The sequence below is a fragment of the Melospiza georgiana genome, chromosome Z (genome assembly GCF_028018845.1).
Source record: "Melospiza georgiana isolate bMelGeo1 chromosome Z, bMelGeo1.pri, whole genome shotgun sequence".
In the NCBI taxonomy this organism is placed as follows: domain Eukaryota; kingdom Metazoa; phylum Chordata; class Aves; order Passeriformes; family Passerellidae; genus Melospiza; species Melospiza georgiana.
In genome coordinates, this window is record NC_080465.1 from 26,956,906 (window position 1) to 27,101,084 (window position 144,179).

Consider the following 144,179-nt stretch of genomic DNA (forward strand, 5'->3'; position numbering starts at 1 on the left):
TTGGTCTGCATTTTCCACCTCAACAAGATAAAATACCTATGCCAGAGTACATCTAAAGTAGCCAATTTGCAATAACAAAAATATATATATAAATGTAGTTTCTACTGCCTAACCTTCTTTTTACATTAAAGCACAATGTTCATTATCTTTAATAGATTAAAATGAAATAAATTTTTTAGATATTGAATCCAATTTAGTGACTGAGTAAAATTAAGATATCTGCAGGAGAAAGATATGGGTTTATTTCTGTGTGATAAAGGTGAGAGAAAGTTCCATGCATCTCACAGAAATGCGAATAGAAGTATGAAATTATCAGATGTCTGATCACATGGGGATTTTTGCTTAGACTGTTGTCTGGAAAAGTTTTGTTAATAACTGCCAATAGTTCTAATTTTCCTTCAATCCAGCTATGCAAAGCTTTTCTAAATTTATGTAATCTAGCAATATTTCAAATCATTGACTTGAAAAGTGATAGGATTAGTAACGATCTATTAGACCTCCTAAAACAAGTATTTTTTAATAAGGGAAAACAAGTGGTTCAGTATATCACAGCAAATGCCAGAAACAAACATCAGTAACATTTGAAAAAATAATATCCTAGTTTTTCATGGCAAACAATTTTACCACAAATCAGCCATTTAATACAAGATAAAAGCCACTCTAGAGCAAGTCTGCCTGCAAATAGGATTGTTATTTTCTGTTGAGTCTAGAAGCTAACAATAACTTTCAAAGATTATCCTTTTCAATAGATCTCCTATGTTAGAAAATAAAAGAAAACAAAACCAAAAATACCAAGGCCAGTAAAGAATTCAGGGATTTTCTTTTCTTCTTTCTTTTGTGTCTTTAACAATTACTCCAGCAGAAATATAGTTGCAAGCAACTTGCAGAAAGGCATTAAAAGAACATGAATTTAACTGATGGCATGGTTTTGCAAATTATACTGTAAATACAAATAAGGCTTTCCCAGAGCAACATATAAATTGGATCCTTTCTGAATTCCCAGAGTGGTTCAGGGAAAAGCTATCTGTATTAAACAAATATCCAGTTCTTACTGTTCAGTGAACTAACAGCATCCAGCAAAAAAGCTTTTGAAGAATTTGCAATAAGCTGGAAGGCATCCAACAGTTACAGAAGGAAGAAAACTTAACAAGCAGAAAAAAGTCAAGTGTGAATGCTACTGTTTCCAAGCAAAGCATTCTGTCAACATGGACATTAGGGAATATGTAGAGACATATGCATCACACGTTGACATACATATGAATTGCAAGTATCAACTTACAAATTAGTATGGGGAACAAAGCTGGTGGTAGATAATGACAATTTACAAAAGCAGACAATAGTGCAGACTGAATTCACAATTAAAATATAACATTTGTGCATGATGTGCCATACCTCACCACACTAGTGACTGAAGACAGAATATTAATTTGCAAAAGGGTTTAGACTTCAGGATAATTAGAGAGAGAAGCAAAGATAATTGGCTATGGTATCACAGAAACAGCAGAAAAATTACTATGAAGTAGAAAGATATAAGCAAAAATTTATCCTAAAATAACAGGGAAAAAATCAAATTTTCTTAAAAATCTTTTGCACAGAGGTGCTTTAAAACATATTTTTGCAGGAGTTTTAGGCATACTAAATCAGAAAGAAAAAACATTTATACCTATGAGCCAAATATCTCACCAAATCCACAAATATCTATAGGCCTTATAGTCTTTAAAATCATGGGATGTGATTTTTTTTCCCCTCGTGTAACATACACCATGAAAAATTTATTTTTTTAATTGACTTAAAATAGATGTAAGAATGTAACACAAATATCTTTAAAATCCTCTCCAAAATATATTTCTCCCTCTACCATCCTAACAATAAGATTTGTTATATATGCATCCAGTTGCAAAAGGCAGACATAACACCCCCACTTCAAAAATAAAAATAATAAAGAATGAAATTTAAAATAAAAGAAAGAAGGTAGAATTACTTCATTTTTTATATATTTTATATCTTACTCATCTTCTCAGAAAAGATCTCTTCATATGTTCTTTCCTTTTACTGGAAGAAACAGGTTCAATTAAATTACTTGCCTGACCAGCAAAAAGACATTAACCAAAACATAATGTTTGCTGAAAACCAGCTGTGTCATCCATAACTCCAAGACTGTGGGTTAGAAGACCCACAGTCTTGTGTTATTTGTGCCCCTTCCCACAAAGGATGTACCTCTTGATATCTAAAAAGCAGCTGCTATTTTTAAAATCTTACCGATTTAGATTTCAATGGTTTCTAAAGCAGATGATATATTGATGACTACCTGCAGCCCAGAATGGTTTTCAAACAGTTTAAAAATGAACATGAGAAATCACACCTGGGATAGGTAACATGAGACTTATTAGGTAAAAGAAATTCCAAGAATTTGAATGGGTTGTAATCATTCTGGTTACTGAAACAAACAAGATCTATATAAGACAGTATATCAAAACCCAAACTAACATTTTGGCTGAAAGGTAATGCATTCAAACTCAGGATAGAGCCACTCAAAGTGTCATAAAGAAATTTGTAACAAATTCAGGAAAAAAAGCACCACCAAAACTAAACTAAACTAAACAAAAAATCAAACGAAGAAAATAAAAAAGCAATGCAAACAAGTCAACTCCAGTGGTGGAGTCACTAACTCACTCACTCCTGAAGATGATGGTTTCAAAAATATCGCTCTAGAAGGTTATTATTGAGATCCACAGAGGATCTTCCAGCAATGGTTGCTCCCTTGCACTCAGAAACATAGCCTAAAAATCTTGTCCAAACACACGAATATTTGATTTCAGGAGATAGATTCCACAACTCCAAAAGATCTGCTCTGCTACATTACTAGAAGATCTTCTGTTTTATTAGGGAAGAGTAAATCCTTGGAGACTGAAAAAACCCTTCCTAACAACATTTCTCAAGACAGCAGATATACTTCAAGCTGCAAACACATATCTGTGTTTGTATTAGGTTAATGCACATAAGCATGTGTTTGCTTTAACAAAAGTCACAGTAGATAATTTTGTCGTCATACTTCAGAATGAAGTGGCTTTTCTCCTTTCTACACAAATTTTAGCATTAGGAACTCAATCTATACTATTAATCACAACACTTTCTACTTAGCAATAAGCATTTGAACCCAGTGTTTCCAAAAGTACCATCCCAATTCAAAGACTACTGTACAATCCTGGAAATCAAAAAAAAAAAAAAAAAAAAAAAAAAAAAAAAAAAACAAAAAAAGAGGCCCTAGCCAATCCGTTTTATTTAGTTTTGCACAAAGGAGTTCAGTTGCCCTGCAGCAGGATAAGAAAGAGTATTCTGTACCCTCCTGACATTGATTTCAATGCCAGTTAGGATATTAAAAGAATGGCACTTGTGACTCAGCTGCACTGAGCTCTTTCTGTGATGGAACAGTGTAATAAATCCAGCTTAATTTAATGGGAACATTTTGCTTACAGCTAATGCTTGTTACTGACAGAAACTCAATTCCAAGTTCTTTAGGCAAGAGACTGTCTTTTCCACCACATATTTTTAACATGCAGGACAAAAAGGCTGAGATTCAGAACAGAAACAACTGCAGCAGACAGAACTCACTTGTGAATCAGCTTGACATTTGCTCTAGACAGCTATTTCAGACCATTACTGTTTAACTTTGGGTCATCCAATTAGACGCATAGTAACTATGTACAGGGAGAATCCCTGGTGGCTTTGTATCATGTCCAGAGCAGGTAAATGACAGGTTTGTCTCAATCAAATTTGCCAATGAAATATTTTTGCAAACTTCACAGTGATGGAGACAGGGGAAAAGAATGAAAATGCCCTTTCCCAGGCAGTTTCTCCACTCTTGCTCTCAATTACTTTTGAGTTCAACATTTTATTATCATCTGGGCCAACTGCAATTTAATTAGCCAGCAAAGCCTCAGTACACAAAGCTAGTCAGAAGAGTTTGGTATTATGAAGAATTAGTCTGCTTCACTTTATGGACCTGTAAGTAGGAATGTTACTCTTGCCAGCCTTTTCTAAATTGGATATGACAGCTTTGATTTTTTTATAATACATCAGGTTGAACAGCTGGATAAACTAGAGCTTTAGCCACTTACAAGCTTTTGTGAAATATTAAATCAGAAATTTATTTTCCATATAAGCTATATGCCTTTCAGTCATAGTCAAAAAATCTCAAAGCTTGAATAGATCTCATTTATAAAAGTAAATACATTGTTGTGCATGCAGGTTTATGTGTAAATACATGTATAGTAAACACAGGCAAGGGGAAATTGCATGTAGCCACATATACAAGTGTGCTTGTGTGTACCATCTCTCATGTACATTTGCACAGAAATCACTGGATGCAGATGCTTGGGTTTAGTGGGGTTTTATAAAACCTCAATGGAAATTCAAGATGCCTGTAAACTTCCTGACTGAACACCCTTCCACAAATTCCTGTAAAACCTTCCTGAGCTTTATCCTATTTTAAATCAAACTAGAATAGAATAGAATAGAATAGAATAGAATAGAATAGAATAGAATAGAATAGAATAGAATAGAATAGAATAGGACTTGTTCCATTAGCAGAGACTTACAGTGATCATCTAGTCCAACTGCCTTACCACTTCAGGGCAGAACAGAAGTCGAGGTCCCTTATGAAGAGCATTGTACAGATGCCTCTTTTAAAGAGATTGACAGGCATCTGGACATCAACATATGGTCTTATTTGCGCCTTAACTCAGGCATAGGCGATTCCTATAATTGGATCACAACATCAGGGCAGCAGTATGGGTGCCTTTTCCTGGCTGCTTACCAGCCAGGCAGCCTTATGCACATGTTGGTGCCTGGCTGTGTCCCTCCCTAGGGGCAGGACTTCAAATTTCTCCTTCATGAACTTCTGGGGGCTCCTGCCTTGGCAGGGTATGACCCTGGGTGACACAGAGAGCAGCACCAAGGCGTGACTCCAGGCAGGGCAGGGAATTGGTCACGGCCCTAGCGAGGCTGCACTGGGCAGCACAGGCTGGCAGGAGAGCAGAGAACCAGGATGTGGGGGCAGGGGCTGGCACTGGAGAGCTCATGAGTGGCCTGGGCTGATGGGCTGTGGGGCACAATCGGGACCTGGAGATCCCTGCGCTGGAAATATCTGCCCTGGGGCTGGCTACAGCAATGGGCCTGGACAAGGCCTGCACTAGTCTTCAGGGGGAACAGAAAAAGAGTCTGGAACAGCCTGGCACATGGAGAAGGACCCCTCCACAAATATTCCCCCTTTCCCATCAAGCAAAGCAAAAAAACGTGAGGATAGCAACACCACAAGCCCTGTTCATAACACTGAGACTTTTCCTGTAGTTTTCATCCATTTATTTTATTCGAATAGTTTGATCTGGAAGGCTGGGAATCTGTGAGAGCTGGTGCCTTCCCCAGCTGATGGCTCAGTCCTGGTTGGGTCAGCCCCCAAGACACACTCCAAGGTGATTGATGCCATGTCAGCCTCTTATTAGCTGGAAAGGTGTAGGGGCTATTTGTCCTCCTCTGGCCCACAGCGGAGCTTTCACTGCCCTGGCTGGAAGTGCAGGGCCAAAGCGCAGCCTCCCCTGCTTCCTTCTGAGTCTCCTTGTGCTCTGCAGGGATGGCAGTCACAGCAAAGGGGGTCCTCTGGTTGAATGCAGCTTAGACCCCCTCCACTGGCTGTGGAGGAGATGTTGGGGAGCTCACTGGCACTGGGTCTTGCAGCACTGCTGACGGAGGCTGGGGTGGGAGTGAGACCCTCCTCAGGAGGCAGCAGGGCCAGGGACACCTGTGGGCTGCTCCCTCGCTCCTGGTGGCACAGGTGCCCTGCCAGCCCAGGCGATGGCAGCCTCTGGTGCACCATTGCACAGCCACAAGTGCATGCTGCTGTGCAAATATCACCATGGCAAGGAGCTTCAGCTGTGATGGATACAAGACTGCAGGATCTGGAGGAGTGTTGGGTAGCTCTGGAAGCTGTTCATCCAGTTCAGGGCTTGGAGGTTGCCCAAAGGATGCCTGGGTATCCTTTCTGAAGCCCACCATGATGGTGCTTCTTTTTCTTTGCCTCTTCTCTCCAGTATAATATTTGTCAACTTAGAGAAAAACACTCCAGCTGTGGTCCTATGCAGCATACTGTGGCTTGTGCCCCAAGGACAAGAACATTTTCCCTAGACCTCCAAGCTTGCAAAGCTCCTCTGAATCCTTAAGAAAATTTATGTCTTCTCATTCCGTCAGGCCTGGAGGGACCTGCTCTCTCAGCTGTGAAGGCACCATATGGTACTTGTGCTATGTGGAGGAGTGGCAGCTGATCCTCTTCCTACCGAGCAGTGCTCAGCACAAGGTACCCCACAAACTCAGCCTGCCCCAGGGAACAAACATAGGTCGCTTAGACAGCCAACTTTTTGGTTTTGGGTTTTTTTGGGTTTTTTGGGCTGGGGGGAGGAAACATTAAGAAAAATAAAGAAACTTAAGATATCCAGACATCTTTCTCTTCGACAAGGCAGAGTGGTACTTGTATTGTAGGAGACAATTTCATGTTTCTACTTGCAATAATTTAAAAGGTATTATCTAGAGTGAAATTAAAGTCTGTAGTCTTCTCGTTTCCTGAAAAATTTCACTGGTGGTGGAAAATCTAATATACAAATTGAATCTTTCAGTGAACATCTGCACTCTCCAGGTGCACACAGGATGATCTTCATACTCATCTCATAAATATTTACATGACCTATAAAAAGATTTCTAGATTCACTTTCAATTTCAGTATCATCTTAGAATACTTTCTGCAAAACTTCTTAACCCATATAGTGCCCTAAAGCCTAGTGCTCGTGGTGGGAATTCTTGACAACTCTAAAGCACATAGATAAAAGATAAATTATACCTGTCATCAGAAGAGAATAAAGAGTTTTATCCAGAATTTTTCTCTGAAGACATTTTGACAGTCATGAATCTTATTTAAGGAATGCCCAAACTCATACTATATTTTCCTCTGTGGAGAACCTGGCCAATTATAATACGGGAATTCTAAGGGGCAGGGGCAAGGGAGGGAAGGACAGAAATGAAATAATACTCCTTTAAGTCGTAAACAGTATGGCTAACTGATACAGCTCTTAACATACCTGTAGGAAGCTGACCAATTTCCTTGGGTTCAGAGCTGCAGAGTCCATTTGTGGGCCCTGAAAATATAACATTCTGTTTTTCAGTTCTAGGATGTCCATAAGTATAGGCCCTCATAGACAACAGTTTTGTTCCTGGAACTGCTGAAACTAGGTAAAGCAAATTCTATCAAAGCTGTTTATTACAAATCAAGCACTATCTTTATATTATTACGTTTAAAGTGAATTAACAGAGCACTATAGAGAAAGCTTGTGAGGGAAAGCCTATGGAAGCTGTTTCAGATTATTCTGGTATATTCAAAAGAGATCAGAATGTTGAATGCTGTCAGACAACTTGATTTGTACAACTGTAGCATTGCTGGACATAATCTGGTTGTTGTTTATTCTCTATATTTTTATTTTAGTTGCTAGAATTCAAAACAAACATAGATAAACTAAAAACTAAAAAAGTTAATTTACATGTATTTTTTCTTTAATTCATAGCAATCATACCAAAACAAAAGTAAAATCACCCAAACAAAGACATTAATTTTAATATCCACAAAGTGTCTGTTCACATCTCATAAACACACAAAGTGTCTGTTCACATAAGTAGGGTAGAAAGAATATAGGAATAGCCAGTCTGATAATTATTAAACACAGCAATCACACTGTTTTACTTATTAGAAGACATATTCCAGATGGGCTCAAAATAAATGAAACACTAGTTAATAAATATACATCAACATGCCATTCTAATCTAGCTTTTCCATAATACTTCACATAATAATACTGAGATACTGGGATGCATTTTCACTTTTGTACAACCTGTCAATTCCATCTTAAGGCTTTTTTGTTTCTACTGTGAATATCATCCATAGCTTCAGTTCAGTACCATCTGCTATACACCTTAGGACTCCCAAACAACAGCCTTTCCCTTCAAAACAGCAATCATTTGGAGTAATAAAATCCCCTACTGTGTCAGTATAATTTGGGAGGCATAACACATTCACAAATTTCATTTAATGTTTCTCCATCAACTACTTTTACCTACTTTTTTCCCTTCTTTTTATTAGCATTTTGATCATGTTAGATAGAATTGTTCTCTTTTTGCCTGCTGATTCAAAAGTGATAAAACATGCAGCAGAGACAGCATGTTAAATTTTCTGTGCTGCGATACTGTCTTGCTCAGATGTTTATGAAGAATTGTCACCTTTCTGGAAACCCTTGTCATCAGTTCTCCTGTTCTTAAAGACAAGAAAAGAGATAAGGGCAAATTCCAATGCTCAGGTGGCAACTGGTTTGAAGACAATTGAGTGAAGACAAAGATAGGGATTTTTTTTTTTATGTCCTTGGAAACTATTTTTCAAATATTTCAAATACTCAGTCCTGATCTGTCTGACAGGAAATTATCCAGTTTAGAAATTTTCCTTAAGCTTGAAAAATGCCTTTAACAACCCTGTCAAATCTTCTAAATTAAAAAAAAAAAAAAAAAAAAGGCATAATTGCATTTTCAAAGAGCATATCACAGCTCAGCACTAAGGCACTATTACACCTTGTGGAGCCAGAGTCTCAGAAGCTGAGATGCATGTGTGGTAGGGCTCTGGCCTTCACATGATAAGCAAGGAAAACGAGCCTGTTAAAGTTAAATGAGACTGGGAAAGGACTGAATTCAGAATCCAATCCAGCTAGCTTCACTAGCTCTTGTTTTTTCTACAGTCTGCACTGCAACTCATCCACACACAAAGTGCTTGGGAGCTTTGCTTAGTTTTCATTAGTACCCAAAGCATATCATCTAGCTTTGTAACTGTGCGCATACTGAGTTTTTCCTGTTCCACAGTTCAGCATCACAGAGCACAAGTACTCACAAGACTAGACTAGACTGCTGTATAATTAGGAGCGTTGCCATCACAGGGTACTTCAAATATCCCTCAGACCCATAACATTTAATTTTCTTTAGTTTGCTTATTGATGCAGGAAATTATTAAAGCAAAAATTAAATAAAAATTGACTCCAGCTATGTTAAAAATGCAAGTAGTTTCTCAACTGTTTAGTCAATTCCTGACTGAAAATACACTGTACTTTCTGTGTATTGCAAAAAGAGAAGGGCATAACGAGATTATGAATTAAGACATTGTTTGAGAAGATATGAATAGCTAAGCTGACCTTGTCTACTTGAAAATAACCAGTCCAGCGGTTATGGTCCAGGAAACTTACTTACAAAAAGTCAACAGTAATCAAGAGTGTTTGGATTCAACATACATAAGATAAGATAGCACAATGTACATCAGGCTAGGGCTTTTTTGGGTTTTTTTGTTTGTTTTTTTTTGCTATCATACAGAAATGCAGTTTGACTGAAAAAGCCAATCAAATAAAATTCCAGGAACCATTGAACACTTACTGTAACCTACAATAAGGTCCAACAGCTAGAATGAGATGAGAAATAAAATTATCTCTCCTTGAAATGATTGGTCTAGTCATGGTGAAAAAACAGCAAAGATATTCTTCTCTATTTTTTTTCTCTTTTTTTTTTTTTTTTTTTGGTTGGTTGTCTGGTATGTTTGTTAGTTTCATTGATGATTTGGTTGGTTGGTTGATTTGCTGCTACATAACAAGTTTGCTATAACACAGAATTAAGAGCTTTGTACTTAATTGTGAACTATGCCATGTCACATACAGGTTCATAGGTCTGTACAAGAATTCTCTGCTCATAGGATCACGGAATAGTTTGGGTTGGAAAAAACCTTAAAGATCATTTTGTTCTAACTTCTCTGCTGTGGGCAGGGACACCTTTCACTAGACCTGGTTGCTCAAAGCCCCATCCAATTTCGTCTTCAACACTTCCAGGGATAAAGCATACACAACTTTGACAGAAATGATGAAAAATTAAACAAGTGTTTAGATACCATGATTTTTCAAAGCCAGTTTTCCTGCGGCAGTGAGTTTTTTACCAAGCTTCAGGACTAAGCAGTCCACCATTTAATCTGAAGATTTTTGATAAAGCAAGTTACTACCTTATGTTTTTGAAATTAGCTGCAGCCTGGTCCTTTTGGGCAATTTCATAGTCTGTTGTCCTCAACATCACTTGCTCTTTATATTTCACTTCTTATTCCAAGGTATATGTATCCTATGTTGCTTCAGTAGTTCTTTCTTTTAATTTCATGAGTTATTTTTTTTTTCTGAGAATAAATACTTCTCGTTTAATGCTCTGATATTCCTATTAAATGAACATGCAGCAGGAGATAGCAGAGAAATAAGAAGGGTATATGTTAGAATCAACAGCAAAAAAATTTCTCCTTGATAACTGCAGTCAAAAGCATTCAGAATAGAAGCTTCGAAGGCAATTATACAGAAGACATTTTGGTCTTCTTTGTGCAAAAAATGAACTTTGTTAAGTCTCTGTGTTACACTGTCTTAACTTGAATTATTTCACAGCCTAGCAAGATTTGTCTGGTTCAGTCAAAACCTTATAAAAATGCATCTTACTTTCAGCCACAGTGCCAGAAAGAAACATGAGATACTTCAGCTCCATGACTTTGTAACTATATTTACACCGTAATTTTTTTGTACATGTATTAGGCATTAAGTAGAGCGTAAACAGGGACTATACAATGTGTCACTTTAAAGCAATAGACAAACTTATTACCTGTATATCTTCCCTGGAAGATATAAGGTTGTCATACTTAGCATCTGAAGGCCACTGTTTAAAGCAAAGAACATATTAAAATCAATATTTATTTATCTGACTTTGAAAATTAGTTAATCTTTTAATCTCTATAAATTGAAACACTATGTTTTAGGTAGTGGTTCTCTCTGACATCAGAATCCACAAGCACACGTGCATGAATGCAAAACAAGCATGAAGGGAATCCTGTACAAAATAAAGCAAACCATCATGCTTGATAAAGCCCCAGTGTCATTGTCACATCAATGGAGAACATAGGAGCTGGTGAGACACGATAAAGAAAATTGCACAGAAGAGTTTGAAGAACAGGTGGAAAACAAACAAGCAAACAAAGAAAACACCAACCAAAACCAGAAGAAAACAATCTAGCTTAACTTGTGATTATATTTAGTGCTCTAAACATACATTTCCTTCTTCAATTTCTTTTTTACTAATTTAAAAATATGGAAATCTTTTCTAAAAAGAGGGCCACCTATGGAGGAACTAATTCATATTATGGATGAATTCTACTGGAAAAGTGATAATTAAAGCAGGAAACATTTCTCTTGTGTCAGCTTCAGAACAAATGTAAACTGTTCTCTCGCATGCCTTTGGTTAGCCTTTTGAAAGTGGAAAAAGTAGGGAGAAAAAAATCTTACTAATTGCAAACAACTCTCTCTCTCTGCTCAATTAAAATTTAAACTAAGTGGAATAATTGTACATATGGCGTGCATGACAACAGCAGTAACATTCTGTTCAATTCACTGCAATGGAAATCCTCTCCTGCTGTTAATAGTATATAATGACACCAAATTTTAAAAAATTAATTAAATGAATGGCAAAATATGGTTCCTTAAAAATCCTTACAGAATGAAAAAACGATTACCTGACAGGACCTCAGGAAAAATATTTATGACTGTAAGATGGCCAAAGGTTTAGCAAAGGGTGATATTCATTGCACAAACCTGTTCCTGGGTGCATGCAATAATGTCTCCCATTAGAGGGGGGCAAGATGAGATTGCAGCAACGCTGTATTTTTAATCTTCATAAACTCAAAATCCCAACACAGTAGGAAAGAACTACAAATGTTGAGTCACATAAGATTAAATTGAATGTTGTGATCTCTATGATTAAAAGACAGTTTATTCAAAAGGGGTGTTAGTGAGACTCTGACACCAAACTTTTTTTTAATGTTGCTGACTGACTAGCAAAATTCTGTAATTCTGCCACAGATTAATATAATATTTTTGATTATTTGGAACATCGGTACTAGTACCAAAATTTTCAGTCTATTTTGCATACATAGGCAGTCCACTTCTCAACAAAAATACCTCAGTTCCTTGTCAATTAGAACACCATGAAATGACACTACAAAATTTATGATCATCCTCCACAGACATCTTATTTCTCAGTATGGTTAGCTGACTATTGTCTCATATGTCATTAGGCCTGAGCATTACAATATTTTCTTTCTTGATGTCCATTCCCATTAATTTCTTTCAGCTGTACATAATACAGGTTCTAGAAAGAGTAGATAAAGATTATCTTTTAAACAAGGTTTTTGCTGATCTAAAGCTTACCCAATTGCATTTTTAATAGAAAAAAAAGACACTGTCCTATTTAAAAGAAAAATTACAAAAATTATCATAATTTTTTTTAATCGGTGTTAGATGGGCAACAAAAAACTATCAAAGTATAGTTTTACCATACTTTGATGGATTAGGGAAAAGCATAAACCATTCACACGGCCTTTTTAAATCAGATTTTTTCAGTAGTTTTCACAATGTGAAACACATTTCTAATCCTATCAAAACTGAAGATTTCAGCTTCCATAAAAAGATTTTATTACAATTCATAGATAGTTAGCATCCCACCTGCAGTTTCTTGGTTTCACAGAATATTTTCTTATTGATAATTTAATTCGAATTCTATATGTACGAACCCGTTGCCTTAAACATTACTTGAAACCAATTTCTTTTTATTCTAATGACTTTTTTTTTGTTTGGTTTGAGATTTTTTGTTTGAGGCTTTTTATAAAGAAACCAGCTGTGTTCTCTAAATGCACAATATGATCCTCTAAGATCAGAGGGCTGAATAAGAGAGAAAGGAAAGGAAGGGCTTATAGAGAAGGACACACTAATTCATCATCCAGTCAGTCTTCATTGATTAGGTTACTGTCAAGACTTCACTTCTTCTACCTCTTCCAAAATAGTGATTTCTTCTTGAAGATAAGTTGCATTTAATTTTCTGAGACAAAGAAAGACATAGTAGACATGGAAACAAAAAGTTACGTCCTTTAGGGTAATGACAGTCCAATGTCTACAGCAAGCTAACATGAAAATATCTGATAGACACTTCACTTACTCAGAAATAGCAATCTAATAATTATGCAAATCAAACCTTTCTCAATCAGAGTGCAGGGATTTACATAATTGAGAAATAAACGTACAATTATGGGTCAGTGATGGCACAGCATCAAGGTACTTGAGAGGAAATATCTCAATATCACTGTATTTAAACCAAAAACATGGAGTTATGGAAGGGCAATAGATGTAGCATATTAAGCCTGAGTCTACAGAAATATGAAACCTATGAAAAATCTCATTCTGTGCACCAGAATAAAGTACAAATCCTCAGCTGCTAAAAGCCTAAACAGCTTCACTGATTGAAATGGACCTACATCAATTTCAATAGCTAGAAACAGAGCACTGGTAGAATAAGTCAGCGGGTAGAATAAGTCGGTGCAATCAAGATAGAGACACGGAACCAAGATAAAAGTTCTTAGAGAATTACAGCCTTTCCCACCCTCCCCTCCCCTCCACTGCCATTTCCTCAGCAGAATGAATATTGTTTTGAACCAGGATTACCCCTAACACTATGAAAACCTGATGAATTCCGTACCAGTACTGAAGGTGTGAGTGGAGCAGCAGTCTCACAAGGTCACTGCTTATGCTACACACCAGCACTCACAGACTTTGTGGCAGATGCTTGGGCAAAAACCTTTTTGCCCAAAGAGGGAATTAAATGTTGTCTTCTGGTGTAATCTTCCTCAGTTACAAGAGTTAACTGCATGGCCTATTTAGTTTAATTTTAAATTTCACAAACGCATAAAAAGAATATTTGAAAGTTAAATAGTATTTTTACCTTTTTTAAAATTTTATTAAGAAGAAGCAGGGGAAAAATGCCTGTAATAGGAAAAGTAAACCTGTCACACTTTTCCCAACATTATTGAAAGTCTAAAGATTTTGTTAGAGGCCTCACAACAGACTATGAGCTAATTTTCAGCTAACTACTAAAAGATTATATAATTTTCTATGTATCTCTTCAGACCCTGAAAGTTTGGACCTCTATTCCTGTTTGGGATTTTCAGATTTCTCTTTTCTTCAAACAAGAATTTCACTATGGTTTTTCAGCTCAATTATCGTACTTTGTAAATTATTTAACTTCTTGCCAAACATTTTTTCCACCTCTCTTTTTTTTGCTCCTGCTGCAATCAATGCCATCAATCCCTTGAGTGTCAGTCAAGAGAAGGGAATTAATGAAGCCATTAATGGAAGTCTTGTCCCATGTTACAGACATTTCTTAAACCATATAGCAAAAACAAAGAAAACTCTGCTAGACTAAAGGAACCAGATTATAAAACCACACATATAGTCTGTATTAATTTGCTGGGACAGGGAGCTGGAAGAACAGGGAAAGATGACTATTGACCTTTCGTGGCACCTCATACATTATTTCACAGAAAATGTAGAAATTCCCAGTTTGAGAAAAATATCTTTGTCCTTACCTTTAGGATTTGTTACTTTTCTGTTGAAATTTCTTCCATATACTTAGCCAAAAGGGGTCTGTCCTTTAATTCATCTGTTTGCTTGATTGTTTTTTTGTTTTGCAAAAGACCAAATCAACTCACAGAATGGTTTGTATTTAGGTGGCTGACACATATTTAGAGGCAACTGAAATAATATTATCACATCAATAATGAATGCACATATTGAGTTTTTCATTGTGCGAAGTCTGTTTCTTACCTGTTGAGTTACAAGAAATTTTCTTGAAAATCTTTGTTTTCCTCTGTCCACTTTCACTTTGAACTGTTATTTCACAAGCAGTTAGAAAAACACAACACAAAAGCATCACAGAAATTACACTTCTTTAAAAAATTAAATCAAAATGTCAATTTGAAACTATATTCATATTTGTCAATATGAAACTATAAACTAATGTTTATAATAAAAATCTCCTATATCAAAATATTTCTGTAAGGCACACTCAAAAAATATAACGAATATAAAACAAAGGAATGACTCAAAGTGCCACGTTAAAACAGAGAATGTGTACCATACAACATATTAATTAGGCTTTATATCAGCACTGATTTTGAAAGGAATATATTTTCTCTTTTTAAGTTGTAACTTTTTTTTTAAATAAACTGAAGAATTTAAATACAAGAAAGATATTTTTATGCCTGTGATATTCAGTAACTTCCCACTGGCCTCATAGTAGTGTTTTCTGCCTCATGTGTATCCTACTTAATCTTACTAAGTTGAATGTTTCTGCTGTAAATTTAGCAAAAGCTATTATTTATTTTAGCAGAAGCCATAAATTAAATCTACTTCCAGTCTTATCTGAAAGATCATATAAAATGTGGGAACTTGTTTTCCTTTCATTCAGGATGGTTTGAAAACAAAATATAATCCAGAACTGAATCCAAAAAATCCCTCTTCTCTTTAGCTGCACAACTTACATGCAGTGACCCTGGAAACCTGTGCTTCATATATTCATAGAATCACAGAATTGTTAAGGTTAAGGTTGGAAAAGATCTCTAAGATCATTAATTTCAACTGTTTAATTAATGCCTTTGTGGTCATCACTAAACTGTGTCCCCAACTACCAGAACCACACGTCTTTTGAACACTTCCAGGGATAGTGATTCCACCAGTACCCTAGATATTCTGTTCCAAAGTTTGAACACTATTTCAGTGAAGAAATTTTTCCTATTATCAAACTTAAACTTCCTCTGGTGCAATTTGAAGCTACTTCTTCTCATTGTGTCACTCTTTTACTTGGGAGAAGAAGTGGACCCCCATCTGGCTACAACCTCCTTTCAGGTAGCTGTGGAATGTGGTAAGGTCCTCCTTGCCCCTTCTTTTCTCCAGGCTCAACAATCCCAGGACTTTCAACTGCTCCTCATGTAGCCAGGTGGAGAATTGCTTGCCTCTAGTGAGCTAATACAATGATAATTTTGCAAAATCATAAGGCCATGGAACTGCACAATCCAAAGTTACAATAAACGTTAACCATGGAGAGAAATAAGAAATTGCACTTCATTGATCTAAGGACTCACAGTATAATGGACTAGACCAGATATGATAACTTCTCTCCTAATTTGGAAAAATAACATCAGTTCCTCATGTGTTTGGAAAAATAACACCAGTTTATGACCAAGAGAGATCACCAACAACACTCTCAAGACAGAGGAAGTTGTGTCCTGATGGAACAGAATGTATGTTAATGGCTTTGGGGAAATTATCATCTCATATATTTTCTTCTGGGAAAACCTATGAATAGGTATGTGAAACATAGTATGCAAACAGGAGCTTTTTCCATACTCAGCATGTAAAACAGGTGGAGCTATCCCCTGTATATCTGATGTTACAATGAAGAATGCCCTGCTCCAAAATACAAAAATTATAGTCTTAGGGAGTTTGCTTTTTTGCTGGTTTTTGGCAACACTCATAGAACTTGTGCTCCCTATCCTTTCCCAGCTTTGATGATCTTCTTCAAATTTGCTCCAGCACCTCAAAGTCTTTCTTGTAGTGAGGGGTCAAAAACTGAATACAGAATCCAAGATACACTACCGCCAAGTACAGGGAAAGGATCCCTTCCTAGTCATGCTTGACACACTATTCCTGATATTCACACTAACAATGGCAACATAAAAAACAAAATTTAGCTTCTATGCTAATTAAAAGCTGTAAATGTTTTTCTTATCTTGCTTTTTTAATTCCTGTAGATTTTGCACCTCCTTAATAAGTACACAGCATCAGCAGCAGTACCAGGCTGCTGGACAAAAGGGAAGAGAAAACCTCCACAGCTCCTAAATTAGTAACAATCAAGACCTTGACAGGACAGTAACATATGGCAAAGACAGTGAAAGTACTATGAATAAACACTAAAAGGTGATTTTAAATTTCACCTTGAAAGTTTTTTAATTAAAAGAGCATGATTAGTTTTTTACTTCCTGGTGACTCCTCCTGGCTAAATTTTAAAAGACAGGCTAGGTGTGTGGCTGAGATTTACTGTGCTTAATTTATTCAAAGAGGCGGTGTTATAAGGTGAATTAGGAACCCACAGTTTAGCAACAAATTTTAATTTCCTTTTTGGTCACAACTCCCAGCAAATTATTGATACTGATCTTCATAAAACACTTGATCCTCTTGCTCCAAAATGCATTTCTGTAACTAACTGATTAATTTCTGAGAAGTGAAAGCTTCACTGTATGTGCTTTTTATTTTTCGGTATAAAAGGGGAAAAAAAAAATCTAATATTCACATGACTAATCAAATTCACTCTGAAATGTAAAGAGTTCATATAATTAATGTTTCTAATGATATTTGTATTTATCATTGTATGGGATTTGGCCAGGATGAAATTTAATTTCTACACAGAGGCCTTTTGGGTGCTATGCTCTGGGTTCATGGTTAGAACACTGTTGGTAGCACACCTGTGTTTTGTTTATTGCTGAACGGTGCATGCTTGCACAGTATGAAGGCTTTCTCTCCTCTCCCTTCTCCCCTGCAAGCAGCCTGAGCGTGAAGGGTACATAGCCAAAGGAGCTGACCGGATCTGGCTAATGGATTATCTCCTAACATTTGACATCTTGCTCAGCAATGAAAGTTCAGGGAGACAAGGAAGGAGGGATGGTTGTGGTTCTGGTATTTGTCTTCCCAAACAACCATTATGCGTTTGCCCTGTTTCTCTGGGAGCAACATCTTCTGCGGATTGGCAGACACTTCTCATTTTCCTTTCCATGAAGCTTTTATTTTTCTTACTAAAATGTCGTTGCCTCTATCTATGAGTCTTCTCACATTCTTTCTTTTTTGTCCAGATTCTGCAAATGTCAATGAAGAGCTAGGAGGTTGTTTGCTGGGAAAACCCACTAAACTCTCTTTATGATTTTACATTATTTTTTGCACTATCCATTCACTTTAATATTTCCTTTCTACTGCTTACCTTCTCTGATTAATGTATTCACTGGAAAATCTTTACTTTTTTGCCTTCTTCCCCCCTTCGTTGTGTGGGAAAGCGTGTTTGATCATTTTAAAAATACAAGGATAATTCAATGAGACAAATGAAACAACTATATGTGTCTCTGATGACACACAACATTAAGATTCTTAAACAGAATTATAAGACATTTCATTTTTGTAGAACCGTAGAACGTGCTGAGTTGCATGGGACCCATCAGAACCATCAAGTACAAATCCTGGCCCTGCCCAGGACCCCACAAAAGTCACACAATGTGACTGGGAGTGCTGTCCAAATGCTCCTTGAACCCTGTCATGCTTGGTGCTGTGACCACGTCCCTGGGGAGCTTGTCCCAGTGCACAAACACCCTGTAGGTGACAAACCATCTCCTGATATCCAACCTAAACTTCCACTGACTCAGTTTCAGGCACTTTCCTTGAGTCCTGCCACTGATGAGTATTCTGAGGGTGGGAGAAGGCATATGTTTAAGGTCTGAGAAATATTTAAGAATATCCATATAGATATTCCTTCACAATCCTATAAAAAAGCACAAGGACTTACCTTTGAACCTAATTCAAAATTTCCATAAATATCAGCTGATTTTAAGGTGGAATATTTCATGATGGCAACATAATAAAAATGAAGAAGATTTTAAGAGACTTTGCAGAAATATCCCACGGGCTTTTACACAAAAGTTTTCCTGTTGCAAAAGGAATTTCTTGAAAATGAAGCACATTCATTTTGTTTCATTGCAGATGAGTAAATGAAGTACTTGTGGAAAACTTAAATCATAATATGGAGACCCCTAAAAGTTCTATGCACTAAGGAATTGGTTAAAAATTTAAACTGTGTGACTTCTCCTTGAGCATTTCAATTGTGATGAGAAGAATCAAGATTTTTCAGTAAGCAACATGACAAAAAATCACCAGTGTGGGCATCCATAGAAAACCAGCACATTTTCTGTACATGCTTGAGTATGTGACAAAACTCTAATATTGCTCAATATAGCAGTGCTGAAGCACACACTGCATGATGCTAGTCACTTTATTCACCAATATATAAAAGTAAAAAAGAAGGAAATAATAAATTAAAAACAATTTGAAGGGGGTAGTGGGTGTTACTCAAAGCAATAAGACAGAGTAGACATCCTAGAATCAATGCAAATACCATTGAGAGAGAAATGCAGATCTTACAGAGTAAGTGAGAATTGTTTAAGAATGAAAAATTTTGCTGATGGTATGCATAAGAGAATGATGTACAAGGAAAAAATCTATTTAAGGGCAACCTTGGTACAGAACTAAACAAATATACATGTTTGCTGGGGCAATCCGCTACACTCACTCTATGATTTTACATGATTTTTCACACTATCCATTCACTACACAAAAATAAAAAGGGAGAAGGAAGTTCCTAATTGTCAGAATATGAGGCTTGTCAACAACATTTGAAAGCATTAGTAATGTGAACTTGGGCAAAGGGAAAGGATGTAATGACATTTTCCTTTTTGTTTGACAAGGAAAACATGCATTAATAGATTTTGAAAAAAAATTATATCAGAAGGCAGCTTGATGGAGCAATTTTTACAATAAGGTATATGAGTCTTCCCACAAGAACAACAAATGTAATTTAAAAAATTATTCTTAGAGGTTAGTATAAAATGATTTTGTAATATAACATTATAAGGCTGGACAATTTTAAAATTATTATGAATAGCCAATTTATTCAACATTCAGTTGAGACCAGGCAGACAAGTCAAGAAATACAGTGAAGAATGTGGTGAATCAATTACAAACTTCATCAGCACATTCTCTTAATTACTTGTAAGTTTGGTATGACCTCTTAGAAGACTCTTTTTTTAAGCACAAAAAGTCACTTGGCATGTGGCATTAACACCAATGCTGGTTTACAGAAATAATGAAAATAAAAATACTTCTAATAGCCAGTTAAATAAAGTTAAAGAAGAAAACAGCATCTGCTGACTTCAGATAAGCAGAGCACTTGCTCTGCTAACTGTTTACCCAGCGATATCAATCTAAATTCTATGGCTTCTTTCTTTTGATATCTTCAGAATTTTTCACCAGATGTATTAGTAATATCAAATTATAACTTCTTTTATGAGAAAGAACTACATTTTCAATATAAAAAATGACAAGAAAATATTAATTTTCTAAAACAGCTAAAAATGCACTGAAGATATCTGTAAACTTAGGGGAGAAAAAAAGAAAGAAAATAGATATGGTCTAAAGAGCATGGTTGAAACAAGGAAAATATTAATGTAAATTTTTAATTGTCAAGAAAAACAATAACCTTGTGAAATTTATGCACCTATTACATAAGTCAGGCTACTTCCTATATGACATTAAAGCTGTGGTAATAATCTTGTAGTACTCCTCTTTTTCGCATCACATGATAATTTTTGCAGATCTCTCCATGTAATTGGTGTGGAAGGGAGAAAGGGTAGGGGATAGCTCACATTTCTGAAAACAAATCTCACCTCTCAAGCTGAATCAACAAGTTTCAGAGACCTCACTGAAGAAAAGTTACTAAGAATGGTGTTTCAAGTATTCTAATGAAAGTTGGCTTCATTGAGACTGGGACACCACAGGAGTGAGAAAACACAGAGGACATCCATTTGTTGGACAGCGAGGTCTGTAAGATAATTTGGCTATAAATCAGTCACAGAGTACTTACACTATGAGTTACAGTCACTACAAGCCCAAGTAGTACACATAATCCACAGGATATTTATAGTTTATGGACTGGAAATAGAAGAAAGACCTACAATGCACTTGACAGTATTTTCCACAGTGCTGGAAGTTTCATCTAGATACCTTAAACTTATTTATTATGCCAAATAATCCCTTTCAATCAATTTCATTGCTACCATGCACTCACTGCTGGAGTCTTCTCCCTCCAATTCTACTCAAACACCTGATTAAAAGGAAGAATAATGTGAACATAAAATTCATGCTATTTTCTTTAACCAAACTGATCAGGACAGACACTAAAACGCTGGCAAGTTTCTACCCTACGGCTTGGTACTGCAAAAGAAATTAATTTATATGAGTGTATGTAATTTCCTGAAAATTTCTAGCATGACATCAAAAGTCAAAGCAGATAATGGGAACACTTTTCGCTCAGCAAAATGCCACTGATTTCTAAGGCAAGACTTATATGGAATCAATCACTCCAATGCTGCATAGCTTCCCTTCTAATAAACCTCTCTACATCTAATGCATGGCAAGGCTTTATATTAAAGTGCTAGATATTACAGTAATCTTCAGAAGCACTGCAACTCGGGAGCAAAATCTTTGTAGTCTAAAGTATACCTATGGAACACAATTCCTAATAATTTGATCCAAATCTCTCTAAAGTGGCTGTGAAATGGGACTAATTGAAAGACGTAACACGTATTTTTGTTGGCCTCTAGGCCATAACACCAATACCCAGGATAAGGCAAAGAGTGATACATGCAGTATTTGTGCTGGACAAGCCTCTTTCAGCAGCTGCATGTCAATCCTGGGCGTGCACATTTTCTCCAGCCAGGCAAGGAAAGGACATGAAATGCCAGTGAACCAAGGTGCTCTGCACAGCTTGCCCTACTATGGGTGCATTTTGCAGAACCACAACAAGCAGGTCTAAATAAGAGAAGTTAAGATTACTGGATGGGTGAGAGCTGTGCTTTGTGAATGTGGGAGTTTGTGTGGGAACAGCTAGACAGATTCTCCCAGGGTTTAGAATAAGATCAAAGTATACAGTAAGAGCAGGGAGAAGGGGCTGGAGGCTGCTACCCGTCTCCCACATTTGACAGCATCTGTCAGCTCCAGCTACTCGAGCCTCCTCTTTGCCACTTGTTGTGCCAAAAATATGTCACATTAAGAATCTCAACCAGACCAGAAAGCAAGTCTCCCTTGCACTTAGCTGCCATTCCCTCAGCACTCTGCTGTCAGACAGAAGACATATGAGTAGGTAGCTTGCTTGTCACCACAAAAATCTTCCAGATACATCACTTGTCTCACTATCTGCCCTTACAGATGACCTCTATGTTCCCCATGTGCCCTACAAACTGGGAGCAGTTTGCATCGGGATGAGTTGGAAATGGCCTTGCACATACCCTTGGACTCCTCACTCCATGTCTATATGTGTGACATGGCTACAATAGGAAATTTCCTACTCACATTACAAAAGGCAGAAGAACAACACTAAGCCATGGCAGTTTCTACCAACAGGTGTAATTGCTGTGCTTTCTATGTACAAGTACAGCTTCTCTAAAATGAAAATGAAAATTTCTTTCCCACAAACAGAGGACCACAGAGATTCAGAGAAAATTACCTTCCTGCTTCCCACAGTATAATACTTCCTTATATATTGATTTTTTTTTTGTCTTGAAGTGACACAAATGAGGAGCAGCTAAATCTTCTGGGCTAGAAATCTTTCTAAAACTTCAGAAAGCCAAGCTCGTACAAGTTTGGAAGCATACTTTTTTTATAGACCACTGGTAAGTCATAAATTAATAAAAGTCCTTCATGCTGAACTTAGAGCTACGTGGACTAGAGCAGACAGCATTTGGTCTTTTTTACATTAAAAAGACAATCTCTATGAGTATGAAATGCTACACTTAGTTTACCATCCCTCTCAAACCAAAAAAGTCCTACAGTCTCTATTGTCCCTGCGTTACAGAATTTCTGCAAGCCAGTCAGTCCTTGCTTTTTGCCAACAGATGCTGAAATTTTACCTACAGATAAAGCTAAATTCTAAATCATTGTCTGTACACTGCTTTTTGCCACAGTTGCTGTATCTGGATGTAGGCTTCCAGAATGCTCCTTTTGGTCAGAATGAAGACAAAAAGTAGGTTCTTAAATAGAAATGTATTTTAAAGCTGCATAATACATAAGTAATAAAATATTAAGGGTGAAATGTATAATGAGACATGCTGAAAAGATAAAACAAGGAAAAATCATACTTGCTAAAGATGTTTTATAAGTAACCTTGACTGCAACAGTGAACACAATTTCAAATTACACAGCACTACCCTAGTCTTCCTTAATCTGCTGATTTTGTTCTGTTATTGTTTGGTTTAGTTTCCATTAGGGAGGAAGAAGTGCGTAACCCACACAAAAATTCCAGTACCTTTGAAATAAAAAGGTCTGAAAACCCTTCAGACATGGAAGAATAGACCTGTTTATATACTGTAACATTAACAGAGGGGGGAAGAGAAGTCACAATACATTTTAAATTGAAAGGTATTCCTGGCTGAAGATGTACATTTCTGATACTTTTCAAAACTCCTGTCTCATGTAGCATGCAACTATTCTCTCTCTAAATTTACAGTCACATACAACAACAACTGACCAAAAAACAAATGAAAACTTTGAAGCTTAAGATCCATGCAGCAATATAAATTAAAACCTTTCCAAAATTCTCAAGTCTACAATCATGCCTCTCAGACAATAGAAAACTACTCATTTAATTTAGAAACACCTAGAGAAATCTGTTTTGTAGCATTTTTGAACTTTGTCTTTCCTAAAGTCTCAAGCCTGCTCCTCCATTCACACCGTTTATCCTGAAAATACCTTATATTGCCTCCTAGAAATTTAGAAAATTAAATAGGAGAAAAATGCCATGAAACTGGAAGGCCTTAAAGAAAGCTGAGTCTTGCACTTTGGATTCCAGTAAGACATTGAACCATATTTCAAAGTGTATTCACATCAGTGTTTCCTTCCAATCAGTTGACCCTTGATACTGAACAAATAATTAAAGACTTAAATTTATTTTTTTAATGTTGAAAACACAATAATAGTCACCATTTTCCCTTTAAATAATCTATATGTTTTGATTAAATTAAAAATTGTAATGGAAAGCCTGCCCAGAAATGTTTATCTCTCTCCAAAATATGTAATGGAATGATCAATGAATTCTCAGTCAGTGTTAATGTCTTGGGTTTTCTTTGTTCATGATATTTATGTCTATATGATTTTCAAATAAAATATAGAAATACATCATAAAGAATTCACTGGGAGCTTTTGAGGAAGCCAGATATGAAAGCTGTTGAAATTAGTAACTGCAAAGAGCACAAGGAATGGACTATTCCTTGTATAATGGATAGTGCAATTCCCAGAAGATTGCATGTAAAATGCAATACTTATTACAAACATGGCTGACAGGTTTTTTTTCCAGAGTTCATTCCTATTCCAATATTACAGAGGTGCCACTTACAACTGTTACTCTGATAGTTCACAGCAGCACTTCCCATGTGTATCTGCTACATTGGTTTTAAATGGATCAGAAAATGTCAGGAGCCAACAACTGTAATCTATAATGGATGGCCTACAACTTCTCCACAAGCTGGTTGCTAATGAGGCAAGGCTGTAGTTTGGTGAACATTTATTTCAGAGGAAATGCTTTACTAAACCCCTTTGTGATAGTAGAAACAGTCAAACAGAGAATTTACCAGAATTAAAATATCCAAAAAAAAATTTAATCCACATGAGTTCCCTGAGGGGACCGAAAGAAATATGAAGAATAAATTATGCTAACACAACACTAGAAAAAAAAATTGCTGTCAAACTCTGACGAAGATAACTTACTGGTGACTTCAGAGATTTCATCTGAAACTTTTCCTGCCTGCACTTGGCATTGTATATTTAAAACTGTCTTACTTATTGACCTGAGCTTCTCAGAGCTACTCTTATTTCTGATTTGAATTTAAACATAGTTTCTGAGGGGAGGGGAAACAGAAATCTGAAACGGAATCCTGAAGTCTTTTCTCAATTATTCTGAAACTGAAAGCACTAAGTATTTTAGCTTAATAAAATATATTCTTCAGCTAATCCAAAGGGGGAAAGGAACCATGGGACGACATCTGAGCAGAAACTTTTCTATAGGAAGACTATCTAACATATGCAAGGTGTACTTATAGCATAAAAGCAGATATATATTTTTTATCCATATCAAGGTGTCATCAAAGATCACTTTAATGCAATTAAAATACTATTGCTTTCTTTATACTTTCATTCCTGAATCATGAGGTACCATGATATGCCAATGTGTTCTTTAACAGACAGCCTCCTTAGCTATAGGGAAAGTAAAACTGGCAATACAGACCTCTTTGAAATGTAAAAACAAAACCGTACTTACTTTTTTTTCTTTTCTTTTTTTAAGTAACAGCTTAATCTCCTTGAGTTGCCTGCTTTTATCAAGTGTTGCCAGTAGTAGTTCCTGAAGTGGCCAATATGTGACCACTGAACTCACCTTCTCTGAATGCCCTCAGATCAAACAGATGACCTGGCATACTTCTCTGGGGCCAGGGCAGCATGGGATCAACTTATTTGCAAATATTTATCTTGACAAAAAGTTGTATAGATACCACAGGTGAAATATTATTACAGTTTTGAAATCAATAAACATTGAATAAGAATGAAACACTGAATAATATTCTATCAATTTAGAGCTCTACAGTATAACAAATTATTTTTTGCAAATGAATTATTTTATGTCATTACCTAATACACAGGCTCAAAGGGTGACTGCGCTACAAATTGTCTGAACCTATGTAACAAAATGAAAAAGAAAATGCAATGCTGTATATGTAAATTTGAACTCAAATATTGCTCTTGTATAGACTAAAACTGATTTTCAGTTCTCTAATATTATATTCTTTATAGATTTATTCACCAGGATTTGACAGCTAATTTCATTATTTTATAAATGTCACTGTTGATTTTAGGAAAAGGTTAGAAGTATTAATGAAAAATAGAAACTCTGAACATAGCCAAGGCAGTATGTTTAAGATACAATTGCATTTTAGATGTAAAAAGCATCTTTACTAAGATTTTGCTGAACCTTGAGTAGTTATGTTGCAGCTGCCAAGAAAACAGAAAGTTCCAGGGAGTACCAAGAGACAGTAATGATCCTTTCATATTAATGACAGTCAGCAGATAATGAAAACACCATGCAAATGGCCTATTTGCACTCAGCAATACCAGAACTGTTAATGGACCAGTGAAGTGAAGAAGAGAGCAAACTGCAGTAGAGAATGTAGTCACAGCTGGAATCAGCCCAAGTAGCAGATTCAGCTGTTGAAAAGAAAGGAGACTCTTCCTGAATTGCTCAGTGTATAGTAGTTACTCTAGATGTACAGAACTGGAGTTATGCTGAGTTACAGTTCTATTTATGAGGACCAGTTCAAATGAGGTCTCAAAATCAGGAGAAAAACCTGTATTTCCCAACCTCCTCCCATCCATTATGAAGCAGGTGCTAATCTGTGCACAAAGTGACGCCAAAAAGGCATGTACATTGTTGGTAATTGCTGACTTCTCACTGAGAGTTGCTGAAGTACTCATTTGCCATCTGGACCTCTCTAGACAGGTTTGCTGTCTACTGGGGGCTCACATTCCCAAGGTCACAAAGAGACTGCCACACCTGGTAAAACCAGAGGACTACCATGCACTCCTACTTTTCCACACAGGGCCAAATTAGACTGCAACAAGGAGTTCACAAAGTATGAAAAGGGGCTCCACATCCTTCAGAAAGATGTTGAAGGGATCAGAATCATGGCTAGTGTTCTCCTCTATACCCCTAGCTGGAGACTGGGGACCTGGAAAGAAGATGAATGGGTCAAGAGAATGGTTGACTGCATGGCTGATGCCATGCTTGGTGTTTTGGCTTCCATGATCTAGGATGCACCCTTGAGAAATAACTGACAGTCAATGCAGCTCACCTGACTGGGTGAGATGAGCATGTTCTAAGAGGGAAACTGGCTGGACTTCTTGGCAGAGCTTTAAACCATGCTCAGCAAAGTATGATATTTCCACATGTCAGAGAAGAACAAGGAAACAACAGAACCTCCAGGAAACAGCAAGGAAATACATATAAATCACCAGCAAGGAATTAGGGAAGGATTCTCCCAAAAAGTGAAGAGATCTCCAGCTCAGAAAGGGCTATATGTATGTAGGTCAGAAAATAAATTCCAAGGAGAGTGTACTCCCATCTCTGGTAGATGAGAAGGGAAATCTGGAGAAGGATGTAATACTCAAAAAGCTCTTTGCTTCAAACTTCTCCCACCACCAGACATCCTATGTCTCTTAAGTCCCCAAATTCCCCATCTAGGTGGGATGGGGGAGTGAGTTCTCTCCCACGGTCAATGAAAAGCAGGCTTGAGATCACTTGATGAAGCTGAATAATCACAAGTTTACAGGACCTGATGACATGTATCTGGGGTTCTGAGTGGTGATGCTGTTGCCAAGCGTTTCTCCATCCTATTTGAAGAGTCATAGTGATCAGGTGAAATCTCCAATACTTGGAAAAAAGGAAAAATCACTCCTATTTTTAGAAAAGGGTGAAAAGAAGACACAGAGAACTGCAGACTGGGGGTTCACACTTCTGTGACTGGGGAGTCACACTTCTTTGACTGGGGAGTCCCACTTCTGTGACTGGGAAGGTCATGTGGCAGATCCTCCAAGAAAATATTTTAAGGCGCATAAAAGACAAGAAAGTGATATGAGGCAGCCAGCACAGGGACTGCAGGTAGCACAGAGGGGTTGGATGAGCTGGGCTGACCCTCCACACTCCACACCCGCTCCCTCCAGCTAAAGACGATAACCCTTCTGCTTTGGGCCCCATCTGAACCAAGGCCCCACATTAATATGGGTGGTATGAAATTAAACAGTCCCAGAAACTACATCCCTTTTTTTTCTATAACCACAGCACTAAAGGCGAATTTTGCCTGACCAAAATTGGTGGCCTTTTGTGATGAGCAACTGCAATGGTTGACAGGCAAAGACTGATCAATGTCGTCTATCTAGACTCCTGTATGACCTCTGAGACTGTTCCACACAACATCCTTATCTCCAAAATGAATTGGACATGGATTTGAAGGGTGGACTGCTTGGTAGGTAAGAATTTGCTGGACAGACAGATCCAGGGAATTGAAGTCAGTGTCTGGGTGGAGCTGATGACTAGCAACATTCCTCTGGGCTCTGTGCTATTCAATATCTCTGTCAATTACACAGACAGTGAGGTCAAGTTCTCCCTCAGCAAGTTTGCAGATGAAACAAGGCTGAGTGCAATTGATACACCTGAAGAATGAGACACCATCCAGAAGGACCAGGACAATCCTGAGAAGTGTGCCCATGAGAACTTCATGAGATTCAACAGGGCCAAGTGCAAGGTGATGCACCTATATTGTACTTGCAGGGATGGCTGATGAAGGCAGGAATGATGTATCTGACTCCATGTTCTCTTCTAGAAGGCTAATTTATTACTTTATAATACTATATTATAATAAAAAATACTATATTATACTATACTAAAAATTACAGAAAAGATATTTAGTGAATGCTAAAAAGATAATAATGAAAACTTGTGACTCTTTCCAGAGTCTCAACACAGCTTGAACATAATTGGCCAATGAGTCAAAACAACTCTCACCAGAGTCCAATGAGGCAATCACCTTTGGGTAAACAACCTCCAAACACATTCCACACAGGAGAAGCAAATGAGACAATAATTGTTTTCCTTTTTCTCTGAGGTCTCTAAGCTTCCCAGGAGAAAAATCCTGGGCAAAGGAATTTTTTCAGAGAATGTGAATGCTGCACACCTGGGTCAGGGTAATCCCAGATGTGAGCACAGATGGAGAAGTTGTTGAGAGCAATCCTGATGAGGACTTTGGAGTTGTTGTGAATGAAATGCTGGACATGAGTAAATAGTGTGAACTCAGCCTAGAAAAAACATCTGTGTCTTGAGCTGCATCAAAACCAGAAAGTCCAACAAGTTGGAGGAGATGATTTTCTCCCTCTGCCCTATCCTTGTGAGATGCTACATGGAATGCTGCATCCAGCTCTGGGATTTTCAGCATAACAAAGATGTGGACCTGTTGGGAAAGCCATAAACAAAAGCAGAGGGTCGTCTTCTATGATGACAGGCTGAGACAGCTGGGTTTGTGCAGTCTGGAAAACAGAAGACTTTGGTGAGATCTTATAGCAAATTTACACAACCTTAAAGGAACTTAAAAAAAGAAGGAAAGCTATTTTTTATGCAATCTGATGGTTTTAGGTCAAATTGGGACCCATATAAAAATTTATATTAGAATTAAATTGAACATTAGAAGAAATTCTTTACTCAGAGTATGATCAGTCACTGGAGCAGAGAAATTGTGGATGCCCATCCCTGAAAGTGTTCAGTGCCAGGTTGGGTAGAGCTTTAAGTAACCAGGTCAAGTTGAAAGTGTCCCTACCCATGGCAGGGAGAAATGAAACTAAGTGACCTACAAGGTCTTTTCCAACACAAGCCATTCTATGATTCTATTAAATCTTCCACAAACCAGGACCTTAGAGCCTACCACATTAAGAAAAGTCCATTCCATTTTTTATTTTGCTTCGTGATTTCTTTGCAGAAAGTAAACACAGCGAATCAGCTCTGATGTTTCATAAATGCTCAAGAGGGGAAAAATAAAAAGAATGTATTGTACAGTATTAACTAAGCCAATATCTGATGCAAGACTATGTTATTCCTAGACATTTGTTTATTAAATATGAGATTATTTGCTATCCTTATAAGTTTGTCTTCCTGGCTATCCTTAGAAACAAGGCCACAATACAGAATAAAGAAAAGGAGCAAACTTAAATGTGATTTTCTGGTTCACTTTTGCACATTGAACCCATGAGTATTCTAGAAGACACATTTCAATTACTTCCTGTCTTGCTGCTTTGAAATAGCAGCTCCTTGTAAAGTAGAATAAACTGTTGACTTTTAGGAAGTGTAGTTTCGCAGCTGTAGAAAATGCGGTGCGAAAGAAAAAGCGCATTATTTTCCTGCAGCGGTGCATATGTGGCCACTAAGGCAAAGTCCGGCTAGCTGATGGTCTGTGGCCGACGCCTCAGGTGCATGGAATGCCAGCCCCCCTTGGCGTCTTGGACTCGGGCTGGGCTGGATCGCAGACTGGACTCACAGCGCTGAAAGGACGAGAGGAAGGAGTCGGACACTTGCTGGGGGTGAAGGTCGGTTTATGGATGTCCTGGGAGCACCAACCAGACTATGGCACCAACCAGCAAAATAGCTCCGAGGGGCAGGAGAAGCAGGGTTTTAAAGATAGGGGGTGGATAAGGGAGGGATCCACAGCAGACCAATAGGGAAGGGTATCAGGAGGAGCTTAACATAATAGGTATACAGAAGTAACCAATAAATACAAAGTAAAGGAGGGGCCCCGGGACCACAGCCAACCACAACCCCCAGAGAGAAGAAGGTTCTCGAAAACTAGGAGGAGTGGGGGGGGTGATTGACTGGGCCCAGGGAGGAGAAAAGGTTTACTTATGAGGAGGAATAAGGGAGGAGAAATTACATAACTTAACTGACTGACAAGACCAGGGGCAGGGGTAACCATAGCAACATAACTGTCAGGAGGGCTATGGCGGAAAACTGGGGAGGGCAGAACCATTTTACATTGAAAAAGGGGGGAAACAATACATAAACTGGGGGAGCAATACAAAAAACTTAACACACTACAACATTTTCCTAAAGGTATCTAAGTACCTGACATCAGAAGCTTGTAAATAACATAAATTGCCATTGTACACAAAACTGCTGTCATTCATAAAATTATTCACTTTCAAAAATTGAAAAAGTATTAAACATGCCAATAACAGAACTCTCTTTGGTAGTGTTGTTTCCCTAGGAAAGTTAATAGTTTAAATTATAATTGCTAGTAAAACAGGTAGAAAAGCAATACAATTAGATCTAATTCAAAATTAGGTACCTCTGATATGCATATTTTTTTACTATAGTGGAGGACTCTAATAAAGTTGTATTTAATATCATATGATAAATATGCAAAAGACATAAAAGTATGGCTCAAATGGAATTATATTGAAATTAGGTATTTCAGGAACAGCTGGCAGCTGGCATTACCCACTGCATGTCTTAGGTGTAATGGAGACCATCATACGCCATCTTCCCCTTAAAACAAAGGTATTTTAAAAATTCTGTTAACAATGGTGACAAAAAAATTCTTATCTATGGATAATATTTGAGGAAGTAATGTTCTACAAGAGCTAGGAATAAAAGCTTTCAGCGTTGTGGGGGACTCGGGGATACTTGCCCGTATGCCGGTTTCTAATGAATGTAGAATAGACCATGAGTTAATTATGCTCTTGCAGCCCAGAAAACCAGCCCTATCCTGCAACAAAAGGAGCAAGGCCAGCGGGTCGAGGGATGTGAGTCTCTATTCTGCTCTCCTGTGACTCCACCTGAAGTACTGCATCATTCTCAGCACAAGATATAGCCCTGTTAGAGTAGATCCAGAGGAGGGCTACAAAAATCACTGAAACATCTCTCCTTTGAGGAAAGGCTAAGAGAATTGAGATTGTTCAGCCTGGAGAAAAGAAGTCTTATTGCAGCTATTCAATATAAATAGACTTATGAAAAATTGGAGAAAGACATTTTTTAAAGGATTTTAAGTGACAGGACAAAGGATAAGTTTCAGTAAGAAACTGAAATGGGGTAGATTTACTTTTAGATGGGATCTAAGGAATAAACTATTTATGACAAGATTGGTGAGTCACTGGATGTTTTGGGTGCTCCATCATGGGAAATATTCACAGTCAGCTTGGACAGGGCTTTGAAAAACCTGATCTAATGAAAGATGTCCCTGCCTATGAGAGAGTGATTGGGATAGATGATCCTTGAATGTCCCTTCCAATTGAAATCAATATGTGATTCCATCATAATTGGATTGAAAGGTGTCTGAAGTCAAGTTGGAGAATACTATTTGGAACCCCTGTATTTGCATTTTCCATGACTTAATTGTTACAGATTTTTTTTTTAGGAATGTGTTAACCTGAACTTAAAGATTGCTGGCGATTGAGAATTTGTGTTTTTTAAGTAATTCCATGGTTACTTTTATGGAAAAACAGACCTTTTGTTTCTAATTCAGATATGTGTGTTCAAGTTTTAGTCTTCTGCCTTATGTTTGCCTGCTTCGTTAAAAAATCCTGCTTCTAGACAGTGATCTTGCATTTGTAAGTACTGACAAGCAAATGGACTTGTGAACAATGCTGTTCAATGAACTTAAAAATGCATGGATTTTATTTATGCTATTTTTTTGTTTCTGTCTCCAAATTATTTTTAGCACTCTTATCTGTGAACAGCAAAAAATTTTTGGGTAAGATTAGCAGCAATGCTAAAGACTAACGATTTCTCTATTAATGTGCTTTCTGTTATTTATCCAATACTGCTGATGGTAGAATTTACACAGGCACTTTTGTTTTGTTAACTGTGTTTGCATCCCTAGTGTTTTGTAGTTGCATCTCCATTCTATAAACACAGCCTTTGTGACTTCCATTCCTATAATTTTCAGTGGATCATATTAGACTATAAGAGAATTCTAGAAATAGCATTTCAACCAGCATCAGAATAGATGTCTTACAGAAGTTTATTACATCAATATCAATAGTTAATAAAGTAAATTTATAATTTCAATAAAAGAAAGTTTGGTAAGATATTTTCACATAGCCTAATTTCTCTGAGATCATTTTGGCACTATTTTTTTCTATTTCAATATCTTCATAATAATAATTTAAAAAAAAAATTCTATTATTCTGCTCCAGATCAATGCCAATTTTTCTAACTTTTTTAAACTTACCTCTGGATCAGAACTTGCTTAAAATCTGCATTAACACCTAGACACCATTTTGAGTGGGTTATATTTTGATAGTAATATAACTGCAGAAGACTGTAAGTGGAAATAACACACCCACTATTTAATTTTTTTTTCTTTTAAAAGATTGAATGCTACAATGTTGAAATGAAAACATCTGAAGTTCTTTTTCTAAATGGAAGCCTGAGGAACATATCCCTCATTGCTTTGTGTTTTAAATATAGCTACTTAAGTGACATTCTACTGCACAAAACTGAAAATAGATCACCCATAACAAAAAATGAAGATGTAAATATTGTCCCACCTAACTGCACTCATAAGTTTAGGATCATTTAAAATCTATAATTTGAGTCTAATTTGAGTCTCAATTCTCAAAGTCACAAGTTTTTTAGATTAAAAATTTTGCTTTATTAAACAAAATACATTTAAAACTAGGTTTCTGCAACTCTACTCTATATACACAAATAATTGTATATAAACAGATAATTAAATAGCAAGCAAAATAATGTTTTACCAGAAAACTCATTCTTACACTACTTGGAAAATTCCAACAGATGTCCACAAAATGCTGTGATCTGAAACCATTAATATAAGACCTGCAAAATCATTTTGCTGATAGTATTAGCTGACACTGCTTAGTGCCTTAAAGTCTTACTTAGTACACTACCATGCTATAAGACTGCTTACCACAGAAATTTCACATTGGTACTTGAATTTGCAAAAACAAGTTAGAGCTTAAGCACACTTGAATAAAAAGAGAAGTGCTACAGTTTCTATATGTAAAGTTGTTGAAACTTATCTAAACTGAAAATTCCAAGAACAATTTTCTTGCAGAACAGAATATAAATGCAAACCAAGGGTGTGTTCTCATTTGAATATTTAAATACTTAAAAGTGTATTTGGTCTTAAGAAAACAATAGATCACATTCATTTTCTAAATCAGTGTATCCCCTTTTATAAAAACAAATCTCTTCCTAAGATCACGTTTTGTGTTTCACTGTTTCAGCTACAACATACAATGTCTTCATTCTTCAGTTATGCCTGTGTATACTTAATTACAGTGAATATTTACTTTCAGCAGGTCTACATGCAAATTAGTGGCTGTTGTGGGGAAGTTGAAAACAAACATGTTGACTTAAAATGTGAAACAGCATCTTATGAAGGTTCTACTGCTCCTTATTTTGTCTGTAGTTACTTGAAAAGCCTACAGAAACAAGTAAATAATTCAATATGATTTTGATGTCATTCTGGCCATGTATATTTTCATGTGTTTACTATTCAGGTGGATAAAAAGAGTTATTCAGATATTCAGTAGAGATCTAGGGATTTTTTATCTTCAGAGCTGGAGACTGAGCATTACTTTTGTAGTGTAGGAAGGAGTAGACTCTGCAAAAAGAGAAAAAAGAAATAAATCTCAGACTTCAGCTATGTAATCCAGCACAAATAAATGAAGTCCTTAGCCAGAAACAGCTGGGTTTGGTCTTCTTTCAAAGGTACTCTACGAATTATCTCTGTGCTGGTTCATATTTTATAGAAGGTATTCCTTCTACAGTCTGTTTTTCAAAAGCAGAAATTGGAATTATCTATAGCACAAAAGTTCCAAAGTGGGAAGTACAGAAGTTATTAATGATCCAAACTCCTCATAAAAAGCAGGGAAGTAAGTTCTGTCTAGGAAGGAAGAAAAAGGTATCCCTGAGCTGCTTTGCCCCAGAAGAGCATAAACTTGGCCCGTGCTCAATAGGGTCAAGGCAGGTTTCAGGCAGCCTGTCATACCCCCATGTTTCCTAAGACTGTAGATACAACTCCATCACTACATATTTTATGGCTGCCTCTAAAGTCAAATTATGACCAAAGTTTTTTCCTCTATTGTGTTCTTCCCTCCATTTTAACCACTGTTGTTACCATTATCAGAGTCCAGCACTTTTATAGCAGGCTTCAATTTAGAAATAGACAGAATGAATATTCATATGATCAACTTCTAGATGTTAAGGAACAGAAGTCTGGCATGACAACATGAAAAGTATTATGAAGTCACACTCTTTCTTTATATTTCTCTTTCAACAGGTTTTGCAGGACCACTATATAGACTACTTAAATTAAATGCAAGGAATGAAAATCTACTGTAAGATCCATTCCACAAAAAGTCCTTTCTACACACAAACTATTTAGGAATTAAAATGAGCCTATGGCTTATTCTGTATCATAGGAAACTTGCCCCTTTTTCCCTCACAAATCTTATTAAAGAATGCTCAAGAAAACAAGGATTTCTCAATGATGGTAAATAAAAAACAGAACAGCAACATGAAGAAAAATGTAAAGTTGCAGATGCAACTTTATATTTCAGATGTAATAAAGATAAAAGCAGGTATTTTACTATAATTGTACAGTGGTTAAATAGATAGTATCTTCAAGCAGATAATATTGCCAAATAATATTCTACCAATACAATGAGGCTTTCATATATATACTATCCTTTTTGAGGAGAAGTAACAGTTCTTAAGAAATTCAAAATCACTAATACTAATCCCAAGAGAAGTAAATCTAGAGAATGAGAATATTCTTTGTGTACACCATCAATCAGTTGAGGTTAAGGCATATACCGACGCAATTAATTTTGCATGCATTTGTTCAATATCAAAGGTGTTAATTAGGGTCCAAAATTTTAGCAAAGCAGATTTGGCATTTCACTATTAGTCTTATTTAATACCGTAAAAGACAACTGGAGTTTAAGGGTGTATTGCTTGTCCTCTTAAAAATGAATTGTCACAATATATGTCTGCATTTATATTCATATTATTAATACCATAAAAGACAACTAGAGTTTAAGGGTGCATTGCTTTTCCTCTTAAAAATGAATGTGTGTCACAATGTATGTGTGCATTTGCAGAAAGCTTACTGCATATTTGCACATACCCCTTTCCCTTAGGTCTTCAATGTAGGCCTTCATAAACTCTTTCTCAACTTGCTCACGTTCACGTTCATTTTCTATAATTTCTTCAGTGTCTTCACATACAATCGTTTCAACCGGACTGTCCTTGAGACTTACAAATCTAGAAAAAGATTAACACGCAAATGTATGTACAGGCAGCTGAACATCACTGGCCATCATGAATGACAGTTTAGAAATTGCTACCAGAGCCAGAAGCAGAAATATAAAAAACATTACCTCAATTTTGCACTATGGCATAGTTAGGATACATCTACTATAGAAATATAGATTTCAAATTGAACTTTCTCTATAATCCACTTTCCATATAAAAACGATCAGGTTTATCTTTTTTCCATCTATCTACATAAATCATTCTTTGTAATAACAGGTATAGCTCTTTATTACAGAGGTTCTGACTGACTACACTGTAATTTCCCCATCTGTTAATGAGCAATATGGACTTAATCCTAACAATATTTCCTAGCAATCTGGAATTTTCCCAGAATCTTTTAGCTGCAATATGTGCCTCCATTTTTTGGTTATTGCATTGCTCATCTTTTACAATACATGACAGGACATGCATTACTTTGTAACTGAAAATAATGTAAAGGTACATTTTGCGTGTGAAAAACTAAGTGGTTACATAAACAACTTATATCATGTGCAAATAAGTGCATATCATTCCAAAAATCTCTGATTTTTACTCCAAGAAGGAAAAAAAATTCAGTCATTGCTTTGAAAAGAACACACATTCCAACAAATCGTATGGCTTTCTAAAATTCTAATGAATTGCTGCAAATTTCTGATCAGCTGACTTGTTTGGCCCAGGTACTCACCAAACACCTCTCTCTACCCCTCTCTTCAACTAGGCAGAATAGCAAATAAAGGGACAATAGCAAATAAAAAAATTGTAGATAAGCTTAATAAGAAAAATAAAACCTATGCATAGAAGAAAAGGAAAGCAAAGCAAAAACATTACTCTCTACTTTTCAAGAGGTAATGTCTAGTCACTTCCTGGGAAACAGAGATTCAGTATATCTATCTGGTTTCTTTGGAAGACAAAAAATTCAATAACACATGATCCACCACCCCTCTCCCTTCTTTTAGCTTTATATGCTGAGCATGACACCATATGGTATGAAACATCCCACTGGCCAATTGGAGTCAACTGTTCTGGCTGGTGTCCCCAGCTGTCCTGGCTGTGTCCCCTCGCAGCCTCCAGCTCACCCTCAGCCTGCAGTGCTTCCTTAGGGGACAGTTGGAGAGACAGCCTTGTGATGTGCCACCGCTGTTCAGCAGCTGCTAAGAACACTGATGCGTTTGTTATCAGCACCTTTCTAGCTACCAGTGCAAGGACTAGCTCTAAGAGAGGAAAGGTAATCTCACCCACAGCTAACTCCACTCTGAGCCAGATCCAGTATTCAATCTGAAACGGTTCCATAATCAAAAACATGAACATTGTCTGCAGAAATGCAATGTCTCCGTAACTGCAGACTACAATTTAGGTCTTTTAGTCCTATCCTGCATGCACCAATAAGATGGTATTTTACAGCAAGGAACTACTAAACCCGTGTGACCTTACCCAACATTTTCCTAGCCATATCTCCCTCTCCCAGCAAGATGCTTTTGTCATCACGGAGCTTGTCAGGAGCCAGATTCCAGGCTACTGGTCCCACTCTGAAGCACAGTTTTGCAGCTCCAGAGGTAGAGCTGCTACGACCCAGTCTACCCAGGAATAGCACTTTAGACACAGAGATGCACAATAGGGGTAACTGGTAGATGAAAGTCATGAAAATGCAGGTCCTCTGTAATTTTCAATCTTTTCAGTGCCTCCTTTACCACTCTGATATAAATTGTGTCAGAATTTGTAGAAACATTCTGCTGAAAGCATTTCTTCTGGGTGTATCTTACCTTATTGTCTTAAGAATGTTTCCTTTTCTTTCTCGCTTTTACTTACTTTAAACCTGTGGTTGACTCACAGATGGCTGTGGGTATCTCAACCAGGTCATCCCCACTGACAACTAGCAAACTGAGTTTTGGCATATTGACAAGAGCTCGTGGAAGATAAGTCAACTTGTTTTTCTGTAGGAGAAGTGTCTGCAATTCATCTAACCTGTAAAGATGTCAAAGACAGAGATGATGTAAAATATTTCCTTCAAACAGGAACATCCAGCCAAGATAGCAATACTGACTTGATCTTGTGTATAACAGGAGCAATTGCATGGAACGTCTTTGTCTTAAAAAGTCATTCAAACACTATTTTCACAAAATTTCATCAACTTTAATGGAAATCTCCAGTACCGGGTCAGCACTATAGCATACCTCTGACAAGTAATCAGAAGCATGCTCAGGATAAAAGGTTACAAAATTTACTGTGCTTTCATATAGAAAATGCGGACAGAACATGATATAAAGCCTCACCATGTGCATCCTGCAACTAATGAAAAATACAGGCCAGCAGGTCACACTTCTGCCCATAGGCTGGTTTCTATGAATTAGGTATGTCTGTGGTAGGCAGTACATCTCCATGTATTGTTTTTCAGTAGTAATTAATACTGTGGGGAGCAGGAGAAAGACCAGCTCCCATCAAAAGATTCTTGCAAGTTGTCCCAATGAAATCAATTTAATGACACTGTTTTGTGGAGGAACTTTTGTTTTATTTCCCCTGGCTTTTCCTAATGCAATAAAAATTTGTGCCTGTGCCTTTATTCTTTATATTAGGTAGAAGGCAAAGAGCATAGCAAATAGATGAAAAATATTTGTCTTATTTGACTGGAAGAGTCCATTCTTAAAACACTGTTGGTAGGCTTTTCTTATCAGGCCCGTGTGGTTTGTTTAAATTCAGGTAAAAATATTAAGTAAGGCTTCAGTTTATTGTCAACTCATCTTTATTAATCATAGATTGTTGTAACAGTATTACAGACAATGATAATTCACAGAAGTTCTTTGACACCACAGGCATTAAAATCATGAGAGTATTAGTTTACTGATGCAGGGTTTGTCATGACATTTTTTAGTCTTCTGAATGCACATGAGCCCAAAGTCAAACAAAGAAAATCTCAATATCATCTGATTATGATATTCTAACATCAAATTTGACAACTCAGTACAAAATGGAGAAGATAAAATGTAGAAAGAGAATAATTTGAAGCTAAGGGAATATAGGTTACAGGGAGAAAAAAGGTCTATAAGTTGAGAGGGTATCCTTCCTTAAAAGAAAAATATCCTCTTAGGAACTCTTTGAAGTTAGTTAAATCTCTGGTCAGATCCCTTGGGAAAAAACAGCAAGCTTATGTTGTATGTTGAGAATTATTAACACAAGTTAAGACCAGTGCCTCTGTCAGAATAATCTGTGATTACACCATGTCCCAGGAAAGTCTTTTTGCCCAGCAAAAAAGGCCTTGCAAAAGTTAGGAGTGAATGGGTTTTTTGTGAAGTTTATTCTGCCTCAGGAATTTCTTTTCCCAGATAAATAAATAATCTTGAATAATTTTTAATAAACTTCAGGTAATATGTCTGGTTTTTTTCACTTAAGGCCAGGTAAAGTTTCATAAACCAAGTTGCTGCAGCACTCTAGAGTGAGTAGTTAAGCTCAGGGATAAGAAAAGTGACTTCTCAGCTAGCAAGTCCCAGTAAAGGGATCAGAATGATTTTTAAAAAAATCGTTCAAAGTATCTAAACTGGGAGATTGAGTATATGTGTATACATTTGTATTTCCTTCAGAGTAGGAGGGGAGGATTATCAATGTGGTTTTTGAATTTTACCAGTATTTTTCTTCTTTATTAACAAAGTTTATCAGGCTCTTTGTGTAACTTAAATGCTTTAGTTCACTTTCTCCTCCCCATCTACCCTCCTGAGAGTTACTGCTGCCAATTCCATATAGTGAATTCCCTGCACTGGAACTGGAGCAGAGTATATCTGGTGAACTTCCCAAAAAACCAATGTCTAGATAAAATGACAAATTATTATGAAAGCAGCAAAAAATATGTTTTGTTAACTGACTGTCACCAACAAGGTAGTAAAATTAGCTTTTGTTCTCAGACCCAGTCCATCAATAACAGAAATATTTTTATGCAAACATACTTGATGTGTATTCCAAATGTGACTTTCTATCAACAGTGTCCCTTGGAAGCTTTTTACTTTATAAATTCAGTTTAGAGTTCCTATACCTGTCATTGAATTAAAATATAAACTACCTGTCTATGTCTTCCGGGAGATCTTTCAGGCTGTTGCTGCTAATATCCAACCACTGCAAATTAGACATCCGGAGCACGCAAATTGGAATAGAATGGAACTTGTTTGCCGACACATCCACATACGTGAGCTGTTTCAGGTTACTTAGCTAGAAAGAAGTGGTGCTTTATTTTAGTTACTTTTTGCAAATACAAGAAGACATTTCATTCATCAAGCATTTTTATTCCTCTAAAAGCACTTAGAAAGATAAGAATTCATTTTTTTTACTCAGACATTTTCCAGCCTTGTCTCTTAGTCATCATTTTATAAAAAAAGTAATTCAGAAATCCCTACCCTCCCAAATTGTTCATCAACTTTCCAACAGCATCAGAGGATTGGATGAAATTTTTATTCTTTAAAACCCTACAGGTTTAGATGACAGGTCTGGAACCAGAAAATTAGTTGGTTCTGAGGTAATAAAAGACAATTTTTATAACTAATAAGTTACCATTCTCAAAATCAAAGATTTGATAACTCCTATCAAAATTACAAAGATTGCCTTCACTATAACTCTACTGTGCACTGAGAGTGTATTACTAGCACATGATTAGAAAATGAAACTATCAATTTAAGCCAACAGATAATTAGGTCCAGATATTTTTCAAATATCTTTAAAAACTCATCTTCCATACGGCAAACTAAATATATAATAAAGTACACTAGATATTTTATTGAAATAATTTTCAAAAGAATTCTATTTTTATGTAACAAACACTAAATGCAATGAAGATTAAGTACAAATATAAAATATACCTGTTAAAGAAATTAATATGTTGAATAGAGTTCTCTGTGTAGTGAATCAATTATGCACTCTACCCGTGTTCATAAAACCATGCAGCTAGCTAAAGTGAATGTCAAAGGAGTGTAAATGTTAACAAAAAAAGTATTATAGAATAGAAATTGTATTTCTAAGGTTCTAATCATCAGTCACCACCACAATCAAACTCTACAGATCATGATACAGAAAAAAAAGCAGCAAAAAATTTCCTTGGCCTTTACCTGAAGGTACCTTAGAATACAGAAAAAAAAACCTCTAACCAAACACATTTATCACTTCCAAGGTGAGCAGAACACGAGGTGAGCAAAAGATAAAATATGAACAAATGATAAAGTACTAAAGTATATTATGAATCCTTGACAATTATTTTTTAATTATTAAGAATTAAGACCTGGAGTTTTTTTTTATATAATCTATCCCAGCTCCTTGTTATTGCAATCCTGGTAGACTTTTATCTTAATTTAACCCTTGGTATTTAAAATCTTCATATTCACAACATGGTGCTGTGACATACCTAGTTTCTTTAGGGGCTTTTTGATGGAGGCTTTTTGTGGGGTTTTTTGGTGGGAGTTTTTTTGTCCTGTTTTTTGGGTGGTTTTTTTGTTGGTTTGGGTTTTTTTGGGGGTTTTTTTTTTTTTTTGTAGTGTTGGGGTTTTTTGTTGTTGTTGGGGTTTTTTTGTGGGATGTAGGTTTCTTGTTTGGTTTGGGATTTTTTGGGTGCTATTTGCTTGCTGTTTCTTTTTTTCCAGTTACAACCTCATAAGCTGCAGAATTTTATCATCTTGAGAAATATTTTCAGGAAGGTTTACTGAAGCTATCCTATTACACACGACTACACAATGAAGTTTATCTTTCAAAAACAAAATAGAGGTTCAGAGTTCCTGAAGTAAAAGGCATCATTTCAAAATCTCCACCCCGCCACTACTGTCTTAAAACAGTCCTGGTGAGTCATTACCATGGATATGTGTCACCACAGATTCAGAGCAGGCAAACACATTTTATTGTTACACTTTTTACTTTCCAACCATTTTGTCATTTTTGGGACTGACTAAGAGCAATGAACATTCCATCGTACCCTGTAAATTTTCCAGATACTGAATCTATTTTCCAGAAAAACAGAAAGCACAGCAACTCTTCTAGAATGTAGCAACAGGACAGTATGGAAAACGACTGACACCATCTTTATACTGAAATAACTTTGTGGTTTTAAATTATTATCACAAGTGCAAATCCTGAGCAAATATTTTCAGTTTTTCTAAACTCAGAATAACTTACTAAAACTGCTGATACATGTATTTCAACAAACTCTCCTCCCAAAAATTTTGCAAGTACAGAACTAAAATAATATCCCACAAGCTTAAATACCACCCAAAATATTCTTAAACCACCCCCAAAGAAGAAAAGCCACAACCTCTAAATACAGAGTAGCAGATACATGTTAAAATATACTTTCTTTACTGTTCACTCAAGTTCCTAAACACTTTACTTTTACATGTAGTCACCCATCACACTGAAATAACTTGGTAACATTAAGATTAGATGGTAAATTTATATTTCTTCAACTAATCTTCCCTGAAATTGCTTTATTGAATTAAATATTACAAGCTATCTTAATATAGCAGTATTACTTTTTTTAAGAAATATAGTTGTTTCTTTCATTTTTCAAATAGTGTGGTATGTAGATTGGTTTAATACTTTAATACTTGGTTAGATTAAAATATACACTTTCATCAGTTTGTATTCCCATAAAAATGTACAATCAAAACACAAGGCCATCTACTCAATCAATAAAAATTTTGGCTCAGCATGCCACAAAACACTTGGAGCCAAGTTATATTGTGTATGTTGCAAGTCCTCAGTACTTGTATTTTTAGGGTTATATTTAACAAAGCTGTCAGTTTTCTAGAGTATGTTGAAACCTAATGGAGTTTTTAATTTAATATCTTCATGATATGTTACCAACAAATGCATTTGATAGATGATGTATTGGAAATTATGGTAGCTGTGTATTATATTTTCTGAAGAAAACACTCTGTATTTTATTTTTTCTTAAAGGACTGATGGATTTTTGCACCATTTGCAACATTTCATTTTCAAACAAGCATGGGTCCTATATAATTTTTAAGTTATCATTCATTTCTGTTTGACATTAATTTTTACTATTTTCCTTTATGATGCAACTTTGAATCAATCACTATATAGACTTTATGCAAGTTCCATTTCTAAAAAATAGCCATATTTAATAGTCTAGCTACCTTGACAGACTTATTGTGGTACTTATGTTTAATCATTCCTGTTACTTTTCTTCGACAAACTGCAGCATTTATATTCATAATTTTGTTCATAGAATTATTTCAGATAACATTGTAGAGGTCCACCTCCTCTTTTTCTCTCTGGCAGTTAAACCTCCAGTTGAAAGAAGAGGACATGTCCTGAACTGAACTGTTATTTGATTAATGGTTGTGGTTTTATTTTTCTTCTGCTTTTTTGCTGTGAAAGGGATTTGCACATAAGGTTGCATGCTTATTTACCATGAATTGCCTACTACTTAGCATCAACACATTAAAAGGTGCAACATTGTGTTAAAATACCATAATTTCCAGTGACATGTAAATAGCAGAAACTGCAACCCATCAAAGTCAATACATGATAAGATATGCAAAGGAATGTCTATCCATGAATTACAAATTACGCTTTTGCCCAGAAATTTCAGAAGAGACATCAGAGAAAATTTGTACCACTTCAGTAATGTAGGCTATCACATATATTGTTTCCCATAGATTGACATTCATTATTAACCTGCTGAACACAGTAGGATATATATGAAAAAGAAACACCCTAGGAGAAAACTGCATAGTCATCCACTTAGATATGGTGACTTCAAACCAAGTGCCTATCTTTTCTTTCATTGAGCTGCAAGTGTAAACTCTAATCTCACTGACATTCATGGATAAAAGCAGCAATTACAGAAACTTAGTACAAGAATCTTTAGAGGCAGAATATATCTTTCACAAAGGTATAGTTGTATATTTATAGCCCAGTTCACCCTCAGACTGCTAAACTGGACTCTTAAACTTGATAAGGCAAAGGCATTCAACAGTCAGTCCAATGGCTTAGAAATAGAGTACTAATTTCATGTGTCTTGTGACAAAACCCTCTGAAGCCCAAAAATACATGAAATCAAACAGCACTTCATTTGGTTGTATCTTGTGTAATGCCTTAAAGATCACAGTAGTCTGTCTCAAGCACTGTTAAGGCCACTGTTAAGGGGAAGGACTTTGCCAAGAGATGAGATAAGCACAGAAGGGAGTGACAGGATGGCACTAACTCCAGGCCTGGTGGAGGTGAGATCAGTGACAGGATGGCAATGACTCCAGGCCTGGTGGAGGTGAGATCAGTGACAGGATGGCAATGACTCCAGGCCTGGTGGAGGTGACATCAGTGACAGGATGGCAATGACTCCAGGCCTGGTGGAGGTGAGATCAGTGACAGGATGGCAATGACTCCAGGCCTGGTGGAGGTGACATCAGTGACAGGATGGCAATGACTCCAGGCCTGGTGGAGGCGAGATCAGTGACAGGATGGCAATGACTCCAGGCCTGGTGGAAGTGAGATCAGTGACAGGATGGCAATGACTCCAGGCCTGGTGGAGGCGAGATCAGTGACAGGATGGCACTGACTCCAAGCCTGGTGGAGGTGAGATTGGGTACTACATCCTGGACAATGCATCCGGAAAAAATTCACACTGCAGTAAACTCTGCAAAGAAGCAACTGCTCATATGCTTATCACTAGTCAGACAAAGATCACCCCAAGCTATGGTATGGATAGCATCCATAATCACTGAAGCCCCTCTAAAAAGACCTCTGTGGATACCTGGAATTTGGATGGTAAATTAAGCCACCACTACAGGAGCTTGAGATAAGATTAAGATGGTGCTATTGTCTGAGTGTTATCTCTTGGGGTAGGTTAACAAAGCTTGGGGTGAAGAATCTATCACTGATAATGACAACAAAGAAAGCAGAATTTATGGGCTCCAGGAAAGCCAGCTCAGCAACTGTGCTGAAATTATGTTCATCTGGATAAAAGGTAGTTCCTGCAGGGGAAGATCATGAGCACCGACTCACAGCCCACTGACCCAAGAAACCCAACTCAAAAGAAGAGAAAAACTAAGGACATAGACTTTACAATCATTACAAGTGAGATAATCACATGACTAATAGAATAAGAGAACAGTGTAGCCAATAAGTATTAATTCCTTTGCTTGCTAAATTGTATAAGTAGTGTATAAGAGTTTTGAAAGACATTAAGAACCCCACTACCAAGAATCCCAGGGTGGTTAACGATCAGCAGGGTGCTGCTAGATTCATGGGTGGCAAATATCTTCTACTTTATATTTCTCTTTCCACTCTGCCTTTTCCACTTCTTTCTTTCTACCTCACACTGATTATTAAATAAAATCTGTGCTGTTAACTTCAGCATATGGTGTTGTTTGCACCTTAAATAGGGCAGAGGCATTTCTCACTGATTGGATCTTGGTAAGCAATACCCAAGAAATGCAAGTGAAAGACAGCCTTCATTGTGATGGCATCATTCTGATTTTCCAGTGCTAAGACCCTAAACATTTTGTAGAGTTAACCCCCAACAATCACTGTTATCCTTATACCAAACAATTTACTTGGAAGCTTAACATTGTCCCCTTTCATTGTTCATCATTCGTCATCCAAAAAGCTAAAGTTTAGTGTCTAATAATGTAAATGTAACTATGATAATCTTAGTATTAGAAGTTCATAGAAAGGGACTTTGCTTGTTATTAAAGCAGTTTTTTTGTATGTATAAATCTTTCATTAGCTCTACAAAAAAACTGAGGAAATCAGTTTTATTCAATATTTACAAAATACATGCAACACATAAAATGTTCACAAAAGTATCAGGTATTGATCATTCACAGGTGATTGAAGAATTACATAGTAATGAGGACAGGGCTATCATCATACTGTTAAAATCCCTAAGAATGTGAATTATGTATTTAAGTCTAAATGTAGGAGTTGTTCTAAGCCAACAGAAGAGTCACATGCATGAAATTAAGTACACAATTAAGGATTTCCTGGGCTAAAGCCAAATATGTCTTTTGTCCCAAAAAATAAAATTACATTGATTACTCATGTTAAATTTTCATAGCTTTGATGCTGCAGCTACACACTCTGCATATATTATTTGCTATCATAAGCTTTGCCATCATAAAGTCATGTCATATCCAAATTTCCAAAACTTGTAAATTAAGGACACACTTCATAAGGGAAAACTAGGCTCTACCAAAGGTCAATTAAAGATTTTTCATTGACTTAAATAGGTCCAGTAGCTCGCCTTGGGGGTGTACTCTTTACATGTTTCAATTAAAAACCATTAGAAGAGGAAGAACAGCAATGTCAATAGCATATGGACATTAACTAACCTATCCAGTATGTTTGGAGACAAAGTGCCTTTGAACCTATCAAAAGACTCTTTAAAGATATATTCTGTTCCTTCACCAAGAAATTATCAATATTGTTTACTCTTACAACAGAATAGAGACAAACCCAAAAACATTCTTTCATTTCTGCTTCAAGGTGCATAGCAATACTATTCAGAAGAAAAACTCTTCAGACAGTACCCTCTTAATTATGATTTAAGCATGTACTACGATTCTGGTTTGCCATGACAACACAATGCATCTTGTGAAGTTACTCTTCTGGTTCAAAAAACTGAGTATGCCCATTTGAGCTAATTCAAACTCATTCTAAAACCCAGAATAAATCACTATTTTCCAAAATGGGATGTAGGAAAAACATCCAAAAGATATGGAAATTTTATTCTGCAGTAACTTAAAAAATATATTATAAACAAAGATGACAGCTCAAACAAAGAATCATAATACATTGGCTATTTCATTTTACATTGATAAAATAGTAACCATTCACTTTAAAAGAAAAGATTCTCAAGGATGTTTGAAGAGGTAATATCAGCACAAGAGAACCAAGTAATGATGCAATATTGACAGATGCAAAATAAAGAAATTGTGGGAGAAAATAATAGAAATAAAAGGATGTGGTTCTGTAGTTCCAATTTTTTACAATCACCCCATTTGGATGATTGATGATGAAATTATTTCACCACATATATACTGGGGCTGGGCAACAACAACAATCTGTGTTCTACACCAGATCAACCAGAGATAGCTTGATAAGCTTGGAAAAAAGACTTTCATGAAATGTCAGCCAGAAATCAGCTTACTAATAAATTAAGAGGAAAACATAATGTTATAGCCAAAAAGATACCTCAGCAGCAGAGGTCAGAAGATTTGCAATTTGTGAACCATCTTTATGATACCAGGAATAGGCACCTCTGTGGTTTTTTTGCCTTGCAAACAGAAATGGTGGAAATTCTTTTTTGTCATGGCACAGAGTAACTTCACCAAAGTGCACAAGATTCTGCTGTTATTGGCACTGAGAAGTACAGCAGTGGTGAACAATTGCCTACCAGCAGGAGAACCCTGCAACTTGGATCTGGATTTGTCTTCTTGAAGCAGGAGTTTCATAAAGAAAATCCCCATATTTGTGAAATTCACAATGTAGATAAGACTACTTTGCACACTGTGACATATCCTGTCTCGAATTAGACCACATCTAGTGCAGCATATTGTTGCAAAATATCCACTATAAAAGTTATTTTTCTTGTAACTTCACAGACCACATGTGTATGACACTGATAGTATGCAAACCTACAACTGGGACACTGTCAACAATTCAACAAAATAGGCCACTGTTTTGTGGCTTGACAGGATTACAGCAAATTTTCTCTTCCTCCTCTTCCTTCCTTTCTTATAGCACTACTAGACTCACATGGATTTTTTTATTTACTTTTCTTCAGGTAGTGACAAAGCTAACAGGAAAAATTTTGACTATATCTCTTCCCAAAGGATTCTATTCTCCCTATTTTATAACAGTTTCTCTAGGAAGTTTTATGTTGTGCTTTGAAATAAACATGCAAAACCAAATTGAAAATAAAACTAATATTAGTAAAATAATCAGACATGCAAGAGGTCTTTTCCTGACTTGGATAAGAAAGCTAAGGAATGGCACATATGTTATGTGTACAGTGAGCAAGATTTTGTACAAATAGCTATTTGGCTACTTTCTAAGAACTTGTTGGTGCAATTAAGATCATGAGGCTGTGAATTCTTACAGCTCTTGGTGCTTCATTGCTATTTTGCAGTACTCCATCCAGTCTGTGACTGAGTAACCTTGATCCATTGAATTATGTTGTTCTTATTAGGTGTCTGATAAATAAAATAAAAATGAACACCTTAGAAAGCTTGTAATGAAGCTGGACTTTCAAGATGCATTTTAGAGGTAGAATTCCCCTGATGTGAAATTTACAGAGATGTGACACAGGTTCTGGAGAGCAGTACTCTAGCAATACTACTCAGCCATATAATCTTTGGTAAGGATGGTTACATAGCAATCACCTGCTCTTCACTGGAAAGCCTGGAAATTATGTCTTTCTTGGGTTCTTTGTTGGTTGTTTGATTGGTTGATTGGGTTTTTTCTATTATACACTAATGTTGTATAAGAAAAAATTGCACCTGCCTGCATAGAATATATCTGGCCAGGTCTTCAGTGTAGGCAAGATGCTCTTGTATTTCTGGAAGCTGCTAAGTCTAAATTATATCAAGATGTCTTCCATTGGCTCAGAGTACCTCAGGTAGATATAGGCATGAATGCAGCTGAAAGCTTGTTTCAGAAGCCCCTTGGATTGCTAAATATTGTCCTGTGTCTCTTAAAAAACCAGAAAAAATGGCTAACAAAATCAGTCATCTGGCCTGTCCCAGCATAGCTGTTCAGAAGACAAATTGTGTAGAATCAGGTTTCATGGTACTGAAACAGTATAAGCTCAGATACATTTTATACTTTTATTTCTATGCCCTATATCAATATAAGTAGCTTACAAACAGATGTTTTACTACTCAATTCCCTCTAGATTGCATCCAAGCTACTTATCTTTGTTTAGCTACGTATTGCTGCTAGAGGCATATACAGTCCCCATAATTTTTTAATAACAAAACAAAAAACTTTGACATATTTGTGTATATCATCTGCCATATCAGATAATATTTTCTGTGGCCATGACATTTTAAAAATACCTCTATAATGCTTTGAGCATATAAAAACATGAATATAACAAAAGAAAGTATGACTGCTGAGCAAATACATAGGAGTAACATTTATTAACAGCACGCATCTGAAGCTGTCAAGATTTTCACAACTGCAAATAAAACCTAATACTGAGTGCAAGCTAATGCAAGAACATTCCTTAAACTGACTGAAACCTGGGAAAAGACGGAAAAATGAAAAAAGTAATTTTATGGAACTCTTGAACTCACTATGCATTAGTGGTGAACAGAACAAATAAATCATTTTATATATATGTAATGTGATATACAATAATTAATCCCAAATTACTTCCCACTGATTAAAACAACACTACACACAAAACATCATAATTCCTAATTTTTCCTCTAGGTAAATTATGGGATTTGGAGATGAACAACAGATAATAACAGAATGGAAATACTTTGTTATTTTCTTTAATTTTTTTGTTTGCAGTAGTTCTGAAAGACCTAAATCAAGATTAGGAAAAGCTGTAAAGGTTAGAACAATTGAGCAAGAAATTGGTAATTCATGACATATTTTTCTTTGACAATGTTCCTCACAAGAGCAACATAGCCAAAAATCATTGCACCTCTCAATAAAATGAAACCTTTACACAATTAGATTCTAGAATTTACAACAACATGTTTTTAATTTACTTTGCAGAGTTCTGAGGAAAATGACATTTACACAAATAATGAAAATCTCTATTTCTATGTCACAGTTCAAAGAAGCACAGTTCAAATTGTTTCAACCTCAGAATATAGCACAAACACCTCACCAGTATTCTTGTAAAATAATACTGCTTATTGAGAATTCAAATGTCATAACATCTAAGAGTTTAATTTTTTTGTAAAACAGATTTGCAATTTAGGGTTTATTACTCTACTAATATCATTATTACCAGAGCACAAAAAACTGGAAATAAATCTCTGTGATGCAAAGCTCTAAAAAACACACAGTAAGAGTTCTCTGTTGTGGTGATTCAGTACAATTAATAGTCACTACAAGCAAATGGAAATAATGGAACACAAACACAGTGGCAGGAAGTCACTTACCAAGGTGAAGAATTACATCATAGAAAGTAGAACACAGGTTTCCTGATTTCTAGTCTTGAGATGCTGAGGACCACTCCAGGTATGTAATATAACAAGTATATCAAGACTTTAATTATGGCAATGAAATTAATTGAAATTTAAGATTACCTATAATTTTAGAACCTTCTCATTTCTTCCCATTTTTTGAAAAATGTTGTTCAACATTCTACAGTTCTGAAGCAGCACATTAGGTCCTCTAATCTCAATATCTTTTTTTTTGTTGCCTCTAACCACTATTTCAAAGAGCATTTTATATCTGAGAATAAGAAATATTTCAGCAATATTAAAGACAGCTTGAAGTAGCCTGGCCTCTCCTTAAACCAACTCTCTTAAATGAAAGGAGTCTATTATCAAAGAGAAACCATAAAAGCAGAAAAGAACAGCAAGTCATTAAATGGTGATGCCTACATGTGATCCAGAGATTTGAAGCCCCCCTGCAACCACTGTCACACCCTTCAGACATAATTTTCTACTGACCACGTCTGTATTTCAAGATGAAATGAAATCATAGCCTCAAGACTACATGGCAGCCCGCATATGACATAGCTGAAGCTAGGAGTCAGCAGCAGCTAACCCTCAGCAGCCATCTGTGGTGCATACAGGCCCCGTGATGTAGCCATGTAATCGGGCATCGTGTAACCAGACACAGTCAAGGCAAGTCCTGTCGCATAGCCATACACGTTCTTCACACAAACTCTACACACAGGCAGGCACTGGTCACTTTTACCCCACATCCACACTGCACGAGTAAACTGGCACTTGGAATCTCAAATTTTGAGTCACAGAATTTGGCAAACCAAGACTATCACTATCACCTTGGATTAATCCAGAAAGAAACACTTTGAGGTGGCTACAGTAATAACAGGTGATAGGGAATCCAGTAGAACACATATCAGTTAAAAATGGATAGGAAAAACATAGGTTGATTTTGCAAAGTAAAAGATAAGAGAAGTCTGGAAATCTTATTCTTACGAAACTGTGTTTTAACTTTTCCATGACCTCTATAACATTTGATTTCATTATTCATAAAATTACACATCTCCTTCTAAACTCCATCAGTAGTAAATGGCTCTGTGACAAGTAAAAATAATTAATTAGATGGATAGTCTAAACAGCTAGTGAAGAAATGTCTCCTTTTTTTGTATTTGTTCCAAGCTTTCCAGTCATTCATTTCTTAACCTGAGTTCATCCTGCTTTGTAATACGGTTAAGAATGACAGAAGTCCAGGCTTGTGAGTTGCATCTCAGGATGCCAAAAGCAGGAATCACTGAGACATATCCTTCTTTGAATTCCCACACAAATTCAACATCTCTTCCACTTTATATTGAGTATAATTCTATGTTCTTTTATCTAGGACTAGTAAGGCAGAGATCTTACCCGTGTTTTACATGAGATTAAAAAATCCTGGGATGATGTCTACTTTCAAGTGATCAGGCTATCTCTGTCTTCATATCTTTCCCACTGATCAATGATGATGAATAAAAAGGACAGTCAGCCTTACGAGGTGCTTTTTACAGCTGTGAAGAGTCAATCAATCATATAACTACCTGTAATTAGTTAACAACTGATAGAAATATATTCAGTACTAAATTAAATACATTAATTTCAATTATACTCTCCAACTTTATTTTTCTTAAGGAATAAATAATACCACTCATCATCTGTACTTTATGGAAAAAAGCATGCTTTTCTCTCCCTCCAGCTATAACTGTTTTGATTCCCATCAATTCAGGTATGTTGGCACCAGAAACATTTGTCTGCAAGACAAAACATGCAAGTCGGGTAGTACTATGTATTTGTTCTGCTCTCTGCTTCTATTCAGTAGCTGTATAAAATCTGCCTCAGATTATCTCACAGACGAATGAAGGATATATTATTAGAATTTTGAAAGCCTATTTTGCTTTCAAAGAGATTTGGAGCTGTTTTGAGAGAAAGCAGGGCTGGAACAGTACCAAATATTCTTTCCTACCACAGAATTCTTTTACAGTTATATTCATGCTTTTTGTAATAATATAGCCATGTTTTAATGCTCACATTATGCCCCTTTGGTCGTTGTTAAGTCTTCCCTTATGCTGTAAAACTACTTGTCTGTCATTCCCTATTACAAAAACATTTTAGACTGCGAAAGGTGATACTACTTTTACTGAACTAATGTGAAAGGTAAAGGAAAGGTCACTGGCACCACAGCATGGAGGTAAGCACGGGTCAGCTCTCCAGTGAAGTGGACTGTTATTATTAGCTGCTGACTTATTCTGATAGTGAAGTGGTTTTAAAATGCTGCAGTATAAATTAGAAGGCTTTATAAGCACAGAGTCAAGAGTGGGATCAACTGGCACATTTTCCCATGCTTAACTTCATAATCCTATTTCCTAACATAGATCTGTGTCCTTTTTTAGCCCCTCAACTATTAAAACATTTATGAGAACTCCTGCAGCAGTAAGGCCTCTGAGAATCTCTTCTGACACCTAACACCTTTGCACCTGCTTTTTTTGGGTTTCACACCCCTCCTGTTAATGTTTGATATTGCATCTTACACCAGTTCCATAACACAGCTGTTGTTTTGCATGGATTGACACTTTGACCACCTGCACTGGAAAACAACTCATCATGAGCTTTAAGCAAATTCAAAGAGAATATAAGCCCTGAGCAAAGCAAGACAAGATTAAATGGAGATGCAACTGAGCCAAGCAATTGGAAAACCCCTTCTGATACTGAAAAATGTATGTACAGAAATGATGGCCCAACTACAGTCAATTGGACTCTTCCTAGTGATTTAAAATGAAAAATTTACCAGAAGTTGGCTTCCCAGTTCCAAGTTAATCCCATAATTATAGTACTTCTGTCTGCTTTGTTGTCCTGGAAAACCTTCACAAATAAAATTCCATTTTTAGCAAAACTTACAAACATTTTTAATAAATATGATGTGTGGCTCCTTTGCAAACTATAAAAAAATCTTACAGACATAAAGATTCAACAGATTCTTTATAGTCCCATTTAATAAGACAGGAAGGACCTGTGGGTGAATTTTCCCAGTGCCTTACTGGATGCTGAAACCACTAGGAAGCTAATGTCTGGTACATTTGATTACATTTTTTATTTATAATTGTCACATGCATTAAAAAAAAATAGCAATGAAACAAGACAGGTTTGGAAGCATATGGATTTGAGGAATAATGTACTGGTAAAGCAACCTAACATTTTACATTTCTATAGAGATGGCTGGTCTCCCACCTACCAGGTAATGACTTTGAGATGTGTCAGTCACTGATCACAAAAACAAGAAGTAATATGAAAATGCCCAGTGGGCACTTATTTTGAAGTTTTCACACATGCATAGAGCTTGTGCCCCTGTTTTTCCTGCTAAATGTATGGCTTTGATGAAGAGGACTGGACAGACAACAAAAAGAGGACAAAAGAAACTGAAAATTTTCCAGTTATTGAATCACAGTTTTAAAATATCAATTGGAATTTTATTAATGTGTAAAAAGTTATTTATGTCTGTTCTGGATACTCTTGTGTTTGAAAATCATAGGTGACTAATGTTAGTGCCTAATAAATCCCTGATCATGTCAAGGGGTTTTTAAAGGCACACCTGTTAGCATTATTAAACTATTTAAGAGAGAACTATTTATAATTATATTTTTCAGGTAAGCAAAGAAGAGAAATAGCACCAGTTATAACTCCTGTGACCATAGAAAGCCTTTCCAGAGTGAATGTGTTCCTGGACCCATAGGTCATCAATGCAAGTAAACTAATTGGTTACCTAAAGATTAGAAGCAACCTGGGCTGCAGTTATCATACACTAATGGAATTCACCGTCCTGAGGGATATGAGTCAGTTGAAGAGCAAAGTCAGGACCCTGAGCTTTAGGAAAGCAAATTCCCAGCTCTTCAAGGGCTTAGTCAATAGCAGCTCCTTGGGAAACTTATGTCAGGGACAAGGGTGAAAAACAGAGCTGGTAGATATTTAAGGATGCCTTCCATTATGCACAATATCTTTCTACGCCCAGGCGTAAATGATTAGGCAAAGATGAAAAGGGTCTAGAATGGCTAATCAGGGAACTGCTGGTAAAACTAAAGGGAAAGAAGCGAATGCACAGCAAAAGCAGGGACAGGTAGCCTGAGAAGACAATAGGAACATACTCCATTTGTATAAGGGTGGGGTGAGGAAGGCCAAGGTGAAACTATAAGTGGATGTCTGCATCCACTTGGATGTGGAGCTCCACAGGCTGCAAAGGCACAGCTGCCTCCCCATGGTCTGCACCATGGGCTCCAGCAGAACCTCAGTTCTGGCACTTGCAGCACCTCCTCCCCTTTCTTCTGCACTGATCTTGATGTCTGCAGAGTTGTTCCTCTTACATATCCTTACCCCACTCTTCTCTGGTTACAACTACAGCTGCACTATAACTTTTATTTCATTATTAAATATAACAGAAGCATTGTTACCATTTCTGACTGACCCAGCCTTGGCACTGGCTCTCCCAGAGTTGGAGGAAGCTTCTAGCAGCTTCTGATAGAAGCCTGTAGTACCATGCTACCAAAACCTGACCATGCAAACCCAACACACAATGCTGAGGCACGCAGAAGACTGGGAGATGTTTCAGGACAGCCAGTGGATCTTCACCAAGGAAATGTTCTGCCTGGTCAGCCTAGTGGCCTTCTACAGTGGAATAACTCCATGAACAGGTAAGGAAAGGGTTCATATGTATGGATTTCTGTAAAGCCTTTGACATGGTTCCCCACAACATACTTCTTGTTGAGATAGAGAGATAGAAATAGAAATAGTCCAGGCACTTGGACATGCATGTTTCTTATAGGCTGATACAGCCACTTCATGAGGTGCATTTGGACAAGGATAATGTAAAGATTTTGGATGGGATGTCTCTCTGGCCATTACTCTATGTAAAAAAAAACCCTTAAATAATTTCTACTGGGCTGCATTTGGCCTTTATTACTTCTCACTAAGTTTTACACTGAAGAATACTGATGCCATTCTCACACACTCCTTTAATCTTCCCAGAAGAAACTTTTAAGGACTTGAAAGTCAAATAAAAATTTAACTTTCTAAGAGAAGATAAACATATTTATCAACCTTCTATGTTATTTTTTCTATTGATTGCCGAGTTTTCTCTTTCTTCCTAGTTTGTAAGGAGAAGCCATTCTCCTACTAAAACAGAGCTTGCACATATTTGCTTTATTATAATCTCCAGTTCCTAGTACTGACTCCACATGAGAGACACAGCCAACCCTTATGAGCATTTCACTGGATTAACGGATGTTAGCAACAATTTTATTGGACAATAAATGATATAATCTAACTTGTGGTCATTAATACTTGTATTGCTTGTCCATGGCAGTGTGCTGGCAGTGTGGGGAGTTCAGGGGAAGATGCTCTGCAGAAAGACACCAGAGGCTGCCCTAAATGGATACCAACAATTCCAGATGGCTCCAAGGGACTGAGAACAAGACACAGCAAAATTCCTCAGCAAAGTGTGTGGTGCCACTCTAAAAACTGATTTAAGAAAGAGGGAAAGGGACAAAATAAAAAGAGTGAGAAAGAACAGAGGAAATACCAAGTCAAAGCAGGAGGAAGCAGAGGCTCTGCATGGTGGAGTAGATTTCCACACTACAGCTCATGGAAGACTCATCCTGCTGCAGATGGATATTCCTGAAAAAAGCTCAGCCCACGGGGACCCCCATGACAAGGAGAGAACAAAAGTGTGAGGATGAAGGAGAAGCAGCTATAAACCACTGTGTTCTGGCTATAACTTTCCTTGCCATCCTGCGCTACTCAGGGACGGAATAGGAATCTGCAATTAAGTTGACCTTGGGAGAGAGGGGAAGAATTTTTTATTGCCTTTGTTCCTTATCACTGAAATATATGTTGACAAATATTAATCTTCCCAAAGTACAGTCTGTTTTGCCTACAAAAGTAAATGAGAAACAATCTCCCTGTCTTTTATCTTGAACCATGAGATTTCTCAAAATATTTCCTCCCAACGTCATGCTGAAGAGGGGGATGAAGTGATCAGACAGGTAGGCATTTGGCTTTTCAAAGCTAGCCCAGCACTATTTTTCTGTTTTCCCTTTTTAGACTGTTAAGACTAATTCAATATTTTAATTTATTAAACAGTTACCTGCTAATCACTATTTGTCTGAGTGTCAACATTAGACACCTATTATGTCAGCAAGGATTCTGATGCATTTGTTCTGCATAATATGAGCCATAGTGAGTATGCTAAAGGCCAAACACTTTGCAGCATTTCACATCATTCAACAAAAGTGTTCCTTTAATTGTATGTTCAGCTTCCAAAGCTGCCCTTGAAATTTTGATTCTGAGAAACTGAGTTTATAATCTAAATCAGAAGAGCTTGTGTAGCCTACCTCCCAGATCACTACAAATATAAATTGAGTTTCGGCCTCCAGAGAAACACAATAAATAATGCCAATATTTTTCTTCTTCACCTTTTGTACCATACTAATATGATGTTGCTTGCAGTTTTTACTATTATATATAGTTATTTGCACAACTCCAATTTTTTTCCCTAAGTTTTAAGTGAACAATTAGGCTATAACCTACGCTCACTTTTGCGGCTTTCAATTTCATTGAATAGGAGACTTTAAGAAGGAAACAATATTTTAGAGCTCTCCAAAGAAACATTGGTCTCTCAGGCTCAGCCCTGTAAAGACTTTTATGCACAGGTAGGTTTCCATGCAAAGGCTACCCATAATGCATAAACATGGGTAAATCCTTCCACTACAAGACATATGTAAGCAGCTGGGAAAACACTCAGTGGTTTTAAAACAGCAGTGACTGGGAGTAAATTTACCATCCACACGTTTGAATTTACTCACATATTCTCACAATATCTTATATTCTAAGATGATTTTGTTTAATTCATTTGCCTATTCAGGACATACGATTTCCTGATTCCATTATGGTTCTTTTTTATTAGTTAAATTCTATCTGTTTCAGTCACTGATTTTGCTATCCAAAGGAGAAGAGGCAGGAGAAAGGACACCTGCACTGGTTATTCTGTTGTTAGCATTTCTTTTCCAGGTGCATTTATTGTGTGAAGGTTCACTCTTTGTTTCCATTTTGTTCACTCATTTTTTAGCAATTCTTTTTAAATAAACTTTTTTACTATGAAAAGTCAGTGGAGAAAATTAATTACTATTACTTTCCTCGGAAGAGAACATAAGCAGGGCTAAATCAGATCTCACATAAGTTTAATCCACTCCAACATTGCAAATGAATTACCAGTAACAGATGTTTAGGGAAAAAGTAGGAATCAGTAAAGAAGAGGCTGACACTTTTCCCTGAAGGTTCCTCTACTCACCCCCTAGAAATCAGGATATTAAGAACCTGAGAAATACAGATGACAGCAAAAATTGTGGTTAGGTACCAGCCAATGATTTTATTTCCCCCTGACAATAAGTCTCAGAGCAGCTGTGGCAGAGAGCAGTTATGCAGCCAACAGAAAGAAAATAATGCTGGTGCATGCCTGGGAGTTCTTTTCTCAGTCTATTATACATTCATGGCATTCCTCACATGTAATATCCTTTTCAGAGAGATATTTGTGCTCATAGCAAAATGCAGTGCTGTTTGTAGAACTTTCCAAACAGTTTTTAAACTTAAACAGACAGTGGGAACAAAGTGTGTATGTGAATTTGACTACCAAGATGTATTTTATTTTTACAGAAAACAGGTATTTGCAGCCTTCTGCTTATTACCACAGCCAAATCCCCTTTAGGATCCTGTCCTCTTTAATATATCAGAATATATATAAGTAAAATTTAGTTACTGGAAAACCAAAACAAAGTACCTTGGCCCTATTTAAGTGCTTTTAAGGCATTTTCAATGATATTACTAGTAAAACATTATGGTTAAAAACTTCAAGGAATATGATTTAATCTGTTAGGAAAAGATTTGAACACTGTAATAAAATACCTTTTACGCCAAATAAAAAAGATGGAAACAAACATAGATTGTTATCTTACTTCAAATGGGAGCTCTGTTATTTCCATATTTCCAGACAAATCCAGTTTTTCTAGATTTTCACAATCACCCAGTTCAGGAGGAACTGACTTCAAATTATTGAAACTCACATTGAGCACTTTGAGGTTTTTTAAGCAGCCTGTGAGGGTAAGATAATTCAAATCAGTGTACTTAAAAATAAAAGAAAGAGAGAGAAAGCAAAAATAAAAGGTATACTCAGTTAAGCACAGAAAAAGCTCCTTATTGTGATGATGAATAAGATTAATAAATATTTTCTGCAGGGATCATTAACATTTTGAAGGGCAATAGTGCCCTTAATCAGCAATGCTTTTGGAGAGAGTTTGAAAGGACACAGCAAAGACATTCAAAGATCTTGTTTCTTCTGACAATGAGATGCCTCTTGACCTCATTTGAAACTAGAGAAGTTGGCTTTTGGCTTCGCCACTGTAGAAAATGTATTTACCTGCCAACTGAAACACATCTTTGCAACTTTTATACAACCTCCTTGTTGAGAACAATGACTCCTACTAAACTCACATCAAGAATTCTGTCTTTAGTATCCTGCATAACACACTTTTGATTATACAATGGATGGGTGCATGTGTTTCATTATTTTCTTTTTTGTGATTTATCATATCTACTGGCTTAATTTAAATGCCATTATAATATTCTATGCTACATTTACTAACAAAGATTTTTGTTTCTTCAAATTATAACTTCACATAATTGTGAACAAAAAGAGGATTAGAAACATAATTAAAATGAAATATCCTGAAAAAAAATGCAAGTTATTCTGTGAAAAAATCAAACTGGAAGATATTTGAAAGTATCAAACAGCTAATGTGGTAGCAAAGGAATCAGTGAATACATAACAAAATGAGAACATTTTATGGAAAACCTGGTTTTTGTATTACATGAATAATCACAGAATTGCAGAATCACAAACGGTTTCATTTGGAAAGAACCTTCAAAAATCACCTAGTACAAGGCCTTGTCCAATCTGTCTGAATACTTTCCATGATGAGTCATGCACAATTTCTCCAGGCATACTGTTCTAATGTCACATCACCTTCATCATAAAAAATTTCTTAGGTCCAATCTACACCTACTCTCTTTCCATTTGAAGCCATTGTCCCTTGTCCTGTTGGTACAGGCACTGGTGAAAAGTCTCCTCCTACCTTTCTCATAAGTGCACTTTAAATGTTGAAAGGTGGCAATAAGGTGACAACAGAACCTTCTCTCCTTCAGTCTAAACCCTCCCAACTGTCTCAGCTTTCCTTCACAGAAGTGTTCTGGACCTCTGGCAATCTTCACAGCCCTTCACTGAAGCCATTCCAGCAGGCTCATGCCTTTCTTGGACTGGAAGCCCCAAGACTGGATTAAGTTTACCAGGTGGAGTCTCACTCGCTTCAACATACTGGTCACACTCTTTTTGCTCAAGATACTGTTAGCTTTCTGGGCTGCAAATGCACATTGCCAGCTCACATCCAATTCTCATTCACCAGTATTCTCAAGTCCTTCTCTGTGGAGCTGTTCTCAATCCATTCACCCCCAGTCTGCACCAATATTAGAAATTGTCCCAGCACATGGGCAGGATCTTGTACTTTCCCCTGTTGATTTCCATGAAGTTCACATGAACCCACCTCTCAAGTTTGTCAAGGTGGTCCTGGATGGCATCCCTTCCTGTAAGGATATTAACTGTATGTACTCAGCTTGTTAACATCTACAATATTTCCCTCTATTAATTTATTTTCCTGTGGTATTCTCTTCTACCCAGTGAGAGAATACAGCATTTAGGAGGAAATGCAGAAGTAAGAAACACAAATGCATTCAGCAGTTGGCAACTCGGAGAGAACAGTCTCATTGTCAGCAAGTTCTCAAAGAAGACTAGATATTTTTAATGCAAGAGAAGACACAACAACCAAAACCTTACATAAATCAGAGTTCCACGTCTGGCCAGGACAGGACTAATTTTTCCTGTAGCTGATAAACGGCATGGCCAGGACCCAGACATTATTCTATACCACCTCACATCATAGTCAGGAGTGGGAGAAAGAGACTTTCTTCCAGCACGATGGGGTTCTGGTTTGGGCAAGTAACCAAGGCGAAGGGAGCTGCCTGATTTATTAATTTTCTATTGTCAGGGTTTTTTTCTGTGTGAATGTCGACTTTTCTTGTAACTTCTGTAATTAGCATTGTGGTTGTTACTGTACATTTCATTAGCTTATTGCTGTTTCTGGTAAATTTTTTCTTCTGTCAATGTTCAATCTTTACTCTTTGTTCCTCCCATTCTCCTCTCGAGAGTGCTACAGAAAGAGGAAAAGGGGAAAGCCAGGGAGCAAAATGGAGTTGTGCATGGTTTGAGGAGTCTTGGGGGGCCCCTGAATTGGGGGTACCACCTAAATCATAACAATCAGTCTTCTATTTATAACCAGGATTTTTAAGAATCTGGTGTTTCATTAGATTTGGTTGACACTGTAGAATACAAAGAGTCCTCACAGTGTCATAGTAGTGTTCTTATCCTTAAGACATTAACATTTAGTTAAACTTCTTCCAAAGCAAATGTTGGCTTAGAGTTGTTCACCTTTTGCAATCTATGGAAATCCTCACCAGAGGGTATTTAGTGCTTCCACAGAAAAGGACAGAGAAGACACATAAAGAGTAGAAAGTCCTACATTTTTTCCCTGAGAAGTTGCTGTTGCCAGGGCCAGAGACACGCAGTTTTATGCCAACACTAGCAGTTGCCAGATCACTCAGCATAAAACCCACAGTTTCCCTTGGACACAACTGTGTCTTTAAATGATGACTGGACCACCCAAATCATCTCACATGTGGCAGACAAGGCATATATTGTGATAACTATGTTACATTAATCTCAACAAGTTATAACAACGAAAAACACAGGGTCTTCCACCCAGCTTCCTTCCAGTTCTAGCTCTGCCAGAAACTAAAGTGTATTTCAAAATTCAATTTTCCTTTTAGGATAGTGACCTTGTTTTCCTTTACTGTAAGCTGCTGGTTTAGTTAAAATAGAAGAAAAGATTTCTGTAAGACTACAACAGGCATTGTTTTGCCAGTACACTCTTATCTGACAAGGGTCATTGGGGTAATAAAACAAATTTAATTGTGTCAACATGTGAACTACATTTTAAGCACCTAAAAATTATAGAAGTTTAGTCTACTGATCAGGAAACCTCACCAGGTTTAGTGTCATAATGTAGATGAAGATATTATATCACGTGCTAAGTGTCATAATCATGAATTTAGCACTTCATTGCAACAAAATTATGACTGAGACAGAAATGCCTTAAAACTAGAGAATCAGAAAATCAGAATTTACTTCCTCAACCAACTAATCCCTTGTTAAAGGAGAGCAAATCCCATTGGAATGAAAGAAGAACCATTTATTCATTAGCCCTGGACTGTTTTGCCTGTTCTTTCAGCACTGGAATATTATACTGGTTCTATCTGGAATGGAGTTAGTGCTTCTCATAGCAACTCATATAGTGTTATGTTTTGGATTTATAACCAAACAATGGTAATAACTGAACAGTGGTAATACTGCAAATTTTTTTTTCTCACTCTGATGCCCCAGTGAGTCAGCTAGGAGTGGGCAAGAGGCTGAGAGGTGACAAGGCTGACACATTGGATCCAAACTGACCAAAGGAATATGCTGTAAGTCACATTCAGCAGTAAAAGCAGGAGACAGAGGTGGAATGGGAGTGAGTTTTAAGATCTCTATTGCTTAGAGACTGAATGTGGATCAATTTGTGGTAAATGTTTTTGCATCACTGATTTGTTTACATCTTTTTAAACTCTCTTTGTCCTGATGCATGAGTTTTCTCACTTCTGCCTTCCCCTTTCTCTCCCCCTCCTCCTGTGGGAGACAGGACTGCAGGGGGCTAAGCAAGCTGTATGAGGCTTAGCTGCCTACAAGTGCTAAACCACAACAGACGTTGCTAATTTTTCAGTCACTGAAAGTTCTGCCTCTCAGTTCCATTAGTAATTGAAGAACTAACTACTAATGGACTACTAGGCAAGGCATCTGGTGTTACCAACATGATAGTCACTGACTCATCTAACTCTGCTCAGGTGGTCACCTCTGATGCATTAGAGACTTGGAGCAGAACCATGAAATCACAAAAATATAGCAGCCTTTCTGGGTAGTGGGACGCACCCAAGCACAGCTTCTCTGCCTGGTTTTCACAGCACCTAACAGGAATGTCAATGTTCCCAGTATGATTTGCAGGTATGAGAAAAAAAATAAGTAAAAAATGAATCACATTTTTTCTTGTCATATATAGTCTCTCTCTAACACAACAGAAGGGCACTAGAGATTCTACAGTCAATTTACAGTAATTGCTGTGACTAAGATTATGAAAATTACTGGGAAAAGGCATGAGTCATGCAATTGAATTTTATTTCCATAACAAATGCAGGACAACATAGATGAATGGGATGAAGCTTGCCAAGATCTGCCTGCAGGGAGCAATCTCTTGGAATTCTATAGGGGCTATTTTTCACCTCTGGGCTCTTCAGTTGATTAAGTTATGCCACCTGACAAGTGAGCAGTAGTCAAACAATAACACGCCCTCTAGGGCAATAAGAAACATATAAGACTAACCAGGATATCCTGGATAAAATCCTTGCATGACCACTTCACATAAGCACATTTTTTTCATTTCAAACATTTCATTTGAAAAGTAGTTTATTTTTCACATCTGCTGCTGTTATGGTACTATTAGAAGTTACTGAGTTTCTCAATTTTCTTCATTTGGAATAATTTCAGATTGCTTGCCTAAATTTATTTGTAGAAGTTTTATAAACATCCATTCCTTTGTCAAGTTCATCTTTCAATAATTTTTTTTCCTTACCTGGTGTTTACTTCTGATGTTTTCATAGTTAACAGACATCTCAGAATTAATTTTACTAGTCTGAATAAGCCATTTTTTCTAGTCTCTGCTGACAAAATAAAAATTCCTCTCCTTAAATGGTCCTAATAGACTTATTTTGCATCTGTTCTCATCTAAAATTACTGAGTAGTCCTCCTGTGACTGTTAGATTTGGAATTTCATTTATTTCATTTTTTGCATTTAATGATCTCTGACATGCTGCACGAAAACTGAATACATGATCTTGAGCTCTGCAACTGTGAATTTAATCTCTGTATTTTTTTAGAATCCTATCTGCTCATCAGCCTTACCATATTTCCACCTGTTTTGTAGTGACAACACACAGACAAACTGTGTCAGAAAATTTCAGTAACCCTATTCCTGAAAATTGCTAAGTGTCAAGACTGATCCTTGAGAAAATCCATAAATAACCTCCTTCATGACCAACATTTTCTCTTTCCAAGTAAACACATTTTTGCCTCTGGTTTAATTGTTCATTTTACAATGGCATCAAAGTGCCTTCTGTTAGAGTCAAACATTCATTTTCCATAGTTCTCTGTATCAAACTGGTCATGGAATACCAGGTAGACAAGATCTACTGCTTGAAGCTCAGTCATATTTTCGAAAGATAGAAACAAAATGAGTTGGGAACAACTTGCTTCTCCTTTATAAAATTTTTATTTCAGCCTGGTTTCCATTCAGCACCACATCTCTGATTCCTTCCTGTAAATAACTATTTACGATGTTTGTAACAAACAACGTAGATAAGGATAGAGTTAGGTTATATAAACTGTCAGAATGATAATCCAGATTACAGAGTGAAACCTGCTAGGCAAACTTTGTCAGAGAGAGCACAAATGTGTGACTATAAAAAACATATATGAAAACTAAAGATTCTCAAATCCTGCGTCTTGACTTAAAGTACACAAAATTGTGGAGGGATGAATCTCAAAATATTCTTCAAATACCACAGACATTGCCATTTGGAGGAGGGGGAAAAAGAAGGGTGTTAAGGCAGTATGGACTTTCACAACCCTGAAACCTGCATCTAGGGGCTTATTTATGTCTTCTTAATGCAGAAGTTATCCACCATCTTTGGTAGGGTGCCCAGTAAAATCAGGCTTAATGAGCATGTAATACAGCTCTTTAGGAAGGCAGAGAGGAGGTGACACCTCTTCCATGATTGTACAAATGCAAAACAGGATTTGACTCCCACACATGTTACTTATACATTCATATAATATTCAAGCACAACTTCTGAATTAAAAGCAATAATAGTAAAATAATTGCTGTACAATGCTCCTTTTACCTATGCTTCATGTTGCTGAATTTTCACTCAAAAAAATATGTAAATTCTGGAATTAAGCAGATAACATTTCTGTGTTTTCCATGGAGAGGCAGTAAAAGCCAAAATTAAATCCATGGCCACCCTAAAAGTTTCCCAATTAATATTTCTTCTTTAGATGAGAGATCCAGTGTCATAGTTGTTACATATATTCACAGTTTAAATTTTTAATTCATTTTTTAAAGCCTGAATTGGTAATTAAATTCTGTAATTTCTTATGAGCAAAGCAGCATTCTAATAATGCTAGTACAAATTCACCTTCTACACAAGCCTACATTAGTGGTTCTAAAAAGGTGTCAGAGACAAAACAGAGATGAGGTTACAGAATGCCTTTATCATCTAAAGATCCTATTAAATGTAGATCCACTTGAAAAATGCTGGTAAACTTTTTACATTAATCTGCAAGCATAGAATAATTGAAATATGGAATATCTTGGCTTGGAAGGGACCTTGGAGATCATCTAGTTCCAGCCCCTCTGCCATGGGCAAGGCCAGCTTTCACTAGAGACCAGGGTTCTCAAAGCCCCATCCAGTCTGGTCTTGAACACTTCCAGCGTTGGAGCATACACAGCTTATCTGGGCAATAATTGCCTGATCAGTCTCAGAGGAAAGAACATCTAATATCTAAACTAAACCTACCCTCCTTAACTTTATGGCCATTACCCTTTGTCCTGTTACTACATGAGCTTGTAAACAGCTATCCAGTTATTTTTATAGGCTTCCTTCAGGTACTGAAAAGCCATAGAAAGGTCACCCCAGAGCCTTCTTTCCTACAGGCTGGACAAGCTAATTTCTCTCAGCCTGTCATCTCAGGAGAGGCCCTCGATCCCTCTAATCACCTTTGTGTCTCTCCTCTGATATCATTCCAACAGATTCACGTCCTCCCTGTGCTGGGAGCCCAGAGCTGGATGCAGGTTCCAGGTGGGCTCTCCCGAGAGCAGAGCAGAGCTCCCTCCCCTGCTGCCCACGCTGCTCTGGGTGCAGCCCAGGACACGTTTGGCTCTCTGGGCTGGGAGTGCCCATGGCTGGGTCATGTCCAGCCTCTCACCCACCAAGCCCTTTTCAGCAGGGCTGCTCTGCATCCGTTCATCCCCCAGCCTGTGCTGGCCCCAGAGTATGTCTCAACCCAAGCACAGCACCTGATTCTTGGTGTTGTTAAACCTCATGAGATTCACATGATCCCTTTCGTCCTTTCTGCTTCCTTCTAAAATGGGCACAACATTTTTGATCTTTCAGTCCCCTGGGACTTTACCTGACTGCCATGACTTTCAGAGAGTGGCTTAGTGGCTACATCAGGCAGTTCCCTCAAACTTCTGGGATGCATCTCATCAGTTTTCATTGACATTCAGGCTCCTCAGATGGTCATGAACCTGATCTTTGCTTACAGTGCAAGTGTCTTAACTCCCCCAGCTCCTGCCCTCAGTGCCGTCCACTCAGGAAGTGTGAGAAGAGAGACTGGCATTGAAAACTGAGTCCAAAATGTCCTCATAAAAACAGTCAACTTGTGACACCAGTGTTTAATACTGCCTCTCCAAAGGGAGGGTATGAACAAAATTTTCCTCTGTTTCATACAAGATTGAGCTGTTGGAAAATCACATTGAATTCTTAATAAATGACAAACATAATAGATGAGTTTGCAGTTCCTCAGAATAGGCATTTAAGATGAGAATATGTATTTTCTTCTTGGAAACTCACAAAACACATTGGGAATCTTATTAATAGAAAAAGCTATTTTAGGTATCAAGAAGTCACCTAAAATTCTATTACTAATACTTTTCCCTTCTGAATTCTAGAAAATTGAGTTAACGATATGAACAAAGGAAATTTTATACTGTGCCTAGAAAAGAGACAAAAATTTCCTGATTTCTTAATAAAGTATGCCTCAAAAGCAGTTATTTTTAGTCCTAAATACTTGGAAAATCAAAAATAGGAGAGGACACAGTACAAATATTTTATTAACAGCTCTTTGAGAAGTATAATTTACAGGACAAAAAAATCCCAGTATAACTTTACAGTTCCGTGCCAGCGTAAAGGCTTTGGCAACATATGAAACTCCAGTTCACTATTTCCTATGTGAATGTGAGAATGTATTGTTGGATAGTTTCAGTTATAGCAATTACTAATGTACTAGCACTATTTTACATGCAGGAATTGCACTGCAGCCACAGAGCCAAAGCTAAAGCTGTAATCTCACTCAGAAGATAAAGAAAATCCCCTGGCTACACCTCATTCGTGACTTTTTCTCTGTTATTCCTAGGCAAACCATTTAAAATAGACAATGCCTTTCTTTCTCTTTTTTCTTTTCTTTTTTCTTTTCTTTTCTTTTCTTTTCTTTTCTTTTCTTTTCTTTTCTTTTCTTTTCTTTTCTTTTCTTTTCTTTTCTTTTCTTTTCTTTTCTTTTCTTTTCTTTTCTTTTTTTCTTTTTTCTTTTCTTTTCTTTTTTCTTTTTCTGATAAAAATATTTACTATTACACAAAACTATCAAATAAAAAGTATTTTCAGCTGTCTTCTGTTACAAATATGTTGTTGTTCATGTACATATATGACTATAAAAATGTGATAGGAAATATCTGAAAATAGATTCAACTCCTTCTTCCCTCGGATTCAGAGACTAGCATTATCTTCTAAATCTAGTAAAACAGGAATATGAACATCAATATTCCAGAAGTCCAGAAACTTCTACTGCAGCAATTATTCTTTTCATTGAAAATATTCTTATCACCTGATGTTCTCTTATACCTTTACCTCTTGTGAGAATCAAAAGTTGTCATAATATGCCTCACCAGGTTATCCTCTGCTGGATGATTTGTTGACCTAAAGTTGACTTTAATTCTGTCTGAAGATTAAAGACTCAACAAGATGCATGTCACTGCCCACATCAACTATCTGTCATTGCTTTCAAGTACATTTGAGCTGTGATATTTAACTAGTTATTGCTATTTTGTAAGCAGAAGACAAAATGATGAATACCTTAGCACTTAACCTTTCCAGACACCTTACCTTTGATTTAACACTCAGTCCTCACTCTTTGCTTAGAGCTCCAAAATCAAACCCATATCAACAATTTTCCTTGTGAAAATTTAGTAGATAAGTTGACTTGTATATTAGTATACTTAAAATATTAAAGATTTTACTTAGAAGCAGTATTCAACAATTTCTAATCATCCAAGACCTTCCATAATATTGCATTATGAAAATAATTAACATTTCCAATACACATTTATATGCATCTCTGTATGTATATATAGTACATGAAATAAAAGCACAGCTATTTGCAATTTGCAAGCATATCCCTTTACACATAAACAAAGATAGCATTACAAAAATTAAGACAAAGCTCCTCTGTAATTTATGCCATAACAAAAAGAGCAGTTCCAGTGCCTTACTAACACGTGGCCTATCAACACACAACATTCAGTAAGACTGAAAAACATCAGGAAGTTTTGGCAAAAAAATGCTGAACAATCTTGGAGTGGATTTTTGTATTGTTTAATTTTAGACAACATGAGTGATTATGCATTATTTTCTGGGTAAGCTAGAATTACTACTGCAATATAGAATTATATATAAGTTACATGTATATATATATACAGATATATATATATATTTGATATAGATATAGATGATATAGATATAAATATAGATTAGATATAATATATATATATATGTATAAGTAATATCTATAGCTTAGCAAACCTCTAAATTTAGTTATGCAGTGTCTAATGTTCAAATATATGTTTCCACTGAGGAGTTATTAGATTTAATGAATCATGAAAAATAAAATTTCTGAACAAAAGTTCTCGGGTGAGAGGAGGATGATGAGAGCTTTAATACCATGTCTGAGGGAAGCCCTACAAAAAAGCATTTTCTAACATTCTCTGGCCCTTCCAGGCAAATATTTGCATTAAAAAACAGCAACAAAAGCATTGAAAGAAATAAATCATGGGTATAAACTAGTGAGATAAACATATTGGAGGGAAAGTGAATAAATGGGAATTACATAAAAGATACTGATGAGTAGAAATCCCATCATTTTAATGCAGTTGAAAGAACAGTGATTCGTACTAGAAACATTGAGACCTTTTTCCTTGTTTCCCAAAAAAAGTCTAATAAAGGCTCTGCATTACCTTCTACTAGAACAACCTACTTGTCCCCTGGTCATCAATGGGGTTCCCCTGGACTCAGTGCTGGGGCCAGCCCTCTTTAGAGTCTTTATTTCAGAATCACTGGGCTGGAAGAGACCTTCAAGACCCATCATTATGTCCAACCCAGATCATCAAATCCAGCCCAAAGATCATTGAGTCCAACCCAAAGTCACTATTGTTGATCTGGATGTGGAGATCAAGTGTCCCCTAAGCCACTTTGAAAACAACACTAAATTGGGCGGGAAGATTGATCTATAGAGGGTAGGAAAGTTATTCAGAGTCATCTGGACCAGCTGGACAATGGCCCAAGAGAAATTATATGAGCCATGTTCTGTTCTTGGGTCACAATATCCCCAGACAGCACTACAGACTTGGGAAAAAGGAGCAGGAAAGCTGCCTGGCAGAAAAGGATCTGGGGAAGCTGGTTGAAAGCCAGTCAAATATGGTCCAGCTGTTGCTAGTAAATTGTTCTTATCTCAATTCATGATCTTTACATTTTCTACCTCAAATTTTCGTCTCCACATGGCTGAAAGGGGAGGGGAGAGGGAGAGAGGAATGAGTGAGTGACACATGGTTTGGAGTGCTTCAGTGGGAACATTAAGTTAGGGAATACTATTTCTAATCCACAAACCCGAGACACTGAGGTGATGCAGAGTGTCCAGAGAAGGGCAACAGAGCTGGGGAGCACAAATTTTATGAGGTGCAGCTGAGGGAGCTGGTATTGTTGATCCTGGAGAAAAGTAAGGTGATCTTATCACTCCCTACAACTGCCTGAAAAGTAGGCTGTAGCAAAGTGAGGGTCAGTCTATTCTCCCATGTAAAAAGTGGGAGAAGTGAAAGGATGAGAGGCAATTACCTCAGGTTGCACAAGGGGATGTCTAGATTGGATATTAGATGAAAAGGTCTTCACTGAAAAGTTGGCCAGGCATTGGAACAGGCCACCCAAATAACAGGTAAAATTACCATCCTCGAAAATGCTAAAAAAAATGTGTGCATGTGTCACTTCGGTACATGATTTACAGATGAACACCCTGGGGATAGGTTTATGGTTGGCCACAATGATCTTAGAGGTCATTTCCAATCTTAGCAATTCTGTAATTCTGAGATCTGTATTCATGCTTTTATTGTAGAAAGAGATTTAATAGCATTAGTGTTTGGGTTTTTTCGGAATCATTTTCATTAACAGTGCATAATATTATAAGAATAAAAAAAAATTTTCCTGCTTCTACCTGCCTCAATGGTTAAGCAACAACTCCTTAAAACTCTTTGTTCAATGACTTAGGGTATCATCTGGCAGGAAACTAGCAGCCTTTCACCTTTCTTCCATGCTATTTCCACTTTCTTCCAAACTATGTCTTATAAGGCGTTTGTCCATTAAACTCATTGACCTATATGAGTTCTGCAATCAAAGTGCTGATAAAATAGTTAGTGTTCATTTTATGTCCATTATGTCCTGCTTGTGTCTTGTTTACTAGCTGTTAGTGTGTTTAGATGCCAGGCTGAAGCTATAAAATAGAACTCAATGTCTATGTAAAATTTTCTTTCTAAAATATAGTCCTAGTAAATAAATCAAAAGCATGAGTGTTACTTGACTAATAGAATACTAAAAGAGTAGAAAGTTCTCGCTCAGATTTCTGTGTTTCAGGATGGTCCTCCTCTTTCTGTTTTTACTTAGTTAAACTTTTGATATCAAGAGAGGTGAGGTTTTCAGTCATTAAACTGTTCTCTCTTAATGTACATAAGAAATGGCACTCATGGGAAAAGCTCAGGACTGCTGTATTCAAATTAAAGGCTGAGGTATCAGCACACCTAGGTGCATGAGCTCGACGCTGGGGAGCCCACAATGGGCCCAGTTTCTTCAGCTCTCAAACATACCACCTGTTACAGCTATATTTTTTCATTGTAAGAATAGTAAATCCCTCTCAATACCAATACAATCTGTCAAACAAGCTTTTCTATTGTAAGACCTAAAAACATAGGTGAGGCAAGCATTAAAATTATTGTTACGTAGCTTAAAATGTCAAGGGCCAAAGTATTTAAGCATTGAGAATTTGTTCCTCTAAAACTTATAACACCAGGCTGAGTAGATTTAGTTTAGATATCACAAAGAAATTCTTCACTGTAAGGGTGTTGACGCACTGGCACAGGTTGCCTAGAAAAGTGGTGGAAACAATGTCCCTGGAAACATTCACGGCTGGGTTGGAAGGGGCTCTGACCAACCAGGTCTAATGAAAGGTGTCCCTGCCGACAGCAATGGAGTTGGAACTAGAAGACCTGTAAGGTCCCTTCCAATTCAAATTTTTATATGAATCAATTACTCTATATGTCTTTAAAAAATTAAGATCATTATTGAACTCTTAAAAAAATTAAAATGTATATTTTTTGCAGGATTCTATTTTTTTGTTCCTTTTCCCCACAATCTTATTTTCAATTCATCTTGTTTGAGGCTTAAAATTCTCTAATATTTCTATTTTTCTTAATCTGTAAGACATATAAAACACCACCTGTTCCCAGAAACTCTCCATCTATTGAATACAAGCAATAACTGCCTTAGATAACAAAAATGTCCTAATGTTTTCCTGTACCATATTCATAGCTCTCAGTGCAAATTTGCAAGTATAATTAAAGCCAGAGAGATATAAAAATGTAGTGGGGACTGTTCAGTGTAAATGAGGAAGACAATTACCAGTAAATTAACAAGAATATCCATGGATGCTCATTTCCCTGCAATAGAGTTAAATGGTATGAGTATAAAATATCCGAATATCTTGGACCAACTCACCAATCTCTGCTGGAAGATGGTTGATTTGATTTTTTGACAATTCCAGTACTCTCAGATCTTGAAATAGTGCAAGGTAGGCTGGAATGGTCTGTATCAATGTATTGTACACATGCCATTCTTTCAGATAGATCTGCTCTTTCAGGGAATCTGGGAGTTCCTGTAAATGAAATAAGAACTGGTAAACAGAAAGCATGAACTTAGAATTTTGTTACTCTGTTTCCAAATAAGGAGAAAAATGCACTTGGCCTTAATTATCTTGGTGTAGAATAGTAGTTTGCCAAAGCCTTACAGAAGCTGTCTGCTTTTGAGGAGCGCTGCAGCTGTCTTCATCACATATCCATTTTTTTACCTCCTAATGCAATTATTTGCTCTAAAACAGAAACCTATCTGAAGAACTCAATCTGTTTGATGTCTCACACATTATTTCCTTTTTCCAGATGGAGGATTTCTTTAAAACACATTTCAGTGCTTTAATTCACACATCAAGATGTAGTAAAATGCAGCACAGAACAGAAGAGTGCGTAGAGAATATCTAAATAGGGTTTGCTAAAAAAAAAAAAAAGAGGTGTGATTTTGTTCTGAAAGCCTGCCAATGCTTCAAAACTTGTTTTCCAAGAGGGAACAGAAACCATTTCAGATACTATATACAAATATCACCTGGCTTAACTTCCTAAGATGCTGCAGCAATGTTTAAAAAAATTTAGAGGATTTCCTTAGAAACAATGAAATTGATTTTAAAATTTAAAAACAAAATCGAATTTTAAATCAGTCCACATTTGCAAGTAATTTTTATTTAGTCATGCAAAATCCTTTGCTTTCAAAATTCAAAATAATTTTGACATTTCCTGTAATTTCTGACTTATTTTCAGATTATTCTATTTAACAAAATCTTCAATACATGAATGAAACCTAAATTTATAAAGCTTTACATTCTTACAAAATTGCTTTAATTAATTGGTAGTCGCTTCAGATGTCTTTGTTTGAATTGTCACCAAATTCTTTGGACTTGAAATAGACAAAACTAAATTCCAAAAGTTGAAGATCAGATCATTTAACCCCCACTTTCTTAAGCATTGCATAATTTACCAGTCTGTCCTAGCTTTTATAACACTGTGCACAAGTAACATGTGGAATAAATAATCTGGAAGAGGTTCTGCCACTAACTTTGCTCTGTAAGAAGAGATGTGAGTGTTTCGGGCTTTGATTCTTTTATAAATTTCAGATTGTTTCCTATGCATGAAGAATATGGCACAGTAGGAATTACTATTTTTCATTAAAATTATATTGCCCTCTTTTTTTTTTCTCTCTAGATTTCATATTTTTCCCAAGACATTTGTAAGAATGACGCATTTGAAATTTTAATAGTGCTGAACTTCTGTATTAGCAATAGTGCTACTTAACTCTTAGTTAAATTAAAACATCTAAATATAATTATAGATATTCTGGACTGTTGATCAGAAGCCATTTTTTGGTTGTTATTGCCTCACATTTCAGTTATTTTCAAATTTATGCATGCAGACATAATGCCTATGTTTTGTCGTTCTGGCTTGCTACCTTCCCTTCCATATTTGATAAGATAATTTCCTTTCTTACTTCACTTTCCGATTAGGTATATGTGTGTATTGCATTGTGATCCATCTTCTTTATTTGTCAGTTTATGACAATTAAAAAATAAAATGCCTCAAATGCCTCAGGGCTGGTAGGGAGAAACCTCTCCAACTTTGTGGCATTAGTTACTATTTCTCATCTTCAGTGCTGCACATTTTTCTGCGGCAAAATAAAATAACAGAGGACAACAGCAAATGCAATTAGTATTCTCTTTCTTATCTATGAAGAATGGAAAATTCAGTACAGAGGAGATCGTATTTAGCTGGAGTGTTATAGATATCTCTGTAGGGAAAAAACATGATTCAGAGAGAGAGATTAATAAACATATTGGAGAGGAAAAGACGTCTATATTAACAGACAATATATTCCACTCTATTTCTCCACACTGCAGGTCAGTCTCTGCTTTTCTATTGACATAAAGAGTTTTTTTCACTTTATTGTCACAATACACTATCTGCAGCTCTTTGGTGGCAAATACAGCCCTTTGTCCTCTGAAGCCAACAGCCACGCTCTTCTCCCACACAGAAGGGAGAAGAAATAAGTTCTCCTTGATACATTGAAAACAGTGCAGCATACAAGGCTCTCTACCAGAGCAAGATCAAACTCATTCACCACTTCAGAAAAATTAAGCCAAAAAATGAAAAATATTTATTACTAATGCATCACTTTTTTTTAACTCTTCATGTCTGCGTTGACTTGTTTAGAGCACCAAGATATTTCTGTGCAGCAACAGAAAAGCATTTAGTCACTACTTCAAAAGAATGGAAGTAGATTCCATTCGTCTACCAACTGCCAACTTGCTTTCATTTCTTGCGAATATTTCTCTATATCATATGACCATATTTACATTTTGCGAATACAAGAATGCAAATACTTTGCTACTGCGTGCTTTTTCAATATTTTCCATTTTAAAATGTATTTATGTTTGTGTTGCTGAAACATAAATTGATGTGATATTTTGCTTCATTAGAGACTAGATAGGAATGGGAACTGAAACTTCCACAAGCTTTATGTTTGTTTTACTGTCTGATTCTCTTGTGTTCTTTTGTAATCTTCTGCTGCCATGCTAAAGCTGGCAGCCTGCTGATAAATTGCTGCGTGAAGACCGACATTTGGAGGATAGCCAGTCTTTTGCCTTTAACAGCAAAACAATACCTCAAACTTGTTTGATTTTTGGAAGTGAAAAATGTTTTAAAAGGAAATAAATAACAAACATACAACTATTGCTGATTATAATATCTCTAATTAGAAGAGAATTCACCTGCTAGACCTGAGTCTGAACTAAAACTGTGATCAAAGCTCTAAGTTTAAATTTGGTTTCTTTTCCAGCTCTATACTTTTATCTGTAATGGGCCAATATAAAATTTTGGATCCAAATCTCCCACTCTTTTAAAACAATGTGAAGCTAGTTCCAGGCACTCCCTGCTGCAGGTCCCCAGCACAACACTGACACTGTCCCCATGTCCCCCCTGTTGTCCCCAGCACAACTGTGTGTTCTCTTTCACCCAGTGCGTGAAAGGCCGATCCACACAAGCATTCTTTGATTAATTTACAGTTTTGCATAGAAAGGATTGCTGGGGGGCAAGCCATATACCTTAACAGGGCAATTCTATCAACACCTAGTTTATCCTTCTGACATCTGGACATCACTCCTCAGACACTGGCTGCCCAGGGTGGTGGCACCCCAAGCGGCTGAAGGCAGACAGGGCTGAGCTCAGCAGGGCCACAAGCACTGGGGCTGTGTGGGAGGGGATGGTTTAGGTCAGCTGGAGCCTCTGTGTGGAGAAAGCAGGAACTGCCAGGCATTTCTGCTTCCATCTGGGTTCCCTCAGTCCCAGACAGCTCTGAGCTGTTATAAGGGTGCTGGGGTGTGGGGTCCATTGCCACAGCAGCACATTCCAGGGCCCTTTGTGATGCAGGGTTCTCATGGTGCCTAGAGACCACTGTTACACAGGGCCACGCCCTGACCCTGAGGTTACCTAAAGAGCACTAAGACTGGAGTGGCCAGTCCCAGGAGAACACTTCCTTCAGAAGGTACCACTCTCTTCTCAGTGGCAGAGATTGCCAAAGAGGCACAGGGTGAAGGACTCAGGGGATGGGACCACCAACTCCTCTTCCTACTCCTCCTCCTCTTCTTCCTCTTCCTCCTCTTCATCTTTCTCCTCCTGCCCACAGGTGGGCCCCATGCAGCCATAGGCAGCACTGCAGGCAGACAACCACTGTGTGCCTCTCACCACTGAAGCTCAAGAGATGTCCAAGGCAGCAGCTTCTGACTTCATCAAGCAGGTGACAGCAGCAGAAGCAGAGAGCCAGGGAGCTGCTGTGCACAGCCCCTGCAGCCCACCCCCCAGCTCCTCGCCAAGCCCTCTGGAAGCCCACATCCCCAGCAGGCGATGGGCAGGGGCAGCAGCAGGGGCAGTCCTGGAAGTACCAGAGACCAAGAAGATCTTGGTAGAGAAGAGGGAATGCTTGAAACTCTACAACCTCCAACACCTGTTTCAGGTGGAACACAATGAAATCCAAAGTTGGAGGGCTAGAAAAGAGAAGCCTCTTCCGCCCCTCACACATCAGGCATGGTCAGAGTACTGGGGTTTTAACAACAGAACATCCCACCTCAGCAGCCCACCTCTAAGAAACAGAGAAATGGACCCAATTTGGACCCTGTTTTATGAGCCCCCCTGGAAGGCTGAAATGAGGGGTATGAGGATTACAGCACCATCCAGAGCAGCAGACAGAGAGAGACAGGAATCTGCAATTCACAGGCCCGGCTGGTCACGCCCCAGCTCCTCCACATCAAGCCAGATGGAAGCTCATGTCCTCAGGAGGCAGCAAAGAAGACTGGCAACAGGGGCATTCCTGTCAGCAGCAGCAGCCAAGGCCTTGGCTAAGAGGGAGAAATACTGGGAAAATAGCAGAGGCCATAAGCTGTCCCAAGAAAAGGACAGGAGAGACAAAAATTGGAGTACTAAGGAAAAGAGTTTTTCCATGCCCTTTCCACATGAGGCAAAGGAAGAGCACTGGGACAGTCAACTACACACACCCACAAAAAACAAATTGGATGTGCCAAGGTGGGTCCATAACAGGCCTTCTTATGACCTGCATCTTCTGTTTGGCTTGGACGAAGACATGGATTGGGAGGAAGAATGTTTTTTCAACTTTGAAGGTGATGACATGTGGGATATGAGAGAAAGAATCCCTTCCAGAGAAAACACTTTCTGGCAGGAGGAGTTGTTGGCATGCAATAGGAAGTCATTTGTGCATATCCCATGCACGTCTGCACCTACAGCTGTCCCCATGCAACAGGCCTCCCTCTTCAGGAGGGCACTCGGTGCTCTGTGCAAGTTGTTCCAGTGCCCTTGCATCACGAGACAGCCAGAGTTATAGCATCCCCCTGCCAGCATCAGGTGGACCTCTGGAGATGGCAGCTGGTCCTAAGCCTGTGCAGAATCTCTGTAAAATCCCAGATGATAAGAGGTTAATGTGTATGTCTCAAACAATATACAGATGGATAGCTGTGGATCAAGCCAAGTATTTTGCTAATAAAAGACAAGAATTGTTGATAATAACCAAGGATTTTTGGTAATAACATGTCATGGGAAAGAACAGGATGTTCTTCTTGAGAAGACAGCCACACAGTAGGCTGTGCTGGCCCAGGCAGAGCAGCACTTTTCCAGGACAAACCTGTTGTTGTACCTAAGCATGTGAACAAGATGCAGCATTTGACTGTAGGGGGATATTAAGGCCACCCAAAACCCACAAAAGCTTTCAAGAAATCCATTTCCAGAAACGTCTGAAAGAATGGACTGTTCATGATGACAAATTTGCACAGCAAGTGGGATACCTGCCTTAAGGGCAGGAAAACCTCTTTATAAAAAGTACCTGCAGTCAAGTCCAGGGGGAATTTCTCATGTGATATTAGACTTGGGGATAAAGGAGATAATTGTTTCCACTCACTCTCCTTGTAACAATTCTGTTTGGCCAGTAAAAAAGCCAAACAGAAAATAGGGATTGACCATTAATTATGGAAAATTAAATGCTAATATTGCACCTTTAACAGCAGCAGTGCCTAACATTGCTGAGTTATTGCCATAGTACAGGAAGGCCATAATACACTTTCACCAAAAACCGCAGGGAGACTAGGACTCCTCCATGCTAGTACATTTTACTCTACTGCAAAAAAATATCTACAATTCCAGCAGATGAGGGGATAATAATATATTGATGATGTATTGATTAAGGGTCCAGACACAGATAAAGTGTGAAATATCCAAAACTATATTATTGAGCACCTTGAAGATGTAGGGTTAAAAGATCCCAGAGGATAAAATTCAGTGCCCTGTTTCAGAGAAAAAATCTTGGGAAGGGAGGTGCTGTTTGTGTCCCTGCTGAGACATTAACTTCAGTGTAGCAAGTAACTGTGCCACAAATAAAAAAGGAGGAAGGTCACCCAAGAAGCTCTGCCCATAGTCTGTCATCTCTGCACTTCTATCCCAATATGGTACCCCTTGACAAAGCACTGAGGGATGTTACCACTCCCAAGCACATACCCCACAGGCCTGATTTGGGACTTTTTCACCCTGTGGCTTGACTTTGGACCCAGTTCCTGGAAATCAAGATGCATTGGACCCATATCCAACAGGCAGTATTTGTGCAATCCCTCATACCCACTGCCTGTTAAAGACTATTTTGGGCCCATAGTATCCCTAAATATAATTTATGGACTATAATGACACCTGGATTTGCAAGATGAGGAACTGTCTTGTACCATTTGGATTAGCTTTGACATTTAAAATACACCTTATACAGTTATCAGACCACATCAAAGGGCAATAGAAAACATAACATGGCGAATGCATACATCAAGCAACTGGACAAAGTATGCCTCTGGAGAACTAAAATTGCAAGCCCAGCAAGTATCAAAAAAGGCTTTACAAGATCAATTTCTTAAAGAACAAAATATATAGGGAATTCTAAATTTAGCCAACACAGAATGCTATATAACCATTCATTATGCCTCTACTTCCATTAAGGAAGCGTGAGCTAAGATGAAAGAGATAACTGGCTAAATTGCAGAATTGTTTCAACCTATGAAGCCAAATGACTGGTTTAATGGCTGGAGCCCCATGTAGACATCCTGGTTGATGTCTACATTCTGATCATTAGAACTCCTTAGGGTGGGGCTCATGGTTATAGCAATTTGGAATGACGCTGTTAACTGGATTTATTTTCTAAATTATTGGAATGGTAATTGTTTCATACATGATTTATTGAGTTATATCTTCTGCTTCATCCTTATTTTCTCCCTCTGTATGGTATTTTCACATTACCACCATGGATGAAAAACGTGATCAAAGACTATGACCACGACCAAAATTTAAGTGAAGGGGGTGTAAGGAAAGGCTTAATAACATTTGCAGCGTATTCTTTAAACAAGCACTTACTGGTAGCTATCTTCTGCTTGTACTATCTCCTCTATGACTTTATCTCTCTCTGCCTCCTCCCCACCTCTGTCTTTTTTTCCCCATTCTCTTAATAAGCTTGGTACACAAAGTAAAATTGGTGTTATACCAGTATTTGGTCTCATTTGCACCTTTATTTGGGCAGAGCAATTTAATATCAAATTGTAACAGTAATTTACTGATAAAAGCCTGTGAGCTTTTTTGGACCCTCTGGCTTTTGTCATCCCTTTCAATCGTGAGCATTTACAAGTCTGTGGTGGGACATCACAGTCCCAAGGGAGCAATGTCGGGGGCTTTTTGTGGCCATGTCAATCAAACAGGATGATTTGCCAATCCTCCTCACTTGTGCCCGTTGCTTCTTGAGAGAAAAGAAAGAGGAGAGCAGGCAAAGCCCACGCCGACAGGCAGAGCAGGAGAACCCCCCTGCTCCTCTTCTATGGGCCAAGCAGAGACCCTGCCCTTAGCCTCTCCCATGCCTCTTGCACTCCAGCTCCTGACCGACTGGAGCCCAGAAGGAAAGAGGGATTACAACCTGGCAGAGCCACCAGGGTAAACATTCCCCAGGCGTTTTGGGTCACTGGTTATTTGGTGGACCTGGCAGTTAATGGATGGAATCAATGAACTTAAATGTCTTTTCAATCCTTACTGATTCTATGATTCTATGAAATATAGTATGTCAGAGACCCCCTTTAATAATAAATGTGGTCATGACTGAGTCAGGAATGTCTTTTTTGGTTTGGTTTGGTTTGGTTTTTTTATTCCCAGAGGGAAATCTCTGGGGAAATCTCTGGAATTTACCTAAGTGAAAGAGAGATTTTCCTTGTCCATTCAATGCAGCAATGTTTTTTGACTCTTTGTAGGAAATAAATACATCACTGTGAGAAACAGTTGGGAATAACAAATGGAAATTTTCTGTTCTCTGTGAAAATACATATTATGTTAGACAATAAAATTGTGAGAATAAATACAAATATAGTTATTTGCTGCCTTGTTTTGTGAGTAAATTAAATGCAAGAAAATCATGATTCATGAGTAAAGAATTTTACCACCACTCACTTACTTGCACATCTGACATTAAAGTTTTTTAAAGTAGGTATGCATCCAAATCCTCTACTTAGGAAAAGTTGCCTAGCCGAGAACAGTCCTACTCTATATTTAAGGAGCATCATCAGCTTTCCTCTGCCAATATTGATATCACAGCATTTAAAAATTTGTTTATCCTGAATGTTTTGTGAAAAATATTTAAAATTCACTGATTCGCTAGAGAATAAACATTCATTAATTAATAGCAGAAAGCAAACACTCAGAGGGGAAAACCAGAGTTAAAGTGATTTAGTTTAAAAATTCGTATGAATATTCATGGCATTATTTTGCCTCAGTTTCTAGTTCTAATGGTGCTGTTTCTCTGAAGAATTAATTTAGTTGAGTAGATACATGTTTATGTGTACAGAGGTTCTCAAGTGTTGCATCAATTGTGCTTTTTTTTCTTAGGCATCCAATTCAAACACAAAATTCAAAGGTCTATAATCTAAACATAGATACACACAAATATATATATTTCACAGTGGTTTTGCCTGTAAAACTCTCAAATAAGTAATTTTATTTTTCTGGAACATACCTTGGAAACAGGAAATTACTTGTGGCACAACATATCACTGTCATGCTTTCAAAGTCCCAAATGTTTTGCAAACAGAAGAAGAATTAGCAGACTCATTGCTGGGGCAATACAACCGGATTCTACCCCTTTTTTATTAAAAGAGAAAAAGAAGGGAAAACCCATTCGATTTCATTCACAATGTCAGGTTGTGATTCTGTGATTATGAGACCAGACAATTTTTTATGGTATGCTTTTTTCTTACCTAACTGCAAATACTGATTCATTACTGTCCCCAGCTGGCAGAAATGCACACCCATGGGAGGTGGACACTTGAGTCACAGAACCACAGAATCACAGAATTAACTAGCTGAAACTCAACTGACCTTTGAGATCATTGAGTCCAGCCTATTACCTAACACCACCTTGTCAAACCGTGGCACCAAGTGCCACATCCACTTTTTTCCTAAACATCTTCAGGGACAGTGATTCCACAAACTCTCTGGGCAACCCATTCCAATACCCAATCATTCCTTCTGTGAAGAACTTTTCCCTAGTGTCCAGCCTAAAATATTTGTCCAATATGTAAAAGGGAGACAAGGATCCCTGAACCTTAAGGTTGTTGTCAAACAGCCCCAGCCAGATGGAGCTTTGACAGGTAAGATTATGTCATAAATGTAGTTATCAACCACTGCCCGTAGGCTGAGGCTAACTACATGGACAGGCATGGTAACCAAAACCCAAGTTACAAAATGTCTTTCAGATTCAGAGGGACTTGAATAAGGGTCTGCATAAAGAGAAAACATATTTTTCAGAATTCATATACTGTAAAATTAAGTTCAAGGCTCTTTAGCTACTACTTTGTGCCTACTTGTCTAACCTAGTATTTTTTGGTGTGAGCCTTTTACTTTCATGTGAACTACACAGAACGCTGTAGTGTGTCATTCGCTCTTGCAATCTGACATTTTCTCCTTTTGTTTTCCTGGAATCAAGGTCGTTTTCATTTCTACAGTTATCCCTTTCAAGGCATGACCAGTGCTAGCTGTATCATGTTTAAGACTGTTATTCTTGCTTTTAAGAAAACCTGATTTGTACTTGATTCTTCTTATTTCCGGTCTCTTTTCACTGATCTCACTGTCACTCTACCTTTGTTAAAAGCACAAACTGCAATGCTCCCCTGTCTACTTTAACACTGTGTCATAATTTAAAGACACACTTTGGCTTTAAATCCGTAAATCACTCACTCTATTCAACTTCTTCACAGAAATATATGCTTTTAAGGAGTCGTGAACACTAAAAGTAGAAATATACCAGAAAGTGTTAAAGGCTAATTATTACAAAATTATTACCCTTTTTTCCCTTACTATTTTGTTGATGTCAAAGAGCTTTATCTTTTCTCAGATCTGTTAAAATAATTACTTTACAAGGAACAGTGGGTCTCCACCTAGTGAAAATACATTATCATATAAACAATATTTGAGACGTGGGGAAAAAGGTGGCACAAAATCTAAAAGGAAAGTATTCCTATTAGGAATTCAAAACATGATCTGCTCTGATTTTCACCTTTACTAAGGTTCTCAGAAGAGCGTCTGACATTATTTTCAAAAAGGCACGACCTAGATTATTTTCAAAATATTTACTCAAGCTATCCCAAACTCTTGTGACTGGGTGAATACAGTTATGTATCCACAAGTACTCTGCTGTGCAGGGTATCCTCAGAGATAAGGAGAGACCATGTTCTCCAGGTGCCAGATAGCCTCATGAGGCTTTTGCTGAAGCATTACCAAAGCCAATGACTACATCTCTCAACTGCTAGGCTAATAGTTTTTCGGAATGAACTTAAGGGTCTTCTCCAGGCAAAACAATTTTATGGTTCCATCACAGAGTGTTTTACAAATTCCCTTTTTAACCTCCTACTCAACAATGCAGTGTCAGTAAGCCAGATGCTATATGAATATGGAGCACAAAGCAGCAGCTTCTTTCCAACCAGGCTACATTTTTACCATCTAGACAGCCTGGGCACTCTGACCTATGAAAAGGATGTGTTAAAGCCACATCCTTATGCTGGGGATTACTCCTCTGTGTGACTTAGCTTCCCAGCATCCATAAAAAGAAATGGTATAGCTCAGAAGCAAGCCTTGTTCTCAAAATTAAACCTCTAAGTCACACCAACAACCTACTCAGATTTAGCTATCAACTGTCTAGAGGATATATTACTGCTTCATTGATGGGAGAAAAGGGGAAACATAATAGAAATACTTATCAGGTAAAAGGAAGATAGAAGATTCAGCAGCTGGTCCCCAAATGGATACTTTACAGGACTGTGCTGTTTGCTGCTGCCAATGGTAAGTGGCCAGTCAACAGCAAATCCAGCTTGTTATGTGCCCATAAATCTGCACAGGTAATCCCAGCTCTGACTTCTCCAATTCCCTGAGTGCTTAATCACCGAAACTTTCAAGTCATAGATGCATTTGTGCGCAAAACACAAAAAGAACCTAAACCACAATTGACACCACAGCTCCCAGCTACATAACATACAGACTTCTCTGAGAAAACTGTCATATGTCCACATATTTTATTCATGTGCAGATTGCAAGACTGCAGCATTGGTTTTATAGTCTAAAAATTCATTTTGCTTAAATGTGAATATTTTCTTTTTGTGAGAAAGTAAGAGGAGAAAAGACGATACTATCTGATTCTGTCTTTGATTCAGAAACAATAGTTCAGATTTTAAAAAGCAAAATTAGTGGTGTGATTTGTATAAGAGACATAAATTTCTGCAGTAAGTGGATATACACTTCTTTCAGAACTTTGTCAAGTGAGTTTTCACACCTTTAAAATAATTGTCATCTGTTAGAAAGTGACAGACATCTGAACTATGTAAGTTTGTTGTTGAAACAGGAAACCCACTTTAGCTAGGCAAGAGCTGGACAATGAGACTTGAGGGCTGTTTTATATGGACACACTGAGCATCTGATAAGAAGATATCAAAACCCATGGTGATTGGGAATGTACTGCTCAAAGTGGCATAATATACATAACAGTACATCAATTTCTCTTAAATGGAGTTTTTCAGAACATCAAATTAAAATTAAATATTCTGGAAAACATAACAACACGTACATGTTTGATTTTGTCTCCTAATGTAAAGCCTAGTTTATGATGCCAAAGCAAAATTTTAATGGTTTGACAAAAGGGAATAAGCAACAGAGAATTATGCAACTCTCTACACCCTGATACATTGAGGATATTTGCAGGTTCTACTATATCAGTGTCTAAGTAGCTATAATCCCTTTCTCTTGTTTGTTTTGGTTTTTTTTCCTTAAAGTACCTCTAAACTAAAGTACCTGTTAACTAAGGTTTACAATACCCAAAAGAATGCAGTATTTAACTACACATCTTAAACATCATTTTCAAAATCCCAAGTTCTTGAATGAAGAGATGTGGTGATGTGGTAGCACCCCAACAACCAGTCCTACCAGGTCAGTGATTGGTATCAGTTGAAGAAAGAGTCTCCTTAGTAGAGCTGAATGGGAATCAAGTTTTTCTATAGCCCAGAAATTTCAATTATTTTATGTTTATTCAGAAGGAAATTAAAGCAAAGAAAGAAATGGAAATTGAAAAAGAAACCACCATGAGATTCAAGATCAAATCTAGGATAAAGTTACACTTCAGGCCAATCAAAAAATAATTCCAGCTTCTTTATCAACATTTTGACTTCTATTTTTTGGAATGACAATACCACATGAAAAATTCAAAATTTTAATTTCACCTCATCATTAATAACAAATAGAGTTCAATCAAAGGTTTTAAAACTCCAGAAATCTTCAGAATAGCTGTAACCCAACTTGCTCAATTTCAAGCCAGCACTAATTCATGTCTTACCTTCAAGCTGCTATTTCACATCAAACGTATCTGCAATTCAAATGCGGCATTTTTTCAGTAGGACCCTTGTGGATTGATGCTAATATTAGTTTTAAACTGAGCAGAGCTTGAGAAAGTGTTATCACACCATTAGAGCAATAACACAGATCTCTGATTAGTAGAAGACAGCAATAAGCCAACAAATATTATTTTCATGTCTCTTTGCGCACTGGGGAATTTTAGAGAAAGAGACCTTGCAATATTATTGCCCATACCAAAATTTTTGAGGGGGATGAATTACATGTATCAGCAGAGAATTTAAAATACTCATACCTGAAAACAAAACCACTAGTTCAGGCTGAGGTAGAAAATACTTTTGGTCACTTCTAACACTGAGTAAAAGCATCAATTTCATATTTGCCATAAAAAGGATGAGATTAAAATATACAGTCTAAGAAATCCAAACTCTTCAGCAACAGAAACATATATTCCATTAGATTTACCGTCCACTGTTCTCCAGAAAGCTGAAAAATAAACTTGTTTTGTTCTTTATTTACTCCATCTGACAAGGCATGACTCTTCTTGAGCTGAGGATTCTTTCCGTGGGTGTCCAGGTTCTTCTCATTGGTGTCCACAAAGCCATTCTTGAGGTATTTTGATTGAGGAATACCTTTCTTACGGCACTCTAGTATAAAATTCCATTCCTGTTTTATCCTGAAATAGTACCAAAAAATGCTCATGTAAAAAAAATATGGCAGGTAAGTTCTAAAGTTTAAACTGTGTTTGCAGAAGTACTTAATTAAATATAATTATTCATCTAAGGTATTGACTATTTTTTATATATTTATACTAAGAAAATATGCATTTCCTGTAGTTACATTGAGATTTTCTAGACTTACGTATAGATTTCAAGTGATCAGGACTTCATTCACTGACTATAAAACAGTGAGACCCAGAGAATAACAGAGAAGTGGAGACTGAGCAAACTCTTACAGAAAAGAGCAAAAATTATACCCTTTATTTTGGTAGGATAGGAAATATATTCTCACAGAACAAATTACATGCATAAACAAAATCAAGTTTCTGGTAATATAGGAAAACATTTTCTTTGGGGAAAAAAATATATGAAGTGCCTTTTTCCCCTGCTCTTTCTGGATCAAGTATAATGATATATTTTCATTTTACACCAATATCTTCTTAGAAGGTAAAGCTCAAAGTTATCACATGCCAACTGATTTCAGATTCAGTTTCAGTATAGCTTCTACATCACCTCCACAGCAACCTTTTTCTCATAGCTTCAGGAGCAAATTCAATTTGGTATAATTAAGCATTGTCAAGAGTTCATGCTTTTAGTTAGGAGAGATTTATTTCAGTTTAGTCAATTAAAGAACTGGTTGATTAACTAAAACAAGCCTTTCTTACACCAAAACAAGACTCTACAGGGTCCATTGTATCATAAATCTGCCTTCACACTTTGAATTCTATATCCTGTGGTACATGAGACTCATTTATGCCATCTCCATCCTCTGACAGAAACTTTAATCTAAAGAATTGAAGAAAACTGAGAGCTTAAGGAGGACACAAAGTTCAGGATAAAGTAGCCTTAGAGAAAGTAAATGCGTTATGTCCCAGAAAGAGAAACACATGCAAATTTATTAAATTCAAATAGGAAGTAACAAAATCTTTACACATATTACCACTTAATCATGAGGTTCTTCTCTACAATGCTAGGATGTAAAAAAAAAAAAAAAAAGTCACATGAAACAGAATCATGAAAAAATAGAATTATTTGGGCTGGAAGGGATGCTGAAGATCATCTATTTCCAACCCCACTGCCATGGGCAGGGACACCTTCCACTAGACCGGGTTGCTCAAGTTCTCCCCTCAGCCACAAACGAACCTTGAACACTTCCAGGGATGGGGCATCCATAGCTTCTCTGAGCAACTTATTTCAGTGCCTCATCACCCTCAGTAAAGAATTTCTTCCTAATATCTAGTTTAAACTTACTCTCAGTTTGAAGGCATTCTCCCTTGTCTTGTCACTACAGTCCCTGACAGAGAGACTCTCTGGCTTCCTTGTAGCCCCTCTTCAGATAATAGAAGGTTGCTATGAGGTCTCCAAGTAACTTTCTCTTCTCCAGGCTGAACCACCCAAAGTTTCTCAGCCTGTCTTCACAAGGGAGGTGCTCCAGTCCTCTTATCAATTTCATGGCCTCCTCTGGACTTTCTCAAACAAGTCCATATTGTCTTTATTTTGGGGACTCCAGAGCTGGATGTGGAGTCTCACAAGAGCAGAGCAGAGGAATGGAATCACCTCCCCTGACCTGCTTTTGATGCTCAGGAGGCAGCTGCTTTCTGGACTGTAAACACACATTGCTGGCTCATGTTTAGTTTTTTCTCAAGTATCACCTGCAAGTCTTCTCAGGACTGCTCTCAATCAATTCCGTGCTTAGCCTGTAATATGTCTGGGATCACCTCAATGCAGGTGCAGCGCCTTGCATTTCACTTTGTTGAATTTCATGAGTTTTGCACAAATCCACCTCTCAAGCCTGTCAAGGTCCCTCTGGGTGGCATCCCTTCCCTCCAGCATGACTGCAGCACATAGCTTGGTGTTGTCAGTGAATTTGCTAAGGGTGCCCTTGACCCCGTTGTCCATGTTGCCAAAGCAGGGATACCGAGCAGCCTTGGCCCCAGCGCTGACTCCTGAGGGACACCAATCATTACTTGGTCATTGGTCCACTGGCCACAACGCTTTGCATGCAGCCACCCAGCCAGGACTTTATCCACCAGAGGGTCCATCCCTCAGATCCATGACCCCCTATTTAGAGTCAAACATGGCATGCGAGACAGCATTGAACATTTTGCATAAGTCCAGGTAGATGATGTCAATTGCTTTGCCCCTCTCCACCAATGTCATGGTTCCATCATAAAAGACTCCCAGATTTGTCAGGATTAAAACCAGAATGTCTGGTTGTAAGCCACATGCAAGAAACCCATTGCAAACTTTGGTGAAAGAAGCTTGTCTCAAAATCTTATTGAAATAAATTATTTTTGGACACTCATAACAGGATATGAAACCACAGTGTAGAGCACTCTTATGGATAAAGCATTGACAGACTATAGGAAGACAGGACAAACTCAGACTAAGCGCATTCTAATGAAGAGAATGCGTAAGGATCTCTTTGTCCTTTATTTCAAAAATTACAGAAATATTTTTTAAAAGATAAAATTGTATTTACCTTCAAATGAAAAAAATTAGAAAGAAACATGAGCTCTGATAAACATCAAAAAAGCAAATGAAGTTACTGCAGGTATACAAATGACTAGGAAAAGGATTTGTAGCATATCAGATTAAGGAAGGTTCACAAAGATGATGGGAATAACTTCTCAAAATATGAAAGGAGCAATAAAGGAATAGTTATAGAAGTTATGGATAGCTGCAGAAATGTTATTCATTCTTGGCTTCGGTTTTCATTAGAGAGATCAAGATCTACTTCACAAGTCAACATCTGGAAGAATTCCAGGTGTTAAAAAGTATCAGTAGGGGAGGTGTGAGAATACTAAAGTATATTTGAAATAAATGTCCTAGTTTCTCTCAGTGTCTACTGCATTGTGGAATGTTTCATACCACAGCAAGCTGTGATATATAAGTGAGTTAAGAAAAAATAGACTGGACCGACAGAAAACCATTCAGCCCAGGGAGTCCCTAGAGTGAACTAAAGGTGTTAGCACAGTCAAGATGTTAGCACAGTCAAGGTGTTAGCACAGTTCACCAACTGTTCTCAATATCTTGACAAATATTGTCTGAGTTTACTTAATACAACAAAAACAAGAAAATAGGTTAAAGCAGATACAGCTCCTTAGCCCACACTGTGATATGTAAGCAAGTTGTGGATAATATTTCTGAATTTTCTGAGGGAGAAATATCCAAATATCTGATACCGCCAAGCAGCCCTGCTATGGGTATCCCCACCGGCTGTAGTCTAGAAGTGCTGAGATGACAGAGTTTTCCATACCAGAAGACATGATAGTTCAAAAACCTTTCAGATGCTTTGACACATGAGGCAATTCAATTTTTAGTGTTGATTTTAACAATCTGTCATTTGTACTGCAGAAAATATCAACACAACTGAGTGTGGATATTGTAATAGCAAGAGGTTGCTAGGAAAAGCTACCAAACAATAGTTCCATATACTATATGGAAAAATAAACAAGACACAAAACACCTACTCATATTTTGTTCCAAAACTTGCGTACCAGTGAGTATAGATATATACATATAAAAACTCTGTACGGCTAGGAGGTGAAGTGGTATGGGGAAGGTGTTAAGAGAGAAAAATTATCTGAACAAATAAGAGGCTGGAGCCATAAGGATCATAGGATCAAACGAGTGGAATTCCTTTTATCTAAAATATTCCAGATTTTACTTACCATTGCTGTTCTGCTCTTTCTGACATTCTCCAGTCCTCCAGACAGAGTTTTCTGTCCTTCTCTGAAGCTTAATTCTGCATTACTACCCTCTCATTTCCATGGAATTCATTCATTTTCTATCAAAGCAATAAATATTTCACTCAGTGCATACTTTAGTGCACTGAAAAAAAATGCACAAAGTGCAATACAAAATGGGGAATTTTGTGTTCATTGCTCTTCTTTCAAGCCCAAAAAATGACTGGCTCATTCCTGACAGTATAAATTCTAAGAATGTTAGAAACTTAACAGAAATAAGAGGTCTTAATAAAAAAGTAAGCAAATAAAAAAATAAAGTAAGCTGCATTACTACACATAAGTGTTGGCTCTGTCAGGTAGACCCCAGGAACATTAGAGTAGAGGGCTCAGAGGGTCTAAAATTTTACTCTCTCAAAACAAGGAATTTTAAAAGTGCTAAGAAGGGAGTTACATTAAAGCAGAAAAAACAAACTGCCCTCTGACAGTCTGCTGATAACATGTATAAAACACAAAAGTCAGGAGGTCATTGCTAGCCAAAATTTATACAGCAAAAATGGTTGTTAAGCAAATCAGTCAGTGATTTACCTCAGAAGAAAGACAGGGGTTAAAAATCAAATCTACTAGGGAACTCAGCATGTATATTGCACACTGATATGGAAATCCCGTGTCAAATTTTCTCTTTACTTGTACATTAAGTTATGGTAACATCCTCTGTTAGGCTTTTAAAGAATACAGGTATCATATACAAGCACATTTAGAACAGATGGAAGGTGAATTAATAATGGAGCAACGAAAGTGCATAATTTTGTACAGTACATCTCAGAATGAAAATATTATATTTCCCATGGGCAAAGAGTCTAATAATTTACAACACCTGGCTTTACCCTCAAGTTACATACCACCCAAATTAATCACTATGAGCCTTACTGGCCTGGAGTTGCAAATTATATCAAGCCAGTGTGTATCGTGAAGAAAAGATGACAAAGCTGTAAATTTGCAGGTTCTGTTGAGACCAAACCAAGGGATCTATTTGGCTACATGGCTGTCATTCTGCTCTGTCATTGTCCAAAAATTGAGATGCTGGGACTTTTTAAAGGATCATTATGAAAATAAATACATTTTTAAATCTTCATTTAGTGACAATCCTCAAATTATACAGAATTTTCACCATTTTTGTCATATTAGGAGGCTATTACATGAATCTTTAGGAAAGATATCTAAAAGAAAAGGCATCTAAACCATTGAGGCAAAAAGAAAAGAGATATTCACGCAAATAAAATAATCTTTTAATTACTAATATACATTTAAGAAGTAATATTTGGTCTTGGCACTTTAAAGACTCCTAATATTCCAGAAAGACATTTCCACATATGACAAATAAGTTAAAAAACCTCAGCTCTCCTGAAGTTTATATCCTTTTAATACTATTTAACAATAAAATATTTTCATCTTCCTCTAGACCTCGATCAAGCAGTTAAAGTCAGATTAAAAAAAAACACAATTATTTTCAATAGTAAGAAAAATGAAGGCACTAAAGTCAAGCCTCATTTAGGTGGGATTATGAATACGAGAAATATTTTTCTTGGACAAAGAGCCCAGATGAGGTGTAAGGTTCCAACTCAGCTAACTATTATAGTATTTCCTCTTCAATCATACAAATAGTTCCCCTAATTTTAAAAAAGGCTGGTTGCATGCTGCTTATGTTTGTCAAAAATAAAAGGAACATTAAGTTTCATATCTATATATCTGTAACACAAAAGCACACCTGTCACTAACGCAGATGTATGTGGTATAAAGGAATTTTACTCTAGCAAGTTATTTTCCAATATACTGCCTTTTTACAGTAAGCTTTCAGGACAATATATTGCAGTTATGAAACAAGATCAGCAGGGAAACAGAAGACTCAAGTATTTTCATTTTGGTTAGTGCTGTGTTCCTCTTCAGGTAATCATTTCCTAAATGCTACTTCACTATTGGAGTGTACCTTCAGAAGAAAGATTCATGGCATATATTTTTCATTATTATTGTACATATTTCTTTTCAAGGACATGGTAGTTCCCTTCTTGAAATTTTATTTTCTCCAGCAAAATAATGGATCTAATCAACCTGATGCAAAGAATTACTCTACAATAATCCCAGTGATTGGACCCTTCAAAGGAGCAACCAATTTGGAAATGAAGTGTGCATGGGTAGGGATTTCAGAGCTATCAAAGAAAATGAGGAGTAACTGAGTTTCTTTCAATTGCTCTTCCTTCAGCAGGTATACTCTGCTCAATGTCTGACTAGAAGCCCTTGGAGGAAAGCTGTGATTCCTTGGTAGGGAAAGGAAGTTTCGTTAGATGGCACTCTTTCCTCTAAGCCAGGGCACAAGAATTGACTGGGACACTACATGGTGACACCAGTTTAAAGCTCCTGAGCAATGTTTAAATCAGAGTCACTAGCTGCACAGGATCATTAAATAATCCTATGGAATTTTTAGAAGACCATCAAAGTAGAACTGGAGCTCAGCCCAGAATAATATTCCTGATGGATGAGTAACATTTGCTTCAAATTCAATTGGATTGATTCAATTTCAGTATCACTGCCAGGCTCTTCCATGCAATTTAAAGGATTGTGGCTGAACATCAGCTTTTGTCTTACAATGCACTGCCGTGCATTACTTTAGACACATGGTCTGTATGCACAAGTGCCTACAAACAAAGGCAAATAACACAGTATTTTTATTAGTGCTGAAAATCGAAACCAAAACTGTTAACTGCAATTTGTGTTTGCGGCCAAGAGACTGCCAGCTCCAGTTTTAGACTAGCTTGGAAATAGTTCTGCATTGGGTATTGAGTAGGAGAGTAAAAATAAACATAACAAATGAAATCTTAGTTAAGGTACAAATAGAGTTATAACACTGAAGTTTGGCAGAGTGATAGAGAAAAATATTTTTAATTAAACTTGTAAACTCTCAGGGGGAAAAAAAGTCAGTCTGCGAGCAAGATGTAGTTTTCTTGTTGCTTTTTATTTTTTATATTCAAGAGATATATAACTCAAAAAATAATACATGCACATTGACTTCCATGCACATAGCCAGACTTAGAGAAGAAATTTTTGAAGAAGAGGCAGCGGAAGAAATAGCTGAACAAACTTTTATTTTTGCTGCATGTTTGTTGGTGGACAGAAAAGACTGTGCCATTTCACAGCAAAGATTTAGATAGCTAATCTGGGCAAACAGCTCTGGCATTTCCTCACTGAGATGTTTAATTTGTTAGCCTTCAGATTTATCTTACCTACTTCTCACACAAACAACAAACATGTTGCCATCCCTCAAAAAAAAACCCTAACTATAAACATTCATTCTTTTTCCCTAAAAAAAGAAAGACAAAAAAAGATAAAAGAAAACAAGTAAAAAAGAAATCTCAATGAGGAAAATCATCATACCACATAAAGGTCATCAAGCATTCAGGATTTTGGGGAACAATAAAAGATGGCTTTAGCAAATGATCATCACTACAAAAATCTAGAAGATTAAATATAAAATAGTGCTATAAATACACCCTTCTTTCCATAATATGCACTTTCATAAACATATAGGAAATCTCATGACAGTGCACATATTTTTTATCAGTTTGTGGTTCATATCCTATGAGAGATTTTAAATGGACTTGTCTGACAAGACCAAGAAGATAAAATGAAAATAAGCCTACCCAAAACTGTTCCATTTCTTTTTGTTTTATATTTAGTTGTTGGTTTACATGTGTTCTTTAAACTGCCACACTTTCATAGTCCCACAAAACCAAAGAGGAAACAGAGGACCTAATTAAATCCATAAAGAAAATTTACCTGATCCCAGTACCTCAGAAGGCCAGTATTCTCAGCAGTTGGTTGTCCAGAATTAGCTTTCACTGACCAGTTGCTTAAACATCTACCTTGCAAACAAATCTTTACAATACCTCACCATTAATGCTCAGCTGAAGCTTTTCATTAATGTGTGGGATTTTCCTCTGAAGAAAATCTTCTGTCAAAAATTATCGTACAACTTACAGTTTAATGAGGCTACATGAGCTAAATCACCTTGCCCCAAGGCAAACAGAGGTCCCTAAAGGCTGGCTGGGAGTTAGTCCTTGAATAATTCAGATTACAATTCACTGCATATTATCAGGTCATTTTACATAGTAACACAGCATATAAAGGAACTGCACAATCTCAAAGACATTAGCAAATTATAACCTCTTTGAGGAAAAATGTTTAAAAAAAACCCCACAAAAACAGAAACAAATACCAAAAAAAAAAAAAAAACCCAAAAAAAAAAAAAAAAAAAAAAAAAAAAAAAAAAAAACAAAAAAACAAACACACCCACAGCAGCCGCAAAGGCCAGATTCCAAACTCTGCTGCATGAGTGTATTTGCAGAGAAACTCTATTAATTTCAACACTAATTAAGAATTCACTCTGACTTCTGACAAAAGTGAATATCTAGAGCCTCAAATGCTAGAATGCAGTCTTCATTTCAGGAAAGTCCCCTCTCTAAATATCTTTTGGGAATAATCCTTTTGGATCAAAAGTACTTCTTACTGTGGCACAGTATGAACTTGCATTGATTTCAGTGGACCTACCCAACAATAGTAAAATTTTAATCCCTGAGTATGATGCCTGAATTTAGTCAATGTAGAACTCCATAAAATAATGAAATGTATTTATACATGGAAACATTACTTCTATTATTTAATTAGAAATACAATTTTATCTATACTTTTAAGCTAAAGCTTGAAAGTATAGATAAAATTGTATTTCAAGCTAAAAATCAGCAAAGTGTTCTCATATTTTTGATCCAACATATGAGAGCACTGAAAAGCATGTAAGAAATAACTTGTGAGCTGACATTTAGGACTTAAATGCCAGTGGTCACTGCACACCTCATAAAACAAAGAGCATTTTCTTTTAACTGAATTTGGCATATTATTACTAATATTCTTATTACTTTGACCATTATTCTGTCAGCTTTGACCATTCTACAAGGCCTGCACCATGAGAATGAACATGAACTTTACTGTTTGCTTCAGTGGGTGAAATACTGATTACTCATACTCAGGAGACAAAGTCTAATGTATTTCCTCCTTTTTTTTTCAGGAGCTCTACAAGTAGAACTAACTGGAAAGCAATCTGAGTACACGAAGACACACAACTAAACAAAGTACAATACACAAATTGCAATTATTTAAAGGAAGAAAAAGATCCTTTGCACATGCAATGAGTACACCTGGGAACTCTAATTTCTGTGCATTATATCTCAAATTTCCTATCTTTGAGTGGTACGGGAAGATAAGAGAATTAATTTGGACTTCATTAGTGGAAAAAATGCAGAAAAAGCGGTGAAGCTCCACTCTTTCAGATAGAAGTGTGTCTAAAATAATTAACAACAGGCAGAAAAAAACAGGGAGAATGCATTGGTTTCATGGAAAATACAAGTTACTATCAGAACTTATTCTTAACATATTCTTAACTGACAAAAGCCATGGGAGCTCAAATTAGCTACCTCAGAGGACATAAGGCTGCCCTTATTCCCTCTTACAGAGAGAGCTTACCATGCATCATTTGCTTGTGTACTAGTGAACTCAAAAGTTATCTTCTGCACCACAGAAAAGCAAAAAAAAAAAAAAAAAAAAAAAAAAGTGGCAGGGAAATTTTGACATGTTGTCCACATCAGGACAGAAATAAGGTTTGATCAAGTTGAATCCCAAGTCCTTTCACTTGTGCTTTCTACCATAAGGGAAACAGCAAACATCCATCTCTCAGCTGTCATGGTTTAACCCCAAATGGTAACCAAGTACCGCACAGAAATTTACTGCCCAGCACCCCCAGCATCTGCCTGGGCAGAAGAACCAGGATAAAAAAGTAACACTTCAGCATTGAGTTAAGAATAGTTTAATAATAGAAACAAAGTAAAATATTATAATAATATCAATATTCATTGCAATAATAATAATGAAAAGAGAGAAAGAAAACCCAAGATAAATAAATTATGTCAAATACTACTGCTCACGACCTGCTGACACACTCCTAGTTGATTTCTGAGAAGCAAAATCACTCTCTTCTGGCCAATTCCACCAATTTATATAGCGAGAAGAAAGTTCTATGGTATGGAATATCACGTTCAGGTCAGCTGTCCTGGCTGTGCTCCCTGCCAGCTCTTTGTTCAGCCCCTCACCAGCAGAGAATGAAACGCTGGAAAGTCCTTGGCTTAGCATAAGCACTACTTAGCAACAATCCAAACAACAGTGTGTTATCAAAATTATTCTCATACTAAATCCAACACACAGCACTGTACCAGTTACTAAGAGGAAAGCTAACTCTATCCTACTTGAAACCAGGACACAGCTCACACCAAAATGAATGCTTATCCTTGCTAGAGAATTCAATCTGAAGGATGAACTGCTTTTTTCCTTTTTTTTCTTCTGTTTTTGTTAGGATTACAGTTTTTATTGTAAGCTTTGGTACAGGTGGGAAAACCAAGACTGCTGCTATGGTTGTTTTGAAGTGAAAGGTCCCATGGAAAGGACGGTCAGACTCTGTGTTATCCTGGTCTCCTCCTGCTCCGTCGCCAGTGCAGCTGCCCTGGCAGTGAGAATCTACTAGTGAGGGTGTCCTGAGAGCACTGAAACACCACTCAAAGGTTCAATGCAATTGTGTTCTTAAACAAGGGCACTGTTTTACCCTGTGAATTTTATCTTTAAAACAGAATGTGATTTCTTTATTTTTCTCTTCTCAGAGGGAGGAAATTGATAAATCCTATGTTTCCAAACTTTCCAATGCAGTTTAATATTTAACAGCATCTTAGGGGAAACAAAACATTGTTTAAAGAAAATATAAATTCAGTATAATAAAAGCAATAAAATTATCATTGGGTGTAAGCATTATAATCAAAGCCTTCTTTAATACCCCAAGAAAAAAATAACATAATAATTCTTATTCTCTTTGATACTTCCTATTCAGATGCAATTGAATATGTCCACTTCTTTAACTCCTTTTCTTTCTTCTCTCAACACAATAAAATACTTAAAGTATTTCTTAGTACTGAAACCTGTGAGCATATGTTCACTAATTCTATAATTCCTACTTTTATGCAGTATATTAAAAAAGGTACAAAAATATGTTATTTTTCTCTTCAATTTATGTCTATGGTAAACAATAAAATATATCATTAATATAGCATGATCTACATAGGAAAGAGCAGAAACTAATGAAACATAAGTATTGTTTGTGCTGCATTTCTCTAACTATCACGTGAGGAAAGGAAGTAAGATGCCATTGAAATCCAATCCAAACCCCTAAATTTTAATAATCAACAATTATTTTTAGTATATTTATCATATTTGTTACATATATTTCTATTTATTATATTTAGTATATGGCAATATTAGTGGATACTAAGAACAGATTTGGTTAAATTTAATAACACAAAAGTTGTCTTACTTCTCCAATGCACTTTGTTCTAATCTTTCTTTCTCCTTCCTCTGACGTTCTTTGCTCTTCTTAACTCGAGTTTCCCACAGTCCTCTTATGACAGAAAAGTCAAATATTATCACCTGATGCCCCATATTGTTGACATTAAGCTTCTCCTGCAAAAACAAACCAATTCTTCAGAAAAAGGAATAATGAGAAAAATAAAGCTCCAGACTATCAGGTTTCATGAAAATTGTCTGGGGAAAAGAGCTGAAGTCATAAGAAATATTAACATAGTATGATTTCCATCTTGTCCAATTTATCAAGGGTTTTGTGCTGGCAGTAATAAATGTAGCATACATCAATGTAGCATACAATGTAGCATACAATTCATTTCTACGTAAAATCCATGGCAACAGCTACACATTGAATTTTCCTTACATTTTTTCCTTTTCAAGATAAAGACAGAGTTGCAAAAAAAATACCGGTTTGATTAAGTAACACTGATGAACATAGCTTTAAAGGCTTTGCATTTTTAATAATATCTGTGACTAATATTAAAATGAATGCTCATAAAGAATTCATTCATTTTAAATCATGCAAAAGCACTTCATCTGGAGTTGTTGTGTATTGATCTTTATGACCTCAAGTTATCCTGTTTCAATGGAATTTGTGAAATTCCTGCGTTCCCATAAGTATCTGCTTATCTGTGAAAGCCATCAAAAGACCAGCCCCACAACACACAAAAAAATTCACCGAAGGCAGGAGACACAGGGAAGGCTTGGAGAACACATCATGGTCCCCACTTACTAACATGTCTTTATTCTGGCCAGTCAACAAGGTTGGCTATGCAGCAGCCAGAAGAGTCGTGGCCAGGACCCTGAGGTTCTTCACCTCAGCACATGGTAAGCTAGTCACACCTGCCTTTTTCACTTTACTGGAGTGCACAGTCAGATAACGCCAGGTCATAATGAGCAATCACACGTGAATCATTCACCTGTCCTGTACATTGTTATTAGTATTGTTGTTACTGTTTATTTTTTTTTTATTTCATTGTTTTTTCCACTAAATCATTCTTATCTCAACCTATGATCTTTACTTTTTTATGCCTCCATTCTTCTCTTGGTCCTGCTACAGGGGAAGGCAGGCACAGTGAGAAAGCAGCGCATTGTCTGGTGTGTTTTGAGGAGGAACACTAAATTGGGGAATTAGGAATTCCTAAACCACAACAGATATGGAAACACATTCCAATAGTCAGAGGCTTGGTATCAGTGTATCAGGTTACACGCAGTTAGGAACTGATGTAAGCCAGAAAAAGAAGCTCAAAGAATATAAACCTCTTCTGATATAAAATACTGTAAAACTGGTAACAATGGACAAAGAGAAAGCTTAGTTACTCATTCTTTAATGGCAACCTCTTTTCCAACCCTTCTTGACTGGGTGTACTGCAGAATGTGGACTGGAAGAGAAAACTCCCTCCCACAAGATCAGTTTCATGATCATCTGAGAAACCTGAATATGCGTAAGTTTTTGGAGCCTGATGAATGCATATCAGAGTTCTGAGGGAACTGGCTGATGTAGTTGACAAGCCAATCTCCCTGATATCCAGAGAGTCATGGAAGTCAAGGGAAGTCCCTGGTGAGGGGAAAAGGGAAACACTGCATCCATCTTTTAAAAAGTTAGAAAGGAGAACCTTGGGCATTACCAAACTGTCAGCTTCACCTCTGTGCCTGGGAAGGTCCTGGAACAGATCATCCTACTAGCTGTGCTGAGGCACAGAGAGACGAGGAAAATGATTTGGGATAGCCAGCAGGGCTTCACTAAGGGCAACTCTTGCCTGACCAACCCAGTGGCCTTCTGTGATGGAGGGATCACAGCAGTGGACAAGGGAAAGGCAACAGATATCACTTATCTGGACTTCTGTAAAGCCTCTGACACAGACCCCCATACTGTCTTTCTCTCTAATTTGACATGGATTCAGCAGGTGGATTGTTTGATGGGAAAGGAATTGGCCTGACAGCGACGTCTAGAGGGTAGTGGTCAATAGCTCAGAGTCCTGATGGACATCAGTGACAAGTGGTGTCCCACAGGAGTCTGTATTGGCCCCAGTACTAGTCAATATCTTCCTTTATGACATACACAAAAGGATTAAGTGCACTCTCAGTGAATTTGTAGAGGACACCAAGATGAGCGGTGTTGTTATTACACCTGAAAGATGGGATGTCATCCAGAGGGACCTGGACAAGCTTGAGAAGTGGGCCTATGGGAATATCCCACTTATTTTTCCACTTTCCCACTTGGCACAAGTGCAACTTGCTGCACTAAGTGCAAGCGCAAGGAGCCCAAGGGAGAGGTGCTGTACCTGGGTGAGGACAATCCCTTAAAACACAGGCTGGGGATGAGCAGATGCAGGGCAGCCCAGCCCAGTAGGACTTGGGGGTGCTGGTGGGTGAGAGGCTGGACATGACCCAGCCATGGGCACTCCCAGCCCACAGAGCCAAACGTGTCCTGGAGTGCATCAAAAGGAATGGTCAGCAGTTGAGGGAGAGGATTCTTCCCTTCTATTCCACTCTCATGAGGAGCCAGCCTGGAGTGCTGCATCCTCCTCTACGTTCCTCAGCACAGGAAAGACATGGACCTGTTGGAGCTAGTCTAGAGAAGGACGACCAGGAAGATTAAAGGGATGGAAAACCTCTCTTTTGAGAAAAGACTGGGAGAATTTGGATTATTTAGCCTGGAGGAGGGAAGACTTTGGAGTAACTGTAATGGTCCAGTACCTGAAGGAAGACTGCAAGAAAGATGGAGACAGCATGTAATGATAAGACAAGGGGGAATGGATTCAAACTGAAAGAGATGGTTTAGATTAGATATTCTAAAGATACTCTTCACTGTGAGTGTGGTGAGGCACTGGAACATGCTGCCCAGAGAAGCTGTGGATTTCCTATCCCTGCTCAAGAGCAGGCTGGATGGGGGTCTGAGCAACCCAGTCCAGTGAAAGGCATCCCTGTCCTGGAACTGGATGATCTTTAAGGTCCTGTCCAACCCATCCATTCTCTGTGCGAAACACAACATGACTTACAAGATGGTGTTCCTTACAGTGGTTCAGTACTAACATAGAGAACTAATTACCCACTAAATCTCTAATGCAAGTACACAAACAAATCTTGATAAAAGAGGTGGAACTATACTTTCTTGCTGAGAGTCACTAGTGGGGATACAATCATCACAATATACTGGCTCTCATAAACTGTAGCTAGATTACCAACAGAGGAAAGTCAGTTATTTAAACTTTCTGTGAGGTTTTATTAGAGAACACATTTATTATACTGTTTATAAGCTTAGGGGGGAAAAAAAACAGTAGAAGAAAACCCTTCTTGACCATCTACTTATCAGCTAAAGAGCAATCCTCCCCTTCCTATGTGTTTTCAAGCTCATGTCTATAATTTTTCCTCAGATGCTACTGTGATCATTTTTTCGAAGCATTGTGTCCTTCAGCTGGAGCTATTTATTATCTGTCCTTATCTGTTATAATATTGAGGACAAAGGGGAAATTATTCTCCCCTCTGTATATTTCCCTTGCAACTTTGCAACTGTCCCTTTTCTCTTTCACCCCCTTTCACCTACATTTTCTCTTTCACTCCCTTCACATCCCTCTGTAGTACATAGCATACAAAGGAATAATTTATTCTGAGCTGGGAAAACACCCTCATGTCCTCTGGAAAATGCACGGCATGGACTAAAAAGAATTATGCATAGGTACATCCAGAGCAAAGGTACCTACCTTCTCACATTATTAGCCATCTCAGTAAGAAGGGCCTTCTCAAATACCAACAAGTATTGGCTCAAAACTGGTCAGAGACCAGTATCATTCTATTTACATAGTCTTCTGTATGTTAGGATGTTTATATAAAATTTTATCTTTGTTGTTCATAAAGCTGCACCTATTGCTTGTTTATCTTTGCTACACATGAAATGAGGCAAAAATAGTTCCTAACCTATCTGGAACTAACAGCTGATAGCAGCTGAGTTCAAACCCCATTAAAACAGTGTAATTAAAACAGCGACCTTATTCTCTGTGGGAAGGTTCATCCTTCTAAAACATATTCACTACTAATTTACAGGAACTGTTTACCTCATAAAATAAAATGTTCACCTCTGCTTACAGGAGAAGGAAAGCCAGTGACAAGGACTTCACCCCTCACAGTAACTGCAGACCAGCAGTCACTCTGCAGGGTCTAATTCATTTTAATAGACCAATTCATAGAAGTGTGTTTTGGTAGAAAGGCTGTTGCAGAAGCTGAATTGTTGTGAGACAGTGAAGTTGCAACTGGACACTTGACCTCTGTTGGAACTAGATGGCCTTAATCAACAGAGAGTCTGAATAGACTGTGAAAGCACTCCTTTTCCTTGACTCATTTCTCACCTTCCTGTCTCACAGGTTAAGTCAACCATTCTTTATTGAGACACTGATTTATTAAACACTAGGTTGGAAAAGTTCATTTTATCCACATATTGCTTTTATCCACATATAGCTTTTACCCACATGTTGCACTAAGCAGCAAGGCATTGTGGGGTTTTCTTCTATGGTAAGACCAAGCAGAGGACAAACTTGGGTGGGAGATGAGAGCTGTCCATCATAACACCTCAGAATTAATCTCTTCAGAAGGAGCAAAGCCACAAATCCTGATCAGATTACAGGGTGACTAAGGCTTTAGAAATATGTATCAGGACATATGTGAAATGCTTTTTGACATCTACAGCTCTGAAAAGGTCACCTAACAATCTTCACAGGGCTGTTGCTCTATCCTATATCCTTGTCTAGAAAATGGGCATAAAGTATCAAGCATGATGGCAGAATATGTATTTGCCAAAATTCAGACACCGTCATTTTCCTAATGATGAGATACTGCCCAGGAAGGAAAACTGGCTAAAGTTATGATTAACTGATACTAACTATAGATTCTTCAGGATACCTACTTATGCATGGCAAGAATTTATCACAGAAGAAGCAACTACTAATAATGATTTTGATTTCTAAAAATGCATATTCAAATTCATACACAGTAGTTTCTTTCTTCCAACATCAGATTAGGCTTGTAGAGGAAAACTTAAAACTATCATCTATTATTCACAGGTGGTAAATTACCTTTGGATAGAGAAAAATCTCAATCATATCCTTCCTTCTAACTTCTTAGCTTCAACTAGGAACACAGCTATTTTTCCTCCCATACTTAGGCTATTCACAGGGAATCACTGTTATCATTTTGTTCATTGTCAGAAACCACAGTGAAGTTAGACAGGACCTCTAGAGGTCACCTTGTCTGACTGCTCTGCTCAAAGCAGTCATATGGTTCTGTACACCCAGCACCCCTCCTCTTCCAATTTACCCATCATTTTTTAATTCAGCGCTGCTTCTTTCTCATCCCATACTTACACATGATCATTAAGGACAAGCTTTTGTCATACTTGTGAGGATTACCTCACCCACTCATATGGCAGTAAGTGAAAAGCAAAAAACTATTTCTTACCCAAGAAACAGGCACCCTTGCTTTCATTAAGGACAAGTCCTCTCCACAAAAGCTGTCATGACCTGCATTTGCAAGATCTTACTTCATAACTACACTGAGTTTGCCACTTAAAGTCATCTTGACTTAAGTAACATCTATGTCTAAATCATGCTGCAGATCATCAGCACACCTTTCTTAGATGAAGCATGGTTCTAATATTTATCAGTCTTTTGAGTTATTAATGAGATAGGCCACAAAACAAGGCTATTCAGTAACATATGATAATTAACATACAACACTTTGCAGGGGAAAAGGGATTCAGGAACACAAAAAGAAGGCAATGTCATTTACAACAGAATTATATATGGAGAAACTAGTTCTCTGTGCATATCTATGGAAGCAAATAATCTTATCCCTAGCCATTTACACCTCCCAAGAGGTTATCTGCAAGACCTTAATCAATATCCTCAAAAGGCAACATACCGAGAAGTCAAACTGATCTTGTCTTCTTTGTAATGATTAGCTCAGAAACAGAGCGGGCCATTCAGGATTTTTTTTTTTTTTTTAGCTACTCTAAGATTTTCCCTTCAGAAGCAGCTACACGTTAATTTAAGGAAATACTTTTAGGTAATATAATAAATAAATAAATAAATAAATAAATAAAATCATCTCAAAAATTTAAAAATAGCACTTTTTTTCTAATAAGCATTGCAGTACTTGGCAAGGTGATATGAGAGTTTGCAACCAGAGAAACTTGTATTAGTGGCAGAGGAAAAATTTATTTTTTTAGCTTCACTCCTTCCTGCTCTTTAGGCTTTTTTTAGGAGGAGGGGGAATAAAAAAGTCCCTTTGAACACCATGGCCTTTGCATCTCTTCCTCAACCAGCAGGTTATGTCAACCTTGTCCCTGTTTTTATCAATAAGGAAATTACACAGGAATTTCTGTAACTAGAATTTTCCTTCTACATTATAAACCCCAATTCTTTCTGTCCCCAGGGATGTACTATCAGTTCAAGATACAATAGCCTGCAAAATATTCTGAATGTCATCATTCCAGGGTTCTGTGCCTTCACTAGAACACATTACCAAGCCCCTCCCCTACAAAGAAATTCTGTCTGACTCTTCCTATTGCAGGCCCCATCTCAACACCAAGACCCATTTTCTTATCAAGTGAATTTAATAATCTGCCACTTCTCCAGGCCAGCTGAGGTGAGGAGCACTTGTCTGTAAGAGCATTCTTTTTCTGCCAGCATTTGGGTTTGGGTGCCCTATTGCTGTGAGCTATCCCTACACACATAGAGCAGAAAAAACTGCCTTTCCAGACACTTATGTGCAATTTCTGTTCTTAGAAAAAAGAGAACACCTTTCCTTAATCTTTATTCATTTAAATGTATTTAGAAATAGGGCTATTAAAATCAAACACTGTCCTCATGTGTATAATGATATTGAGCATTTGGAGCATTTGGATGCTCTTAAGCATTTGGAGGATTAACTGGCAAAATACTACAATATTAGGGATGATACTCATCAGAGGTTTTTATTTAAATTACATAATACTAATACCAAATATTATTGCTAGTAAAAGCATCTGCCTAAGTATCTGCATGGATTTTTTTTATTTTATCATTTATTTTATTTTATTGTATAAATTCACCTAAAAGTAGGCAGACTGGTCTCTAGCATCTATTTCAGAGATTCTTTTTTAAATAGTAGGAGTACTCAGAAGCCATGAAACAGACTCTCTTCAGCAAGGAGTTGAAAATATATAGGTTGGAAAAGAAGATAACTACCTTGTAATGTCCATAGTCTGTATTATTTTTTATTTATTGTTATTCATGTTGTTGTTACAAATATACACATACTTCATATGTCAACTCTTCAGTAAAACTGGAGAGGTTTAGTGCTGTGCCCTAAATGCCCTTGCTCCCTTCAGCTATTGGTATCTCCAACTCTTGTTTGCAGGTCTGCCACAGATGCTACCACAGCCATCCTTGATAGGTGCAGTGATCTCGTGACCATTTGTGTTTGTTTCCACTTTACCTCTGAAACCTGAGCAGGCATTTGATGACTGGGTTTTTTCCTTTTTCTTTTTACTTTTTTTTCCTTCTTGGCTTAAGGGGGAAATAATGGGGGAAATTTATGATTTTCAATACCTCTAGAAGTGTCACCAACCTGAGTATGGAGGACCACTGAAGGCAACTAAGTTTCAAAATTAGGACACCTTTTGGGAGCTCCTGGTGTTTAATGCTGAAGGAGTTTCATCTCCATCACCAGCACTTCTTGCACCACAAGGTGCCACGGACTACCCAATCTTCAAAAAAATGTTTAAGGATATATGAGCTAAAATCAACACTGAATTCTGGATGGACGGCCTTCCACAGATAAAATGTGCTTTTCAAATCAGCAACTTCATTGAAAGAACAGTTTTCAGCCTTTCTGCTCTTATCTCAGCATCTGAGATAGATCAATCAATTCATAAATACCTTGAGAAGCATACTAAAAAAAAAACACCAAAACAAACAAAAAAAATAAAGACAAGGCAAGGTCTTCTTTAAAAAGAAAAGTAGTGGAGTACAAGAGAAGTATTCTTAGATATGATGACTCTGTGGTCTGCCGAGATTAACTGTACCAAACTCTTCTACAGCTCCTCCCTGTTTACCAGTATTATCTGTCTTCTCTGCAGTGGGTAGAATACAGCCAGTGATAAGTAAAAATTGCATTGGCTTTATTACAGTAGAGTTTCAAGTTCTCTGAACATAGCTGGGATTAGTGTTAATGCTGGCCAACTTGTGTGTGCACAGTATTCTGTAGAACAAGACCTGAGTCTTGAGTCTGAAAGAGTCCAACATAGTTTTGAGACTACAGATACAGCCAGTATTAGTCTCTGTTAACAGCTCTCCTAATTTCACATGGCACCTGGCTGTCCTAAAGCACAGCTCTGTGTATACTTTCCTCTGCTGTTTTACGTGAGTTATTAAATTATTAATGTTTTGGTTTCTTCAATTTGCTTAACAACCTGGCTCACTTGGGCCTTTTTTATTTCAGATAATCACTGTGGGAGATCTGCTGCACTCTAGTGAGTATTACTGGCAGGATTACATGGGGGAAAATATGAGTGAAATATTTCCTACCAATGCTGCAAATAATTTCTTAGGAAATAAGCTCACTCACACTGTACTTTGGAATCATCAAGTCATTTATCTCTCAAGTTTTTAAATAATTCAGAGGAAACCTGACATTTGGATAGCAACTGAACACATTTTTTATGTTATCAGGAAAAGATTAAATTAGAGGAACATGCTGTGATTGAAAGAGCAACAGAAATTGTGGCAATGTTCACCCTATACAACTATATTTTGCTAACTGAGCACAGCTTGTAAGTGGGGTAGTGCTTCTCTGTGATGCCTGAGGAGTGGGAGAGGACTGCAAAGTGGGAACTTGCTCTTCCCTACCTTGCTTTGCTTCTAGTAACAATCTCTTATTGTTCTACACCAGCAGGGAATTATCCTTCCTGCTAATCTGGTTTGTTTAGCTGTCACCAGTCTTGCCAAAAGTGCAGATTTGACAGTGAGAGTTTGAGGTCTGGGATCCAAGATAGACTGTGTTTCAGAGCACATATGCATGCGTGCATGTGATTGCTGGGTCCTGGGGAATATGTGGGCAGGGCAATGTGATGGATCACAGTGGGTGTCCCCCTGAAGGCCTGGGTCCCCAGAGATCCAATAAATGTAGCTACAGCGCAGAATAAATACAAGAGGAAAGGGACAATCTGCTGCAGGGCTGGAGAAGGCAGTCCTGACACCTGGACATGAGCCCAGATGTTTTGGGAGTTTGAAATGTTCCTTCCTGCTCTCTCAAGAGTACAGTCTCAGCCAGCTGGCTCCTACATAAACAAACACAGACACTGACACTTTCAAGCTATTAATTAGTCCAACTTTCAGTGTAGTTAATTTCCGAAATTAGTGTCTTTCTGTATCATGGAGCTTAATCATGAACGCTTTGATGAATTAAGGTCTTTTTTTAGTTTTCTTCTTTAGCTACTTCGTGAAAGAGACATTTATGAATAGGATCTGACATTAACCTCTTTCATACACAAATAAATAATGTTTGCATTGTTTACACTCCCCAGCTAAGACAAAACATATCTTTTTATTAACCTACTCATTATAACTCAGGTAAAAATAACTATGAACACTATAAAATTAAAAACAGATATGCAAGAGCTGAACTTGGTTTCCACATATTTTTATGTGCATATTTCTTTTTGTCCAGTACTGCAGCATAATGCTTTACTGACAGTTTTCATTAATCAGTTCCTATTTTAGATGTAAATTAAACAGTCTCACAAACAAGAGTCCTCTTTATCACTGCAGTCTTCGCATCTTGATTTTTAGACAATTTTTCACAGGGTTATTCATTAATTAGGTCTTTAATTATGGATTAATTAGCAGCTGAATTACAATATTCCTTATACTTTCTCAACTCTTGTAACACTAATATGTTTGCCATCAAGCATGATAGATGTTACATATGCAAGGGGATTTATTACAGATGTATTCCCCTAGCACTTCAGTGAGCTGACTAATTATTCTTCCATTGACAATGAAGCTAATGAAACACTGGACTGATGTCTCTGACAAAAATCCATTCTTTTTCTTTTTTTTTTTTCCTGGATATTGCTGAGGAGAGGTCTAATTCTCTTAAGACTGAGAGAGGGATGATGTATTTGAGATGGGCATGTATTTTGAGGTTGTTTCTTATCAAAGGAAAAACAGCTCAAAAGTGTATTATGTATTGGTGAAGGTGTTGAATCTATGCATGTAGCTGTAGCCAGCTGGTGTAAACAATTGTCTTGGACTGTATACAACAGAATCCTGGGAAACTGAAAACATGTTTTAAGAACTGATTAGAGAGATCCCCCTTAACTTCTCATACATAGACCCATGGCAAATAAATTTGCATTCTTTGTCACTGAACAAAACACTGAGGCTTTCATATTAGATTATCTTAATTTAGATTAGATTATCTTAATTTGACCATACCATTACACTCTCAGGTTTCTAAAACTTGTTTCACATCCATTGTGGTTTTTAACACAGTGTTTTTATAAGACAAATAAGACAAATAAGACTTCTTATTTGTCTTAAGGTTCGTGAACAATTCCCGAGAATTGAGGCTACTCTTTCGTACCTTTCATGTACCCTTAGAGGGTACAGCCTCTGACACTATCTCTGTGAATGACAACATCATAAATGTTATTCTAGACTCTCTGTCCTAACTGACACTAATTAAAAACCCTCAAAATATATAATTTTCTTTTTCTCCCTGGGGGGGGCTTTTTAAATGTGCTGATCTAAGAATTCAGTCCTGTCACCTGCCTCTACTACAGAAGGAAAACAAAAACCTATGTCTGACCTACAGCAGTCCTATTTCCAGTGTCAGAGACAAAATCATTACCTGTATAAAGAGTAAAACAGTCATAGCCAATTGCAAAAATGTTAAATTTTGTGATTTAAGATGGTAGTTTATATAGATAAGCTAGAGATGATACTGCTTTCAACTACTCCCGCAGTCAACTTATTTTAGCTCCAATGGCCTAAACCCCACACTCAGTCATGAGGTGGCATCTGTATTTTATCAGTTCCCTCACCCCAGCTGTCTCTTTAGTCTTTCCCTCATCTGTGGAGAGGAGACACAGGTAACATTGACAGCTGGACATCTTTGGAATAATTCTCCACTTTTACCTTCTATCTGAGGAGAGCCAAGTGGGTGAAACTATTTGGTATGATCTACCTCTTTGCTTAATGAGCATTATCATCCATCCATGATCCTTGAAACTGTGCTCAATTAACTGCTGTTCAGAGGAAGAGAGCTGGTCAGTACCTCTTAACCTACAGAAAATAATATGTCAATGATAGCGCATGAATGCTTGTGGTAGCAACAACAGCAATAATGACAATATTTGACTTTAAATGATAGGCTGTGTTCTCAAAAGATGTAGAGGGCTGTATTTCCTATGCCAGTTAGATTAACTGTAAGTAGCCTTCAGAAACTGAAGTTCTATAACTCTTTTTAAATTCCACTGTAAATTCTGACAGACAGCAAAGATAAATGACTGACCTCTCAAACCATTTTTTTTCTTGAAAATCATTCTCACACCAGCATATGTCCTTGAGATGAAATAGCAATGGTTTATTATAACTGAGTCACAGAGTAGAACTTGAAAGGTTTCCTAAATTATAAAGTTTGGATTTGTCACAAGCGTAAATCTATTTACAGGAACTATGCAGGGGGTGTATCTCACTCTCTTTAAAGATACCCACCAAACATACTGCTCTCTGTTTCAACTGCTTTTCCCATATACATTAGTTTTCAAAGATCCACAGCCAAACCAGAGCAACCTGATAGCTACTTCTCACTTTTCCTGCCATTTTCCACCTTGACCCCACGCATCTGAAGAAACACAATAATCAGCAAAACTGTCACTTACCTACTACTAAAGAACACAAGTGTCCAGAGCTCCTGAGTTTGCTGTGCAGTTATTCAACGTGGGACACTGAGGTTGTTTATAGCATAGCACAGCTCATGGCCAGCCAGATCTGTCTGAACCCTGCAGCGTGACTAGCCTTCCAGATGTACTAATATGCTATATTTGTAATGTGATAACATGATCTGTGGCCTTACAGCAGAGACACGGGCAGGATAAAGTGTCTGCACTGCATGAGTCAACACAGGATGGAAACAACAGTGCTAGGACAGCATCTCATTTGCTTCAAGGGAAGTGTGACAGAGCTAATATTACTCATATTCATGTATATTTGTCAGAAAAGGGCAAGGAGAATAAAAGAAAAATGCATATACAGTCTGAATTCCTCTAGTATGCCTTTTCCTTATTCCTCTAGCTACCTTTTCCTTTCCACGTCCATTTGATTCTCAAATAAATATACACATGGGTACACAGACTATTACCATGCAGTTTGCATGACTGATTGATTTACAGCAAAATCTGCTTTTTCTTGCTGATGGTTGCCCACTTTTTTTAGGACAACGCTTGTCACTTGTATTCCCGCTTATTGTTAGCGGGCCAGAAGCGCAGGGCTGTGGGCAGCCAGAGATCATCTTGCAGCAGGCTCAGCATTGCCAGGGCAGGGGCTGATGAGATCAAGGAGCTGATGTGAGCCATGGGCAAAAGGAATAGGTCCTGGGGATGCAAGAGGGAAGATGGACATGGACACAGAAGCCCATCGGGACCTTCATGGCCCTTCCTGACATTTCAGCATGAATGTTTGACATTTTCTGATTGTACCTTTAATGAAATAAGCCCATTCATTTCTAATTAGAAAATGATGGGAGGGAGGGAGGGAGGGAGGGAGGGAGGGAGGGAGGGAGGGAGGGAGGGAGGGAGGAAGGAAGGAAGGAAGGAAGGAAGGAAGGAAGGAAGGAAGGAAGGAAGGAAGGAAGGAAGGAAGGAAGGAAGGAAGGAAGGAAGGAAGGAAGGAAGGAAGGAAGGAAGGAAGGAAGGAAGGAAGGAAGGAAGGAAGGAAGGAAGGAAGGAAGGAAGGAAGGAAGGAAGGAAGGAAGGAAGGAAGGAAGGAAGGAAGACTATTTAAAAAGAAAACAAAGGTCTTCATCAGAAATATTTTCAAAAACTGCTTTAAATTTTTTTTCTTTGAAATTCAGCTTTTCAATTTAAATAGTTTCATATTTTTAAGTTTTTTTTTTTTTTTAACTAAGCTTTTTCAACAATTTCTGCTCATTTTTCATCCCTGCCAGTAACAATAACCATTAACTAAAGCATCTGGGTTTAGCTTAAGCTTCAGATACTAGTTTTACATTGCTCTGCTTTCAGTGACCCTGCTGTAATCACATCTATTGGGATGGGAAAGTCATGATCTGTGAGCTAAAATGTTCAATTTTATCTTCAAGTCTGAACGAGATAGTATCAGGATTCACTTTAATCTTTTTTTGATGCAGTGTGTTTCAAGGTATGGTGACATGCCTGAAGGATCCTGCATCACATATCCTCACTCTTCAGTCATCTTAGTCTTCACAAATATCAGTAAAAAATAGTATGATCACCACATCCAATTTTTCTAATAAATTTTTATTTTCTGATAAAACTACCCACCAATTTGCATAGTTTTTGCCATATGTCTGTATGGATTTCCTGCAGTAGTGAGCATTATCAGACTTCAGCTGCAAGAGCTGATGAAGAAATCAGTGAGGGAGACAATACTTTGGAGCAGGAAAAGTGCATCCCTTCTATATTCAGTAGAATGGTGTGTAATTCTCCTTTTGTGCACACTGCCTCAGAAAATATGGGGCTATATTTTGTTTAGAATGTGAAAACATTAAATAATAATTAATTAGCAATTATATTAAGAAAATACTGACCTCTATCTCACTCTTTCAGGATCCATCCCTTGCTGTACAGGTGTTGATTTTGGCAAAAGAAGGTAAGAATGTTCTTTAAGTGTTTAAATACTGAAATGTGTTTCAGTAACAGAAAGCTGAGCTTGCAGTTAATTCACTGGCCTTAGCCAAGTATTCATAGATCAGCTAACCTTCCAACTACAATCATAGCTTACACATGACAGGGAGAGGCTTGAGATATTTGCTGGAAAGGGAATGAGAAAAGAGATCAGCTCATGAAAGTAGTCATCACCTATATTAAAAAAAAAAATAAAAAGAGGCTATCCTATTGAAGAAAATGCACTAAGGATGGAAAAGCAACTGAGGAATGGTATGAAAAATTTAGAGGAGTATTAAAAAGTGACTGACTGAGAAGAGAGAGAGAGGGGGAGAGGGATAGAATCTATAATACTGTTTAGTTGTGGATCTCAGTGTACTTGACAAAAAATATGAAGGAAAAGGAAAACTTTAAATTAGTACATAAATGCTGGCATAGTATGAAAATAGCACAAGCAAGGGAGTAGTAGAGACAGCCCACTGCTCTGCCAGTGAACAGACAGAAGGCTTGCTTGCTAACAACAAAACCCATTGGCAGGTTTGAATCTATTTTAAGACATGCTAGAGTGACAGAAGCTAGTTTGTTCAAAGGTGTTTGCCTACTGCATCCTGCCTCCCACTTCATCATCAGCAGTATTCATCTGTCAGAGACAAACTGACCTTGGCTCAAACACAGCCTTGCATGCCTGCCATAGTGTTCCCACAGGAACTGCTCCTCATCTAGGTGATCCACTAGACTGCCCAGCATCTATGCACTCATATGACACTGCAGTCTAATGAATCATCCTCCTGGACGAGGACCATTGCCCAGGAAGTGGTACAAAAACAGTCATTTCATAAAGGGTCCTGGTCCATTTTGGCTGCTGGACTTCATCAGTTTCATAAACTGGAGCTATTGTGAAATATAGAAGTAGCCAGCACTGGACTCCCTGACAACCAAGTCTTGGAAACAGCTTGCAAATCTGCCCAAGCTATTGTAGTTTGAAGCCAGCTGCTCCAGAAAAGCTGCTGTATTGCTCCCAGTGATAAATTCACTCTGAAAGCAAAACAGCCCTGCATATGAATCAGTGTAATATCCTAGGATAGCAAATCCTCTATCCACGAAACTGACAAATCCACCACTCAGATAATCCAACTGATGTAAATGAGAATTGACCATAAACAAACACACCAAGAGATATTATCTTTTTCCACTTGTGCATTAGCTGTAGCAAAACTTCCCTACTTAACTCAATCTCTTCTTTGTAGAAAACCCACAATGTAAAGGCAACAAAGATACTAGCAACATAATCTGCTGTACAAATAATTGCTGCGTAAGCATATCTACACTCATTTTTCTGGTCTGTCTTCCCCGTTCATTCTAAGGATAACAATATGCAATCAAATTAAGGTCAGTAGAAAACTCTAAACATTAAGGTCAGTGTCTGGGTAACGCAGGCTGCAGCCAAGACTTAGCATCTCATGTAGACAAGGCACCTTCATACCAGCACTTCAGACCTAAAAGACTGACAAAAGAGTGGTTCTAGCATAGCTGTAATCAAAACATCTACACTTGACAAGTAACAGCTTTTTAGGGACATATTGCCCATAAATATACAACAAAGTAAAATCCATGCAAAGACTTAGGCAAAGTCAGGCTGAAGAAAGAATAGAACTTGCTACAGTAATTTATCATGTACTGAACAAAACTGTTCAGCAAAAATAAAACATTGTGCCTGTTGCTTTGTTTTCATATTATCCGTATGAAAATATGTCTTTCAGTCTTGAGCTGTCAGAGCTGCTGAGTAAATGTAATAATACTGCAGAATCTGTAAGTCACATTTAGAAATCACTTCAGCAGGTCAGATTCTTATATCTGTAACCTTTCAGTATTAAGGGGTCAGTCCTTTCTGATGCAATCTTGGTATGGACCAAAGACCCTATTTATAGCTCCTGACAAAGCTACAGCCTAGAGATGACTGTTCTGAAATGTGCCTGGAACATCAGTATGACGAGTTGAGTCTCAGGCAATGTTCATAATTCTGGACTCTGAGTTCTTTTCTCTGTTTTGCTGTCCTACCTGTTCTGTGAGACCTTTTGTGCCGATTTAACTCTGTTGTCACACAGATGCTTCAGCAGGCTTGGCTTGTGGTTCATGTTGTATCTTTTTGTTGAGATTGTACAGCTCTTCTGAAAACAAACCCTTCCTCTGCTGCTCTTTAGAGACTTCATTGGAGACTCTGTTGACTTAATACAGAAGTCCTCAAAATTGCAGCTCCCAAGCGATCTGGGAATCAGCAACTCTCGAAGGACAACAAGACAATCTGTCCCCAGAATTTCATAAATGCCTTAAAAATCATTTCAACTTATTAAGACTGTTTGTCCAGAGGTAAGTCAACTTCCAGTAAATGTGCAAGGACATTCAAATCATTACAGGAAGCATGTCTAAGAATTCATGAAGGATTGCACAGGCACTGTGAGGAGGAAATGTAGCGCTTGAAATAGAGAACTGTACAAGTCACTACAGACTTTGAGTAGACAACAAGGCTGTGACTGATTGAGGTCCTCCCAGGAGGTTGTTAACAAGGTTATAAAGATTCCTAAGATAAGAACATGTAAGAACTTACATTAGAATTGACATAAGATCAGCCCTCTGTGTGAGTGATGTACACATTTGTAAGTGGAAGCAGAGTTTACCCAACCACAGATTCCTTTTAGAGCTATTTACACTTGTACCTGATTTGAACTGAATCACCTCATTTAAGAAACATTTTCTGAACTAAATAATGGGCATGTCATCTATTGATCTCTCTCATTACATTTAATTGTGCAACAAATTAAAGATACAAGAGCCCACCAAGAGCCCACTGGTGTGAATGAACAGAAATTAGATGTGTGTTACGTTTGATTGACCAGTAATTGCTGAGAATGGGAGGTTTTTTGGTAGGAGCCAGGCTTAGGAGACAGCCTCATTAGATGTGTCATTAAAGGGAGCCAACCATAGCTATCCCTCCACCCTGGCCAAGTCAGTGAAATAGCGCATGCATATATTTGGGTGTGCATATCTTCATCAAGGTGCAACAGGGCAATGTCAAGGGACAAAGCTCCTAGTTTTCCAGGGACAATTAAACCTGGAAGAATGAGAGGAAATATAGGAAAATTCAGTTTGACCTTTGCTGGCCATGAGGTCAGGAGGAAACAGCAGGCACGCACCAAAACTTCTCTGTCACTCCCCTTTGCAAATGGACAGGGGAGAGAAAATAAAATAAAGGTTCCTGGGTTGAGATAAGGACAGGGAGAGACCATTCACAAATACCATCGTGGGCAAAACAGGCATTAACTGGGGATATTAACTGAATTTATTAGTAACAAATTCAGAGCAGGAAAATGAGAAGTAAAATAAATCTTAAAACACCTTTCTCCTACCACTCCTCCTTGCCAGCTCTACCTCCTCTGCCCTGGCAGCACACGGAAACGAGAAACAGGGATTACAGCCAGTTCATCACAGTTGCTTCTCCCACTGCTCAGGGAGAGTAGTCCTTCCCCTTTTCTGGTGTGGGGACCCTACCACAGGAGTTCTCCACAAACTTTTCCAATTCGTGTCCATCCCATGGGCAACAGTCCTCCACAAACTGCTCCATCATGGGTTGCTCTTCCATGGGTGAAGTCCTTCAAGGAGAGGAATTTCTTATGTGTGTTTCCCATGGATTTACAAGCCCTACCAGGAAGCCTGCTCCAGTCTGGGCTGCTCTTTCGATAAGTCTGCAGGTCCCTGCCAGGAGCCTGCTCCAGCACAGACTCCCCACGGCGTCACAACCTTCTCCCAGGCACCTGCCTGCTCCAGCATGGGGCTCCTCCACCAGCTACAGGTGGATCTCTGAATCCCTGTGGATCTCTGTGGGCTGCAGGGGCACAGCAGCTTCACTGTAGTTTACACCATGAGCTGCAGGGGAACCTCAGCTCCAGTGCTTGCAGCACCTCCTTCCCCTCTTTCTCCAGTGACCTTGGATATCTGCAGAGTCATTCCTCTCACATGTTCTCACTCTGCTCTTCTCTGGCCACAATTACATCAGTGCAATAACCTTTTTTTCTCATAATCTGTTTTCCCAGAGGCGTTACCACCATTTCTAATTGGCCCAGCCTTGGCCAATGGCACATCCATCTTTGGAGCTGCCAGGGATTAGCTCTGCGAGACACAGAGGAAGCTTTTAGCAGCTTGTCACAGAAGCCACCCTTGTAGCACCCCCTACTATCAAAACCTAGCCACACAAATTCAATACAGTAGCCTATTTGTGTCTCTCTCAAGCAACTCTCTACCTTGTGAGAGCCAAAGCACACCGTGGACCCACACAGATTTATGGCTCTTGCCCCCTTGCTTTCCCCTGTGGTACAATAAAGAAAACAAAGAAAGGTTCCTATTCTGAGCTGGCTAGGAAGTAGTGCAGACCCTGTTGTCACACTCCTCCTGCAGACTTGCTGCTTTACAAAACCACAGCAGAAGGTGGTGTTTTTAAGAAGAAACAAATGGTGCCATCTATTGTCCAAAATAAAGGGACATCCACTTTCTTGCACTTGCAGCATTGAACCCTGAAGTTCTTCTGCCTTCAACTACACTCTGCTATGAAGAGATGAACATAAATACCTGCTTTTTGCTTTATTCCTGCATGCCACATGGAGCCTCAGAGACAGATGGGAGTCTATTTTACGGAGTGGAGGTATGTGCAAGAATATGTTACTAGAACACAGAGTAACCCTCTAGCATGTCTGCCTCATCCCAGCAGTCCCACTGTTGAGCCATTCATATACAATATGCAGTTCAAAGGGTTCCCCATGCCTACTACTAGGCTACAGAAAGAAATTTTCCTGGGTGTAGCCATATTAGTTACAGATAGAAAAGACAGAGAGGAGAAGCTGTCTCTGTCTACTAATCCAGGGGTTTTTGTTTTTAATTCATGACCTACTGCTAATAAACTAAATGGTTCACCAATAAACTACACTACATTTACTTCTTCTTTTTTTCTCTTTTTTCCTTTTTCTCCTTTTTTTTATTCTTTGCAGACCACATGCTTTGTAGGTATTCCTTAACCATGTCATGCTTGGAAATAATTGTCACAAGCCAACACAGAAAGAAAATAATAGAAAATAAAATAGGACTGACCTTTTCAGAGCCCCTAACATAAAGGGAATGAGGTTAAATTGGATTAAATGTAGGAAAAGAAGCCCCAAAGAATTAAACAGAAAAAGCAAGAAACAAAAAATCAGTGAGAACTCATGAAGGTGCCATGAATCAGACCAGTGAGTGAGGAAAATCTGTGACAACAGACAACAGATTTGGCCTGCAGTGCCAGGTGTCTACTGCTGTCTTTACAGAGAAGAAGGAGTAATCTGACCTCATATCACCATTGTGACACATCAGATGACACTGGGATAAAGGCTCAGAGAGACTTTGGGATTCTGACTCATGACCAAGGATTGCCGGCCATGATAATTAAATGCCCTTGCATTGCCCACTGCCCGCTCCCTACCAGCTGTGTTGAAGTAAAAGCAGACTGTAAAGGCATGTTTGCCAACAGTATTTTGGGCTGGCAGCAGAAATGCCAGGTAGTTTTAATGTTTTGCTGACTCAGGAGGCACTTCTTGGAGGGCACAGGAGCCAGAAGAGTTGACCAAAATAAGGTGCAACCCAGGCGACTCAAAGAAAAAATTTGCCTTGAGAGGTTTTAAAACTTGTTTCTTGCTCATGTGCTGCCAGACACCTTTTCTGCTCCTTTCTCCACAGTATTTTTGAGCTTCTTCAAAATTCTTATCATAACTTTGCAGTGGAAGACAGAGCCATGAGGCAACGGAGTTTTGGTCCATACCTACTTCAAGCTGAGAAAGTATAAATATGAACAAGATCTCCTTCAAGAGAAGCAACTTTCAGACAAACACAGCAAAAAAAATCGCTAAGTGAGTTCTCAAATCAGTGCCATGCTAGTGATTATCAACTAAATTTAGATTGCACTGGAATGACCTAATAAGTATTAAAAGAGTTCAAGTGAATTTCTTATGCTTGGAGCCCATATGAGTAAAATAATTTCCAGTTTCCAAGTGACACAAAAGAAGCTAGTTCAAACTAGAGCAATAAAGCTCAATCTAGGGCAGTAACAAAAAGTTTGTGTTCACTGCAGACCTTGTGCCATCAGAGTTAAGCTAATTTTGTAGTGCTTCTCTCTGTAATTTATTTCATTCTCTATATTATGAAAAGAGCTGAGAGAAATTACACTGAATGAAAGTTCACCCTCAAAACACACCATTATAATATTTCAGTTGTAAAGACTGTGGGAAGAGCCCTGAAAGGAAGAGAAATAACTTAATTGTGCCAGTTTGATGGGTTGTTAATGGTTTTCATTTATATAGAATACAAGTTTTTTACTTAATAGAAGAGAAATACAAAGAACAAGACTAAAAATGGAGTATTGAAGGTGGATAAGGAGAAGTTTTAATTTTATGAACATTCTTAGCACACATTAATATTGATAAGGTAATTCACCCAGTAACAGTCAGACATCTCCTCTACACATGGCTCATGGGGCTAGTTATCAGAATCAAATATTTAGCTGGAACAGAGTACAGGCTCTTTGCAGAAGAACCTCTATACTGCAGGGACAAGACATCAAGTTTGCTGACCCTACAGTTTATAAATCTCCACATAGCCAAAAGCCACAAGACATATACCCTCGTGCCATGGAGAGCCTGAGGGTCTGGGAAGCTCTGTGAATAGTACATAGGGTGCATGTGGCACCCTGCTCCAGAAGTCCCACCAGTCACCTACAGAAGAACCTGGGTTTGGCAGGCGCTTTGGTTCAGGGATGATTACTGACACTGATTTTACCAGCCCAGACACATTTGTTAACCATTCCTGTGATCACAGTGACCCACCATCAGGTCCTGTGTGCCACAGTCTTCAAGTGGAAGAAGACACACTCAAAGACCTTGCCAGCCTTTGCAGATGAAAGGCATCACACCAACTCACTAGTAGCAGCACAATAACAACAGCATTATTCATTACCAGTATAGCCTTACACAGTTGAGCTTTGTATTGTTGACAACAGCAAATATTAAAGGTGCTACAATCATTAAATATATATTAGTTTTCAGTCTGTCAAGCAAATATTACAAGAGGGGGCAGTGGCAATTACAGAAGGTAATTACAAGTGGAGACAAAGCAGTTTATCACAACAGAAGATGAATTGTAAGAAAGGATGAAGGACCCTTGTTCTCTCTGGGCAATTCATACAGATTAAACAATAGCTTTAAAGTAATTAATCTAGTAGAATGTAATGATTTTTTAAAACAGTTTAAATGGTGCTTAATTTGTTTAAATGAACTATCCCATTAAGACCCAAATTCATCATTTTGATTTGGAAGGGAAGTTTTAATAAACCCAACCTTTAGCAGAGCTTTAATATTTGTATTACAGGTTTATAGATTATTGTCTGAGGTGGAACAGATCCTAGTAGAGTGAACTCATCAGTAGTACTGATAATGATTTCTCAGAATGCTTAGAATCAGAGACACAGAGAATAATTTTAATGGAAATATTTGGTTATGTTTTCAACTGTTTCCAGAAACAGATAAATGCACATTTATACTAGGACACAGGTTTCTAACACAGATTCAAAAAGTCATATGAAGTGCTTAGGTACTACAATGGATATAACAAAATATCCTAAAAAGAAGAGGTGTGACTGAAACAGCATTTTCTAGACAGTCACTGCGGTGAAAATATCTCCCAGGAAGGCCTTTTCAACTTCAGGAACTAAGTTTCCTACTATTGCAGGCACCAGTCAGACAGAGTTTTTCACCAGCTCATCAGATTCCTCCACTACTACTGGAAAAGAGGCTCCTGCATCTCATTTGGTTGGAGATGTGTAGCCCTCTCCTTGTGTTCTACCCTGAAAATATAGGCTAGAACACAAGGACATATAATTACTCACAGCCAGTTTGCACTGTTGTGCAAAGGCTAGCACAGCCTTGTCCTGCAAAAGCACAGGAACTAAATAAAGAATACCTCAGTCAGATTTCTTGCCTCTGCAATATTTACAAAACATGCAGGATGCCAGGACCAAATGAACTAAGTAAAGCACACACTGTGAAAAGCAGAACAATTAAAATCTATGTTTCTCAGTACTGGAGAAGAAAAAAAAGTATTTAATCAGCACTTCGAGTATCCACAAACAATAGGTGCCAAAAAAAAAATTTCTGACTGCCATTGATTCCCAGGTGGCTTGTGCCTTAAATGGTTTTCCTTCAATCTAATAAGGCTAACTGGAAGACTGTATTTCAGAGATTTGAGATCTATATAATAAGCAAGTAATGGAGGAGCACCAAAATTAGATTTTTTTTAAAGATGAAAAGACACTTTGTGATTCAAGTCTGTTTTTAATCTCTTGGAGAACTACATAAGGCCTCCGGTAGGAGGCAGAAGAAGCGGGGATAAAATCTGCCAGAAAAAAAAAAAAAAAAAAAGCTACTAGACCTCCTGCGGTCATTTTAACTTTCTCTCTGCCTTGGACATATCCATCTGCCCTTCTCTTCTTTTAACACTGGTACCTGCATTGTTCCAGACACAGCAGGTTTGGGGAGCTAAAGCATAAGAGGAAAAACATCCCATCTCTTTTGGCAGCATTAATTTCTGCCAGCTGACATCCGTGCCTGGCAGACCTCAGCAGGTGGGCAGACCTGCAGCAGAAGAGAGGAGTCCCACATTTCCACATCCCTAGGTAAGCAGGACCGTGGCAAAGCCAAATTAGCTCAGCACATGGGAAAATGAAGTTTCACCCTCAGACAACCAAGCACAACATTTTTGGACTGGTGACCAGAGAACTAATGACTGTACTGCTACTGAGCAGATTCTAGGGGACTTAAGGGTCTTCAGAAAAGCTCCAGGGACCTCAAAGGTATTTCTGTCTTCTATAGAGGGATTGTACACAGGTATTTAAAATCCTATATTTATAATAGTGAATGTTGACTATAAATATTGATAGGGTTGGCTAAACTGTGGATGACAGTATCTTGAATAAGCTCCAGTAGAGTAAAAAGCACCTACTGTGCTGTGTTTGTCCTCTGCCATGATCATCAGCTAAAAATCAATGAACACATCAGACTTTTGCATCGTTCTAAATGATTTCTCACCAGTGTAAGCAAGGCATCTCTTAGGAATACTGTTTCCCTGTTTGTGTCTGGTCCATACCGATAGCAGTCTGCTGGTGTAAGATTTTGGGAGTCAAATCCAAAATTTCCCAATGTCTTCAATAACCTGTTCTGGAAGTGAACAATAGCAGTTTCTGCTTTCAGACAGAGATCTGAATAGCATATATGGGTGTATACAGGCCTTAGTTCTCTATGATGGTGTGCAGTCCAAGCCTGAGTGTAGTGTTCGAGGCATGATTCCATGAGACACAGTGAACTGAGCTCAATTTCATCAAAAGGTAGAAGGATTTTGTTCCTTCTTGCCTTACATGTTCAGGTCAAAAGCAAGGGGTGAGGAGAGGCAAACCTCAGCCTGGGGACTCCTTGGCAGAAAAGCACACCTGGGTGTATGAAAATTCCTTGAAGCCCCTAGCTCCTTCTCTGCTCCTGGGTGAATACTTCTGTCCTTTACCTTGTACCAACTCTGCCACTAAACAGTTCCTCTTTGTGGCTTATAATTAACTCAGAAGAAAGAGTTCCAGCAAAATACATTAGCAGCTTCCTAAGAACACAATTAGTTTGTAACAGGATTTCTGAATCTAACACATACCAGCACAAGTGGGCTGCTCAGATGAGAGTAGAAAAAGAAATAAAGCAGAGTAGGCAGAGGGAGATTTCATAGCATAGGGTAACATAGCATTTCATAGCATAGCATAGAATCACAGGCTATCCTGAGTTGGAAGGGACCCACAAGGGTTATCAAAGTTGAACTCCTGGCCCTGTAGAGGACAACCCCAAGAATCACAGCATGTTATTTACCCCATCAGTGAAGACAATATTTTATGTTCTGTTCACCAGGATATGAAACCATTTTAAAATAACTGGGGGGGGAGGGAAAAGGAGGGGAGGGGGAGAATGAGAGAGGGAGGTGGGCCCTCAGGGGTGGGAATTGGGAAGGAATGTCATATAGTATTTGTTTTAAGTCATAAATGCTTGAGACATTCTTGGAAGATAGGACATTCAGTTTCTCCTCTGGAGTCATGTTTCTTCAGTATCTAACTCAGGATCATTTAACACTCCATGTCCACATAATCCCCTAGGATTTACAGGTACACAAGGGGAAAATTCACAGTACATTTACTAACACAGCCTTTTTTTTTTCTTTGATTAATACCTTAGCAATTAGAAATACAAACGTGGGGAAAAGAAGAAATAGATTTGCAGGATCTGTAAGTTGCTGCTCATGTTTGATACGTTCATGGCACCCTTCTTCCTGAAAACATGTAGAGAAAAACACAGTTTAATAAATTCCAGTTTACACAGCTGAGAACTTAACATATGTAATTGAAGCAACCACAGCACATACCCCTCCTATGTTGTCTAACCAGTTTGATGCAAAATGGGAATACATCCCCACAGATACTGTCCATAATAAAAACATGCTTTGGCCTGGTGGCCAATCCTTGTACCAGCATATTCACATTCCCATGGAGGTCTTAAAAACTGTGTGCTCTCATCACACTGCAGATGAGAGAAGTTGTGGTGTTTCTGACCCAGTTTTTTTGATTCAACATTTTGTCTTTACATATTTTGTTAATTCTGTGCCCAAGGATGATTCCAGTGGGACTGGTGAACAGGGCAAACTGACAGGAGCAGAAGTCATGGCTCCCACTCCTTCTTTTTTAAATCCCTTTGACCAAGAAACACCCCATCTGATATCAAGTGAGCCAATTCAAGTCACAGACCAAAGATGAAACAACCACTTTGTTTTGCTATTCAATATGTTTTCTCTCTGAAGGAATGAGAAGGTGATCAGCCAATGGCAGGGAACAGCTCACTGGATGGGAGTAGCTCACGTATTCCATATAAAATTGCATGACCTCCACTCCCTAATCCAGAAAGCGCTGCATCACATCAATATTGATGAATACCAACAAAATTAAAAAAACTCAGACTCTCTCAGACACCAGGAACCTTCTGTATTTTCAGCATGACATGAATAATGTCATAACCAACTCACTGGCTTCACTGTTGAAGCATAGCCTCTCCCAGTTCTGACTCAACAGTGAAATGATGCAAACTGCTTGTAAAATTGTATGAGCATGTCTGATAAAAAATTTTCACTGCTGCTTGAAGTCACAGCTCACCCTGGGAAAAGGAGTGCATTTACATGTAAATCTTCCTGAAGGGTTATAACTTGTAACCCCACATGAAACAGTTCACATATTTATTTTGTGTGTGTGTGTGTGTGTGTGTGTGTGTGTGTATGTGTGTATGTGTATAAAAAAATTAATCCCGTTTTAATCAAACTTGGAAAGGCTCGCACAGCTGGAAAACTCAGGACATTTGTGTGGAGAAGCTGATAACAGCTATCACTGGCTCCTCATTGACTCTTCATTGGCAGCTTCACACTTCTTGCTGTTCTGCAAGTATCAATTTAAAATGGCCTGCAACAGTGCCAGCTCAATTTAACGCCAAGAAGCTGAAGCTAGTAAAAAAGAAAGTATTGAAAAAACCATGCAAGTGTTGCAAGGGAGTCCATGAGTTTAAGGTAGTACAACTTGGAACACATGTTGCTCCTCCGTTTCAGCAGATTTCTCTTTTTGCTTTATATGCATATATGTATTTTTATATACATATCTGTGTGTCTCTGTCTGTGTGTGTGTGTGTGTGTGTGTGTGTGTGTGTGTGTGTGTGTGTGTATCTGTGTGTGTGCTTAAATGTGTAAGTGTAAGAAATGCTGGTATCCCAGAGTTAAATTTTAGTTATCACCTATTTATATGTGTCTTTTAAAGTTCCATTTCCCCAAGTTGCCTAGCAAATCATCACACATTTTTCTCACAGCTTTGCACATGACAAAAAGAAGGTGCTTTTGTTCCAAGGACTGCCGTACAGCCATTCTGTTGTGCACTCAGTAAACTGCACAAGTCCTGTGAGATCCATCCCAAGCAGCTGCAGATGATGGTGTACTCAAAGCACAAGCAGTGGTTACCCAAGGGGCCACCACTAATTTCAACAGTAGTGGGATTCTCTGCTTATTAGACCCCATTTGAAATTTTCTTTAATATAATGGAGATATGGCTTCTAGTCCTTTATTCTCTATTGCCTTGACCTTGTGTTTTGACCTTATATTCCAAAACGAGTACATAAATCCATATTGTCAAACTATTTCTCTCAAAGGGCTGGGTCCTTTGACATGGCAATTTATGTGTAATTTACAATGCCCACAAAGCTTCGATTACTTGTGTTAGGCTTAAAGAGCCTTGGCCAGCTGCCTGACATTCACCTGATGATTTGTTCACATTTAAAATTACCAGGTGCAAATTTCCTTGAGGCAGGCACCAACTGCATACAAGGCAAGCTTAGCATCCAAGGCATTCTGTTTTGTATTGTCTTGGCAGATCCTTAAGGTTGCCTAGAGATCCTGTGATTTCATGAAGCTTTGACAGTTCTAAAGGCTTCATTCCTTACAGCTTTCCGTTCTGTGCCCAAGTAATGGCCATGGCTCCAGTTTGGAAAGGAAGGAAATGGATTAAAGTTGTCTGCTACTGCATGACTCAACACTATTAAACATCCTAGACTTAATATAATTAGGATTCTTTCGAATATGAGAAAGCATTCAACTCATTGCTGCAGTTTTTAGCTTTTAATTAGATATTTCTTTGAATGTATTACAGATATAGGTTTTTTCATTCACAAAAATCTTTCTGCGCTACCTGCTGGCTTTCCAAAATATTCCTGGGGCAATTATGTCCGTGTAGTTGTAAATAATTCTTCATCCTAGGAATATCAGTGAAAATGCATCTGCCTCTGACACCTGCTGCAAAATGTGTGCAGTACTGGGGCAGTATGTACCAGAAACACTGGCAGCCTCTATCTGCTGTAACATATGTTCACTCGGGTGAGCTGTGGTGGAAATATCCATACTGGGAGTGGGAGGTAGACAGGTGATAATTGCCTTTCAATTGCTTATTGACTAGCTTGCTAGGCAGGAAAGCGGAGGTAGCATTTAAACCTTACAGGACACAGCTTGGAAAGCTGCTTCAAGTTCTCACAGGGAGTCGTTCTTGAAAACAGACGTTGGTAAGCAACGGCTAGAGACACTTGGCAACAGAATGCGCTGTTATTCCTTCCTTGTTTTTGAAAATATACAGAAGGATGATGAGTAAAGAGCCTCCCTACCAGGCTAGAAAGGTCAAGATCCTCTTTACAGCTCTTTTAGAGCTCTTGACTTATTTTTTTAGCAACTGAAGGGGAAAGGTTTCTCTGCTTTTCTAGTGGATTAGAATTTTGTTTACATGAACTTTTGCTAAATTTTTTATCATATATACAACTTTCAAGGAATTCCTCCACCTTTCTCACCTACACTGCAACTTAGACTCGTCCTTCTTGCCTCTGCTGAACCCCTTTTTGTGTCATGGATTTATTTGTGTTCTGCTTCTGTTCTCTGACACAATGAAGCTGAGACTGGTGTTTGATAAGGGCTTTTCCACTCAGTGTACTAGGGAAGATTTGAAAATATTTTCTCTTTTTCTCTCTCTTTTTTTTTTTTTTTTTTTTTTTTTTTTTGGTATATTTTTCAGTTTTTAAAATTGAGAGCACAGCAGAAGGCATCCACAGAAATGGACCAGGACACAAATTTTGGATTCTCCCTAGCGTACTAATGGAGCAAAGATGTTTTCAGAGGTACAAACCAGCTACCTTGGCCTCACAGACAGTAAATACCTGCGCCACTCTTTAATTAAGGATTATGCATGGAGCAACTTTCTGCCATAGAACTGGTGGCAACTTGGCTGAATAATTCACACTAATTGCCTTAGTGACTTTTGCCTCTCCTTTGTCTTTTGCTGACTGTGAGCAGATTTCTTCACTCCTCAACTAGTTATTAAAAAACTGAACTCTCCATCTCTATCTAATTTCTAAACTTTTATTTGACCTCCATAATACTCTGTATGTTTCTAGCCCTTAATTTAGATTATTTGTCTTATTTTAAGATAATTACAACAAAATATCTCAGCTGGGATCATTCTCGTAGGAAAGTATTTTTGCAGATAGTAAGCTTTCTCCCTTTGGAAAACTTAAAACAAATAAGAGCTACCAGTTATGATAAATGTGTAACCTTGCTGCGTGTCCACCAGCTTCTGCTTCAAGCTATTAAAAGTCTTGCATGCTGGAAGCCAGCTAAAGCTTGCTGCTTTCAAAGAGCCTATTTTCCAACCACTTGAAGAAAATATTTTTTAAACCGCAAAAGTCATTTGGGAAATGAAATATACATGCTGTGCCTGAAAAAGATAATTTTTACACTAGAAGAGACTTGGTCTTGATAGGAAAAAGCCACTAACAGGTGAGGGAAACAGGCTTCTATGATCATATTTTCAAACTTTGGTGATACCCAAAATTTCTTCACTTAAAAGCATTTTTTAAGGTGCAATGTTTCTTGAAAAAGACTCTGAGGTTTTCTCTGTGTCCTTTCCAAAGTGTTGCTGGCAATACATTAATTCAGCTCCCTGACCACAGAATAGAGGTGAATTTTTACTAAACATGGTGTTACAGAATCATTTCCTCCTATCACCGTGACTTCAGTCTGCGTTAAGCAATAACATGAGGAAAATACAATACTGAAGGACAACCCTGTTTCTCCATTTCAACTGAAAGAATATCAAGCAATTACAGAGCTACAAAAAGGGGAAGGCAAGGCGTCAAGAGGTCATCTTACCATTCTTCCCTGTGGTCCAGGAGAGGATAAAAAATATCCGAAAGAAATCTAATGCTTGTACAACAGACATTTCCAATATTTCTCCATTTTAAAATATTTTTCCTTTTTTTTTCAGTACAGTTGAAAGAAATCCACTATTTATAACTTTCAGGTGGTCAAACACAAAAACATATATGTGTGAAGGCGGGATTTAGGAAAAGAGCACTGTTTTTAACAGAACTTTACAAGCAAGTGATAAAGTTGTTAAACTTTGCGGCAAAAATGGAGAACTTGTACCTTGGAGAGTTTGTTTGGTTTGTGTTTTGGGGGGTTAATGTCTTAACATTTCTGTCGCTGATGGACATAGCCACAGTGAAAACATACAAACATTACGAAAAACATAATGGAAAATTTCCAAAGAAGTTTTTATTCTACTTGTTTACCTATAGGCTCTTTTTAAAATAAACACTTTGTTTTCACTGTGCTTAGCAGGGACTGTGATGCTGTTATCCATGGTAAAAAGGAATTGGTTCCTTCCCTTACAAGTGTGTTTGTAGGACTCTGCATAACATAGCACGTACTTCAAGATGGCTGTGGTAAGTAAATTAGCTTTAGGGGCTGAGACAGCAGATATATAGTGTGTATTTTCTCTCTAAGCAGGATCCTAAGCTACTAGGTTGCAGAAGGCTGCTGACATCAATATTACAACTAGGACATCAAACATGCCAAAAAAGAATCTTGGAGAAACTTCATACTACAGGACAACCGTCTAATTTATTGACGGGGAAATGCTAAGTCGAAGATCTGTGTTGCTAAAATCATAAAACAGGGGAAATCTAGCTTTTAAAAAGATTATTTTAGAAAGCTACGTAGAAACCCAAAACCATTACTTTTTCCTGCTAGGTAAGGAACAAACTCCTGCTCTAGCTTTTCTAGCTTCCTCTACCTTCTCTCTTCTGAATGTAACTGTTAACAGCTATTCACAGCTCCTTTGAAATTTCCTGTGCTCCTGACTGCCCGCCAGAAATGCATTCCAATGGCTCAAAAAGGTTTTTGAATAGAAAGGGAAAATGTGCATGTTCACTGCAGAAAGAATTCCTCCTTTTGATTTCAGCTTCTCAAGTAAAGTAAGGATGAAGAGGAGATTCTCAAAATACTTTCCCAGAGTCTTACCAACAGAAAATATCTGTGGTTATTTTCACACTACTTGTACTGTGCTTTCCAGAATGGAAGAAGAACAGAAAGTTTCCACTTTTCTTTGGGCTTGAAAGTATGATTTCAGCGTTGTTTTTTCTTCATTTAATAGAAAATTTTAGTAGTACCTAACTAGCAAAATTGGATTTTTCGGTACGTTTTAACAGTCCTCAGAAATTAAATGAGAAATTTCTTCTAAAGCCATGTTTTCCTGTACCTGCAGGGATCTACCTTTACTACCGTGGAAGGTGTAACAGAAAAATCAAGCTGATTGTCAGTATACCTCAACTCACTATCGGGGATCTTCACACTCTTTTGTGAAGGGGGAAAAAAGGGTAGGGGGGTGGGGAGATTGACAAATAGAGATTTCTACACAGGATGTAATTTTCTACAGTATGTAGAGAACATTGTTGCTCCCTTAAATATCTACATTTTTTCATGGACATCTGACAAGCCTGTTAGCATCTCTCTAATTCCCCAAAATTGACTTCCTTGAAAGGAATGGAATTTCCTAAGCAGCGTTTTGTCCTCACAAGAACTGAAAGATATTTTCTTTAGGAAAGAATCTAGGCTTATAATGTATTTGTTTCAATGACTGATACAAAAGTTAAAATGGCAAATTAAATGGCTGTATCCATTTACATAGTTTAAACAACTACTTTTTAAACCTTTCTTTTCCTAGGCAACTAGATTACTTTTCTTAGGACTCTTCATCAGATAACACCTTGAAAATTTTGTTTCTTCTTCCTCATCAAGAAATTTAATCTGAATGTCATGCTTACTCTAGACATTTACATGTATACATATATCTCCTTCTATGGTCAGAAATAGTTCCTGCCCTTAATGTGCCAGTTCGGTGAAGATTTACAAATCTAATTGTGTAGCCAGCTCTTTTAGCTATCCCAAAGCCTGTACTTCAATCATGGCAAAATAAACAAACAAAGCTCACAATACTGTTCCAGGGTCTCCCTTAAATCATTTACCTCTTATTAGAAGAAAAAAAAAAAAAAAAAAAAAAAAAAAAAAAAAGGCTTTTTGGAGTGTTATGTTTCCCCTGTTAATCCTTGAAATTTTTTTCCACTTTTCAGATCTCATATTTGTCTGCAGTTGATACCTACTTTGTGGTTTTAGGATATCTTCGTGCTTTAAGAACATCTTCTCTGGAAAAGTATTTTTACAGCATAACACTTGCTGGACTTTTTGCTGAGTGGCAGATTTTTAAATAAGATTGGTTTCGATCTCAGTATGGCCATTCCCTGATTTGTATAGCCCAAGTGAATCAGAAGAATTTTCCATGTGTGTACACATGCAATCTTCTCTAAGAGTGGCTATAATGGGCAATAGCTTGTGCTCACAACTGCTAATAGGCTGCAGTTTTCCATGAAAAACAAATTGCCTCCTGCTGCAGGGCTGTAGAATGTTCAGCCTTTGTTTTAACCAAAGCAGTGGCAAAATATAGCTACAACCTGTTGTGGAAAGCCTCTGATCCCCAGCGGTCCCAAAGTGCTGGCCTGAAGGGATTCCCTGAAAATTAGCAACTACAAGTGTTGCAAACCTGATTTACAATAACATCTCATTTGCTAACAAACAACATCAAGATCTCACAAAGATGGGCCCAATACAAAGAGAGGGAGAAACAGATCCTACTGTTGTGAAGATGGCAACTTTTAATGGGCAATACAGATAAATTAGGAATTAATTAAAATTCACTACTGTTTTAAAGGTGCAAAACCTGGATCCAAAGACAGCATAGCTCTGAGAGAAAACCTCCTCTTGGAGAAAGTAGCACTTGATTGTCTGAAGTCAGGAATAGTTGCTCTGCTCTAGGGCCATGGCCGTCAAATTGGGAGTTTGATGAAAATTTAATTGCTGAAGCAAGTTTGCATTTAATGACCTTAGTGAAAGTTTGGAAAGTACAGAGTTGTAATCCAGAAAAACTAGTTTTATTGCAAACAGAGTGCTCCCAAGGGCTGCAGCTAGTCTGTGAGGATATGCCACTGGGGAGAAATGCATAAAATCTTCTAACAATTCTGTGTTATCTGGCATTAACCTGTCTCAGAATTATAGCTAGTACATGACTGTCTTTAAAGGATTACCTCGTATCAACTAGACACCCTCACTTGCAGGACAATTTGACCCTTATTTCTGTTACTTTCATAAAAAGTACCAAAATTTTAACCTGCTTTTGAGTTTCTCGACTTCCGTCTCTCCCGGTTTCCTTTCTCGTTTCTAATCTCATTACTACCTTAGATACCATCTAAATAGGTTAATAGACTGCTGCTGTGGAGCACTGAAAATCCATCTAGGCAATCAGTGGTCTGTTTAAAGGAGTCAAGTGAAGCTTTAAAGTAAAGATGAGGCCTGAATCAAAATGTTAGGTCTAATCACCTTTACCCACTGGGACAAACTGAATATAGGGTCATGGTTTGTGACTCTTTGCTGAGCTGTTCAATTATCTTGCCTCACATGCCACCACCAATGGGAATTTCTAATTTTCTTTTTAAGTGTTTCGAACAGAAGAAAACCCAAACAGTCAAATAAAGGTATATTAAACAGAAATAATCACTGCTAATTAAATAATGTCTGACCTAATCTTTTCAGTAGGTGAACTGAAAGGTCCAAGGATCTATGCATTACATGGATAAGTAGGTCCAGATTCTCCTTGGTCTCTTTTCAGTTGAGGAGAAAAAGCAAACCAAGTTCATGCCTTTGGGTGATCCTACAGTTATGTTAAAGGATGCAGCAGGCCAAAAATCTGAAAACTAAAGGCACTTTGCTACCCCTGTTGTTCCAAATTAGACTTTTTTTTGTGGTGGACATCCCTGAAAAAGGAGCGGACAGATTGACACCAAGGCATTCAGTTATTACTGTAAGTTTAGATTTGGCTTCTAGATGTCCAATAGTAGCAGATGGAAGAGGAAAACAGCAACACTGTTATCTAAACAGCTTACACTGCTGAATATTGAGGTATGTGAGAGCCTTGTCTTAAAGGACCCGATAATTAACAGCACCCGTGTTATAAACCAAAGCAAAGAAGCCTCCTCTGACAAGGTAAGCCTTTCTTTGGAGATTTCCTCCAGGACATGTAGCTTTAGCAGGAGATTCTGACTATAAGGTACTTCAGAAGTGTCTTCATTACACTCTGATCAACTAAAAGGAAAACCTCGAGGAGCACAAGCACTTCACACGAAATCTACCTCTTTGTGAGGGTACAAACAAAACAGTACAAAAGAGTTTTAAAGCCAAAGTTCTGGCCAAACCTGAACAATTCTCTTTGTGCTTCTTCAAAAAGTACCACAGAGACATATAATATAAGCAAACACCTAGAACTAGTAAGAAATACAGCACAGCCAGCACTGTGAGCATGAATATCTGACTTCAAAGACCCTCAACCATAATACAAAGCTGACTTTAGAGGGATTTTGGTAGCACGCGTCTCACTGAAGAAACTCTTTCATACATTTTTCATTCTGACCTATGAGTTCTGCTGCCTTACAAAATTACATTCAGCAGTATCTATCAACTTTTTCACTGCAACTCTAGCCATGATATGGATTCTCTATTGCTTTATCTTCCTCTGAGGTAGCTGAAAATACAAGTATGGATTCTGCTGATTCTCAGGAGGAAAAAGTATGTTGCTGGTGTAATTATACTTATGGTATATTTTTCATCATTTCTACAGAAAATGTCTGTATCAGTACAACAAGGAAGGAAGTGGCGGAAGGGAGGAAGTGGAGGAAGTGGAGGAAGTGGAGGAAGTGGAGGGAGGGAGGGAGGGAGGGAGGGAGGGAGGGAGGGAGGGAGGGAGGGAGGAAGGAAGGAAGGAAGGAAGGAAGGAAGGAAGGAAGGAAGGAAGGAAGGAAGGAAGGAAGGAAGGAAGGAAGGAAGGAAGGAAGGAAGGAAGGAAGGAAGGAAGGAAGGAAGGAAGGAAGGAAGGATTTTGAATGTTTTGATTGTCCTCATTTAAATTACTTGGGTGAATTTTTTCGCTAGCAAAACTCAACATTTTTAATACTGAATCTGTGTCTATCTTGTTGCTTATAAATACTTTTTTCAATCCCATTTCAGGATGGATCTATGTCCTCTTGACAAAGCCAGAGGTAATATGTAGTCCTCAAGGAGGATCAGGAGGAATTCTGATCCTCTTTAGTGTCTTGTGAGTATATGCTCTAGTTTGCAGGGGAAATTCCTGCTGTGCACAGCAGGAGCTGGTGCCAGGCTGCAAGCTCACAGGATATTTTGTGACAAAGTCTGGGATTTTTTTTCCCATATGTTTAAAATTAACCCATTCTATGCAAAATCTTGGCAACTGGCTTCATAATTTTGAGGTTTTCGTTGTAACTGAATAATATGCTGGTGTAATAATATGTTATCTTTCTTTCCACTGGGCAGTTACTTTTTATTTAGCTGGGGGGAGGTTGTCTGTTGTTTTATTTTGTATTTTTTTTATTTTTTTGGATCTTGAGGATTTTGTTGATAAGTGGCACTTTTCCCAAAATCAGCCTATAGATAATACATCCATCTCATGAGCTGATTGTCTCTTAGAGAAGACTGAGTGATCATCTTGAGCTGCTGATGCTGGTGTAAACACTTAACATAAATTGTTTGCTTGACCTTTTTAGAATTGAAAATCAGTTGGGGTTTTTTAGCACATAGCAGTGTATTTATTTTGTAAGTGGAGAGAAAGCTTTCCCTCCCATTCACCCTTTGCTTCAGAATGAGAAAAAATTTTATATGCTGAGATTTTGCAAGTTATATTACTCTAAATATCTCTTTATGGATTGGTTCAGGCTTTCTAAAACAGGAATCCTTCTTATGAAAGTCATTAGAATTTATCCTCCTGTTTTGAGAGAGGAGCCATAAAACTGATGTGTTACCTAATCTGGTAGACTAAATCTGTACCAATAACTTAAAGTAGATTAAGTTACTGCAGTAAAAAAACTGTTTATGATTATTCCTGAACAGTGCCATAGTTTGAATATCTTAACTGCATTATAAGTGCAAAAGCACATAAGAGTTAATATAAAGTGATCACACCTTTCACTGAAATTATTGCAACAAGAAAATGCTTTAAAGTTTTGGTCAGTTAAATTATCTCGCTGAGATATCTCATATCTTTCTTTTCTGTAGCAAGGTTTTCTCAAGGGCTGCAGCCCTCTACTGGGTAGTTATCTATATAAAGGAATTAGGATTCACCAGGTATTATCCCGTGCTGTGGCAACCCCAGTGTGAAGATGCTACACCCCTCTCATTGAGCCTGGTACAAGCTGCATTGTTTTTTCCCTAAGGTCATTCACACAGCTTAGGCCTGGGGGAAGGGTAAAGTGGATGCACCTATTGTCTGCCTCAACAGCAAAACCTGTACAGAATTAAAGAGCAGTACATTTTATGTTGTTTTACTAGGCCCAGAGCGCATGTCACAATTCAATTCAGAGAGAATATTACAGATTTACAGTAATACCTGATCTGATCTTAGACTTCCTAAAAATGTTGTGTAAAGCCAAATTAAAGTCTTAGTGCAGAATTTTATTTCATTCTGGCCACTAATGAAGTTTAAAAATTTGAATAGGAACAGATTGAAGGCCAAAGTCTCCTCTTTAAAAATGAAAAATCCACTCTTAAATACCTGCTTCTACTGGTACTGTTATGTCAGTATGTCTCAGCCAGTATCTTTAGGGAGCAAAAAAATTCATTCATTCTATATGTCCATCCATTTTGATCATTAGGATAAAAACATTTTTGTACCAGCTAGGTTTCATCAGGTGTGTGGGTAACCTAAGGGTCATTTCACATATTTCCCTCTGCTTGAAACCAAGTCATTTCTTCAAAGTTAGGCAAGTGAGCTGAACCCATGGGAGGCTTTAGTTAAAAAGTGCTAGCCTCTCCAGCTGAAGACAGACTCCTCTCTACAAAGATTTATCTACAATGAAATTATCGATAAATCCATCCAGGGTATTAGATAGGGATTTTGAAAAATTGAACAGGTGTAAAGAGCTATAATTCAAAATGTAGGCTACCTGCTCTTGACTTCCTTGTCATTACTCATAGGCAAACATTGCCTGGATCAGTGTTAAAATTGGGTTATGCCCCTCCTCCTAGTACATTGGTGTGCACAGCTGACAAAAACGCACAACATTCTTTAGGGAATGGAGGCATCATACCTCTTCAGCTGATTGCATTTAAATAATGTTATGATTCTGACACCCATCTTTTTACAAACAGCTGTTCATCTAGAAATGCAAAGTCTGTTTCTTAGCAGAGCAACTCACTTTCATCTCTCTCACTCACAAGCTGAGGGCTGTAAGCACCATGTTAGAGGTTATCAGTAGGGGCATCCTTTACTGCAGCTGCTGAAGCTGTGCCAGCACAGAAGCTCACTGGAGGAGCAAGAAACTACAGTCATACTTTTTGATTTACTCTGGTGCACTCATTTTCAAAGCAGAGGTCCGGGCTTCCTGCATCCATTTACAGATTTCTTTATGATTTCCATAGAGACAATTGTGATAAAAATATAAATATTTGTCAGCACACAAGGACTACAGACTAATCCTTCCTAGTTCTGTATAGCTCATAGGGCTTTTTGATATATGGGCACATAGCTTCAAAGGATTGATTAGAAGTATAATCCACTCTGCTATGAGTCTATTTGGGCGTTACCTGATATAGGAGACATGAGTTTAAATTGCCTTGGGCTGGAATACATGTCTCCAGCCACCTACTGTCCAAAATTCTGGTATAACTCTTATCAATAAAATATCATGAAAGTGGAGCACAAAAGTCCCACAGATTATATGTCTTGAAGCCAACAGCTCATGAGCTAGCCAACAGCTCTTGACACTAGCAGAGTCAAGATAGCAAAGCACTCTGAACACTCAAGCTGTGTCACTTAAAAGAGCAAATTAAGGTGAGGAGTATGAGAAGTCTCATCACACTCTACTGTTTAAAGCAGACAGTTGTTTGCCCTTTGGTCTCACCATTGTTCAATGTCTCATCCTATTCCTATAGAAATAAAAAGAACATAATCATGGCCTAACACTGGCAAGAAAGAAAATTTGAAAACAGACATTTTGCTTTTTTGTGGCTTTAAATAGTGTAACTACAGCTGCTGCTTCTTCCAGCCCTGGTATATCCCAAACCCAGTGATTTTTTTTCACTGTTAGCTCAGAATTTTATTTACATAAGCATTTAACAGCAATCCATTCAAGTATTTTATGCACCTAGGAAATCCTAAAGATGTCACTAGCCAGGGCAGCAGCCTGGGCTCTGGCAGGAACTGCCTTGGCAGCCCCAACAGGTGAGCTGCTGAGGGGATATTGGCTACCAGAGACATTCAAGCAGAACCTTTGCCTGTGAACGGATAAATTGATATCACAGTCATTGTGATTTTTCCTGAGTACTTATTAATCACTCCAGCTGGAGAAGTAGTCAGGACTGACAGAATTCCATGAGGTATGGACTGGATATACATGCCCTCAAAACCATTTTTTTTTATCTGTGTGTGATGTAGGGAATTTCTATTCCCTATACTTTTGACTCCTCACACAGATTGATCAGCGTGTCCCACAAATTTTGTGCTCACTGTGGTTACATTTTGGGCAGTAATTTCCCTCACCAAGATGTCAGAGTCCTGGAAGCCAAAATAAGTATTCACATGGCAGCACTTTCACAGCAATTGAACAGATACTTGTTCTGATTATGTAGTGAATATGAAGCCCACTGCCCTCTGATGAAAAAAAAGAGACATTTTCAATTCCATAAGGTAATATTTTTATGTGACCCAGCCTGTGCCCCACAAAATATACTATGATATCCAAGACAACATCCATTTTATATCAATTTAATTTGAACTCATTTAGGAAAAGAAGAGACTATTAATCAACTCTGAAGTTTTTGTGTTCCCACTTTCAGGGAAACTATTGCTTAGAGCAAAATCCTTTATAAGTCATTGTCCGTATTGAGCTACATGGGTGGAGAACCAGACAACCTGCCTTTAAACATGGCAGACAACCTGTTTTTAAACATGAGTATGAAGATTATTACTAAAAAAGACAAGTTCTACAGACAAAATTTGGCAGGACAGACCAAGCTCAAAATATCCCTGTCCACATCCAAGTAATCTATATTCTGTGAAAGTAAAGTTGCATGACTGTACTCAAACTTTACCTTTTCAAATTTCTAAGATATTTAAATTTTCTACTTACCCCTCTCCTCATTATATTTGTCATGTTTTGGTTTGTCCAAACAACAATTTCAAAAGGAAAAAAACTATAAAACCAAAAATGCTAATCTCAAGAAAATCCTTTTTGTTCTCCTACTCTTTTCCAAATATTTAAATGCAAAAGTGACCTGAATCTGGATTTCAAAACTTTCTTTTTTATTGCCCATATTTGCCCATTGACAAAGCTAAGACAATATATGTGCAAGAACACCAAACTGTACAACTTACAAATCTTTCATGATGGGAGCAAAGCACGGTGGTTGCAAAAGAAACAAAATAATTAACAAGAGTTAATTTTAAAATTTCATCCTTGGAAAGTAATGTGACATTAACAGAGATTACAGGCTAGTCCAGAGGACCTGCAAACAGATTACGTTTCATTTCATTGTCTGTAGGCTTTACTTTTAACCTTTTTTTTATTCCTAAACTTCTAACCAAAAATAGTCCCTTATTCCCTCTGAAGGCTTCAGTTGGTTTTCTTTATTATTTTACCTTCTATTTTGTCACATGCTCTCAGAAAAAACACATTTCTGAGCCACAAAAGTTCAGGGCCTTTTTTGGGTTTTTACAATCTGTCCTGTCCTGTGTGGTTCAGTGAGTAAAAGAGCTGACCTGTACTGGCTACAGACCCCCACTGGAGCCGTGGCCTGGGACTGTCCCAACACCCATTCCTGGCTTTCCCCAAAAACATCACCATAGACAACTCCCAGGCCAGATGCAGAGGACACAGTCCTGGCCATCCTCATGCACACCAAGTACATGATAGATCTGCACATCCTTCGACTGCCATGTTGCACTACAGTTTTGCCTCCCTCCAGCTTCCCACATCTACACATGGGAATCAGAAGTACCAGCAGGAGCAACAAAAGCTCAGAGCAACAGAAAAAGATCCCCTCTGACAAGTGGTCCCTGGATTTGTTCCATTCATTTGCAAGTGCAATTTGCAATTGCTTGTATCAAAGCCATTCACTCCCATCATGAAAACAAGCAGCTTGACTAGTTAGTTAGTTAAGAGATAATGCCTTTTGCCTGCATGAGGTAATTCTACTAGAATAAAACCAGTGAAAATAATACTGCTCAAAACCAACAGTTTAGTTGCAGTTAGCTTTTGTGGGAAGAGCTGGCTTTGACTACCCAGAGAGAAAAGGTGTACATTTCTGCCAAACAAATGTCTGACTGCATACACGGGTATAGAAATTTTTTTCTCGTTGACCATGCAGGAGAAGCAATCTGCCAAGTTGCTTGACAAAGGCAATCTCCCCTTCACCCACTTAATTATGCACAAAACATACTTAAACAGACGGGATCCAAGGACTGTGGTGTGTATGCCCTGGATGCCAGACGTGCTCTGACATCTGAAATGAAGAAGCTCAGAAATGGCCCAGATGCAGCTAGTCAAGAATTTGTATCATGTGTAAACTCGCAATTGGAGTGAGGGTATCCTATCTCCTTTCCACCCCTGATTTCTGCAACCATTAAGCAAAGCAGTTAATTCTGTTGTAATATTTGAAAAACTATGGAAATCATTGCAGTCAGTGCAGTGTCCATTACTGGCTTTTTTTTCCCCTATATTATGACTTCAATATGGACATAGGACTTTTATTTTTGTTTTATGATGACCCCAGTTAGCATTCTTTAGGCCATGACAGATTTTTTTAGGCACCAGTGTGAATCTGAGAGTAGAGTTAGAACATACTTGCAATTAAGAAAGGGTATGATTACACTGGGGACTTAAGATTACACTGAAGAGAATGGGAAAGGTTTGGACTTCCACCAAAAAAACTTTCTTTCCTTCCCTATTCAGTAAAATTTTAAAAAACTAATTGATGCCACCCGGTAACTGTTATTTTTTACCTGTTTCTTTGCCAATATTTACACAGTAACAAGAAGACACAGGTCAATAACAGGATCAATAAAAAGAATTAAAGCTGAGGATATTAAAATTACCATAATTATATTCCAGACAGAGCTGGGCAGAAAATTGATTCCCTGTCCTGCAAATGTTGAGATGTAAAATGTATTCCTGTCTTGCATCAGGACAAAGCCAAGGATTTACTTTCTTTTTTTACTATTATTATTTAAAAACTGAAAAAAAATCTGAAAAAAGAAAGAGAAAGACAGAAACAGATGAGCACAGGCAAGTTTTGCAATAACTAATAGTCTTTTAGATAGGTGACTAAAACTAGATTTTAGGAAAGTCTGAGTTCATTCTTTAGGCTAAATCAGAAAAAGTAGGAATTGAAACCTAGGTCTCACAAATCCCAGCTGAGAGCTTCAACTGTCAAGTTATTTTCCTTTTTTTGAAGGTGAGTCCTTCTTCCTGAACAATACTCTGTCAAAACAATACATTTCCACAGGATCTCATTTAGAAAACAGGCCCTCTCCAATTTGTCACATTTCCAAAAAACCATAGTTACAGACTACATGCTTATTGTCAGGCTCGTGGAATGGCTGCCTGAAGGTACCTCTAGCAAGCACAGAAATTCTCTGTCATAAACACAGAGCATTTTATTTTTTGCCTTTCCCTCCAAAGATGAATCTTCTTTTTGCTAAATGGACTCTTGGGAATGGACATAACTTCTGACATAATGAAATTTTTTCACAGAATAAGCTATATTGACAGTAGGACCCTGTTTTTAAAAAAACAAAACAAACTCTTTATTTGAATTTTTGGCAATGGATTGTTTTCAAATTAGTTGTGGTTTTTCTGTCTTTTACTCCCTACTAGACATTCATTTGCCCTTTCTGGAGCAATGAAAACTATCAATATTCCCACTTCCTCTACTTCACCTTCCTCTCAGGCTACTCAAGTGTTTGGCAAGCTGTGTTGTAAACCAGATGGGACTAAATTATCAGACTGGAAAATAAATGATGGCAAAATCTTTTCTCAATCTACCTCCCTCTTTTTGGTTAAAAAATTCACCACAAGTCACTATCTAAGAGACGTAAAGTTGAGTAGAAACCAGGAAATTCTTGTTCACAGTTTCACTGATCTCTGGCCTGAAGTCTTTTTTTCTTTTTGCTCAGGCTGATCACACACAGGCAACTGAAAACTCACACCCAATCCTTCCTGTTCCATGATAGCATCATACCAGCAAACCTAGTTTCTCAGAAAGGCATTGAAGCAGGCTGGAATCCTGTGGCAAAAGCAAGCCCACAGCATTAATACCACACCCACTGGCGTTGCCTTGTGTGGTCTGAGCAGCAAGCATCACTCACCTAAAACAGATAAATTAACTACCTCTGGTATATGTAGTAGCATAGTTTACAGACTACAGGTTTTGTCACCTTGGATATGTATTTGCCCTATTCTTTCTAAACCTCACTAAAGTACTCCAGTAGTCCCTGTGATTTGTCTTTTTTTTTTCTTTTTAAGTGCAATTTCTTCATTAGACAATACTTTTTGTCTAGTATTGCCACCCAGTTTAGGAGTTGCAAGACTGAGACCTCCTGAGATGGCAATTTATGGACAGGGAGTCTTTTCACAGCTGGAGGAGAAGCAAGATATTCTGTAGTCTGTAAAGGGGAACCCCGTAAAACCAAATCTCCCAAATACTCTCTCAAAAATTTTTTAGTATGCTTGGCATTCTGTCTTGTTGGTGTAAATATATATATATATAAATATTTATAAATCTCTTGCTATCGGGAATGTGACCAAGTGGACATAAGGGAACAGAAGTGGCACGGCTCATTGAAAGACCTGTTTCATACAAAATGAGATAATTGTTCTGGTCTTTTGATCTGCAGAAGGTTATAGATGCTTTCCCAAAGCTCCTTATGCAGCAAAAGTCCCAGTCACTAATGAGGAGCTGGACTGACTTTGTGCAGAGTAACTCTGTACCCTTCTGAGACCTTCTGCTGATCCCTGCTTGGCCGTGCTGCTCTGCCCAGCCTGAGCAACAGCACGCACAGACACTCACCAACATAATTACAAGGCCCTGGCTGATAGCAGCCAAGCTGAGAAGTGGTATTGCCCAGCAAAATATGAAATGCAAACTATATTGCCTGGTGAGAGGTTGGCCTTGGGACATCCTGGTGAACTTTCAGCCACTGTGATAAATACTGACCAACCTGCCAGCACAGTCAGTGTAGGAAGGGGTTAAAAACACCAAAACAACTCACTTTCATCCTTACTGTGTGCAGGAAGACACACATTAGCCTCCAATCCCAACACAGCCCTGAAAAACTCCAGCCAGAGCCTAAATAGTTAACATAGCAATGTGTGCTCAGAAGACATCTATATACTCAGCTGCGGCAATTTTAGGGAAAACACAAGCCTAACTAGAGAGAACACTCTCAGAATAAAATGACAGCAAAGACAAGACACATAAAAATTATCGTGGTGTAATCACTCGAGGTCAGGCGTGCATATGGCATTGCGTCCGATCAGTATGTGGGTGCTAACATGACCCAGAGAAGAGTGCTAGACTAAATATTCACTAATGTAGCTCTGCATCTAACTTGCTAATTCTTTTGCCAGATGTTTTGCAGTAGTTTATAGAAGACAGCCATAATTTTGACAACAGCACATAACACAAATGCATGCAAGTACAGATTTATCACTGTGGGGTTGGTGGACAGGGGTGCTTCAATGAGATTAGCTCCATCTTGTACAACACTTCCATATATCAGGGGGTATGTCATGATGATGTGATTCCTTTACCTACATCAGGAATTGTGTTTCTCTCCCACAAATGTTTGTGGCTTTATTCTTGTGAGCAGAATCTCTTCCACTGAATAGATTTAATCTATTACGAATACACTTATAAACAGAGAAAAGACCAAAGAGATTTTATATCACTAGATAAACATCAGCACAATTTACTAAGAAAAGAAAGCATTTTTGTCTTGTCAATTTTTATATGTAGAAATGAAGGGCAGTTTTCTAATGATGAACTGCCACAGCCCCATGGAAATCTTCCTGTGTCCCTGTAAACACAGGAAGATTTAACAGAGAAAATTGTAGATTTTCTCTTAAAAAGGAAATTTATAACTGTTCCCAGAGCAACCATTATGCACCAGTGGAAATTAATTAAGCCAAGCCAAGTTCCACCATAAATGTCAAAAACACACTCAAACTGTAAAGTCATCCCAAATTTGCAGATATTTTCTTGCTGCCATTGCCTGAGATAAAGTTTATTGCTCACTGGAATTCCCCAGCTATTTCTTTTCATTTTTAGACACACAAAACTACATAATCAAAATGCACACACACTGAGTTCTCATTTCAGGATTCTATGTCTCTTGGAGACTCAGGACACTGTGGTAATTTATTAAACTTGCTCAATATATATTTTTTTAAACCCTAAAGGTGGTTAAGGTAAACACTACTGAAAAATCACCATATTTTCAAAAGTTCTGTTTCCTTCTTCAGTCATTCAGGTGTTCATATTCAAACAAGCTGAGCACATGGATGAAGACTTTCTTTAAATATGGTCATGTCAATTAAACTTTTTTGTCCTCTATGCTTGTTCTGTTAAAGGACCAAATTTAAATTAAGTTATTGGAATCTTTAATCTTTACTCTGCAGTGAAGGATGACCACATTGGTCTGGCAGCACAGCTGAGGAGAAACGGCTTATGAGACGAGAAGTAAGTCAGAGGGCTCATAAAAATCACCTTTTCTGACAGAAAAAAATTTGCACTACTATACAATTTCATAGTGTGAAATTGAAGCTGGCATCCTGTTTTGTGCCCTTCGTAGCCCTCATTATCAAGAACAATTGTGTTCCAGAAAAAAACTCCTTTTAACCATTCCTGGGTTAAAGAAATACCTCTTCAGAGTATTCAATGTTATATCAATAATATCATTAACATAACTGCTCACAATATACCAGTGTTAGGTGACTCAGACTTTTTCTACCCTACAGTCTTTATGAATTCATATTAACAATTTTCATGCCAAAAACACTGGTTTCTGTGGTTGAGTGACTGCCTACCACACCTATGTTATGTTCCTAACCTGAAGAATACCTAGAAAATTGGGTTTTCTCAATCCATCTATCCATTCTCAACTAACAAATGCCATCAGGCAGGCTTTGTCATAATTAGTTATGTTACTTATAGCTGTTTTCCTTCTTGTTGAAGAACAAGAGTAAGAATTACTATTTGCATTTAGTAACAGATATGGAACTACAACATTCACTTTTCTTTAAATCTGCACATAAACCAAAAAGGAAAAGTGACACCAGAATCCTCAAGCCAACAGGATGTTGAGATGTGCTCTGCACTTAAGAGCATGACTCCATCTGAGCAGATCCCACCTTTGCATTTGCTTTCTCCCACATTGATCCCACTGCCAGCAGAGAGCCCTCCAGCATGCTGGAGTCCAGCATTGCTGAAGGAGAGAGAGCTCGTTTCCTTCTGGAGCTTCATGTGTAATCTAATTCCTTAAAATAACCCTTGTATTCCAGATTTCACTCATGGGGTGAGTGAAATATTGCTTGTTGTTTATCATAGGATTTTTTTGTTCTCAGAAGCAGTTCACAGGCTGTGGCCAACACCCAGACCCTAGAAACTTTCAAAATTGCACTTTGAGACAGCAACCTGTTCTGAATGCCTGGATGAAGATATTAAAATTTATTTTTGCAGCTTTTCCCAAGCATATTACATCTGTAGTGCCTCTGCTCCATAAAAATGGTTTTTAGAGATGTTGATCTGCACAGTTCCAGTTCAGCTCCTGCAACTGGGCAACTCCCAGCTAGTGTGGAGCAGAAATGAGGCCATTGTAGTGGCAGAAATTCGGCTTCAACACACACCTCTCACTTTGAGCCCCAGCCATCTGCACCGTCACATGGAGCACATTTTAGATTGTTGGGCCAGGGCCGAGCTGGAGCCCCAGCCTGGCACAAAGGACAGGATCCCTCAAGTGTAGCAATGGTCCAGAGACAAAAGGAAGGGCTGGCCTGCTCACACCACTACAGATTATGATATAGTGGTTTGTTTCTATTGAAATTGACACTAACATTTAGGTGTTATTACCATTGATTAAAATAACTGCTGAATCTCTCATTTTTGCCTGCTAGCCCTGCCACCTAAAAGGCTAAGTCCAAGAAGGATGAAGCAAGGTACTGAGGAATTTTGAGGATAATCTGACAGCTCACAACACCTGAAAAGATGTCCTGCCTATCTCCTTCTATCTCTCAGCCACAAATTCCCTCACTCCCCCTTTCCCCACAAGACTTCTTGCTTAGATGCTTCAATTCATAAGCCAGAAAACTAGCTCCAGAAAAAAAAAATAAAGAAGACAGATAGGTTTATTCCAGGTACACAAATTGATCCATCTCCATAAGAGGTTAAATGCCACTATTGCCAATGCAAATCTCTGTCTATGCTTGTTTCAGCTTTCATGTGCAGTTTCATCTTAAAGAAATGCCAGCATATTTAGCTAGCTTAAAGATCAAATGCAAGATCTATGCAGGGATTTCCATTCATGGCTGCCTGGGATATGCATCTCCATCCTTGAACTGGGCTGTGGGATCATCACTTCCCCAGGGATTCCTTCAAGGCTGCTATGAAATTCATAGTTTGTATCTTGCTACATAAACCCAGAAAGCTTTCTGGTGCCATATCCTACTGCAGGACTGTTAACAGCAGGCTAAACCACACCAAAATACTTACAAATGAAAACAGTGAGGGAAACAACTGACAGATATTCAACCTTCAAATTGTTTCTGCTTTTACTGCTAGGGTGAATCACTTCACTGGGTAAAAATTTCACTCTAGTTTCACCTGACAGCACCAAACAAGACTGCAGAGCCAGATCAAATATGCCATTAAACTCAAGCAATTGTATTTTGTCTATGGTAAAGACAGATTTTTCAAGTAATTTTGCAAGCAAAATATAGCTTAAGTACATGATTGCACTAAGACTGCATCCCCACGTGGCCCCATAACAAGACACCACAAGACTTGTAAGTTTTATGCAGACAGAAAGAGCCCATTCTTAAACTGAAATGTTCAAACAACTTCCTGGATGGTTAACAAGATAGAGATACACACCAGACAGTATATGGAAGAGAAGTGTACTCAGCCAGAAATTGGGGCACAATTCTACTAATTCAAAAATTAATTTTTTTTCAAAAAAAACTTTCTGTCTCTCTGCAGAGCCTGTGGTGCTTAAAAGCATCATCTTATCAAACTTCAAAATAAATAATTATGCAAAATTTCTTTTCTCTCAGTACTTGGTTTTTCTTCAATAAAATACTAAAGGCTTTTACTTGAAATAGAAGAAGAAGAAAAAAAGTCTCAGTCTTCCAGTATCTTGGTGTTAGTGTTGATTTATTTGCCAAAGAACCTTTCCCTCAGAGGAGGATGACTGGGATCTTCTTAATCACTTCCCATGTGTACTGAAAAATTCTCTTTATGGTTTTTTTTCCTCTACACAAAAGACATGAACTACATTTATTTTCATTACAAAATCTTGATAAAATCATATTGTATTTTGTTAATGACTAACCATTAGACTCAAAGGAGGGAAAAGCTACATGATGCTCTGAGACTTCTTTTATTCCTCGAATTTGTGTTGGTCTTTGACAGTGCGTTACTTTGTATGACATCTGCATAAGGCTCCCTTTCCAAGAGAGAGCTGTAGATGTTTCCTTTCATTTGATAATATTGATCCCATCCCATTTGTAGTAAGCTTCATCCATATGTTGTCAGACAGATGTGGGATGTTGCTGTACTTCTCTGTGTATAATGGTAATAGGGTGAGAGCACTGAAGGCAGCATTGTATCAGCAGCTACATTACTTATGGCTTATTTCCTAGGGAAGGGAAGAACAATTTAAATATAGGAACTGTAATCTATTTACACATTCCATAGTCAATTTAATCTGTTATAAATCAGCTCGGCTACAGAAAGGGGCTGCTTGTCACACAGCCTCCCTGCCTTCTGCTTCTGCCAGCCCTAGTGTTCGTCTGGCAAATCACATCAGGGAACAAATCCAGCAGAAGACTGTTGGTTGTTTTTTTGGTTTTTTTTGGTTTTTTTTCCCAAAGCTGAGTTTTCATTCAGATAAACTCTCTGTTCAGCTCATTCATGGCTGAGCAAACATCAGTGACGGCATGAGGGAGGGAGGCAGTACAAACAGCCCATGGTGTAAGACAAAGTGGGATTCACCCTTTTAGCAGCAGCAGCAGCCATTTATCCTGCCTAAGTTCATCATGGACCTGTGGCACTAGTTAAGTGGTGCCAGTCACAATACGGATTATCTAACTTTCCTGCATATTACTTTCTCAAGTCAATTAGTGGCCAATTCCAACTAAGCCAATGTAAACCTTTCTTAACATGGAATGAAAAAAAAGCTGTTTGGGTAATTTATACTGCTCATTCACACGGTGCATGCATACACAGAAATGCAGAGGCAACAGCAGTAATGTCTACATGATCCTATAGGAAATTCCTGACAGTAATAAGAGCCAGTCTGACCAGCCTCTGCTGAGAAAGTTCTGTGATGCTGTAAAATCATTCAATTAAACTGTGTCAAAGTCTTACCTAGCCTTTAGAAAGAAAAAAACTCTTGCGTAGATGTCAAAAGCCTTAGTGGCAAGCCAAAGAGCATAAAAAAAACCCAACTCTCAGGCTGGCTAGTATTAGGTCTTTCTCTCCACTATGCTCAAAATATAATGAGTTAAACACTCTCTGAGACATCCCAGTCTAGATTTCCCATGGTCTGCCCTTTCCTCAGAGAAGTGTAAGTCACCCTGACTGAGAGTTTTCCTTCACAGAAGCCTAGAATTCCAATATTTCAATAAATATTCATGGAGGCTCAATGTTTTTTGATATTTTCCATAATATTCTTCATAGCTGATTTAACATTGCCCAGTGTGGTTAGAGATCTAGTGCAAACCCAAAGCTGGAATTTTGGAATCCAAAGATTTCTAGTCAGCAGATATTTTGACTGCACTGACCAGAGCTGAGCAGACCCTGAACAGGTTTTCAAAGTGCTACCAGGAACATTCACAATTTCTTCATCCTTGCTTCTGACTGCTCCAATGCTGCTTCCAGGCTTTAGGCATCTATTTATCCTGAAGTTTACAAAAACACAGAGTAGCTACAGAGCAATACAGTCGGAATGAAACACTAATACCAAAACCCAGCATGTGCTATCCACACGTCAGCTCTCAGTGCAGTGGCTCACTTGCATTTTGGGAGAGGGCCAGAAGAAGCAGGCCACCAACCACCAACCTACAGTTCCTGGCATGAGCACAAGAGGAATTTTGGGCACCAATAAAGTAGCACCACATTTTCCTATCACACTTAGCCACACAGGCTACCTGATCTGTTGTCAGAACTAACTGTGCTGAACACCCCTAATTAATGGTTACCCATCTCCTGTGTATGCAGGGCTTGATTGAAATGCTCAGGAGCAGCAGCACTTTGGTTGGCTCCACTCTTATCTTACTTGAAGCTGATAAAAGGAGTGCGTCTACCCTTACTGCCGCTCCTCACAACTCCCTGGGCAGAAGCAATCACTCTCTGGCAGATTCTGTCAACAACAA

The 144,179-nt window shown here is 37.8% G+C and overlaps 1 protein-coding gene across 1 annotated transcript; it reads right to left on the minus strand.

Annotated features, from left to right (window-relative positions):
* Nucleotides 1-33,995: 33,995 nt before the first annotated feature.
* On the minus strand, nucleotides 33,996-107,554 carry LRRC2 (leucine rich repeat containing 2). Its single transcript, XM_058044270.1, has 9 exons — nucleotides 107,440-107,554; nucleotides 95,473-95,618; nucleotides 84,074-84,284; nucleotides 71,046-71,202; nucleotides 57,884-58,020; nucleotides 39,785-39,930; nucleotides 37,546-37,701; nucleotides 35,573-35,709; nucleotides 33,996-34,045 (listed from the first exon to the last, which is right to left on the minus strand). Exons 2-9 carry the CDS (start codon nucleotides 95,595-95,597, stop codon nucleotides 33,996-33,998), a joined length of 1,119 nt encoding a protein of 372 aa, XP_057900253.1. The 5' UTR covers nucleotides 95,598-95,618; nucleotides 107,440-107,554.
* Between the last annotated feature and the right edge of the window lie 36,625 nt (nucleotides 107,555-144,179).

Excerpts from the sequence above, each read along its gene's own strand:
- LRRC2 (XM_058044270.1), bottom strand. The coding sequence starts at position 95,597 with ATGGGGCATCAGGTGATAATATTTGACTTTTCTGTCATAAGAGGACTG. Across the intron at positions 37,702-39,784 it reads CTCCCGGAAGACATAGACAG|GTTAGATGAATTGCAGACAC; the intron begins GTAGTTTATATT and ends ACATCTTTACAG. Across the intron at positions 35,710-37,545 it reads GAGTCAACCACAGGTTTAAA|ATTTGTAAGTCTCAAGGACA; the intron begins GTAAGTAAAAGC and ends ATCTTTTTCTAG.